Genomic DNA, 110,367 nt, shown 5'->3' with positions numbered 1-110,367 from the left:
AAGCTCACAGAGACCGACTGTGAGTCTGCTAAGGATGCTCTTTTCCTCATCAGTAGTGTGATAAATATAATATAATAATATATATAATATAATATAATAATAAACTTAATCAAATATGCCGACTCGCTAAAATGTATATCATTTAGTAGACTATTTTATCCAGCAACTTCCTTGCAACACAGCTGATGACAGCTTTTTATTTATTTATTTATTTTAAATTTTGACTTGGTTGGCGGTTTCCAAGCGTCTCTTTTTTAGGGTGGGGGTGTTTATTCTCCCATGGAGTGGCTGATTGTATGTGATTGCATGTTCCCAGCAGCCAGCCGGGCAGGTTGCAACCTGTCATGGTTGTCAGGGAAGTCAACCGACGCCGCTTAGGCGCCAAACAAACACAAATGACAACCCCCCACCATCCTATAAAAACACTTTTTTAAATTTATTTACTTTTTAAAATTTCTAATCACCCTTGTATGCAGTTGAATTTGAAAAAAAAAAAGTCTACACACCCCTGTTTTTTGGTCATAGGATAAATTAACCCCAAATCATAATAACAAATACCAATAATAAATCTCAACTACAATTAATTGTGCTTTTTTTTTGTTGTGGAACATTTTCTATTCCCCTGAAGTTGTTTGGTGCAAATTGACCACAAGGGAGCGCTCTTTACCTGCAATTACTGCTTCTCTTCATACTGCTCACAGGCAACACCTCATATATTTACTATTTATCCTTCCATGGTTCTAATGCTTTTATACTGAGGATTATGAAGTCCATATATTGTTCCCGTAAACTGAATGGAGCAATGGAAAGCTGATAGCAAGAAAAAAAACTGGCGACTATGTCCGTACTATTTGGCACAGATAGGCTTCTGTTGCCGTGATCGATGGCCTCTGACACGAGAGGTTGCGTGCTGTCGTTTGTCTCGCCGCACGCTGATGAACAATCTGAAGGATATACTGCCAAATCTGCGGACCCCCCCCCCGTATACAGCAGCATCACGGGGGGGGGGGATTGAAGTGGCACACCTGCGACGGAAGATTGATGAAAAAGGTCACAGGCGTGTGATTGAAATGCTTGCCAATAGAGTTTCACCTGGTATAAATAATTGCCAAATGTCCTAATCAGGTCCCATGCTAAATCAGCGTCATATTTTACTAACACACGGATAGCAATTCAAGTCCTACATTTGGAACTAGCAATCTGTTTCATCTAAATGTATTCTGCTGTGGGCCAGAGTGATGTCGCTACCGCAGTGCATCATCCTGAGAGGTGTAATATTTTGCTGTTTCGAGGCGTGGAAAGACTCTTAGAAACATTTCTCGGTGTGATGCAGTATAATGTAGATACAGGGGAAAACAAATATGCTTGGTGGATATATGAATGGAAAAGAAGGGGACCTAGGATTGAACCCTGGGGGACACCTTGAGATACCGATAAGGCCGGAATGTTTCATGGTGGTTCTGTTGAGCTGTTTTTCTCTCTCCACAAACTCTTCCTCCCAAATGTAGCGAGCAAATGGGCAAAGCTGGTAATAGTCCTATTTAGCCATTTGAAATGTAACACACTGATGACCTTCTGGGTTTTATAGCAGAGTGGCGGCGCCATCTGCACACAATAAGCACTGAAGGCCAGGACCCAGTTTTACATAAATAAATAAAACAGCGTGCCGCTTGCAAGCTGTAAGAGTTTTGTTTGTCTACGTGGGAAATAGTTCAACATCCAAAATTCGGCTTGTCACTAATAACTGTTTTGATTGATGGGAAGTAAGTCGAAGCAAACTTGAGCTGCTTTTATTTACCTCTTAGCTCATGTTTAAGGAGCCGAGGGCTTTCAAGTCATACCGCCTCATCCTTTCGTTTCCTCCCACGCCGTCTCTCTTGGCACTCGCGCAACACACGGCACATCAAGAAGGTGTAAATACTGACACATGCACCCAACTCGGAACCCATGTGTAAGGTCGAAAAATAAATTCGGCACAATTTTGTTGTGTTCTTTCCAGCTCACAATACAGAGTAATAAAGAACATATATAATAACGGCCAATGGGTATAAACAGTGTAGCTAGTATTTGGGATTCAATACGGAGCCCCCCCGCTGTGCAAATGAGTTGAGAAATAGCGCTACAAGCTGATGATCCATTTCACTGCGGCGGCGGCGGTGGGCCGAATCCAACGAGCTGAGCCTCCTGCAGGCTTCCGGCTCTCCTCCATTACAGATTCATCACACGTAAAAAGCTAAAAGCAGCTGGCTGCCTAGCCGGGCTCCAAATTGCATCAAATTGTTTTCTTCTGATATTGTTTGCGTTCTGCTTGTTTGCTGAAATCACATCACATCAGGCTGCTGATGAGAGGACCGAGCAGCGTCATTTCCCGCTCAAAAGAGCGCTGATGGAGAGCACCAATCATATCCCAAACATTATTATACAGATGTATTATTTTTCCCCATGACTCATATTTCCAGATCATTGATTTGTATTCCTGTCTATGACCAATCTGTCAATTCTTGTTAGGGGAAATTCACTGACATCGTTTCGTGCTGTCCATTAAGGGCTGCTGCAACGATATGCGCTAATCCATTTTTTTTTTAGTGGGGACTTAGCTGACTCAAGTCACCTTTTAGTAATACTATCATGTGATAAATATATACAGTAATCCTTTGCTACATTGCGGTTCGTTTATCGCTGTTAGCAGAAGGCAAGGAGTGCCCACACAATTGCAGTGCGTACCTTTTTATATATTTTTTTTTATAATAATAAGAGTTCTAAAAACATATTTAATGTTGTACCTTGTTATAGAAAAATTGTTAGAATAATAAGAGTTCTAAAAACATATTTACAGGATGTACACTTGTACCTTGTTATAAAAAAAAAAAAATCATAAAAGTTGTTTTAAAAACATATTTACAGTATTTGTGAAGAATTCTCCATGTTATCTATGTTATTCAGCCGTGCTTTGAATTTGAGGTAGGCTGATTTATTTTGAAGGCCGTTTTCGGGTGATACCACTTCCTGTTTTACGTTCGTGTCGGTAAGTGGTACAAAAGTCATTGACGATGTAAGTGGGTCTCCTAACAAGAGAAATTAACGATGAAATGAATAAAATGAATGTGTCTAACCTTTAGGACAATGTAGTATAGCTCCAAATGTTCGTTTATATTCCTTTAGAGGTCCGTTTTCGCGCGTTAGCACGATCGCGAATTAGCCTCTTTCCGCTAGCTCGTTAGCTTGCCCAGTACTTCTTGTTAACACGTGACACGTATAATATTTAGATTTTCAGTATTTATACAACCTTTTCTGTATTTTATTCATACTATTAATGTATTATTTACATGTTTGAAACAATTATTTAATGTTCTAATGATAACATGTGCACTTAAATGGTTTCATATACATTCATTGACACACAAAAAAATGGGGGTGACCGTACTTCGCGGATTTCACTTATCGCGAGTGGTTTTTGATTACTGTAATCTTTCAAAACTATTCAAAAGCATCATCTGGAGCAGTTGAGAATCAATATTTATCTAGCAAAAATTCATGGTGTCCAACAAGGTTCAATCCTAGGTCCCCTCTTTTTTTCCCATCTATTTTCTAAAGGTGTTTATACATTTATTTTTCTCTTTGACACAGGTAAGAACAAAATGAAAATGTGTGTTCAGGTGTAGATTGGGGGAAAATCCAATCTTGTCAAAAGGCCCTTTCTCATCGCTTTGTGTCGATCAAGGTGGTTCCCATGGCGACCACATCCTCGAAAAGAATCCCATTGAATGCACCATTCTGTCATAAATGGATATGAAAGCAACACTTCTATTCTTGCCAAACATCGTGTTACTGTCGCTATGGTTCACTTAGGAGAGCAAAACACTATCAATTTGTAGTGCACTCATTGCAAATTGCTTGTTTTTATTTTGTCTTAGCATCTCTTCTGCCTGGTGACCATTTGTCACACCAAATATAACATGGCTGTAAAAAAACCCCAACTAAATTTACATGCACTCCAACAGAAAATTACATAAAAAGTTATTATTAAAATAAATTACAATCATGTCATTTTGGCAGCTCCTCTCCAGAGTTCAACACTGCCACCGTGTGGCTAAAAAGTGTATCTGCATGCCCTGTGATGCTGCGAGCGCTCAGACAGACTCTGGATGTTTTGCAGTGAGGAAGGCTGCATCCTCCCATCCCGGAGCGCCATTTGGCGTGACAGCTACCTCGCAGTCCAACCCTCCGACTCTCCGAGAGCACATTTGGAAAGACTTGATGCTCAATCTGACGTAAAAACTGCCGTGGATGAAATAAAGAGCTGCAGGGAGGAAAAAGACACTAGGTAAGCTTGACTATGATTATTTTCATGTTCAATCTGTGAGATGAAAACACGATCACGTTATGTTTTGACTGTGCAAGGTGCAAAGTGATGCTGAATATCAAACTGTGCTTGAAATGCCCACGAAATGAGTTTCATTCAAATATGTGCGAGTCAAGAGTGGCTGATGCTGCATGCATCCAACTTTATGCATGCAGATGTTTTCATTTTAGGATGGAATTTAGTATCACTGAGCCTCCTCGCAACATTTTCAATAATAGATGCCTCATGTGATTCACTGTATTGATTCTGTCTGAATGCGGCAATATGGGAAACCGATTATTATTATTTTTTTGCATACGTAATTCTGGAATGGTTTGACAGTCCAAATTGATGTTTCAGATGATAAGTTTAGATGCAACAAGTAAGTATGGGCAGCATGTTTTTATTTTTTTTATTTTGGGGTATTTGGGAGTGTTTTGCCGTCATGATTCGACTCCTGTCAAAGCGGCGGACCGTTTCTCGTGGCCTCTCCGCTTCTGGTTACATCTCGCTGCGATCAATGGCGGTTCATTCATCTGAGCGTCCGATTAAATTAGCGCCGCAGATGAGGCTTTAAACTGTCTTGGGGGAGAGCAACGACGCGATCGATTGACAACGGAGCCATTTTTTAAAAGTGGGTTAAAGTCGCTGACTCTTAAGTGCCGCTTCCATCTTCAAATTAATATCTCAACATTTGCTTTCTTGCTCGCATGCATTATTCTGACTTGAAGTCTGGCTAACCCAGAAATCTACTTGTGGATGCCATTCAAAGGAATTGAAACTCATCTCATTGTAAAAAAAATGCAGCCAAATAATGAGCGGGGAATTATTCGTCGCCACGGATGCTTGACATTGATGCCGTGTGAAGTTGCTTTTAGTGGAAGCTGAATGAACTTGTCATGACGCCCAGTTGTTTGCCGACTCCTTTGACAGCCTCACAGTGTGAGTGAGTGAGTGGCAGCAGGCAAAAATGAAAACGGTTTTCACAGCGGACGAAAAAATATAACGCGTGTACCCTTTAAGAAGCCAGTCGGAGTCACATGAGTCTCCATATAAACTTCAAAGGCCTGATTAGCAAATTCAATAACGATGGAATGGAAAACAACCCTCCCGTTGTGACTCTCTCGTTTTAATTAAGAACCACCATCGCCAGTTGGCATTTTCTTTTGCCGTGACTCACCCCTACGGGCTTGGTGGAGTTTAAAATAATTGACTTTAACCTCCAGGTAACGGCAAAACACAGGATGCTCAATTTGTGTCGTAGAGGCAGCTAGCTAGCGCTAAGCTAGCTTTGGACAGCAGAAACCAAAAACGGCGGACAGAAAGAATGGACTGGTTTAGGTTCATTTCGTAGCCTCAAACCAGAAAAGTTGCTGATGCTGAGTGAAGGCAACCCCCCCCCCCCCCTTTACAAAAACATACGTAAGCACAGCATCAATCGTGCAATCAAATCGGCGCCGGGTTATTGCAAAGGGGCTTAGCTGCGGGCCAAAGGAACGGCGCTGGCATAAATCGCGAGGTTCCGAGGGTTAACCAAGTTCATTTTACTTCAGGGAGGCCCGCATGCAGATTTCGACGTGTTGAGAAGAAGATTGCTTTGTTTTCCGTTCGCTAGCTCAAAGATGTCGTTTTATTTTTGGCAGCATAATTGAATTGTATGCTACAGTCGGTAACTATTTTAATTTTTTTTTCCATTGATGCTTATATAAGGGTTCATCCATGTCATATTCTGATAAAAAAAAAAAAAAAAAAAGGGCTTTACAAAAGCTATTGGCTGACAACCAAGGCATCGCTCTACAGAGTGGGCCCCGTGAGCGTGCTGACTAACTGCTTGAGTCAGCGGCGCGACCGTCAATACTTATGAGCCGGCAAAACAAACATTCGCCGCGGAGCCGTTAATCCTTTTTTTGCATGCGGCTATAATACCAAAGCTTCGAAATATATCTGAATCCATAATATCAGCAAAATGTATTTGGGGTATTCCGCGAAGACACTTGAGGATTGTTTACATGACATTATTTGTCGCGCCGACGGCGCTTTTGTCTCGTGCGGAGGCAAAGTGATCCCTCACAGCTAAGGCCGCCAGCGTTTTTGTCCTCCCAAGGTGAAACCAAGTGTGGAATTTGTGAGCGTGTGGGAAATCGGGCGCCCAAGCTAGCATGGTACATAGTTATTGATTATTACGGTAAGCTGGGCTATTATTAATAATGCCTCGGTGGGACGTCGGAATCCAACATTGGATAGAAATGTACCATGTGACTATCGCCATTTTGCTTTTCTGGATTTCCCGCTTGCAGGTGGGCCGCTTTATCCCTCAGTATTGATCTCGACCGTTCCCATCGGGCATCTTTGGAAAAAAAAACAGGAGGGAATGAAGAGCGGGTCAAGCCGCTGAGCCGAAACATGCCGTTTTTTTTTTTTTTGGATCGCCGGCCCCCAAAAGGCTTTGTCAAGGACATGGCGGGTTCGCTGAGCTTTTTATTGAAGGCAGCTGAGCAACAACAGGGTGTTTGTGCTCCTTTGATGCATAATGTAATAAAGGTTAGTTGCGGCCTATCATGTAGAGTTCCATTTTTTATTGATGGCATTTAACCGGGTGGGACGAGGTGTGCTTAATGAGGATCATTTGTGACCTTTAAATGTAAAATGGAGGTGTCCAATTCTCATTCTCAGTCATGTTCCCATCCAAATTTTTTCTTTGGGATACATTTTGTTGTAAGCAAACATAACATAATGTGCCTGCTGCAACGTAAGCTTCAAAATTTCCAGTGTGATGTTGGCACCATTTTTTTTTTGCTATTTAAAAGTGAGCCCCTATGAGTATTGACCAGTTCAATATATATTTGCACCCCCCCCCCCACCTCCTCAGTTAAGCGCCTCAGTGCTTTAGGAAATGCCTGTAAAGCTTCCTGAGCTAATGTGTAGCGATTTTCCAATGGAAAAGAAAAGGCGTAATGGTGACATCATTAGCTGCCAAGGCTAAATGACGACATGGCTCGCGTAGTGGCTTTCACAGTTTTGTGTGTATTGATTTTAAAAAAAAAAAAAAAAAAAAAAAAAAAAAAAAAACTTCAAATCTAACAATGGCGCAACATATTAAAGAGAACCTTCTCCGGTTCCGTTTACGCTCCCAAGGACATTTCCCCGTCCTTTGTGGCTCCCCCACTTAACATATGACTAATGTCTTACACGGCAGAGGAGTGTTTGATGGATTCCTCGACGTGCCCGAGCTGAGATTGGAGCCTCTGGGGGGCATCGGCAGACACCGAAAATCGAATCCGCGCACCGCCTCGCCGTGTATCTGATTCCAGTGGACATTTTTAGACTCCCGACATCTCTCTTAGACGTATATCAAATCCATCTAGGAGCATAGATGGTCAGGTTTCCACCTAAAAAATGCCAAGGTAACTGAATCAGCCTTAGAGACTAAAAATGGAGACTAAAAATGGCGACCAATCAGCAAAAGCTTTCCTCGAATAAATGTCAGGGCAGAAAATTAGACTTTGGTCCGTCTGATAAGGAAAAAGGTCAAATCCAGCTCGGCAGGTCGAGATGATTGAATTTGAATTTTTGCTGGATAATGAGAGAAAGTTAAGAAGCATGAAAAGTTAGTCTTTGTTTCTGTCCTCGTCCACCGTCAGCCGCCGCGACACGGCGAGCTCACGGAGCGTTGCCGAAGACGGATGGCCGCATTACTGCCAGACGTGTCACGCGAGACAAACGACGACGGTAAACGGGTGAGGCAAACGCGGGAGATTGTCTCCCATGGTTGCGAATCGTAAGCGTCACAGTTGCTATGGAAAAAAATAAAAAAAGACGGGCAAAATTGCGTTTCTGCCACACTGTACACTTTTTAATACCAGAAATTTGATTTAAACACAGCGGGAGGGGGGGGGGCAAATCGTATTTGTGGGCAGGCACAATTTGTTGATGATGCAGTCAGTGAAGCGTTGAAACCTGCTTCAACCCTCCCCTTGTCACTAAACGTTTACATCATCAGGACGTCCTCTACCAAGGACACTTCTCTGACCACCGTGTGTGTGTGTGTGCTCATCAAGAGAAAGCCGCCTTTGATCACTTAATTAAATTTCAAATTGCTGCAGTAGACAAGTGTTGGGATCCTGGCACATTTTTTAGGTTCAAGGTTTCAATCCATTCACTACCAATGACGATTTTAGACGTCAACGTTGTATTTTGAACTGGCAGCGACCGCAGGTTTGCCCAGACTTGTTTCGTCGAAGCTACGTTCATCTCCAACACGCCCACGAGGTCACCGCTCGCAAGGTCGGAGGTCATTAATCAGATCGGCGCAGGAGACTGGCGGGATCATCAGCGCGGGGGATCTCCCGCTGGGCGCAATGCTGGTTTTACCATTGATCATTTGCTCGCGTGTATTTGTGTTTGTGGAGCGTCCGAGTCAACCGAGGGAGCGAAGGCAGATGGAGGAGGATTTAATAGTTTTTTCTATTTAGAATCTCTTCAGCTTTTTTTTTTTTTAGGCTAAGTGTGACATGATAACAAACGACCCCTGTTGCACAGGTCTGAAATGATGTCACCGAAAGGTCAAGGGTAATGGCGGATCCATACGGCTAGCAAATTAAAGTTACACATCATCAACCAGTCCAGTCGATGAATGTAAGCCGTTGTTCGGAAAATCCAATCCAGAACACAAACCGTTGAAAATACCAATTACTACTTTCCTATTAGACATTTTATCACCACTGCACCGAATATTCCCTGTCTTAATCCACATTTTTATTCTTTGGCTTTTTAACCCGTCGCAGTGTTTTAAATCAGTCGTATTATTGCCTTCGGGGGCTTTTTTTTATCACCTCGTTATGTTTTTCCCGTGATTGCCGTCGGTCATTTTAAATACCGACTGCATTGCGTCTTTTGGGTTTTTTAGTCTACGTACAGTTTTACCTTGGCTACGTTTTTTTTTTTCCATCATCGCTCGTTTTTTGAAGATCCAGAGCAGTTGAATTATCCATTAAAATGTTTCCTCATTAAGGAGGAACATAAGAAATAAGGCCAGTCCATCAATTACAGGGGAAACCTGGCCTACTTTGAGCAGCTTAAAATACGCATTCCGTTTTTTTAACTCATCTCAGCAGAAAAATAAAAAAGAAATTTCAATTATTTTTGAAAAGACAGAATGCGTGCAAACAAGGCACATGACGGATGACTTAGTCGCACATGTGAGAGTTTATGCAGCCAAGCTTCTCCGTGTGGAATAAAGGGGCCACAATAAACAGGCAGTAATAGACACGCTAGACGTGATTAATGGATCTGCAGGCAGCGAGGAAACTTTAAATATCTTGTCTGGGAACAAAGTGTACGACGCACACCGGACGGAGCTCCTACTGTGTGAGGATGAATTGCTGGGAAACAAAAATTTTTGCATGTCTTTTTTTTTTTTTGCAGTCTGACAATGAAGCCCTGAAAAAAAAAAATACAGCAAATATATATTCATTCCATTTTACTTGGATGTACTTGTCTCTCTATGAGTAATGGAAGGCAGATGTCAGATAAAGGCAAAGAAACCTCCAAGTGCATCAGTCGGCTACATTTTACAATTCGCTGTTGCTTTTGGAACCCGGCGGGAGAAGTTACTTAATTTCAGTCGACAGGCGTGGAATTGTATACATGAATTTGGGGAGCTTCTATTTTGTAGCCATGCTAACCACTCGGCTCTGGAGATTTGTGGATTGGAACGCCGGGGCTGAGGTTGCGAAAGAATACGTCACCGGCGTTGACACGTTTCGAGTCAATTCATGACAGCTAGCAAAGATTTCTCAAGAAATTCAACAACCTGAAAAAGAGTTGATATATAGCCGCTAATAAAAGTGTCATCAGCATAAAAATGCTAATTTGTTGCTAATTAAAACAAAAAGTTACTGATATAAACAACAAATAGGAGAGGGCCCCGGTACAGAACCCTGCGGAACACCCTTATGGATAGCAACACATTCAGAGCCCATATCGTCATATTTAATCTCGTTTTTCAGTAGCATCCCACTCCTATATTGGAAAAGTCTGCCGTCTGAAAAATGCATGAGCTATCAGCATGGCGTAAAAGGAAGTGAACACAAGCATTTTGAATACAAATGCTAGAAGAGAAGCACTTAGCAGACCACCCAAGGCTATTAGAGGTGTTCTATAGGACGTGCTGATCATGCTAAACAGCGCTCGCTGTGATTGTGTGTTCCGTGTACAAGTAGAGTAGGCTCTGAAATGAAACAAACCACCTTTACGTAAGGCGCGGCATTAGCTAGCATGCTAGCTGAAATAACAAACTGATGTGTCAACACACGTTTTACTTTGTTTCCGTGCTTTACTTTGTTTACTTGCAAATTTGTTTGAGGAAGCTCCATAAAGCTAAAGATATCGCTATTACATCATCTGTCGCAAATCTGCCATCCCGCCTTGAGGAACGTCCCGGTACTGCACCACGCAGGCGCCGTCGTCTGCTGGTTTGTCCTGCGGCATGCGGGCAATTATCTGGCTGTGTAATTACGGCACTGGCAGCGACACAGAAAACCACGGATTACGTCGAGACAAAAAGCGAGAAACAGCCGCCGTGCAGACACAGACAAAGTTGGACAGGGGTTACATAATTAGCTAATTGCCTCCTGCATAGCTAATGCGCGCGGGTCTGCTTATGCCAGGGATTTCTTTTTTTTCCCACCGTGAGATATTTATAGGTGGTTTGCTGATTCGGCGCTAAATCAGTGCGACGTGTCTTTCCAGTGGACTAGAAAATGAGTGCGGCAGAAAATGTCAAAACACTTTGCACTCCTGTTTTTTTATGGCTGACATGAATTATAAACCAAAATAATCAACTTGCAACTAATATTGGTGTTAGTTAAAAAAATATTTTATTTATTTATTCACTAATCTATTGCCTCTTGACGGAAAATGCAATTTATTTCCAAGCAATCCAGGTCACGGCCAAGGACAAGAATTTCGGTAGCAAACATTCTTAGCATGAATCGTGAACATTTGATCGAGCCGATTTCCGGCGTACATCCTTAAGCAAAAGGACGATTTAATCGCTCACATCCGATCAAAGTGAATGTGACCAGAGCACCTCTAATTGGAAGAGTGACTCGACTTGGAGCTTTTCCCCAAGTCGTTCTTCCTACCGCCAATTATGGCGACAAAGTTGTACAATGGCCACTTTACGGATAAACTCCAGCTTGTGTTCAGATCCACAAAAAAAAGAGAATCACTTTGTGGTCCCGTCCATGTTTGCCGATCATCAACTCTCAACTTACGTCGCTCACATGTGAAGGTGAACGAATCCCAAACAAAGCAGACCAATCGTTTACTCATTTGGGCGTTGTTATTGATCTGCGCTCAGATTCAATCGAAATGGATTTGTAAAGTAAACACAGCGGCAAGGTCAGTCAAAATACTTTTTGGGAGAACCACAAACCCCCCCAAAAAAAATTACCGAACTTCAGAATTGATAAAAGCAGATTTAACCGATTAATTGAATCGAATTTGTAACGAATTAAAAGCACTTGGTCCCGATAAACTTTTTGCGGAGCGCTGCAATTGACGCTCACATCCAATTTAATTGGCTCTTTATCAGCCAATTACAGCCGATGCCATTTGTCAGAGAACGCCGGCGCGCGCCACTCGCCGTTCGGAGTAATTAAAGCCGCCCGATTGATTCTTCCGTTAACCTCTTTTTTTCCGTGGCGGTCCGCCGCATTCGAATGTGGACAGGCATACAAACGGCGACTCCGCATGAAAGGACGATTTGGCTTCCTTTTTCCCGTTCTACAAACCGTCTGTGACATCCAATCGGCTTCTCTTTTTTTGGTCGAATTGGAAGCAGCGTTAAGGCAGCCACCGGGGAGCCAATTACTATTCCCAACCATTGGCTGGTTTTCATCTATTTTTTATACGAGGTATGAAGGGGCTCTCTCGTACCAGAAAAGACCAGAGCGCTACTTGAATCTCTGTCTGGCGGATGACCTCATCATCACCGAAGCGCTCGAGTGGAAACGCGATGAAAGATTTGCAAAGTTCGCTTCACGCGGACGTGCAACTTAAGAGCGGTAGTCGAGGCTTTTGTCGGAAGATCCTCGCGTCAGCAAAATGCTAATGGTCTCCCCTTGCTAACGACTCGAAAGTGAACTAGGCAACAAGGCCCACGAGCAGGGTTGAGGTGTCTTCTTATTACGGGAATGATATGTTGCCGTAGGTGCTCTTTCATTATTTAACCCATTTTCCCGTTTTCTGCTGTAATGGAATTTCTTTTTTTTTTATGTGGCTGCTCCACAAAAAAAATATATTGTGTTTTGAACACCGCACGATTATTCCTGCCAAAGCAGCGTGTTATCAAGCTGTCAAAGCCAATCGCAAATCACGGCGTACTAGTAAAACTGATGCGCTGCACAGACAAGGCCGTATTTTGTCATGAAAATGATTAAGAGATTAGAATTCACAGTCAAGTTGTAGGTCATGTAAAAACTGGTGTGATTTTTTTGTATGCAATCCAACAAAATTCTTAAAGAAACAGGCTCTGTATGATTAGAATAAAGTTTTAGCGCTACAAGTAACGATTATTTTAATCATCGATTCATTTGCCGATTATTTTGTCAATGAGTCGGATAAATCTTAATCTCCACCACTTTACTCAAAAATAATTATTTCGAATTGACTGGTTTGGTTCGTAACGTAAAAAATAACCATGATTAAAAAAAAGAGATTTTTTTCCATTTTGATTCAACACAGACAATTTTAATTGTTTGATCAAAAATGATTTTAAATTTAATAATCCATTAGTTTTTGATTAATAATCATTGTGGCTCTTGCGTGTTTTTTGCATTCCATTTATATAGATATGAGTATAGCTTAATTAATATAGTATATCATTATTTATTATAATTATCAGTTCCAATACACAGAGATTTTGAACGGGTTAGCTGGGGTCATAGCTCAAATGTGCTACATCGTTGTCACGGATTTCCTTCGAGCCTTCAGGGCTCAGTGTTGTTGGCGACAGCGCAAACATAATCGATTTGAAAGGATATTTGAGCTATGATGCAAGCGCTAGCTTCATATTGATGCAAATTGCTATCACAGTTGTCTCAGGCCGTTTTCTGGACAATTTGTTTGTATGTACTCCAGATAGCTGATAGCTTCAAATTTTTTTTGGCAATCGGCTAGTGACTGATCTGTTCAAACACAGCAAAAAAGCAAACGTTTACTACACGCAGAGTTACGAGTTTCCCAAGCATATCATTAGAATGAGAATCCTGGAGAGTTATTACCGTCGGTAGTATACAGCTGACAAAGCTCCGAGACCTCCGATTTACATTTTCTGGCCAGCTCCGCTCCCGCTGGCAATGTTCTCAATTCCACGCCGAGCTGCGCTTGGATTTCCGGAAACAGGGCAACAAATGCAGGCTTTCATGCCAAATTGAATGCCTCCATTTTCGGGGGAAACTACTCCGGCTAGCTCTCACAGTTCTGTGCGGTGAATTGATAATATTCATGAGGAATAAGAAGTCAAAGTTAAACTCTTTACCCCCAAAAAAATCATTTCACTCGTGACTCATTAACCGTGTTAGCTTAAATTACACGCTAACACAAACTAAGCTAGCATTCTGTATTAACCTAAATGACACACTAGCACAAATGTTGGGAATCACTGTACCTAATGAAGTGTCCGTTAAGGGTGTTCCCCACACCACTTTGACTTTAAAATCATGTGGTTGTGTTAAATGCTACCAAATGCCAGTATGTGTCACGAATGTCACAAAATGCTAGCAGCTGACCTTTTTAAAGTATTTTATGACGTTAGATTTGTGGCGTTGTAATAATTTCCAAAATTGCTAAATCCATAAACATACTTTGGCGCATTTTTTTTTCTCCCAGAGACCACCAAAGTAGGAATAAACAATGCAAACAAAAGAGGAACGCCGGCAGCCGCGCATTTTGACTGATCTCCTCCCTCTCGGCTTGTACTGGGAACACTGGTACCTCCTTCATCCGCAAGATGAGAGAGAACACGCTGCGCTTCTCAATTCACAATCACACCCCCTCCATCCTCAACCCCCTTTCCTCCTGAGACCACCTCTGCATGACGGCATGCCACTATTTTTAAACATGCCGTCATCTTGATCAGGCTGGTGCACGCCAACCCCCCCCCCCAACGTCACCCGGCCCCACCCTGCACTCTGCAAAACAAGCACCCTCATGAATATAAAAAAAAAACAACAAAGAGGGGGGGATACGTAGTCGGATTAAAGATTACTGGAGCAGGTGTGCAATAATGAGCGCCCCACCTAACTGCAAAAATCCACAACGTGACCTCGTTGCTATTCCGAGGTGTGACTTCATGTCGAATAAATACGATGATGCCTTGTCAGTGTTGTCAACCGCCCACTTTAATATTCAAACGAGGCTGCAATAGATTATTTAATTATTTCATGCAAATGGGAAAAATAATAATAAATAAAATAATAATAATAAAAAATTTATTATTCAATTATATATAAAATAATAATAAAAAAAAAGATTAATAATAAATAATAAAAAAAAATTGATCTAACCCCGCATATGTGTTTCCTCATCTTAATATCTCCTCAAACCCGTAGCCACGTGTTTGAAGTCTGGCTCTTTTTATATAGATTAGCACAGGGGCTAGTAAATTAAGTGGCATGGCCATGCATGGCAATTTAATTAGCCGGCTTTAAAATCAAACGTAAATCCGCCCCCTGCGCTGGAATTTAATTTCCACCAAACAAGCCTTTGAGCTGCTAGTTTTGCTTGATAGGCACGCTGACACGCATTCGAATCGGTCCCGTGTCATGTTGTCGTGTGCACCTGCCACAAATTTGTCATATTTGTTGATGGAAGCATAACGCGCCGGATCGTAGCTGCCTTTTGTTCTTATTGTCAGTTTAAGAAATCCGTCACATGCTACTGGAATATTTGCTAGCATCAATTTGAAGTGGGTTTTGTGTTTGGCTTTCTATTCAATTATGTTATCACTGTATGTATTCAATAAAGTACAGTACTGCAGATTGCTAGATTCCCGTCACCATTCCCGCGGGGAGTGTTAATCGAAATTGTCACTCACCTACCGTTGTGACACTCAAACATAGTCACCCCGCCCCCCTCTCGGAGGTATTTAAGTGGCATTGTAAATTATTCATAACATAGCTAATTTTCACCATGCAGCTTTTATTGGCTTGTATTTGTTGTCGTTTCCCTTGCGACACCCACTACAATTATAGAAAAATACCCCTTGTTTTGATTCTTTCCAGCAATTAAATCAAAATTTTCCAAAATGTTCTGCTTCTGGCAGTATTTTTATTTTTTTTTTTAGACACATTTCAATTGGGCTTATTTATTGAGTTTTATTTATTTAGTTAGTTTCATTTTTTTTGTTTTATTTATTTATTTCTTTTTGTTTGTTTTATTTCTTTATTTTCAACTTTGACTCCCATGACGCTGACTAAATTTTGCACATGACCAGCGAACAGCAAAACACGACTTTAAAGCCGAGACGCTTTTCTCATGTTCCCGTTCATTAACTAAACTGAGGGTGTGATCCGACTCGTAATGTCTTCACTATCACTGGTATGCCGCCACCAATACCAGCATTCCCACCTTCTCCGCCAAGGGAGCCAATTTAACTCTCATGCCTATGCATTTATTCATATGGAGTCTTGCCGGTTTCTCCCCCCCCTTGCGCATAATGGTAGCACCATGAGTGGGAGGGGGGTGAGACGCAAAAGCCTCTCTATGTCTCTCTTGTTGCCGACAGCACGAGCCAATCATGCCTTTATTCTATTCTACTGGTCCTAACGGCTTCTAAACGCCGGCCCATCCCCCCATAAAGCTCATAACCTCGCATCCCCTTAGATGCAATTGTTGGCAAAGAATGCAATAAATCATTTCTTTGTGCCCGCCGTACAGCGCCACTTCATCATTGCTCATGAATCTTCGTCCAAAACGGGATTCCCAAGCAAAATTTCATCCATTCACATCGAACCCGATCACATAAGCCGACGGTTGGACAAGCTGTCGGCTTTAATTGCGCGCGACGTACCGCGAGGGAACATCTGTAAGGCCACCGCTAGCGTTGGAATGCAGATGGTAAACGTAATTAGTCGGCGGTAATCGTAGACGCCGCGCTATGTCGTCCAGCCTTTGTCTTTCAAGTTACCGCCCTGTGTCGACCTTAAAAAGCAAACTTCTAGAAATGGGCCTTCTCAATCTGTTGACTGGAACCAAACCATCTGGGAAATATGAATTTTGGTTGGTTGGTCTTTTTTTTTTTTTTAGTACCAGAAGGATTTCAAAATTTCCACTTGTTGACTAGCAGGTTACTAAGTGAATTAGTACTCCGTACGCCCTCAAGACGCTAATTCCATCAAACGCCCGTGACCCCTGACCCTCAAGCGTATGCTCACCGGTGTCGGAGAGATGGATTGGCAGCAAATGAGATGTAACCGCTTGACGGGGCGCCGGAGAGATGGATGAGCGATGATGCAAAATCGTCAACCCCCCCCCGACTATTATCGAGGTGGCTGGCCTTCATCATGTGAGCCGTCTCGACATGATCTGGTTATAAACGAGCTTGCTCAGAACGCCGTTCCTCGTGTACATCCGTAACTCGGAGATGCTCCAATGTGCTCCTTCCTGGATGTTGAACAACCTGGGTGAAGAGTGTTAATGGTGTTTAATTAACACCAGAGGTTAGCCATGTCCCCGTCGCACTCCCGTTCCAGAAACGATGAATGGATAACGGCCGCGGGGTGATGCGGGCTCGTGCTCTAATAGGAACAACTCCCAAGAGGCCATTTTGGGCGGCCATTATAGTGATGACAAGGACCTTTTGTGTTGTTGACTTGTTGCTGGCATTTGCGCAGTTTTAAATCTTTGATCACAAATCTATTCCATGCTTGTCATTTTTAATATTGCCTGATTCCGTTTTGATAGCTCCGAGGCTCCCTGGGAGCTTCAAAGTATCATGTTTTTTTTTTTTTTTTTTTTAAATAAATGTGGAGTGCAAGTCACTAAACTTCATTAAGGAAAATTATTTTTCAATTTTAGTTTCCTTACCAAAAATAAGCGACAGTACCCCCCAACCAGGGGCGTATCTAGAGGGGGAGGGGGGGCATGGTTTTAGTTTTGATGTTTTTTTGAATATATTTAAATTTTCCATCAATATTTAATGTTATTTCATTGCAAATAATACGCAAATAAAAATTTGTATATTATGTCATATATTGGGAATTTCTTTGCCATGTTTCTATTCGACACTTCCAACGAAGCTACTTTGCTTCCCTGCTCCCCATCGTGCCTGTTCCGCTCTTTGTTCCACTTCACCGGGAGTGCCAGGATGCGCCGGGAGAGCGTTTTGAGGACGGGTCCAATCTCTCCGTTTTGGGGCACGCGTCTGTCAGCTGCCGTGTTTGATGTTGTCGATCGGAAGAAACGGTTGCGTGTTTGTGCGGATGGTGACAGGTGTGTGGGAGTACGCTTTAGTGTTGTGGGGGAATAAAAAAAAAAACTGTTCGCATAGGTGTGCGCTTGAACCTCCCCCTCCCTCCCTTTCCGTGCAACTCCGGGGACTAGCATGTTCATTATTCTTTCTAAAAGAAACATTAAAATTTCATCAGTGCAATGCAATCTGTAGCAGGGCGGGGGGTGTGCAAGCCAGGAAAAAAGAGAGAGCAAGAGAGAGTGAGGTGGGAGGGAGGATGCTGCATCCTCCTCTCATTCACCGCCGCCTGCCTTTTTTTTTTTCCCTCGACATCCGTTTCTTTCGCCGCCTCCAATCCGCGAACACGCCGATGCGCAGATTACGACTCGTCTCATGATATGAGGCGCCGGCATCCCCCCATGCTCCCCCCTCCCACCCTCGGAGCGTCCCACCTCTTTCTACTACTACTACAGCAGCGTCACTCGGTCTCCCTCACCCAAGCAGGGGCGCCGTCTCCTTAGGCAACAGGATGCAAGCCTTTAGCATCCGGAGCAGAGAGGCTAACAAGGTGTGCTTCCCATCCCTTCAGGATTTGGAGATGTGATGTCTGGAGAGGCTGGACCAGTCTGGGGGTTTGGACTTTTTCCACAGACTGAAAATGTAATGGTAAGTCCTTTGCTTTCAACTTGTTGATTGCTATGAAGAAAAAAAAAAAAATGGTTTTGCTGTGATGTTGACGGGCGACTGGCTCATTAGTGCTGCACTTTTCTCACATTGATCGGGGTTGCGGGGATATTAGAGGCTTCCATTGGTGGGTTCCCCGCCCCAACTACTATCATAAGCAGCTTTATATGCCCACCAAGGTCTCCCAGGTAGCCTTAATAGCGCTAATTGTCTCCTAATTGGGCTTTGCCTCAACCGAGGAGGCTCATTTTGGTTGCTGAGCCGCTTAAAGCTGCGGATGAAAGAATTAGCGAGATGACGGCTCAGTGTGAAAGTGGGCTGGAGTGTGTGTGTGTGTTTGGAATGAAAGAGACTAGAGGAGTCTTTGAATGCGTTATCCACGGGGCCATCTGCGGAAGTCCCGCGTGATGGATGGCGACCAAGGCGGGGTGTGTGTGTGTGTGTGTGTGTGTGTGTGTGTGTGTGATGGAGGAAGAAGAGGATGAGGAGGAGAGGCAGTCGGGTGGAGGGTGCTTTTACGAGGAGAAAGGGAGAAACTATCTTCCCTCGTGTGTGTGTGCGTGCGTGTGTGTGGCCGTACATCACAGAGTGGCTAATGGAATACAGCCGACTTGAAGGGTCCTCGACACCCTCCTGCATCTCGACAACTCACTCCGCCCTTTAAAAAAACATTCCGGCATCAAGTGTGTGTGTGTGTGTGTGTGTGTGTGTGTGTGTGCTCATATTCATTCAGTTGCACGAAGTTGGACCGCCAAATACCGATGACAAATCCTGCAGTGCCGAGGAAACTTCGAGCGAAACTTCAGAGAGCCAATCTGGCCACGTCGTCGTTGTCAAGTGATTTAAAAGCGTTTCCGCAATTTCAATCCGTCATCCAGGAATTAGCCTTATCCGATATAGCCAATCGTTATTTAGCGCGACAGTCTGTTTTACTTAACGGCGCGAGTCGGCGTCCACCTCCGCAGCCCCGTTGACTTTACAAGACTTTGCAAATTACGATCTTTGTGGATCTATCGGTCGTAAAAAGAGGTTTTATAAAGCGTGTCGGACTCGGGTTTGGCGGGAAGAGACTCAATCTGAACCTTTGACCCTTTTTTGGACCAGTCGCGTTGAACGTACGCAAAATGGACGCCGCATTCCAGGATGCTGTAAATCAGCCTCCCAAATGTCTTCATGCGTAAGTGAGATTTCACACTCCCGATTTTATCTCCCTTCTGTGTATTTCCCTTCCATAGTCAACTATAAAAGCGAGAATGCTTCCCTCCCACGCACTTTTCCCATGATCTTCCCCATCCTCCCATCTCCCGGCACATAATGAGATTTGACGTTAATCCCGACACAATATCACAAGATTACGCGCTTCTGTGTGAGCGCCGCCGCCCGACGGCTTTGAGCGAGTTTGGCGGCGTCAAAGCGCCTTGGTGTAATCTAACGTGTAATTTGCCAGCTTGTATGGAAACGACCGGACGGGTTTTTATTCTTCTTGTCAGATGAGCCAGTCCAATCCAATCCCACGTAAAGGGCATTTGGCAAGCAGTGTTTTTTAGAATCCCGATTTATTATTGTGTCATGGAAACAACAAACAAGGCGGTGCCAAAGAAGACATTTCTCCGCAAGCTAATGAGCTGCCGACGTCAGCCTTCACCTTCGCAAAAAAAGTGATTAGCCGAGTATTCGGATCGGCGTTCCCATCGCCGCCTCGCTCGTTTCCGGGTTGCCGTGACAACAGGAGAAGCCCGGTTGGCGTTGCTCGACAGCAATTAATGAATGCGTCGAGCCTGATTGATTTGTATGTACAAATGACGACGGGAACTGTGAGGATATTAACGTCTTAACTGGGTTGCATTAATGCGAAAATCAGATTTAATTTAATGATTCGTTTACGGTGCTGTTGTCTCCTTTTAAGCATCGGCAGTTAAGCACATTTCTCCACTGTCGCCCCGACGCTAACCTTCCTCCCAATTCCCTCCTCGCCTTCCAAGGACTGCGGAACTAGAAAATTGATGACCAGAACGCCGGTAAATCCACCGAAATTGAATCGTCGGTATATCCTGCCAATCATATTTTGATTAGCTCCAATGTCACTTAAGCCGACGGTTTACATTGAAAGCAGCCGTTAGCGGCTGATTGTATTTTAATGCCACGGCAAGGCGTTTGCCGCGTTTCACCTTTGACCTCTCCAGGCGTTAATTTCAACCGCGCCCATCCCGTCGCTTACCTTCCCTCCCTGAGGAAATCAGGCCGGATCTATGACCGCCATTTACATCTGGGCAAATGAAAGCGCCGCTGTATCGTTATTGCCTCAGGACTCGTGAATCAAACTTTATTGACCAGTCGGAGAGTTGCGGACACCCGTTGAATACAAAGTGAAAAGGGCACCATTTTTTTTTTTTTTTTTAACCGTCTGTGGAAGATTCTCGATGGGACGGGCAACACTGAGCACCAAAGCAGGGATGAAATTGAAGTCTCTGCTTCTCATAAATATGCTGATCTCAATTCCGGGTAGGAGCGTTACGGCCATCTTAAACAATAAACGCCGACATGTATTTGTCAAAGATACCGTGGACATCTTGTCTGATTTTATCAAGCGTCGTCTCGGGAGAAATGTTGCATTTTACGGCCGTGTCATTATCACAGGGCGTTCCATTTGAGTCGATTAAATCTCACATATGCGGTATTGTCGCCGCAGCAGCTAGCATTATGTTAGCGTGTAATGCAATCATGGGGAAGTAAATGTTTATGTAATCACCAAGCATAACATTAGGTTTGCTTCTACTATAACAAGTCCATTGAGGCATTCAGGGAAAGTTTTCCCATTGCTTCTTCGACAGCGCTAGTTGGCTAAAAGTTTCGCGCTCCTTGTTAGCATGTCTTTGCTTCTTTGATAAGGTCACGCTGTACCTGCTGTTGCTTGTCAGGAAAAAGGCAGATGGAGAAGGGCCCCAGCACGCCGTGGCCTAAATTTCACACCATGCTGTTGTTCCGTGGCAGGTAGAGCCACCATCTTCAGATGTGAGAGTGGCAGTCGGTCGGCCGTGTCCTCTAATGGCCTGGCGCTGGTCACGCCGCTTCTCTGTATCGACTCGCCGTATGTTGTTATGCTGGGCTGCAGTGGAACCAAAATTGATTTCTAACAGAGTCCTCATGTGTGTGGAAATAATGGCCAACTGTTTGTCAATTGTTCTTTCTTTGGGTTTCGCCATTACTGCAAATCATCGCAATGTTTAAATTTGTACAATATTTGGAGTGCGGGAAACTCTGCTAGCAATTATTGCTCTCAGCAGCAAAAGTATTACATTCATATTTACCACATGTCCTTCACGTTGGGTTAAGTTAAGCTGGTTTGGCCTTGGCTTCACACGAGACATTTTGAATGACAGTCGTTGGAATCTAATTTACCCGAGCCCAGCCACCAATCCTGCGGTTCATTTGGACCCCCTCCGTTACACGTTTACCCAACCTCAAAATGACTCAATCCTCCCTCGGTGGAAAAATAAGTTTGGATCGACGAGACGGCAATCAAAATCAATCAGTCAGTTTACGACATCAGTTGCGGAGGCTTCTCCGTTTCTCGATCAGAAGCGCCATGGCAACGCCGGCCGGCTTTGATATGCAGATAACCTCAAATTTGTACAGCGGTGCTCTGAAGGGAATATTGACTTTTCCGAGAGGCTGGGAACATTTGCATTCATTGTATCAAAGGCTATCATGTCTCTACTCATTCCCCCAGACTCGGAGGGACTCCTTGTCGGAGCCAGAAATGTGGACTACGCTCTGAGGACGTCGCTCTGGGACTTGAACGTGAGACTGATCCCGAAAGAACTTAACACAATGACTTTGTGACCAACCCGCCCCAACCGTTTGTCGTTCTCCAAAGTTCCCCGGTGCAACGTTCGATTGAAGTCTACCAACATGGATCGCCTGTGTCCGGCGGAAGGCCCGAACCGGACGCGGGCCCTGGTTGGCAGACTGTAGCCCCCCTCTCGATTGTGTTCGGCTTGTGATTTTCAACTTGGGAATTATTACCGACTTGGAACCCAGGGATGGATGTACCGGAAGCTGGCAAGCATGGCAAGACGTCAACGGGTCAAAAGTTGGAAGACCAGAAAAAGGTCCGTAAACATTTTCTTCTTTGTTATCCGTTGTTTTTTTGTATGGTCCGGGAAAAAATGGAGCGAGCTAGTGGGCTAATGGAAGCTAGTTTTGTCTCTTAGTTCACTCTGACCTCCAAGCGGGTCATCTGGATTGGCGTTGAAACCGGCCGCATCGATCCCAGGCGGAGTTCATTCGCTGCCTTTACAATGTGGGGAATTGATGGCGCCGCTTGCAATCTCTGTGGCTTTTATGGACAATTAAGTCAAACAAAAGGTTCTGGTCCAGGTTTTTATACGGCAGCTGTCAAATGCACATGGCCACATTCGTACAGACATTGACCGGATTGTGCTAAGGAAGTGCTTTTGATAAAAATGCGCAGTAATACATCAGAAGCGACATTTGTAGTTCCACCAGGACCTGATACCGTTTTGCTTGCAGAGAATCCAACCCGGTATTCATCGAGCGTTTAACCCTTTGAGGATAATTTGATGCATTCTGCGTTTTTTCAAATGAGATTATAAGTGAGCAAACAGTGACATTTGCTACGGGTCACTTGGCTCAGCACAGCTACAATTTTGGTTTCAATAGGTGGTCGGTGCCAACATGGAAGCTCTCCCGAGTTTTGTCTTGCCTTGGGCTACAAGACGAATGAGTAAAAGCAGATTCTTTATTCTTTTTTTTTATTTTTAATCATACATCTGCCGTTGTTTTCGCGGTGGAACTAGGATGTGGTAACTGCTCAACTTGACAGGTCGAGCCCCTCGAAAATCCAAACCTGAATCCATTCTGCATTTTCCCAGAGAAGTTAAGGCGCCATCGTCAACATAACGTTAATTAATGTGCATTGTCCCTATTTAAATAAATAAATTAAAAAAATAAATAATAATAAAACAAATAAATTAAAGATAATAAATTAATTAAAAAAAAAACTAAATATATTATCTATACTATATATGTATATAAAATATAATAAATATATTATAAATAAATGAATAAATAAATAAATATCCCTGCAGGGTATGACACTTTGCAGCGTCTGTGTGCCAAATTTCCAAAAGTTCAGAATCCCTAAATTGTGAACTGACAGTGCTGAAAAGGCTGCCTCATTTCTATTCTGTGTCACAGAATCTAGTTCATCGTGTGTCCCCTTTACGGAATAGCTAATGCTATTTGTCTTTAGGCGATGATTACAACCGGACCGCTCACCTGACCCCCTTCGGGGAAGCCTTGCACCGTGATTGGCTGTGATTGGCTTGGCAGTTGCTATGTTGCTCGGGAAGTTTTCCTTATCAAATCACGCCTGGCTAACATTTTGTATTTCGCCGACTTCCGCCATTGCTAACCGAGCATCTTCCATGCATTAAGAGTCGAGCATTAAGAGTGAACAAACAGACTCAACCCTCGTGGATTGTAAAAAATAAAATGTCTGGAGCTCCTGCCGGGCGCTGGTTGAATGAATAATTTAATACTGGACCAGTTTGCAGTCTCTGGATTTAACGCATACCATCATATTGCTGAGCACATGTTGGAACAAAGGAGGACAGTTCTGTTACTGAGAACACCCAGCATGTGTCGTCTAAATAATTAAGTTGATGCCGAGTAGTGGACCGGCCCCTATGGATCCGGATTGAAAAGTCAGCCGACACGTGACGGGCCCTTTTCGGAGTGGCGACAGGCCCCGTAAGGAGTCCACCGCCGCGACCCCTCAGACACGCTTGGCTGAGGCCCGACATGTCAGCAGCTCTTTCCACATCAAATTAGCGGGTTGAGACCGCCAAATGAAGTTGGTGGGAAAACATGTCATAACGAGACAAGTGTGGCTTTCATGGAAACATGCCTGTGTGGCATGTGATGAGAGAGAGAGCGAGAGGGTGGGGTGGGGGGGGTACGCACGGGTCAAGTTAACTCATTCACTGCCAGCTTGGTTAAAAATGTATTTTTGACGTCTATAGTCGTCTTTGGTAGTGAATGGGTTAATAATAGAGAGCGAGGAAGTGAGAGAAATGAACTCTGTGACACAACTTTGTGTCGCCTATAAATTTCTTCGCTGACTTAACGTTTATTGGACGTCAATATTTTCTTCTGTGAAAAAAAACCCAATCCTAATTTCCACATTTTTGAAAAACAAAAACTCCTTCGAACAGCTGCGTCTAATTCACACTCGGACGTCTCGTCCAAACGTGGCAAGAGAAAATACCTCGGCGCGATTTAGACATTAACTGCCAGAATTACGCGCATCATTTTCCAGCGGAGGAGACAAAACTTTGAGTTATGTTGTCGCTCTCGTATGTATTACGCCTTCTTTCTGCTACATTAATGTTCGGGATTCAGCGGAACAAGACTTATGATGCAGTGCGGGCAGTAAATCTGCCACGGAATCGAAGTATTCAGATTTGAATTTAATATACACGATAAATACCGCTTTCATTATGGTTGCCGGCCACCCGAAAGCAAAATATATATTCTTCTCAAATCACATCCAGGAAATTTGAATGTATTCTAAATGATTAATTTTACTATCAATCCAAGACATTGGAAATCTCGTCCCATCTATTAACACCCGGCCTTAAATCGCGACCATTTCCGAGCAGGGCTACAATCAAACGTACAAATGAGATGGAATAACCTCCCCTGTCGTAAAACGGCCGGTAAAAGCCTTTCTCCGAGATGTGAGGTCACGGGCAGTCCAATCCCCCTGAAATATCACTTTGTCATAAAAGGCGGCGAGGTCACAAACAAGGTGCGAGGGGTTTAACGGGAATCCCATTATCTCGGGACGAGTAGCCACAACACGTGAATAAGACTTTGTAACTGATAGTGTAAGCTATATAAATGGTAATGGTGACTTTAGACCTCTGTTGGATGGCACTAAATTATTAAATGCAATCTGTCAACCTGAAATAAATTAAATAAAATTAAGAAAAAAAAAAAAACGTAAGAAATATTTAAATAAATACAAATAAATCAAATTTGATCTTATCTGTCAACCTGAAATAAATAAAATAAAATTAAGGAAAAAAAAGCAACAAAATGTAAGAAAAATTTATGAATGAATGAATGAATCTTTATTTCGAAGATGATTTAAAGAATAAAAACAATAAAAAACAAACAATATATATCACTGTTAGAAACTATAATAAAATAACTGTTAGAAAATATAATAAAATAAATATTTAAATAAATACAAATAAATATCTAATTTGATCTTATAATGGATTTTTTCACTTGATCTTGACATAGTTGTAGTTGTGAGAAATAAAACTTGTAGTTGTGGCATCAACAGGAAGAACACCCCGTCACGGAGGTACAAATCGAATACGTTATTGTTCCAACTCGATTATGGTCCGATACCCACGGCTGTCTTTCGCATCCCGCGTGTTGCTTCTCCATGTTTGATACATTATGCATGCTCGATTCTAAGCGTGCTGACACGGAGAAGCCAATCCCTGCGAGTTGTAGCGGCAACCAAGCAAAACCTGCCAGCCATAACAACGGCGGTCCTGAGCACGAGGGCGTCTGGACCGTATCCAAATGGATTTGCTAACATGTCATGCGCTCACCTGCGAGGGTCAACGTGACCCCCCCTCCCTTACCCACTCTGTACTTTTAATGGGAGATAACAGGATTATCCCCAACAGCTGGGTTCTTAAGAGGGACCACGGCCTTCGGGGCTCGAGAGACTCGATAACGTCTGACTCGGAGCAGCTACACGACCAAATGCCGGGATGGTCTCATCTTTATTCCACCAGTGCACCCAGTCAAACAAGTTGGATCCCTCGGGTGCCGTTCATGAATCAGAAAGTCACTTCCAGTCTCTGCGGCGGTTTCATCTGCATTTGTATTCGGTCCGGCGTCCATCTTTTTTTTCCGGCCGCTTCCTAACTCTTATTAAACGCTGTTTGTCTGCATTATATCTAGTTTAGTATTTCCTTCCATCTCAGCGGAAATGAACCGAGCTGGGCCACTCGCCATCCAAATGTGATCTCGCTGACAGATTTCCAATAAGGCGAGAATGACGCATGGTCCCGCCGACAGTTTATCTCCGTCGTGGAACTTCCGTATCCGCTGGGAGTTCATTTCATCTCATCTCAGATTCATATTCGCAAACAGCGGTTGTCCCATTCAATGACGGGAATGTTCGTCTGGGTGTCATCAGTTTCTTTTTGCTTTGTTAGGACAATCAATTTGTTGCCATAGGAGACGGACAGATAACCTTCGGAGAATAAGCCCTCGCAGAAATGTGTTATTTTGATCCCCAATGCCTCAATTCACAGCAAAGCTCAACAGCCCCCGTCGTAAGTGTTAATTGGATGTGATTTTCCAATTTAGCCATCGCCCCGTGATACTCCTCCCCCTATCATGGTTATTATTTTCACCGTGTGTGGATGAACTGTGAACTGGCCCCCGCGGCCCAAAACCTCAGAAGCACTTAGTGAGGTGGGCGTTTGCCACTTCCACTATTCTACACATGAATAAATATGAATCAGGCTCGTGTTAATTGCTTTGCACCCCCCACCCCCATTTGCATCTCGTCCGTTTTTTTTTTTTTATTACCGGAGACCAGACATTAGCGACTCCTGGCTGTTGACTTTGTGGAAATTGTTTCCTTTTTTTTTTGGATGCATCGTTTGATGGAATTTACAGGCTCGCTTTTTCAATTGGAATTTATAAGCACCAAATGAATTAAACATCGACGAACGTAGAGATGAAATCAAATCAATAATTAATCTTCAAACCTGCAATTGCAGGTTTTTCCACCTCGGAATACTGATGACGAAGAGAAAGCCTCGACTCGTATTTTTTTGCGTCTTCTGAAATGCAGTGTGTTTTTCAGCCAGGAACTGTCAGATGTTGTCCTGACTTAAGTCTTTCCTCTTTTTGTGTTTTGATTGTCTGGTCCACATGGAACAGGAAGTTGAACCATCATTATTTATTCAGCAACTCCCAAATCAGCACCAGTTTTTAGTCCGCATGGATCCTTCTGTCTTCTGTCCTTATCCTTCATTCCAGTTGACCTTCCTCTTTTACGGCCAACTAATGAATACATTTAATCTTAATTACATTTCAAAAGTGTCCTTGCGATACGTCCAGTCACTCTCAAGTTCATCCTTGCTGACTTTCCAGCACAATGTGATTTTTGACGTCTTTTCTCGTCAATGGTAGTGAATGGGTGCATTTCTTTTCCCAAGTCAAAAAATCCTAACTAACTTTTCCAGACTACGGAGAAATGATGGCTTTTAGTGTTTTTTGATGGCTTTCCGCCTGTCAGGGAGATGCTGAGAGAAAAAAACAACGGGGTTTTACATGTCAAGCTGCTCTTCAACAACAGTTAGCGTGAAGAGCGAGGTGCAGCGCTGACGGCTCGTCACCGGGTTCAGGTGGAACGCGGCCTTGACAACAGGCGTGATCGATGTCTATGCATGAATCTCCGAGGCTCGTCTTCTAAAGAGGAGCTGAAGTTGCTCTCACCCAAAAAAGGTACCGAGTGGGATCAGGTGTCTTAGTCGAAAGCCGGCAGGATTAAAAAGCTCACTCGGATTTTTTCAAGATGAATACGTGGACTGTCCTTGACCTCACCGATCTGGTCTGTGTTCAAATATTGCATTTTTTTATTCCGGCTAGGAAATAGACATTTATTTCCGAGCTTTTTTTAGCGGTCCCGTTTTTCGGTAAAATGCGATTTCATTTTTGAATCCAATCATTCAATTCCCCGTCTCCGTCATCAAACAAACAACACAATTAGCGTCGTGACATTTTTTGGTCCGCTTTGTCCTCAGTGTCTCATTTTGACTGTTTAAACAAATGAGCGCTTCCTGTGTGGCTCCCGGGCCTGAGATAAGCTCCGTAATGATGTCATTTCAATTTGCCTTAATTCCCTCCCCATTTGCAATCAATTTTCCACTGTGACTAAGAGCAGTCTTCGCTTGCCACCCACGGCTCCGCTCCACTTTTGAAGCCAAAAATTTGAGTATTACATATTCAGGGTATATTACATTAATTTGATTCTGCTTGGTTGTAGTTTGATTTTAATTGTTGCTAGGCAGATTGCTTGATCAGAATTCAACCTCGAGAGGTTTTCAAGCAGCACTTAGGATTGTTGTCGAGCATGTCGGGGATTTGTTAAAACACTCGGGGGGGGTCACTTAAGCTTTCACCCTGTACAATTTTGTAACGCACTTTTCATTGTTTTCTTGACTTCCTCCCGTGTGGGAATTTTATGAGAGGATTATTTATTTTAAGCCTCTGCACCCCCTGCTGCCTTTTGCGATTTTTGAAGTAGGAAAGGATTCTGTTGTATGGTATTATATATTTAAAAAAAAAAAAAAAAAAAAATCCCTCCAGATAAGCTCATTTGAAGAATCCACATTTTGGATTACACATCTGAGGAACGCCGGCACGCCACAGGTGATGCTGCAGCACTGGGAGGGATGTCGAACGTGTTCTCCGAGCATGTCGCCGCTGACCTACTGCAGGTTCTCTGTGTTTCACTTAAGCTTTTAATCTCCAGGGTTGTGCTTGCTCAGTCGCAACCATTGGGGAGCAAGCCTCTGCCACCCCCCAAGTTAACCACCTGCTGGATAGATCACAGGCCACGCATGAGAAGATATGGCAGCAGCTTGCTGTACAGAGAGGTTAACATCACGTCTGTATGGAAGGTGTTTTAAATTCATGATGTGTGACGGGGTAAAAAAAAAAAAGTGGTGGGTTTTAGGAATAGCTGTGGGGGTGCACCTTCCGGAAGTGTGAGGGTCATGCGAAGCACAACAGAGCATTGTCGCTTTGATGAACGCTGACCTCTCCGCTTGCTTCTGTCTGAAGGAATTTACAATGACTTTCCCCGCTTGTCATTTTGACAAAATGCCATCGCCCGCATCCCCCCGTGGGCAGCGCCAAGGTGAGCCGCTTTGACATTTTGGCTTGAAGAATATAGGGCAAGGTGACACAAGGAGGAAAAGTAAAGTCGCCGATATCCTTTTTTTTTTTTTCGGCTTTACTGGCTAAGTCACGGTCAATCGTAACTTGTCGTACGAGGAAACGCTATAATACGATTCCATTTTCTCATTGGGGGTCACCCTGTGTGACAGCTCCATATTTCATCTAATCTAGCATCAATGGAGCTTTTCACCTCCGTCGGCGCAAAGTGCTTCTGCAGGTATGCTCGACAAGCCATAAATAAGCTTGAAACAATATCAAATGAAAATATAGTCTCGCCCTTAATGGTCCCGGGACGGCGGTTCGGCTCGCTTGCACTCACCTCCCGCTTATTTAGCTCCGCCCCCTTCCTCACAGAAATGTAGTGTGAAACCATCACTTTTCATTCTCTGTCTTCCTGTTAGCTTTCCGCCGCCACACGGGGGACCGAAACATTTCCGCTCGATTCGTATCGATCTTGTGAATGAAGTCTGGTGTCAGACCGCCCACAAACCGCCACCAGGTCAACACGAATCAATGAATCGAATGGCGTCCCATCTGTGACTCCCAGTAGGTTGCAAAAATACCCACCCCCCCCTCCTCCCTCAAGGTGGCTCTCCTGACACAGCCCAGATTGGCAACGGCAGCCGGCAAACACTTGCGCCAAGAATCACGTGAGGCTACAGTCTGCCGCTCCCCCACCCCCCCGTCTGGCAACAAAATGGTCGTTTGGAACTCGAGCCCAAGGACGATGAAATATCCGCTCCCCAACAACATCCACATTTTTCTTTATCACTCTCCTATCCTCTCACATCTGCACCGTGTCAGCGGCTGTCAATCAAAAGACACCGACAACCCACCCCCCCCGGGATCCCTCATTAACGGCGACTTGTGTTTAGACAAGGCGAGAACGTCGTTCGAAGATACACAAGCAAAGTCCCGCACACCCAGTAACACAAACACAGCCGACGTCTCGGAATAACCCGAGATGCCGGCGGTCGGAGAGCATCTCCAGGTCTCGGACCTCCCTGCACCACCTCCATCCTAAATAATCACGGGGGCATTCGAAACCCAGAGAAAATAACTTAATTGGTATGCTATTTGAGGTTTTTTTTTTCCCAATGTCACGGAGCAGCTATAAATTATACACTGTGTTCCTTCCACCAGGCAGCTCTGCAATCTTAATCAAACTGGATGTTTGACTTTTTTTCACCCAAATTTTTTTGCAAGAAGACCGTTCAGGCTTTATAGTAGTGACAAGTTAAGTATGCGTTTTGTTAGTTCCGCTGAAATAACAAGGGCAATGAAAACTAGCCCAAAGCACGGTTAAGCCAAAATACAAAGCCCGTCAAATTAGAGGCAAGTCAAAAAAAAGTGGCTTGATGGGAAGGCGGGTCACGAACTTGGAATGCGAGACGGAGACCACGGTGTAAATTGTAACCCTGCAAAACCGGCACATTTCCTCTCTCCGAAAAACGTAGCGATGTCGGCAAAAAACGAGATTTCCCACTCCTGTCTTTTCTCGAGTCATCGTTGTACTTTTTAAAATTGAGATTTGAGTGATTAGTCAGCAAAAAAAAAAACTTTTAGTGTAGGGCAGGGTTAGGGATTGTCAAACTGTGGTCCGCGGCCCTGTAGTGGTCCGTGACAGTATCGCAGATGGTCCGCGAAATTGGAAATGGAAAATTAAAAAATATATATTTAGTATTCAGACTTGATTCATTTTCCAGCTAATTTTGTGAATTATTTACCCATCCAAATTATGTCAAACGTAACTGAGATTCTCAAAATAGACATACAAATGCAAATAAATAGCCTATCCTCCTTCGGTGTGAAATTGTTGAAAATGTAGGACACACTGTACTTTTTGTAGTTTGTAGTTTTGGCGCCGTAACCTGACCATCAAGGAGACGCTATTATCCGCATGTTTTATACTGAGGGGGATTGTTTTGCGGTTGTTGCTGGTCAAACCGAAATATTTACTCGCAACTTTGCAGTGCGGAGTGAGTGAGTGGGTGGGAGGGCAGCGTTGAATGAAATCTGGTCAGGAATTGATTCAAATAGTTTGAACTGGAAGGGTAAATATGTAAAAAGAAAAAAATACTGTTTCTTATTTAAGTTAAGCTTAGCAGATATCATTTTCTCGTTTTCTTTCGATTTCGGCTTCAGCGCACTCGCCGTGTTCTCCGCTATCCCGATCCGTCGCCTTCTTCCGTAAGAGCTTCTCTGCCCCCACAGGGATCCAAAGTTGAACCGCTCGACATCCCCCCTAAATATATACCGGGGCTGGATTTTTATCCAGGCCACCGTATCGTCGCAATTGATCGAAGAGAAGCGCTGAGGAGGCAGCTGACCTTTTCCTCGGCATGCACAATCTGTGGCGCCCTTCTCCTCCACTTCCTCCGTCTGTCTCCTAAGAGCGCATCCTTTTCCTCATAAGTCTGTTGTGTCCCCTGCAGCCTTTTTTTCTTTTTCGGAAGCACCAGCTTGATTCCTTAACGCTTGTCTCACGGGCTAAGAGCTGCTAAACGGCGGTAATATGGAGGTGAGGGATGCTCGCTTTCCTAGATTGAACACTGCCATCTGTTGACGGGTGAGACAATTACACATCTGGGGCTATCGTTGAGTACAATTAAAGGAAGTGAGGAAAGGATGCAGCTTTCGGTCATATTTTGAAACGCTTCGCCCCTCCCTCGTCCCACCTCCAAGCTTTTCTGACTCCTTTTTGTGCTGCCGTGATGTCATCCATGAGCTGATTATCTTATTTTTAAATGAGTCAAGGGACCGTCGTGCTTGAATGGCACTGGAAAAAAATCTCCCGTCAAGCCCTATGTTTGTGTTTTCTGATTAAAATCAAATTAGCCACCCAGCACTATTATTCTGCACTTTCTGCTTTGACGTATGCTTAGTTAATTGGATCACACAGCGGACAAACAGAGGGCTTACAGAAGCGGAAAAAAAAAATCGGAAATTAAATTGGAATTTGGGCTTCATTATCTCCGGTCGGGAAAGGGGAATGAGCCTTGAATCGCCAGTCAGGTGTGCCGGAATGAATTTGGAGGCAGATAAAACTCTATTTACACACATGAGGTGTGTGTTTGTGGTGACTTGGCACCGATCTCAACCTTACCCGTAATCAGATTCCCGCATATCACTCAAAGAGCAGCCATCCATGCCACCAAATGCATCCAATGCACTCAGCGTGATGAATTATCCTTCACGCCAATATTGTGAAATGGGAATTTGGAGACAATGAGGAAGTATGAAAGTCCTACAACTGAAAACAAATAATTAAACCAAGGCAATAAATGAGTTGCAGGCCTTTTTTTTTTTTCCCTCCATACGGCGAACATGTGACAAAAGTCATTGTGGAGTCAATATTTGGGTCAGGCGTTGTTGACAAGGCAACAAGGATCAACTCATTCGCATGTATTTTAAAATTCAAAAATATTCACTTGAATGCAAACAGTTGCTTGTTTTGGGAGTTTTTTTAATTTGCCGTTGGTCAGCAGAACAGAGGATGGCCGCTGCTGTATTTAGGTCAGCGTGTGTTTGTTTTCCATTCATTTCACCAAAGAACAATGTGAGTCCGTGCACACAAAGGAACCATAACTTAAAAATACACTCTCGAATCCCGATACGTTCTCTTATGACCACTTAAGAAAGCTGGCTGGTTTATAGAAAAGCTAGCAACAAAAAAAAAAATGCTACTACAGAGAATCATTTTTCCTCTCATCAGTCGTTGCCTGCAGGAAGAATTCTGGCCGGCGTTTTGTTGACATTTTCACTCAGGCGGTTCAGCGAAGGACAGCCGCAAAATGAACGTGTAACAAACCGCAGATAACAACTGGAAGGCTTGCGCAATCAAACCTTAAGAGCTTTTATGTACTGTCCTTGTTGTAATTATTATTATTACTTTTGTCTTTTGGAACATTTTGATTGGATGGTGGCTTATTCAATAATCGCTCTCAATAAACAAACAATAGTTCCAGTGTGACTGCTAGATAAGACACTATGTGGTCTAAAAAGTCTGGTGAAAATTATCTTAGCACACTGAGGCTTGTTATTGCATTGAGTTGTTGGGGGGGAAAAAAAAAAATCTGGAATTTCCCGTGACATCAGTTGAACCCTTTTTACACAATTTATAAAATGATCATTAGTTATTTATTTTAAATGAATGTAAATTCATAGTTATTTTATATTTCTTGTATTATATAATAAAATACTATTATTGTTACTATACCTGGGTGCACGGAACAGATTAATTGCATTTACATTATTTCCTACAAGAAATATTGCTTTGGTTTTTGTATGTTTTTTGTTAGATTTTGTGAAACTTTTATGTGAGCCATGCTATTATTTTTTTGGGGGGTTCTCCTGCAGCATACAGAATAATTATTAAGAAGATAAGCCTCCATATACCGTATTTTCCGCACTATAAGGCGCACCTAAAAACCTCCAATTTTCTCAAAAACCGACAGTGCGCCTTATAATCAGGTGCACCTTATATATGGACCAATATTGAGCCACTACAGCAGGCGTGTCCAAAGTCCGGCCCGCGGGCCAAATGTATATATCTTATATATGGACAAAGTTTTATTCATTGAAGGTGCGCCTTATAATCCGGTGCGCCTTATATATGGACACAGTTTTCAAATGGGCCATTCATTGAAGGTGCGCCTCATAATCCGGTGCGCCTTATAGTGCGGAAAATACGGTATGTGTAATTATTCATAGACTAAACATAGATTCGATGATCCAGAGCCCCGCCCGACCTGTTGAGACTCAGTCAAAAAAGTTACTCTCTCAGCTGAAACGCAGAATCTAAAAAGGCAAACGCACATTGTGGGAAAAAAGTGGAAAATCGAAACCACAATTCCCGAGCAACGTCTCCATCGGCATGGCTCTTACCAACTTCCCAGCCGTGACCCCGCAAACGGCGCTTTAAAGCCTTTCCAGTGCGGGTCCGACGGCTTCGACCCGCAGCTGGGAAACTTCTGCAACCAACCAAAATGCCCGTCGGACCTCCGCATTCGGGATCTCAAATTTAATACCACCTCAAAGCAAACAAGACGGGAAAAAAAAAAAAAAAAACGTGTTGCAAAACAACAGATGTTTTTCCAACAGTAGTTGGATAGTTTTCAGTGAGCGGTTTGTCCTTGTTTAGTCTTGTGACCTCATGACAGCGGTCTGTCAGACCAACATCGGCTTCCTTCTCGGCATTGCCGCTGCACTTAATGACAGCGTCTGTTCTTAAATTAAAAAAAAAAAATCCAGCTTTCATGTCCTTTTGTTGCCTTGGCGCAACACTGACATCAAATCTGATTGTTTGTGACCAGTGGATACGAAATCATTTTTATGATGTTTTTTTAATTCCCTTTTGATTTTTTTCCCATCGCAACACCAAATTCAGCCTTTCATGGTTTCAATAAAAAGTCAGTTAGCTTGGAGCTAGCTAACCAAAACCCGCAACAGATGTCCCAATTTTTTTTGTTCTTTATTGATTGATTGCCAATTGCCCGCCGTATAAACAGCTAAAAGAGTCACGAATCGCAAAAAGGGGGAATCCCTTCCAATGATCAAAAGATGATGATTCACCTAAAGTTAATTCCTGCAGCGGCTTTTTGCTCCGACTGAGGTTTTTTCGGGTGCCCACAAAAATCACCAGAGTCACTTAAAAATCCATTAAGTTTCGGAGATGCACAAAAGGACACTCAACCACATGTTTAAAACTATATCGTGCAACTTTTCGAGTCTGCCAAGCTGTTTTTGGTTGGCGGAATGAAACTGCTACCAGTAAAACATTTGTTAAGGTTCAAAGGTTGGTGGGAAAGTTAAAAGCGCAATAAAATTATGTTGTCTGTTGTTTCCGGATTGTGGATCTCTCAATAGAACATTCGAACTTGATTTTTCTTTATATTTTGGGATTGCTGACCATTTGGTGGGAGGCGGAGTCACGAAAGCTGCTTTTTTTGCATGCGTGTCAATTAATGGCAAAACTCTGGAGAGAATTCAGAAGGGGAGCGCTTTCCTCTCGACGATCAACAGCGTTTTAGCTCTGTAATTGTTTACATCTGTCTCATTCCAACAAAAATTATTACAAAAACATCTCAAGGTCCCGTTGGGCCTTTGGAACTTTTTTTGGCAGCGGATGAGAGAGGCCATCCAAAAACTGAGGCCAAGCTTCGCTCCACCGCACCAGCGGTTCTTTCCTCTTACTCGTCAAGGTCACACGTTACATGGCGGCGGCGGCGGCACGTTTGCCTCGTCAATATCGTCACGTTGGAAGTGATATACATCGCGCCACGCAAACTTTCATACATTGCCATGCGGGATGTTGCGTTTGTTACGAGGCGACAAAAAAGATTTATTGCCTCGCCATTTATTGGCGGTTTCCTTTTAAATGTTAAACGATTGCAACAGCGGTTAGGAACAGAGATGGACGGATGATGGGAACTTGTTTTGTGGGAAAAAGAAAATGACTCATCTTGATTCATTTTTTTTTTTAGGTCAGTACAGTACATCCCATACTTGAAATGATCTTACAAATATGAATGTGAAAAATCAAAACGACTTGTTTTTATTGGCGTGCCATCAGAGGCAATTATCATGAAAGAACCATTTACTTATTTATTTATTAAATTAAAAAAAATATATATATATTTTTTTTTATTCATTTATTTATTTTTTAGTACAATCCCATAGGAGGCTAATTACAATTGATTCTTGGTACAAGCTATAAATATGTCCCAAAATGCCATCGGGCAATGTCAAATATTTTTGCCCCGAGGCTAGCCCGCAGGCTAAACTGCTCCACTCTGATTCACTTGTTGATTATAATTTAATGCCGGTCTGTCTCGAGCAATCAACGACATCAAACTGACGTTCCTCTTCAGCCGATCTCCGTTTTGGTGTCGGTTTGAATCTACCACTTCAGATCCAGTTGAAAATGTATATTTTTCATCTGCAGTCTAATTGTTTCTGTCAGACCACTTTTGCTTTCCAACCGGCCTGAGAGCGGGGATTAAGAGATTAAGGGCGGCCCCCTGTGCCCATCGCTGGCACCGACGGGGGGCGAGCGCCTGTCCGTCGCATATGTCCGTGCCCCCTTGCAGCCAGACCGGGGACACATTTCCCTCTCTGACTTTTAATTCCTCTGGCCAAGCTCCGCCCCCAGGGAGTCATCCCCTGATGGCAACGACTTGTCCATCCTCATGTGACCGTCCGTCCATCCATCCATGTTTGCAAAGCGCTAACTTTGGATTAACGCCCCGACGTCAATCCCTGATAGCCATGTGCGTGTCTGCGGAACGTCTTGGATCAAGCGACGGGGCGAGATTTTGAGTGACAAGGGGAAAGTGACAGATGGCAGCAGAGTGATGGAGGGGGAGGAAGGATTGTGTGTCACTCGGCTACCCGCGTGTCGACTTTTCAGATTAGTGTGTATTGTTGCCCGTTGGATCCGTGTCAGCATGTGCATTCAGTTTTGATTTGATCATGAAGTGGCTATCGTCGGTGCGTTCCGTGTTCCTGGGGGGCAGCCGCAGTGCCCCCGTCACACCGGCCGGCAGCCCCAACATGCACTCCAAGGAAGACCTGAACGCCAAACGGGTAAGAACGTGAACATACCGTGGCAGAACCGGGAAATTATCCGTCTATAGGGTCATTGTTGGGACTCGAACTCAGAATCCAGCTTTGTAATGGTGCATAATGGCAGCTCGACGGCGGATTTGCTGCCCTCGAATGTTTTCAAACAATGGAGTGAGGTGATTATATCATCTCCCGGTCTAATAGCAATAATGGAGCCTGTGCGGCTTAATATTTTGCGGCAGGAACGTCTCGGACTTGATTGATGAAGGGGTTGCGGCCCGCTGTTCTGCCTTCTCTCTCCAACTGGACTTCCCAGACCTGTATCTGAAGGCTCTCGTCTCTAATATCAATAAACGGCAGATGGAAAGGAATTGAAACCTTCCAGATGAAAGTTCTATTGTTCCTCAAAAAGAAAAACACTGGGAATAGAAAGACAGAGAAACTGGCTTTAGGGGAAGTGAGGAAACAACAGTTCAACCTTGAGTCGCTCTTTGATTTTTGTTATCAGGCCTCTTGCAGATAAGAAGGAAAGTTCTCCCGACAGCTGTGCGCTGCATAAAAGGTTGGGGAAACTTTTTGTGTTTTATCAGAAGAGGAAAACTCGAATGGCTTGCCGCTGTCAGCCTTTTTCAGTCTTAGGCGTCAATCCCAATCGCCCGTGGAGATAATAACGACATGGCCGCAGGTATTCTGGGTAAATTATACAGTCCTGTAAAGTGGTTCTAATTTTTGTGATTTTTTTTTATTTTTTTTTTAAGGTGACTCACCACTCCCTTTGTCAAGAATGAAAGGAGCGATTGCTTGGACTTGTGTGCTTTCTCACTCTGTTGCCACAATGCCCTTTTCATTTCACGTCTTTTCATTAAGGGTTGGCAGGACTTTGTGTGCGCGTGCCAAGTTTAGGAGGACTCCTCGCAGCTGTCGATTGCTCGCTTAGCCTCCTCTCTGTGTTTAACGATGCGACTTCCTTCGTTGATGTGGTATGACTGACCTGTTGCCTTTTAACTCGTTCATAAAATAAAATTCATTAAATAAAATGTTGATGAGAATATTCGTCCGCGGGATATTACGTCAGTGACTACCGTATTTTCCGGACTATAAGGCGCACCTAAAAACCGAAATATTTCTCAAAAGTGCGCCTTATAGTCTGGTGCGCCTTATATATGGACCAAATTCCGAAATTTAAACTGGCCCGAAGCATTGTGTCATGAAATCAATCATAAGTGGCCCGCTAAAGACTATGAATCATGAATCATAAAGACTATGGATCATTATTTTGTGATTATAAAGTAATTTGTTGCGTCTGAAGTTGAAATAAAAAAGATAAAATGAAGAATGATTTGATTTGGATCAAAAATCCGACATGATGCATTAATGGTGCGCCTTATACTCCGGTGCGCCTTATATAAGGACAACGTTTTAAAACAGGCCATTCATTGAAGGTGCGCCTTATAGTCCGGTGCACCTTATAGTCCGGAAAATACGGTAGTTTTCTCGTCCCTGGGAAATAAAAAGTTATAATAAAAAAAATGGAGGATGGAGGTTGATCTAGCATGGCGATGTTCGACTTGGCCAGGAACTGTCAGATGCTCATGCCATTATACGCAAGTGCGTTGTCATAATGAAACCATTTTTTTTTTTTTTCCCCGATAATTTCTGGATTCATACAATGCTCAGATAACTTTGTCTATTCCCGCCTGTCCTCATTAGAGCAAACTCTCTAGCCTCAATATGGCCTCCCATATCCCGACTTGGGTTCTCCCTCAAAAGAAGGAAAACGTATTGTATTATTTTTGGAATTGCCGGGGCATAGAAAATCATCTCGGTGCCGTGTTAATATCACGCTGTGTTCCTGTGAAATTGCGCGTGAGAGAGCTCCTGCGCCCGACCGGCTGTGCAAATGAGAGAACTTTATGCAGTTCTACACTTTTGCCGTCTTAATCCTGAATCATATCTCGCTCCTGCACATTCCCTCCTTGTACTTTAATTTGCTCCTTGCCTTGAAAAACTTTTTACACCTTTCAAAACTTTTTTTTTTTAACTACCTCAAATCTGGCTAGAGAGTAATGTGAGAGCAAGGTTGTTTTTATTTTAACGGAATAAATTCCAATATAAGTGGTTAAGTATTTCTTTGTTTGCTTATCTCGACCGTACTGTTTATTTCTGCCATTACTTTCAGCAAGCTAAATCCGCTCAAATATATCTCCAGATGTAAGAAACCAGAATGGAAGTTTAAGTTACAGTTGTAGCGTGTAATTATTGCTGTCAGCTGAAAAATGAAATACAAAAATGTACATCAGAAGAAGAAGAGGCGGGCTGGAGGGGGGAAAAACAAGAAGGGGAGGGGCGAGTGAGTTGGAATGCTCAACTTTCTCATGCAGCGTTACTTAACCAGCTCACCATTATTTCAACGGGGCACGCTCGAGGCAGGCCAGGATAAACAGCAAAACACAGAGCAGCGCCCCAGCACCATAATCAGAATCGTATACAAGTCGGCCAACTGCTTATTATAAGATACTTAGAATAAAGTGTGCCGCTTCAAGCCAAAGAACAAGAAAAATCACTTTGAAAGGGCCTGTCAGATGTGCAACAGTCTGTGACTTCAATGTAGCCTTGACCAATCCGGAAAAAAAAAATGGTTGGAAAACAAAATGATTAAAATTAGCCGTATTAGCATGATTCAAATATTTATAGTCATCTGATAGGAAAAATTTTGTTATGTCCAAACTGTTATTGATCCCAAAGGCAAGTCGGCCGCTGATGGATCATTTGACCTTTCTTGGAACGACAGTTTTATTGGTTCTGAACTGATGCTATCAAGTTCTTCCCACCAAAAGTATGAATTCCAAACCAGGAATTTAGGGTCAGTAACCTCACAGGCGCCGCCACGCTCACGATTTACGTCTTTCGATAACGCGTCATGTCGAGAAGACGGCATCGCTCTGCCGAAAAAGGTCGCTTGCGTCATTCTCGCTCAGTCAGCAGTAATTATACTGCTAGAATAAACAACGGCATATTTGTGTTTGCATGTGCTAAAAATGCAAATGAGGAGGGGAAATGCATTAGAACGACTGGCTAATTTGTTTTTGGCTCATTAGCCGGCATCTTCCCCAACACACGGCCCTCTCGACTGGATGAGAAAGAAATTGCTTTGCCCTTTAGCCACAATGAATGAAGAGTATAATCACAGCTTGATAAATGACATATATAATGATGTCTCCATATTAATACGTCCAAAAGCCGTCCAGTTGTGACTAACCCATTTGCTGCCTGATCATCATCAAACTGCACCCATCTGGAATGAACAGATCATCAACAGTCTTATTCAAATTAATCCTTTTTTTATCCACAAATTTAAAATCGCCCAATTGGAAAAAAATTACTAAAATTAATTAATCGACAACATATTGATTATTAAATTAATCGTGTATTTTAATAATTGGGTAATTGTTTAAAGCCATCGTTGAACTAAAGATTGTCCAAATCTGCAAAGTCATAATTCAGATTTCGTCAGCCCTTCATGAAAACAGACTGATTTATTTTTGTGGCTAATCGAAATAAGACATATCTTTTTTAAACAATGACCATCGATTACCATCTTGTGAAATATTGCTGAACTGTTAGTATTTTTTTAATCACAAAATATTTAGTAAAAAAACACTAATAGTGGGAAATACATTTTAATTCAAATAAAACTGTATATAATTATTCGACTAATCGATAGAATAATCGATAAAATATTCGTGACGGTCCTATATTGAAGTGAAAGACCCACGAACATGGACCCGTGAACCTTTTCAAACCTCAACACAAAACACAAGAGAAAGCCTCTTTTCTCTAGATTTGGACTTTTTTTTTTTTTTTTGGCAGTGCCAAAGGTCTTTTGGAATGCATTTGATTTTTCTCCACTTCCAACAAACTGTGCTCCATTCAAAGTCAGACTGGGCGCGCTCAGCTCCCCATTAGATGTGGTGCGCTAGCGGGATGGAGTTACTTGACCACAGGGATAGTCAAATTGAGGACTCGCTATATCATATGACCATTAAATGTTATCGTAACGTGCAGAGGTTAAAATGATGTCTTCTGACTGGGTGGTGTTGACAGCGAAAGAATTTCCTTCGACTTAGCAAAGAACTTTAATGGACCACTGTCCCATCATGGCCGCCAAGTAAGGTGGCTTCCAGTAGTCTGTGTGTCGTTTTGCAGTAGCTCCCCTCAGCAGAATCTGGAGGGGAGGTTGTTTATGAAATTAACATTCCTGGCCCACGATATTGAGGCACACAAGTTTTTTTTTTTTTTTCGTTTCCCCCCGCTTATGCTATCAACGTGTTTGTGGCAATTTCACAGTCCGCCAGTCAAGCGAAACTCTCGCCAGCTGGTTGGACTGTATATTTTACGGCCTTTGCTTTTACTTTTCAACGAGGGGGGGGGGGGATGTCATTTATTGATGGAGTTTCTGGGCTTTTCTTCCAGACTTGTTGATCGAGAGGCAAACTCGCACGACTCCAAACTTTTTAAGGAATCAGAGAATTCAACATTGGTCTGGCTTTTGTTTACATCTCCCCTTAAAACTGGTAATCCGACAAATGTTTCTTCTGGATTTACGGGAAGAGTCGATGACTTGTCCTTTTGTTGATGCTCCGCAATTCCTGGTTTCTTTCCATGACGGTGCACATTGTCATTAGACAGCCATTAAAGGTTATGATCTGCGAAGAAACCTTTTGCTCATCCAAAGTAGAAACAAACCAGTCAGGCTGACAGTAAAAAAGCGCAGTGAAGGGGTTCATCTTTGCAGGCAAGTGAATATTTGTTATTAATGGCGATCACTAAAACACCTGATTTTTTTTTTTGCTGGCAACCAGTGTCACCTCTGGGAAAGTATTTCCTTCGAGTGAATCTTCCAGTTCCTGTGATGAATATGAAAAGAAAGTCCAACGTCCAAGAAATTTATACTTTTGTGCTGGAGTTCCGTTGCCGGACAGTTTTGGCAGTTCTACCAAAGTTTTACTTCCTCTTAACTCATTCACGACCAGTCAGGTTAAAATGGAGCTTCTATAGCCGTCAATGGTAGTGAATGAGTTAAGGGGGCTCATATTTGTCATATTTGCCTGCTGGGACTGGAAAGTCCTCCGAACGGCAGTTGGTCCAAACACAGTCGAGGGTAGAGTTGCTTGGAATTGATTTCTCCAGGCCTTTTATAGCCCCGTGCCCACGGGCCAGTGCCCACCCACTGTCATTGACAGGCAGCATCCCAAACAATGGACCCCGTCAGGCCCTTGAAAGACAGATTAACTCCCCTGACCCGACTGTTTGGGACTTGGCAGGCCTGGGCACGGCGCACGAGCAGAAGACCTTAATTGGACAAGGCGCGAGCGGCGGTGCCGGGGGGGGCGATGGGGAGGGTTGGCGTCAGTCGCCGCTCTCAGCCCTGTTTAGTTTTCATCAGAGTGACGCGAGCAGGAGTTACAAGCTGCTAGGAAAGCCCAAAGTGACGCTCAATATATATATTTTTAAACTTTCCACTTACTCTTAAGATACTTCCATCCTGAGATTGGATTCGATCTAGCTGAAAACAAAATCAAGCAATTAGATCCTCACGGCCCACTTGTCCGGAGGCAGCCAGCCAAATAGGAAGTAGGAAAGGATTAGACGTTTTTTTTGGCAGCTTCGGAATTCGCCTTTTCCTCTCCGTTTTGATTCACTTCCTTCGGTACAAGACCAAAATAAAGCCTCTGTCACTCAGGGGTATGGCTTTCAAAGTCATTGTAAGCCTTTAATCACATTGCGGTACCGGTTACAATCATGCAAATATGAGTCTTGCCTGTACTTATGGAAACTATCAGGGCACCGACGTAGATCACTTTGTGTCCTAACGAGTCCAGAACACAATGTCACGATATTCTTTTGTCTAATTACAGATCGGTCTTTGTCCCTATGAAAGGCCTTCAAGCGGGGCACCTGATTTGAGTCGGTCGGCGTAAAGAACAACCTGATGAAATCATAGATGAGGAAAAAGCTGGTTGACATCTGCGACGCATCTTCGACTTTGCTTTTAGATGTTAACAGGTGCAGCGGTCTAAAGACGAGAAGGGGGAGGGGCTTAAGGGTGTGTCGTCAACAGGATGCGCAGCCGCCACAGTTTGCGTCACGGGACAGGAACTCCCACCGGTCGGTACTGTCTTGTCACGCACCATCCAATCTTTGCTCCTTGGACCTTTTTTCAGAAAGCCCCCGAATAGTTCGACGGGTCACTATGTACAATTAGATGACTGTACCGCCGCGTGCCTTCCTCCTCCTCCTCCTCAATGTCACATAAATCAAAACATAGCACAGATCCCCTCCAGCTGTCTCGGTTGAACGCTATAGCTTTCTGCTTCATGTTTACGGGGGAATCTTAACAAGCCGGCAAACGTTAAAGATAATGAGACGTTGCGTGGTGGATGCGGCCAGCTGTACGTTTGAATGCGTGTCCGCAAAGCGCCTGTTGACACGCCGCCAGTTTCCACGGCTGAAGGCGTTTTTTTTTTTTTTTCTTTCTCAGCACGTCCCCTTTAATCAGACGGCGGTGTTAAAAAGCTGACATTCGAAACGAGGCCCGGCGCTAATGAGGGCGAGTCCGAGGAACCCCAGATGACGGCAATATGTGTTTATCACATGAGCAAACAAACAAGCCGTCTCTATTTACAGCCCGCGAGTTGGAGGTTAAAAGCCATGTGTGCCTTACCGCGCTTTGGAAATTAATGAGGCTTAAGCTAGCTAGGACGCGCAGTCGCTTCGATATTCGCCGTTTCTACATAGCGCTCGGGCCGTTTACCGTGGAGAAGCCAAAGGTTGAGTGAGGTGCAGGAATGCTCGAATCCCGAACAAGAGGCACGAGTCGATGAAAGTGAAGAGGCCCCCCCACCACTTTTTGTGGTCTGTTTATTTTAGTTTCCATGTAGCCCGACGTGCGGTTAGCCGATAGCGCTCAGCGTGTTGACAGGCCCAGGTGGCGGTATATCTATCTCCTCTCCCATAGGGGATGTGTTTAAGCATGGGTGTGATTGTACCTCTGCATGCTGGGAGGGCAGAAGGTGTTTGACCCCGCCCCCCCCTACTACCACCCCTCTTATCTCCAGCGCCCCGGAGTGTTTGTTTTCTCAGTCGCGGCGCTGGAGTCACGTGAACCCCGGTCGGTATCTTTCATTTGAACATCCCTCCACTTACGCACACATCAACTTGGGTAGTATCGCGCCCGAGCATGTGGAACAAATAATAAAGCCCGTGTTATTGATTCCAGGAGTTGACTGGAAAACTGCAAATAGACACGTTTTTGTTTTGTCGAACACTAAAAATATCGTATCTCGCTGCCTGTTCTTGAACCCACATTTGATATTTCAAATGTAGTTGGACGTAACGGCCAAGTACAAAGGTGCTGACTCGCCCTTCACGCTTTGTGTAGATAGAAGAAAACCTCCGATCTGCTTTGCTCGTGTTGACTTTGGATCTGGTCTCTGGTATTAAATAAAGACAATCAGCGCTATGTTAGCGAGACGGCTTCTTGATCGTGCGACTACCTGGCTCCCTCTCGGCAAGCCACATCCGTTTTAACGCCTCGATCGTTTTCTTCACATCGGCGGAAACCCGTCTGAGCGACCCACCGTGATGGGAGCTCGTCAAAGGCGGCTTTCCAGACAGTCCTGAGTGGTTGAACGCCAGCCAAGTCAGCCCCGATCCCTGCGGCACCGCAGGCGGTGCTACAGAGAGCCAGAGTTGGACGCCTGCCATTCATTTACGTGCTGTCCTGTTGTTTTAGGCCTGTCACCATCGCCTCTGGTGCATGATTGGAAACACGTTGGAGCTCGTGCTACTCCAAGTCCATATCAGGGTCTTCTCAGAGATTCTTGATGGTGGTATGACTTGGATGCAGCAGGGTTAGGTTTAGGGATAGGGTTAGGTTTAGGGTAAAGTCAGTATATCATTGTGCTGATTCTACTTCCAGTACCTAGTGAGACCAAGTGAGATCCAGTTGTGTTCAGGAAAACACGAGGACAACGCGCCCTGTGAGGTGGTTTTACAGAGTGCCGCCTCGGAGGAGTTCGTGTCCCCTTGAACCTCTCCGGCCGACTTTGCGGTACGCTGCTGACAGTGCGATTGAGCCAGTGTGTGTGTGAGAAAGGGAGAGATGAAGGCGAGGGTGGAGAGTTGCTTGTGGGAGGAGAAGGAGGAGGGGGTGAATTGGAGGAAGAAGGAGTAGCCTTCTCAGTTTCTGTATGTCCTGCTCGCTCTGGGCTGCAGAGTGAGCGCAGTTGCTTTCCTCTCACTCTGAGAGGCAACTGCTCCTTTTTTTTTTTTTTTTTTTTTTTTTTACTTTCGTTTTATTTCGTTTTCTCGATTGTGGTTTCTTCAATTCCCCTCCGTCACGGGACCCGGCGTGTCCCAGTCTTTTATTATTGTTTTGGAAACGGAGGCAAGTATACCATGCCGGTAGTTGGCGTCGCCTCCAAGCTCAGGCAACCCTCCACGGTGAAGCCGGTCCACACGGCGCTCCCCATCCCGAGCGCTATCCGGGCCGCAGCCTCTCACGGCTACATGGCCCGGCAGCAGGAGCTCAAGGCGAGCGAGGGCGTCCCAGCGCTCTCCTGCCAGCTGTCCGTCAAATCAGAGTACCAATCTGCGAGGACACCTGAGGGAAAGTCCAAGGCGGAAACTGAGGAGAGCAGGATCTGCAAGGTTGGTTTACACAAAGAGTTTTTCTTATTGGGTTGAGCAGGTGCATGTGAGGCTTTGGTGTGGGTGATGACTCACTACGTTTTGTTTTGATGAGGACGGGATTACCTCATCGGTATCTGTGTCGTTTGCAGGAACTAGTCGAGATCATTAGGATCATTTATTTACCTGACACGGCCAAATGGTGGTTGCTATCGACCCAGAGAGTGTTTTCCCTTGCTTTGCTTTCTCAAGCTCTGGCAGAAGAGGCGTGGTCACTTTTCAAAAATCCCCGCCAAGAGCTGCACCGCGTCACAAGCTGTCAGAGTTCCCAATCTGGCCGGTCCATGCGTCCTCTTCCTTTCAACGTCCGGTAGCAAACAAAAGCAGCAGAGCTTACTCGTGACTCAGAGGAAACGTGGGCTGGAGACATCAAAGCTTGGGTCCGAACTCCCCTGGCTTGCTTCTAAATCCTCACAGCATGGCCGTGACTGACTCGGAGACTTTCGGGGCCCCAGTGAATTGCTCCATTCGAGTTCGGAAACGGTTTCCCCTTCTGTTTTTGGTTTCATATATTTCACAGATACCGGAAAAAGTTGTAGCAATGTTGGCTTCGGGAAGACGTGCACCTGAACCAACTGAAAGGACAAGTCGGTTCATCGAAGAGGGTTGCAATTAAACTGTCACATGTGAGCTGGATTTCGCAATCCTCGTGTTGAGTGACAGCTCAACCCTTAGATTTCTAGAAGGGCCTTCAGGTGGGTGTTTATTAAATGCCGGCGATGGACGAGTGTGTATTTCCTGTTTTGATGACTTCTACAACCCGTTTGGGGCGGCAAACCAGATGGTCCTGAATGACTGTTTACATTTTTCGGGGAGTGTTTGTTGATTTTGTACACCACCTGCATTCTTTAACACGCTTCCTTGTTAAGTCCTCGTATGAGTTTGGCTTGTCAAAGGCTCCTGAGAGAAGGAGATGAGAACAAGGGCTGACGTAGGCTCCTCCTGGTGTATTCTCCCCTCTGACAGCTCAAATTAGTCTCTAGCCTCTGGCGTTACGCGATGACGAGTCGGAATGAAGAGCGGATCTGAGTTGACTGTGCTTTCAATGGAGTGTGAGTGCCACCACTCCTGATCGGGGTTGATCTTCCGCATCGCTGTCAGAATTAATACCGGTATTTAATCAATTTGCACTTTTCAACTTTCCCGGTGAGCGCGTCTTCAATGCCAAAGGTTGCGATTTTCCATTTGGCATAGAATCTCATCCCGGATCGTTGTTAAGTACGAAAAGTATGTTGGCAAGTGCCAGATGCACTCACCCACTCACTTCAAAGCTTCCTGTTGATTATTTCTTGTAAGCTCCCAAGGGCGGAAAGCATATGCAAAAAGTCTGCTGCATCACTTTTTGAGATAGCGGGATGGGAAACGATTGTGACTCAGGATGACGTGTTCGATCTAAACATCCCGCGAGGTATAATACTGATGAAATATGACTTATATATTTGATAAACTATAAAGCAGACCCACAACTGTATGTATTCTACTGAGACTCAATGATTTTGTCAAATTTACTCTCAGCAGACAAGCAATCAGATGTTCGTATAGACCAAATCGTAAATCACCAAATCCAAAGCCCGTAGCCAAATCAAGTATTTATTCAAGCAACGTCTTTAAAATGAATTCCACCCGTCTAATGGGTATTTATTAGCCCCCGTTGGAATGCTTTAAGTATTTGTGGATTTGAGCGCTATTCAATTTATGCGTATGGGTCGTGTCAAGAAATTTTGCACGGTAGTTGAAGCAACAGACAACGGATGACTGTTTAAAGAAAACAACCCGTGATAGATTTATTGAATCCATCATGCCAACATTCAAAGCGTCTCCTCTGGCTCGGTTGGGTCCTGTCTGTTCTGACACTGCTGAAATAACAGCGGCAGCCGGAGAGGAGAAGGAGGGGTGGGCAGGATGGGAACTTAATATGTCATGGGTGGTCTGTGTTGGAAGCTGGATCTGGAACACAAATCACGGGGAAGGAGTGAGCGGCGTTCTGGTTGGACTTCAAACCGGCGAGATTAGGGAAGGCTCTGGAATGCCACGCCGGTCTTGCGTTGGGCTAATCGGAAGTCAGTCATCTTGTGACCCCATAGGTCAAAAAGGGGGAAATATTGGTCCAAATATTATCCTTTCCGATGCTTTTACGACCAGCATAAAGACGGTATTTGATTTCTCGGCCGTGCGTGGTGACCTCGGTGTTTAAATCTTGGAGTGAGAACGCACAGAATTGTTTACAGTCCGACCACAGCAGTTCAAAACACCCGCAAATGAAGACAAAAAGAGACTTGCTGCCAAAACGTTTCGAGGAAAAATCCTTGACGGTGCTTTTTTTTGTTTATCCGGCTGATTAATGTGCTTGAAAGTGCCTTCAATGACGGGTTTTCTCGTCGTTGGGATGTAAAGCATTGAGGACCACGTCCATTTATTTATTCCTTCACTCATGTCCATCAACACTGTCTTTGCTGTTGTCTTATTTTCATTCCTTTCACCGTTCCGCCATTTTTTTTTCCCACTCCGTCTCCTGTCAGTCTTTTTCCGAAGTTTTTCTTTGTGTCTTCGGCAAACAGGAGACGGACTTTATTCCACTCCCTGATATTTTTCCTCGTGACCTTTACCTGTACACCGCATTTGTCATATCTACCGATTGCCCTTCCGCTTCTTTTTTGAGCCAGATCCGATTGCGAGAAGCGCAAACACACACCTGGCCCAGTTCTGTCACTCCATCTGTCAACTGTTTTCTTCTGGATGAACCAGTCACCTTTTCTCTGTCATTGCCTTTTGTCTGGTTTCAAAGTTGAACCGTTTGGAATTTCCGACCAATAAATAGAACACAAAACCGCTCTTGCATGCAAACGCTTCGATGTAAAGCGAGCTGCGGTGGCCTGGCGGGTGGCGGTTTCTTCCCGCACGGCTTTTATACTCATCTTAAATGTTTTTTCCCGTTTCAAATGACATTTAGACACATCACTACTCCCAAACAACAAATACGATCTTATTTAACTTTTTCGATCCAAGATCGTTGCGACTTTCCAGTCTGGGATCAGAAGAAGTCACGTCAATCTTGGACTTGGCTCTTCCTGGGTGGTTTAAAACATATCCCAGTGTGTGGTTAAGGGTTGTAAGTTTGTGAGTGGAACATTTTCAGTCTCTTCAAGTCGAGGGGGGGGGACAAGAAGAGCAAAAGATGCAACATGGCTATATTGCTTCCTCTGCTTTTCCAGCGCATTAACCTTGCCCATAAAAAATATCAAACAAGCTGCCAGCCCTTGAGAGTCTCTCTTGGAGGGTTCCTCCCTTGGCCTCTTCCACATGGCCAATGAAGTTCTGCTGAATTTGTTTTTGTCTCCTGACACATAAACGTGTGGAATTTGGCTTTATTTACTGGCTGATGTTTTTGCGTTATTGTCACATGAAAGTTTACTTTCGACATCCTGTGAGGTATTCCGGAGCCCACTTTTGTTTTTTCCTTCAACCTCTTGGATTTGTCATTGAAGGCTTTGTACCGTCTCATACTTCCAAAGATGAATTTTATGTATCATTTGAACTATAAATTTCTCTTATAAAATATTCCTGCCAAAGGAAAGACGACCTTCTTTTGTAAGGTCAGCGCCTCTGTGTCGGTCCAGAATCTCATTCCCCGTTGACGTCTTTTCTCGTCAATGGTAGTGAATGAGTTAATGGGAGCTGGACTAACACACTTATAAGTCGACGACAAGAGTTTGCTTGTATCTCCCAGAATTCAGTTCCTGACTGAGCTTGTCCAACTCAAGTCAGCTGCCCACAGATGAAACCAAAGAGGCCTTTGTATCACTCAACTGCAACTTCCCATTGCAGACATTTTCAAGACTGAAATATGAAGCCCTTCGATCTGCCAGAGTATGTCGAACATCTGTTTCTGCTTTTGTTTGATAGCGTGTCAATAGACTGGATTTGAAATTTGATTTCAACACTATCCATATTCTTGACATCTTCTAATCCATCCATCAAGACATTTATTGTACGACTTATTCAGTTCTGGGTCATCTGGACTTGCCATGGGATGTGACCCAAACTACTAAAGGTTCTTCTGGTCTAGTCTTTGTGTTCGTTCTGCTGTCCTCATTCAGGACTCTTAGGGGAAGCCTGCGGCGTTCTCAAAAATAAGACGCCTAGTGAAAGTAGTAGCAAGTTTCTTGAATCGTTTAGTCCATGTGCATTGGTAGGAGTTAACTCGCCTCCGGATTGAAAGCAGATGCAGGCACCTCATTCAGGTTTCAAGCCGTAATCGCCCTCAGCATCTGGCTGCCTCCTTTTCGCCTGGCGGTGGTGGGAAACGCTCAATGGAAGCTCGGAAGGGGGGGGGGGGGGCGCCGAGGTCAACGGGGGAAGGAAATCAGAAGGGCCGGGAAGGAAAAGTGGGAGTGGAGAAATCTTAATAGTGGTGTCAATGGCATTAGGTACAGAAATATTTCTCTGCAGGTTGCAGTCAAAGAAAGGAAGTGAACCGAGGGTGGAGTTCTAAAATCGTGCCAAGAAAATTCTGTGGGAGTTGGACAAAGCAGGTTTGTATCATTGACATGACATAAATTCAAACCTACCGTTTGATTAAAATCCTTCCCATCCTATCGATTCGACCGTTCACGACGAGTAGATTTAATCACGTCGCCTCTTCTTCCCCGGACTTCGAGATTGGCTGATATTCATTTCCGCTAGCCTGACAGAGTCCATTAGTCTATGGTGGGAGGCTTAGAGTTACAGTGTCTAGGGGGTAAGAATCCTTTGGCACAGGCAGCAATATGGCGTTAGTGTTATACAATAGGCCAGACCACGACAGGAGGGGGAGGGGGGGAGGGGTTACCATTGGGCTGTGAGTATTAAAAGTGTGGGAAAGATAAAACGCCTGGACAGTCTGCTTGAATACTGAGGAAGAGATTGACCTGATTCTCAGCCACGTCTGTACCAGGGAAGGGTGACTGGAAATTGACTGTGGTCGGTTGCTCACACCTACGGCATGTCCTTCATCAGGTTGCTGGACTTTACCTGGCAACTATTCGCAATGCCGCTCACGGGACTCGCAAACTGTCTCCTGGTCAATCCCATAAATCATTTCCAAGGTAGACTCGAGAGAGGAAGAAAGGGTCGAGAGGTCCATTCCCACAACCCGCAAAACTCCACATGTTGATGGATATCTGGAGAACGTTGGCGGTGGCCACACACTCTCAAAAAGTAGGTTGCAAGAAGACTGATGGTCTTTCTCGTTCTGGATAAGTTTTGGGTGTGCTCTAAAATGATTTGATTCTAAAAATGTCATTTGCTGTTTTTTTGGCTGTGAATCTTTGAAGGTGTTTATTTATATTTCTTTAAGTGATAAGCATCAGATGATCGTCCAATGGAACGTTTTAGCCTCGATGAGTCACTTTTATATAAAAGGTGGCCGAAAAGTGGATCTATTTTCCGTCGCCGTTCGCAATTCCTCCCAGCTGAAACAGCAGTTACGACTCATTTACCGCAATCCGTCTGTCCTCAGCACAGGACACTTTGGCCCAATATTCTGGGCCGGGAGCATTAGCCGCTCGATGTTTTCCTTGGAAGTGGCACCAGGTCCGGCGAGCGTTGGCGTCCACGTCAAGTGCTTCGCTAACTTCGTCAAAGTTGGACTGCCGAGGTACCGCTTGACACGTGCGGTCGTTTCAAGCGCCGGGCGCGGAGGTCAGGAGAGGTGTAATTACGGAGAAATATTTGCCCGTATTTGTTGATGTTGAGTGACACGCGGAATTACGGCCGTCTTTCGTCAACGCCGCTGAATTAAATTTAGCTTCCATCTGCTTCAACTGTCGGCGATCAAGGCGAAACAACGATTTTCGGGGAATACTCCGTTAGACCAACAAATCTACCAAGAGTGCAGTAAAGTTATTATTTAGAGTATAAACACTCAACTAAATCTGCCCCATAGGTGTTGAATTGGGACCTCATAAAACTACAGGCCAGGATTTTAATTCCCCCCACATGGACTCGAGTTTTAGTGGGTCATTCCGTTGTAGTTTTCACGGTGGGAGGTCAGAACGTTGTGGTCGTAACGATGCATAGAAAAATAGCTTGGATGAGATGCAGAGGTTTTTTTTTTTTTTTAGGAAATATTAGGAACATTGAATGAAATATATACAGCGAGGGAAGGCCGCAATGTACCACATTGCTGAAAGAATGAGCGACGGAGCATGACCAAATACAACTTTGGAGATCTGGCTTCACTCACACTCTGTACACTGCGTGACGTTTCCAATGCATGCTCAGCAGATGTTGCGCAATCCTCTTTTGTATATATTCAAACACATGCCGTTCCGACGAGTGTGCATCATAAAAAAAACAAAAAAGTCCAAACATTCATGATATATACAGACCAGAGAAAGGAATTATTTGGAAAATATTGACTGGAAGGGGCGAATTATGATGGTTGAGGTCAGAGGTTACGGGTAGGAGTTAGAAGCCATTATTGGATTCTGTCTTGTTACTTGTGTCTTGAAATTATCTCGCATCTGGAAGCTCTGGGGGACACTTTTAGTGGCGTTGGCTCCGCTTTGAGGTCACCAGGTCTCGTCTTGACATCTCGGCACGCAACTAAAACCGGTCTGTTCGTTTACACGAGGTTGTAAAAGGCAGATTAGACCGAAAAGACAGCTCGGCAAATTCGAAGCACACCGAGATAGCTCCCGTTGCTTTATTGCTGCTGACGTTTGCAAAAAAAAAAAAAAAAAGGCTTGGTTGACTTCATAATAATTTGATGTTATTTAATTTTTCGCATCTGTCAGTAATGGAAAGAAGTGTGGCTGTGGCTAGAAAAGAGAACAATTTAAGAGACTGTTGTGTGATTTGTAGTTGTCAACTGTGCATGTGTGTGTGGTGTCATAGTGCGTCTGCTTGAGTTTTAAAAAAAAAAAAAAAAAAAAAAAGATCTGGGATGCAACTTGAGTTTATGGGCTTCGATTCCTCATCCAGAACTCTCCGAAGACATTTCCGAGAAAACGTCTGGAGGTGTATTTCAAAGACAGCTGGGGAATGTGTGCGACTGGCACACACACCTTCGGGACATCAAGGTGTGTGAAAGGAGATACGCCACCAAGTCAAAAAAAAGCAGTTATGATGATAGACGTGAAATACATATGTCACTTCGATGAGCGTGAACAGACAAAATACGATTTTCTTTGGGTTATTTACGGTAAAACTGACAACGTTGACTTCCTTTGATGCGCCTTGTTGACCGCATCGTCACGGACCCCTTGACGTCACTCGAAACGTTCCTTCCACTCCGCACGGCAACCTAAATAAACAAACACAAAATAGACGGCCTTTGTCAGGGTTGAATGCAATTAAAGTACAATTTCCCCTCATCGGGTCCAGGATGTGGCTTTGGTTCGCCGCATCCGTAGAGGTTTCATTCGAGACCTTCAGGAATCCTGATGATCTGGAATGACATTCGAGCAAAGTCTTGGTTGTATCTCGCGACGGTTTCATCTTGAAGCTGAAAACTTTGTCACGACTACCTTTGAGTTCTTCCATTTTATCAAAAGGTAGCATGTCTGGAAAGCCGCTCGGGATCCGTCTCACCTAAATATCTGCAATCCATTAGCGGCCTGTAACAGCGATCGAACGTAAACACGAGTCCTATCTCCCCCGAGCGATGCCGTTTATCTCTCCCGCTCTGTCTCATCTCCTGCAGCTAAAAAAAATAGCGGGAAGCAAATCATGATTGCGAGACTGGTTTCAAGGAGATAAGATAAAAACCATAAAACACCCACTAAACAGATGCCGACAGGAGGGATGCCTGTTGGTTTGGACCAACCAAAATATCGGGAAAAGAAATTATAATTAGGGATCTAGGTTGTAAATTTTCAATATGCCTTAGGACAACCTTATCTAAGATGACCTTATCTGAGCCTTTAACGACATTCTCAAGATGCGCTTCTTCCAATCTCTGGCCTGTTGCGATTCTCTGAAAAAAAAGAGGAGGAGAAGGAAGATGGTGCTCCAGGGAGAAAAAGCAGTTGACACGCTTTGGAGTTCATGAGAACGGAAAGAGGAGAGAGGATGGGCAAAGATCAGACCGCTAACTAGCCAAAGTGTTTTTGTGAGTTAGAGCTAATTCATCTTCATGATGATGGTTTGAAACCTCCACAGGAGTGAGAAGAATGAACAGAGAGCAAGTTATAGTTTTCTTCATTTTTATCGAATTGAAACTTTCTAGATTTTTGGGTCAGATAATGTTAGCTAAAAACAGTCCGCTCGCGCATCTGCTCTCATTTCCTGCTCGACGAAGGATCGAGAGAGATGACTGGTCACTCGGGCCCCGGGAAGGAAGCGAGCGCTATCAGGCGGATATTGAGAGCGGGATGCTGCGCCGAGCGACTTGGGATCGCCTCCCCCGCTCTGGGGTTACCTTGGTGACAAGCCATGCTAATCCACTGACACGCTCGCTAGCAGATTGCTATCGCGCTCGATTCAATTAGCCGGGTCTGGTTGAGAGGAGATAAATGGCCTTTGGTATGACTCTGATATCCTAATGAGAGGGGATATGTTTGATTCTGTTTCGAAGTCGCGATACAAGATAAGAGATAGCTTATCGGTGACATTGGAGGGAAGGAGATTAGCCTCCTAGCGTTAGCGGAAATGTAACATGATAGCATTGCTTAATGAAGCGCAACAAATGTGCTTACGGCTTTGTTAAATATTCAAAGGAAGGAGAAGAAAATGGGAATCAATACGGTTCAACCTCATTCTTCCTGACAGTCTGTCACACACGCACAGCTTGTTCGCCGCTTTTTAATTCCCTTTGACAATTACACGCCGACATCCCCGTTCATCTTTTATACGCTCATTGTGTTTACAGGCAGCCGTAATCTTGTTTTCCAGCCGCCGCAATTTGCGCGCCGACTCCTCTCGCACTGTCGAGGTTCCGTTATGACTGCTGTCGGCGAAAAGGAGACTGCGTGGTCCGCTTGGAGTTCCTCCAGGTGGATTTCTTCAGGAGATCTCAATCCTGGTTTTAAAGGGTTTGATTTTTGATACCGGTTTTTCGGTACTTTGCGGTGATCTCGCTTAATGCCTTGATCGCTACTATTGATTGACTCTCGACAGGTAGTTATCTTGAAATCCCCATAAGAGAAACTCTTGGCTGAAGGCTGTAAAATATTTTCTTTTTTCACCCTATCCACCTTCGTTTGCATTGAACACGTCGATTATCGATCGAGGTTTCGTCTCGATGCGCAGGGCCTCACATTAGCCTCTAAAAGTCCTTTGCAAGAGTCAGCACCCCTCAACCCCCCCCTCAGTCGCCCCGGGGGGCTTTACGGACCTAATGGTCCGAGTCGTCTTTTGAAGTGCTTCGCTGTTGCGCAACTTTTTACGACATTCTGTCACATTCCTGCAGGGAGGAAGGAGGCGGGGCTTCACGTAAGGCGAGGCACCTTTTGCACTCTCCGCATCACCGCTAGTTTGTTTAACAAACCGTCGAGGTCAGAAGGTCGCGGCGCTTTGGCGGGTGGAAGCTACAGATAGTGAGTTAAGCTCGACATACATCGCAACTCACTTCCGTGGAGTCTAATTGAACTTTCAGGTAAATTTGTGTGAGTTAGCATAGCTATACTCAGCGCTAATTAGAGAGTATCGATCGACCCTGCTGCTGAAGATTTCAATTTAAGGTGCGTTTGTCACCTCCGGGAACTGCCCAGATAAGGAGCAGTAAAGCCCGGCTTGTGTTTACTGAAGGTCAGCGAGTGTATTTACCTGAGCGGCCCTCAGGTCGCTGCGTCCGTGGGAAACCATCGCTAGATCGACATTGCGGAGGCGACATGCATTCCTCACCGAGGCTCAAGCGCAGTTAAATGTTTGCGATCAAGATGATTGGAACGTGGTATATAACGGAACTGGCCTGTTGAGTCGCTGGAATGAGATTTTTTTATAAGACGGGGCTCCAGAAATTGGTGAAAAGTTGAGAGACGGCACTGGATGGTGAAAATGAATCACAGTGTTTGGGTTATTTCGTTACATTCGCTAAAGAAAGTCATCTGAAAGCCATGTGGAGAACTCTGGGCTTTAGAAATAATTAAGGGGTTGCCCTTAAAATGAAAAAGAAGTAGTATTTTCCCAAAACGCAGTCATATATTTTATCCCGACAAATCATGCCACCGCTATTTCTGTTAGCTTGTCACATGGATGATGGATAGAATGGAAAAGTGGAGAAAAAAAAAAAAAAAGAAGCAGATGTACTAGGAAAAAAGCCGCACTAAAGGATTTTTCCTTCTGAGCTAATTGTGAAATGGAACGGCGTTCCAAATAAATGTCAGTCTTTTCAGTAAATTAGCGTTGTTTCTTTAACTATTAGCGAGCGCTTCCATTAAGCTAACCGCTATTATCGGCAATCCTCACGTATCGAAAACTATCGTGATGTGAACTCTCCAGCGTTTCATTCGGGGAAATCCAAACCGCCTGTTGATTTACTAGGTAAGGGCGCCTTTGAGTACCTCGTCGAACCCCACCCACCATATTGAAAAGCACTTACGATCACGCCGCGGCCTCCGAGGAGACGCATATGTTTATACGTTGATTCTGCAGCTGCTGTGCGGGGGAGCTCGGGGGGGGGTCGGGTCGCCATTCTGAATCCATCCGTGAATATACGACTCGCTATCTCTTCCAAGAGGTTTGTCTAACTGTGTTATATTGGGATGGTAAATCCAAATCACAACCCGGCTCAGGTGTTGAGTTCTTTGCTGGGATAGTTGGGCCGAAGGGATCGGAAAGAAATTGTAGATGGTAAGACTTCAATCCACAACCCAACAATAAAACGTGATTTCATTGAGACAAAGGCCAGACAGAACCATTCTTTGGGTTCTTTTCTAAGCTGGGGGGGATTCCTTTCCGGTAAATTTTTGATTTCAAACAAGCCTGGCTCGTCTTTCGCAAGCCACTTGGCAATGTGCTTCTGGTGCGCCGCTAATCGAATCACGCTCTTCGTGCATGTCCGATGGATCCTGATCTGCAGTGTGTCAACTTGTGCCACATGATGAGTAATACATTTTCAGAATTTTTCTTTTCTGCAATATCCTCGCCGGATTAGAATCTGATCGGATGTTCCGTGATCTGTTTTTGTTGCGCTACTCCGTTGATTGACATCTTCGGCGGACATTTGTGAGGCCTCACTTGACACTAATTTACACTAACAGTCTACAAAAAAAAGCATTTATAAGTGGTGGAAATATTTCCATAGAACTTGAAAGGTGTAAATGTGGCAATCCAACCTTGTCTTCTTAGCCCCGCCCACTTTTTCGATTGGCATCAAGGACTTCTGTGTCATATTGACACAGATGGATTTACATTGAGGTCAGTCTCACATATACAGATGTCCCTTTTGCGGGATCCTAATAGCGGATTTTGGAGCATTATTATTGGCCCAGAACACGACGGCGGTGGTCAACATATTCCGAGCCCACTTCCAACGTTCCCATTTGAAGGCTTAATTTAGCAGAATTAGTTCGGAGTCATTGGAAGGGACCCACGTGAGGGGACGTGTGATTCCCAAACTTTTTTTCACTTTGGTCTGCCTGTGGTTGTGAACCTGCTGTCATTCTCGTTCCATTAGGAAGGGGTCATTAATAACGCTGTCAGCCGGTGGGTTCACGTAACCCGATATGACTTATTGCTCACCGTGCGCTCTGGAGTGTAGAAAGCTACACTTGTGTAATTAGGCACGCTAATGGAGCCTTTGAACGGACGCGGAAGGGAAAGGATGCTGTTAACACTTGACTTAAAGAAGACGTATGGGGCATTTTTCACCATTCAAAATGGCTGACAGGTGATTCAATGTCAGCAGGTCAAATGGAATGGAAATTTTGCAGGTTTAATCATTCCAAAAAAAAAATACTCTCCTTCTCTTTTAGTCCCAGCAATGTTTTAAAAACATTGATTGAGAGACATGTTAGCGCTATACCGCTGTATATCAATTAATTAATTAATTGCGGGACTAATACAACAAAAAATGCAAGGTGAATATTCAAAGGGAATTTTTTTTTAAATTATATTTTGACTGTGGGGCCTGATTTACTTGCCGCTCTCTGGTTACCTCTTGCCTCGTTTTCTGCCCTTGAAAACACACACACACACACACACACACACTCCTTTTTCCGTTGGATTTGTTTTCGTAGCTGCTGCACTGGAAGCGAAGGGTCTCACGTGGAGCCGGACCTCCCCCTGCCCCCTCCCATCCCCTTTGTGACTCCTTGTGTCAACTTCTATACTCGCAGGGGTGTCAAACTCATTTTGGTCGTGGGCCTCATCATAGTCATAGTTTCCCTCAAAGACTAGTAAAAATTGTTTAAATATTTTAAAAAGATAAATGGTAATAAAAAATTGCTAGCAATTACTCTATTTTTAAAATTGTATTTATATCATATTATTTATTATATTATTATTTATTTTAAAAAAAATTTAAGGCAATTTGTAATTTTAGTAATGACACAGTCGTTTCCCTCAAAGACTAGTAAAAATTGTTCAAATACTTTAAAAAGACAAATGGTAATAAAAAATTGCTTGCAATTACTCTATTTTTAAAATGGTATTTATATTATATTATATTCTTTATTATATTATTATTTATTTTATTTATTTAAATCTATTTTATTTTAAGGCAATTTGTAATTTTAGTAATGACACAAAGTCGATGGCCACGTAAAATGATGTGGCGGGCCGTATCTGGCCCCCGTACCTCAGGTTTGCCACCTATGATCGATAGCGACCTGGAAGTGACAGTGTTTGTGTGTTTCCTGTTTCCATCCTACATACATCTGTCAAAGCGAGCCCATTTGCCACTCTGAGGAAATCCTGACGAAAAGCCGGCGACGTTGCACTTGCGCTAGTGACATCTGGATATGATGGCCACCATTCCAAAAGTCCATCATAACAATCTTTAATTGTAATTCATTGGAGTAGCACGTGTGGAGGTAAAGATCCATCAAAAGCAACACTGACACGCGCGGCAAATATGTGTGACTCACAGTCTGCTGGCGAGTGAAAGTGGGGGAAGACATCCAAGCCGGGCTGCGAGGGAAAACCACATTCCCTGGACTCTCTGTGACTCAGCAGTCGTCACACGTGAGTCAGCGGCGAGTCAGATGTTTAGCACATCCGCACGGAGCCACTTTACAGTAAATATCTGGCTGACTTATTTAACCTGTTGCTGGGAGTCATTAATGGTTGCATAAGATGGACTCTTACTGGAAGCCGGGTGGCATCAGGAGCTTAGAAAGCACGGCAGGTATTGTTTTTCCACTTTTGAGTCCGTGCGAGCGTCATCACGTCAGTATGTGCCGTTGGACCCGATTTATGAAGGGAAAATTCTCTGCATGGTCTAAATGCATCTCTGACTTTCTGAATCAAATCATGTTTGCACTACAGAAGGAAGCTCTGCTGACGCCCTGGAATTGGTCGACAGGACTATTAGTCCTCTCACCACCGAAGGTCACGGCCCCAATTTCCCCTGATTTGCTCGCACTCAGCAATACACACACCGCTCGCCTAATAAATTCAAAGCTGTGCAGACTGTGTGTAGCCGGGCACACTGCAGTTTCCGAAGATGATGGAATCAATGCAACCTGTCATGTGATGTACCGTGACAGTATGGTAAAATATTTTTTTTCGTTTGAATCCACGTGGTCTCATAATGTGTGATTCAATAGTGGGTTCAATGGTCCTTGAATGAACCATTAGCTTGTAAATATTGGAAGTGATTTCATTTGAATGGCAGCTGGTTTCATAGCAGGATCGGTGCAGTACAGCCCCCTGCTGGTGACTCTGAGTAATGCACGGAAAAGTGCTGCAGCGATGCTTGGTGCAAGATGTGCTTTCGTATTGTGAAGTTGAATCTGATTCAGGTGCCGGTGTGTGTGACAAATCCAGTCGTGACTCACACTTTTTTTTTTTGTCAACGACACGCTAGCCCGCGCACATCTGTTGGCTGTGAATTTGCTTCGGAGTTTTCTCACCACGACAGGCTACTAATGACATGGTAGCTGGCTGATTTATTTGCGTGTTTGTTAGTGGGAGGAGGCGAGTCGGAAGAAAGAGTGATTACAAAGAGTTGCGAGACATCCGAGAATAGACAAAGGCCCCGAGACACTCACGACCATCTTGAGGCTAAAAAGCTAGACGCAAGACGCACGCTATTCTCCCTCCCTGACATCTGAACAACAGCTCCTGTAAATTGTGCAAGTGAAGCCCAATTATCATTCCAGAATGACCTACAATCATTTAAAAAAAAAAATTGTTTCACCCCTCCTAAATCCTTTCAACACAGTTATTAAAACGAAGAGGCCAAGCGTGCGTGCTATAAGCGATGTAACTCTCCCGGTCCATGAAAAATTGACGTTCAAAACAAAAGAGAAATAAATATTGTATATTTAAACAGTAAATATATCCGACCAAGCGAACAAAATCCACTAGCTCAATGCTAACATATAATGTGAAACACCATAGACAGGGATATTAGCATTGATGTTACAGTACTTCAAAACCTTCAAAAAGTCTGCAACATAAATGCTGACATGCAAAGATCACATCACAAAGTCACAAATGCCTTCTTGGCGACCAACAAAATACATTTGGACCGATTCATCATTTCTGAACTTTACATCACCGTCACTCCGTCTCTGTGAACTAACAACCAACCATCCATCATTATCGGAAGCTTCTAAAGACTAACCTCATCTATAATTCCACGTCTGCTTTCTATTAATCGCGCCCTGAAATTCAAAAATGGGCTTTCTCTGCGAGTGACATAATATGTCCGATAACGGCCTCTGTGATTATTTATTCAAATCGGGATTTTAAGAGTAGTCCGAGTTGGTTGGAATAAACCGACCAATCAGATGACAGAAAATTGATGACATCATCGAAGGCCAACACAATCTGACTGGTTAACTAATACAGTTGAAATTATTCAGGCGAGTGATTCTGAAGTCACTGGACAAATTCGATTACCATGGCAACACATGCTAGACTGAAATCTGATTGGACCCAAAAATAACATCCACATAGATGCTTTTTCTTGTGCGTTCAAAAAACATCTCGCAGGCCTGCGTATAATTATGTCATTTTCGACTCAGCACTTATGCGAAAGCGACAAAGTGGCTTGGCGGACGACAAAACGATGACTGAACGTCTTGGCGGTTTAAATCTATTCTCCGATCTTTGCGGTGATGTCACATTAGGGGATTGGCTTGAAAGCGGAATAAGATCGGTAACGCAAGATATTTTTAAAGTCAAATAATCTGTCAAGTATTTGAGTCGCATTTTCAAGTTAGCTAGTGTTTGTGACATGTCAGCAAATTGAATAAACTCACTCGGGGGATGGTGAGTTTTGCCATTTCGCCCGTTTATGAACAATATTTATTTTGTCTGCTGATGCGTTTAATTTGCGTTTTATCGCTGTGTGCGTAGCTGACTTATCGGCTTTGTAAATACAGCTGGACAGTCCCCGACAGAATTTTTTTTGCCGTGATTGACAGTCGGCATGGCAACAACCCTGATTTAAGTTTGCTTTAAGCGTCACCGTTATTTCCTCACGGCGAGTCCGCCAGGGGAAACTTTGAGACTCGCCGCTTGGGCGAACACTGGAAGGCCGCCCGTAGGAAGGGCCCCTCACCTGATTCCTCTCTCGGGACACGGTAATGACAGTTTTGGAGAAAATCGAGATGCATCAGACTTGCCGCTCAAAGTCCATGCGGTCAAAATGGCTTCCAGGTGTGCGGCGCGTCCGCAGACAAAAGCCATATGCAATTTTGTCAGGAATCTGTTTCCAGTGGCTTGCTGGATCCTTACCGAAAGCCATCATGACACTAGCCGCGGTCGTCATGGAAATAAAAGCCGTAACCACCATTGGCCTCTGGGCTAATTTCAGCGGTACAAGAAATAGGGAGTGTAAAGTGGCAACGGGGCTGTCACTGAAAAGTACCGTATTTTCCGCACTATAAGGCGCACCTAAAAACCTCCAATTTTCTCAGTGCGCCTTATAATCCGGTGCGCCTTATATATGGACCAATGTTAAACCACTACGGCAGGTGTGTCCAAATGTATGGACTTATATATGGACAAAATTTTACAATGGGCCATTCATTGAAGGTGCGCCTTATAATCCGGTGCGCCTTATAGTGCGGGAAATACGATAATTTTTGTGCTCAGGCCATAACCAAGTCTAATATAAAAAAAAATGAATGAACTACGTTGAAATGAGGGACTTGTCTAATAGAAAAAAAATGCTTTACTGCCATCTTGTGGCATGTCTAGGCAATTACAAACCCAGACTAGCTTTCCCATCCCGTCACATGCATTTCCCGTCCCTGCATTCTGCTCATCACTTATTCTGTGAATGGAGCTTTATGTCGCATTTAATCACCTTGAAGACTCACATGAGAGCGCAACCCGTGCCAAGTTTTCGAGCCATCGTAACCATGGGAGGACTTGTTTAGGACAGCCTTACACCGCTGCGAGCGATTATACATACGTGCTCGATCCCCCCCTCGACTGCCGTTAAACTTAATTTATTCGACGGGGTTGGACCGGCGCCATGATTAAAGAGCCTAATCATTGGCTGATGCTGCATTGATGCATACGTGAATGGGATGCGGTCCTCTCCTCCGGTCTGGCTCTTCCCCCTAGAGGTTGCGGGGTGACACTGCGGCTTCTGTCAATAATATCCGCGCCGATGTAATCACCGCATTGTGATCAGGATCGCCGAGGGCGGGTTAGCTCCTCGGAGAGAAGAGCCGCTCTGGATGTCTCACGCCGAAGGGCGACTCAACAACGAAGGTAAATATGAGGCAGGAGGAGGAGGAGGACTTTTTGTGGTGCGTGTTTCATGCTCGCTCGCGTGATGTCAGCATCTCAGGAGACGGTTTGGAAATAAAAGAAGAGCCAAGCGGGTTGAACTCTTCCTCACTGTCGCTGAGGAGTCGTAAATGTAGTGCAGCCTGATGCTTTGGGGAGGGGGGGCTTGCGAATCTCCCCACTTAACTTGAACGCATCACTTCGCCACTTCAATTGAGGCAATAAATGTAACGTTGCCGTGCAGCACACTGGGGTGAGAAAAGGGTATTTTCTGAACGATGGAGGGATGGATGACGTTGAACTTCTTTTCTTGGCCACTCTTGTGTATTGCCCAACGGACAGGCAGCTGTTGGCGTCAGTCCGTTGTCGGGCCGACAAAGTGTCTCTTATCGCTCGCTTTATGGACCCCAGTGAAAGATTAAGAGACTGCTAAGAGGTCTGGGTTGATGGAACACTGGAAACATACAAGGTCATGCTCCTTTTATATCTTAGATTGAAATCAATGACTCCGTTTATACACCCCTCGCTTGTGTGTTTCCTCAGCATGAGAGTTAAAGTCAATAAATGGAATCGATTATTAAAAAAAAAAGGAAAGTGAAATTGGGTCATGTTGTAAAATATTAATAGCAAATGACTAAATGGTCACAGTTCTTTATTGGGCAGTAATTGAGATGAAAAGAGCAACAGTTGAGTCATTGTGCTCGCCTCGTAACGACTCACTCCGGGCTTGTAAAATATGCAAAACAACAGCTTCGCCACGTCAAATATGCTTTTTAAGTCTTTGCTTTAGCGTGGATGTGCACAAAATCTTATTTTATGGTGTGTGTTTATAGATTTACACAGACTGGGCTAATCACTACCTGGCTAAGTCGGGCTGTCCGCGGCTCATCAAGGACCTGAGCCAGGACGTCACCGATGGAGTCCTGCTGGCGCAGATCATCCAGATAATAGGTACATGATCATTTTCCAAATTAATTCATTTATTGATCTGCCATTGTTTTTTTTTTTAAATCTTAAAAACAGCAATATTGCATGCAGGTACTTTTTTTCCATTATTTATTAGAGTTACAAATGAAAAAAAAAGGTGCATGACCTTTTTTGTGCCTCTTCATTTCGTCTCCTCATGCAGACTATTTCTTCTCCATTACCTCTCATTACCGATGCTGTCCATCCTCCTAAATCTGTCGTTTGTACTTTCTTGCGCTCGCTCACACACACACATGCTCTCTCTTTTTCTCTCCCTCTCCGCCGGATTGAAACTTTACCCTCCCCGCTTGCCCCGAAACAGACAATGAGGCCACGCTCTGGCCTGTCAGTAATTCTCCGGCAGCAGCTGACGAATTAGGCAGCTTTGCTTCCCAGACGCCTCGTGCACACACACACACACACACACATCCGACGCTCCTACACATGCTGCATGCACCTCATCCAGAGGTTTTGTGGACGGATAGTAAACTTGGTGTCCTCTCTCCTGCAGCCAATGAGAAGGTGGAGGATATCAATGGGAGCCCCCGGAGTCAAACCCAAATGGTGAGTCTAATTTTTTTTTTATCTTGTAAGTTTTATATTTATATTATTCGCAACCTCATGAATTTTTTTTATTTATTTTTTTATAAATAAGTCACCCTAGAGAAGTCCAAATTGATGGATTTAATTTAAAGCCTCAGAACATCTAAGGAGAAACTTTGGGATTGGCTCCAAAAGGAGCGTGCTGATTGATTTTCACACTTTTTGGTGCCATTTCTCAGCTGTTTTGACTCACTCCTCCAGTCCAGCTGTGGTGGAAGTCGACTTAGGAAATGGTGCTAAAAGAACCAGGAAGGAAGAGGGAAGGTGACACTTGAGAGTCAGGTGGCAAAGCGGGTTTCCTGGAGATAAACTCCAAAAGCTATGAAGGACCTAGCATACTTGGAATGTGGAATTAGGTGTCAAATTATTATGGACTGTGTCAATTGTATGTCCTAGCGTGATGCTTGTGTGTGTGTGTGTGTTTGTGTGCGTGCAGCGTTACTCTTTGTCCTCCTCACTTACTAAGCCAACTGATCCCCCTCCACCTGCTCCGAGGAACAGCTTGGGAACTTGCTTCCATAGTGGGGCCTGAAAAAAAGCGTCGACACGCAAGGAAACAAAGCCAAAACGCTTTTTTGGATGTTTGACGGCTATTCTCGTCATTGGTAGTGAATGAGTTGATTTGCGGTGAGAAATGACAGTCTTGAAATCGTGAAGCCCTTTTTTGGTCTAAGTGGGAGGTCTCCGCAGGTGTGGGGAGAGATTGGCGGCCAACTAAGCAGCTGCGTGAGCACATCAATGTCACGGGAGAATTTTTGTCGGAATTCCCTGCGAGGAGCGAATGGTTATTGAGTATAATGTTTGCTAGGCAAAAAGAGCCTTATTCAGCATTGGGTAGAAAATATTAAAAATCTCGCAACACTAATCCGCCTCATTATAGACTGACATCGTTAGCGAGGCACGCAAGCGCTTCTCCCGGAATACAGATGAGTGTGCACTTTCGTTTTCTCGGGTTTCCTTTTGTTTTTCGAGCCGTCTCAGCTAAAAACAACACGTCACCTCGTAAATGATGAATAATAAAGTGATGCGGCAGAAGCCCGCCGCCGATCGTTTTTAGGAGAAATTCGATGTAACAACTCTCCGCTTTATATGCACGTCTGCCGGATTTATAGCGTGTCGCCGATCATATTAAAAGTAATCATCCTGGCCAAGCCTTGGTGAACTCAAGAGCTCTAAACTTTTTAATAATGTGATTCAATGAGTCCAAACAAAAAAATGAACCCGTTGACATCAGAACGGCATCGGCTACTATTTGGCCTCGGCAGCAGGTTTGCAGGGCGGCTTTTGCGGTCTAATTGAGTCTAGTGTTTCTTTGAGACTGCAAAAAAAAAAAAAAAGCCCACCGGTCTCATCTGGACCCCATCTGCGCTCCGCCACCGACATGAGGACAAATGGCACCGACTTATTCTTCGCCAGCCAGATGTTTCATCACTATCGCTCCTCATTAATAACCTCGGCAACCAATTGATCATGTTCCTAATTTGATGCCGTGGTTTTAGCAGGCGACTGTCACGGAGTCCCCGGGTTGTTTACAACAGCGTGGAAAATGGATGATGGGAACTCGGGGAACATCCCCGATTTCGTTTTTGAGGGGCGAGGCAGATGGCCGGTTGAACCGAAAACTGTTCAGGGAGTCTGTAAGGTGATCATCACGTAGCCAGAAAGCCCATAAGTCAATATCGACTTGTCATATGACGCAAGTTCAAATCTGCCAGATGTTTGAGGTAGCAAATAAACTTTCATTTAAGGGGAAAAATAAAGTCCTCTGATCCGCTGCTTAGTTTGTTTCCACGTGCTGCTTCAGCAAAGAAGCCCTGAAAGCGACACCGCACCACACTCAAAAGTAACCGTATACTCTTAAGCCTGGAGGAAAGTTGCAAAAATTGCAAACAACTTGTAATATTTCAGGAGTGCCGTTAAGTTTGGTCTTGTTGTCCCAAGCCCAAAGGCGAAGAGCAATGGAACATTCCGATGTGTTGTCATCTCGTATTGTCGCCCTTTAGTCCCTTTTAATCCGCCATCCGTCTTCACCAATGGCGGCGTGCTAGCTCACAGCCAAGCCACCCTGATATTTGTTTTCCACCTCCGTTCCTTTAGTCAACTACCCCCCTCACCCCCCACCTCCCATCCACATTGGTCTCACCCGCCGTCATTACTCACCGCTTCAACAAAAAAGGCGCTTGTCATCCGCAAACGTGCACTGTGTATTCTGCGAGTCAAAGGTCACGAGTGCGGCCGGGTTCGCTTTTCACACTCCCACCCTAAAAATGCAGTCGAGACCGCCGGGCCGGGTGAATTTGCGCATGTCGGGCCGTCACTCAATGACAACACAATGCTCTTATTTGGCCTTTTATCATCATTATTATTATATTATTTTATTTATTTTGGCGTTTTGTTTCTGTTAGTGTGTCCTAAGAACTAGCAAGTACGTATATTTAAATGTACGAAAGTATGGGGGGGGAAAAATGCTAACTTTGTAGCATTTAGCCTAGTAGCTAGCACTAGGTTCTATATGTCGTAATGTTATTGGTGTTGCTTTGAAAGAAGGGACACAATAACAAATGCCATCACATGGTCTCAAACTGTTTCAAACCACATCAGTCCCAAGATTAAAAAAAAAAAGAAAGATGAATAGATGTTTGACTGCCTTACACATGTGGACATAAAGCTTGCCTGCGAGGCAGATGCTTATAAAGCCACATGGGCAGACTCCAAGTTTTATGGCATAGGAACAGAAGCCAATATATATAATCAAGACATTCAGTTGCCGTGCACTTTTCTTCCGATCGTACATCACGTGGCCTTTTAAAAAACGGACAGAACTTGAGCGTTTCTTTACCCAAACTCGTTAACAACTCGCATGACATTAGCGCTCGATATATTAGCACAGAACTAGCATACCCAGCAGGAGCCCATGTGTCGCCTTAAAATGACAAATCAATCCCCTTTTTTTTTTTTTTTTGCTTACGCATGATTGGAGATGACTGGTAGCACCAAATTGAATGGTTTCCACTTCGTGTCACCAATTTGTTTTTCTCCACTCAGCTGGTCCGCGTGATATTTTGATTTGCGGTGTGGAAAGCCATTATCACCCCATGTTAACATCTTCTGCCTTTTTTTATTCCGCTATCCTTCTCAGCAATTTTTTTCTCCACACGATGCTAGTTGCACGCGTGCCTTTATTTTCCTGTTGGAATTTATACATCAGCGCCTCATCAAAATCTCCAACTTGCTGATAAAGGCTGTTAGGTGCCAGCTTTGCGGAGGAAAAACTAAATGACAACAGTTGCTTGCGAAGCTGGTGGAGGATGCCACAAAAGCCAAAAGTGCCCACCAAACTAGCAATTAGACCTCACCAGATCCCTGTGGAAAATGAATGCCCCAGATGTCATCGACACCTTCATTATTATTAAGCTTTGTGTGCGTCATTTTAATGGTTTTATTGGAAAACCTCAGGATTTTTTGGAACTATTTGCACCAATTCCAAAAAATACAGATAAGGAGTCTCTTGAACTGTTTCGAACCAAACTTGAAACTAACAAAAATATGGTCACTAAATAGTTAATTCTAATGACGAGTGAATGCGGCGTGGTAATACAAGCAAGAGCACAAAGGACACATATGTTTGCGTGTGCGAGCAACATGTGCGGAAAAAATATGGAAGCCCACATGTGAGGGTGTTTTAAGTCGCGTGCTGTGTCGTGCAGATGGAGGAATTATTTGTGTGACTTGCGGTTGTGCCAGAAAACAGAAAAGCACTTGAGATGTTAGCACCCAAAACCACAAATATTTGCAATACTTTACGCCAGGATTTCCCTGTGAAAATATATAAAGAATAAAATAAGAAATTATAAAAAAGAAATTAAATAGAAAAAAATTCAAAAAAGCTTGCTCGCTCGGGGTAGCGCAATTATTTTTAATTACCGTATTTTCCGCACTATAAGGCGCACCGGATTATAAGGCGCACCTTCAATGAATAAAACTTTGCCCATATATAAGGCGCACTGGATTTTAAGGCGCATAGAATAAATAATTTAACGTTGCTCAAACGTTAATGTAATCACAATATAGTAACACTCGAAATCGTGAAAACAATAACAATATATGAATAACTCAACATTGCTCAAACGTTAATATCACAACACACAAAATAAACACGTAAAGCTTACTTTAATAAATTAATCCTCATCCACAAATCCATATTGGTCCATATATAAGGCGCACCGGATTATAAGGCGCACTGTTGGCTTTTGAGAAAATTGGAGGTTTTGAGGTGCGTGTTTTTGCCAGTGTGGTTTGTGTGGGCTCCCCCTAGTGGTATACAAAAGAATGGCTGCCTAAGTACACCTAGTTGAATATTTTCGCTTCCAGCTCGTGAATCATCATCACCGCACACTCCAACTAAAAAAACCAAAGCTGTGAACTATGAATTTGGAGGGGACGCTAACAGTTGATCGGCATGCTAAAGAAGGAATGCTAGAAATCCCCCAAAGTGATCGAAGGCACGTCTCAGCTACTGCCTCCTCATTCATGCCCACAAAATTCTCTCTCAATGTAATATGACTTGACGCCAGCGTAGGTGGCAACACACTGCGGTCAGTATATCACGCAGCCCGGGCCATTGGGTCACGTGTCCAACCGCACAATGATGTTCTTTATGGCTAATAATGCCGATCATCCCCACCCAACCCCCGCGGGCCATTTCAGCTCATTGGATGTTAAGTATTGTGACTTCCTACGTCTGATTGCCTTGCCCTCTTTTGTTTTGTCTCCAGATTGAAAATGTGGACGCCTGCCTCAGTTTTCTAGATGCCAGAGGAGTGAATGTACAAGGGCTCTCATCTGAAGGTAAGAGCTAATGCTAAATAAAATCAATTAATCTTTAGAATCACTTTAATGGTAATCTTCGATTCCTTTCTGCAGCTCTCTGTCGTTGACCTAAAATGCTTGCGAGAGTTTGACACACTGACCGGCAGTTCTAAATCTAGTTCAGCTCACCACTCGCAGTCACGTACTAAAAACAGCTACGTGACTCACTGCGAGCCTGGAATTTCAAATTCGAGAAATGCTATTGGGTTACCTAACAGCTTCTATTTTTTCCCTATTAAGCCAATCTCAAAAATGGAGGAATTTCGGTACAAGGTTAACAAAAAGAAAAGGAGACTTTGGTAAACGTAGAAGTCATGGCGCCAAAGCACTATTTGTCTCTCACATTGTATGAAGCTGGCTGTCTTTTGCAACAACCTCGCCAAATCACAAGAACGACTGAATGGAAGCACGTCAAACCACTTAAAAGAACCAAAGGCGCGTTTTCATTGAACGTCAGCCAAGAACCCAACTAACACTTAATGAAAACAACGTGTGTTATTATCAGTGCCTTCATAACTATCCAACATCAACAACTTCTCCCAAATCTGCCCAAAACTTGGTAAAGTTAAGCAGTCGGAACACAACCGATTCGGTCGTTTGCAAAGTTCGCAAAGATCCGCCATTTTGTCTGCCCAAAAGTAATGAAGCGTCACCGGCAAACAGAGTAAATTGACGCCCGTAGGTGTTAGGAAATGGAAAACGCCCCAGAGATTAATCTTCACTACCTTCCAAAAAAACATTAGATGGCTGTAAGATCTTAAAAAAAACAGTATCAGCCACTGCTCTGACTGCACCGACTCTCGCTGAAGGTTTGATATGAGAGCTCCATTTCACAAATGGCTGCGTTAGTCACAGTGATAAAGTCTTCCTTTGCCGTGGCTCATCCAAATTCGATTCCAGCCCGCTGTGGGAGATACATGACTTTGATTTTTCTCAGCGATTAACTCCAGAACTGTATTTCGGAGGACTTATCTAAGACTCTTGACAACCCGAATGCAAATGTTTAACATTTTTTAGCTTCTTATGCATCTTTGGGTTTACTCTGTCTTGCGTAATGCAGTAGATCTGACATTTCCTTCCCACTGACTTTTTCTTTTTGTCTTTTGGGTTCTGCAGAGATCAGGAATGGCAACCTGAAAAGCATCCTGGGCCTCTTCTTCATCCTGTCCCGCTATAAACAGCAGCAGCAGCAACAGCAGCAGTATTACCAGTCGCTGGTGGAGCTCAGCCAGCAGAGCGGCGGCAGCAGCTCGGCAACATCTGCCAGCAAGTCGCAAGAGATGCAGTCCAGGTACGCTTAAACTCATTGCACCTTGTTTCCAGCCTCGTTTGAAAGTGTTTACTGGAGAGATTTAACGATTCAGTGGTTCGGGGATTTTTGTAGGAAATGTTACAATGGAGAATACGGGGAATAAATACAGTGTAACGGGTTCGCCGGACACGGCGGCGTCGGAAACTCGAGAGCAGTCAGTGCCCAGCTGCCTGACATTCCCAAGCTCCTGTTCCCAACAGGCGGAGAATTCTTAGCTTTGGTTGACGGAAGGCCTAAAGTTAAATTGTGTTTAATGTAATCATTACAGTGGTTCAATATTTTCTGCCATTTTGTATGCACTGTTCAGTTCATAAAAGAAGAAATCGAATTTGTCTTGGCGGGCCAAATATGTGGGCCCGCAGGCCAGAGTTTGACACCCCTGTTTTAGGGATTTCGTATGCACTGTTAAGTGTATAAAAGAAGAAACGGCAATTACAGCTAATCACTCGCTAGCTCTCGAATTAATTCCCTTTAAGAATGATGAATCCCTGCAAGCGTCAGTGGGCTGAGAACATTTAGCGTACGCTAAAGATATACGAGGCGAATGGATTTTCAATGATCAAATTATGTCCGGCACATTTTGGGCGTTCGGTATGCCGCACATGTACTTTAGGGTGCTTTCTATAGACACCACCTGCTGGCCCTCATTGGGGTCTCCAGGGTGAGGACTCACACACGTCCAAACAGGGTAGTCTTCATTCAGATGAAGCACGGCGGTCCGGAGCCACAGGAGGTTTTCTAGTTAGGAACGAGCTAAAAAAAAAAAAAAAAAAACCTACCCTTTGGAGCCATCATGTCACCAGGCGGACATGTTGACCCGCAGGTCTTGCGGTCATCTCGCCTGCCCACCGCTGTGTCTCGTGACAGGAAGAGCCGCTCGCCTTATGGCAAAGACGACAGCCGGGCCAAACGCGACGCTTCACCTCGGTACACTTCCCCCTTGTGTGATCGTTTTTAAAAGCTGGAAGAATTTTACTGACCCAATGAGGATTTAATCATGTTCTGGTAAAGGATCTTGATCCACTTTTTTGGTTTGTTGGGTGGTAGGTTGTCGTGGATTATTTTAGGATTTATTTTACTTATTATATATTATTTTTATATATTGTATTATTATTATATTATATTACATTATTTATGTTTTATTATATTATATTGAAATTTTTTTTGCTCTAAATCTGGCCTCTGCATCGCGTTGTATGTTGAATTTGACCTTTTGCCTGATTTGTTGGGCTACAATTGATATTAAGTCTAATTTCAAACTGTTCATAATTTCTTCCACCAGTCTTATAGTTATAAATGAGATGATCAGGCTGCTTTGGCTTTGCTCCCACTGACTAAGATTGAGCTCCACCCCTTTCCCGGTGCTCCAAATCTAATGCCGGTTAATGTCGCTGCTGTGTGTCATCTTCTGCATAATGTAGAGTAGCTAATGCGAATCCTCCCTGATCACCTTTGGCGGTCAACTCTGAAGCTCATTTGCGCACAAAAACACACTCACCCGAGTCCTTACAATTGTGTCAAGGTGTAGACTGGCCATGGATTTTCTAACGAGGTCATTGAAAGCCGAGGTTAATTGTTCTGACTAGAGTGTGCGTGAATGGACTTGTATATGATAATGAGAAAATGGCCATTCGTTATGGAGTGAATTGAAATCTTGCACAGCAATCTCAAAAGATTCTTCACACGGTGTCACGCAGAGGACACAATATGATGATTTTGAATGGTCAAAAGCAAAACGGATTGGTTTGTCCTTTTGTTGGTATTGTCGGGTTCGTTTCGATGCAGGACGATGCGAGGACTGCAGTTTGTCATTCAGGCTCTCAGTACATTTAATTCACTTCAATAAATCACAACGCAGAACAGAGTACAAGTTGTTCCGAGTTGCCAGAGCAGTCGGATATCTTAATGCACTGATGCGGAGGCGATTTCCTCATTTCCTCCGGTTCTGGACATTATACAGCATTGGTGTCAAACTCTGGCCCTCGGGCCAAATGTGGTCCGCAATGTACCGTATTTTCTGGACTATGAGGCGCACCTAAAAACCTAACATTTTCTCAAAAGCGCCTTATAGTCCGGTGCGCCTTATATATGGACCAAATTCCTAAATTTAAACTGGCCCAAAGCATTGTGTCATGAAATCAATCATAAGTGGCCCGCTGAAGACTATGAATCATGAATCAAAAAGACTATGGATCATTATTTTGTGATTATAAAGTAATTTGTTGCGTCTGAAGTTGAAATAAAAAAGATAAAATGGAGAATGATTTGATTTGGATTAAAAATCTGACATGATGCATTAATGGTGCGCCTTATAGTCCGGTGCGCCTTTATATAAGGACAAAGTTTTAAAATGGGCCATTCATTGAAGGTGCGCCTAATTGTCCGGAAAATACGGTAATTATATTTGGCCCGCGAAAACAAATTGTGCGTCAACTTTGTCAATACTAAAATGGAAAATTGTCTTCACTTTTAACAAACTGTTTTTAGCTATTTTTATGATCATTCATCTTTTAAAAATTTTAACAGTTCTTGCTAGTCTCTGGTTTTAAAACTAGTTTGTTGTGTAGCCTATACTTTATATAAAAGAGACATTCATACATTTATTTGAGTTGAGTCATAATGGCCCTCCGAAGGGAACTACGACTACGATGCGACCCGTGACAAAAATTAATTTGACACCCCTGTTATATAGTATCGGACATTTTCACTCTTGGATTTATTCAGTCGCTACTTTAGCGGTAGCTCTGAGCAACCATTTAGTTTTATCGCGTCGCCACAAAAGTACCCTCAACTGTTGAATGTGTACAAAAGCAGAAAATTGCCCTTAAACTGGTTCTCAAAGAACAAAAAAAAAGCACTTTAGTGGTTTGGGAGTCATCTAGTAAACAGGACATTACGCACGTTGCGTTTATTCACAGGAGTAAACAAGAGCCTCACCACCTGGCTGTCACATTGAACGTAGGATGATGAAAGTTTCTGTTCATAAAGCGCCCTGTGTTAACTTTACTATTTCCTGTCAAACGCAAATGGCGGCCAGCGCCGGTTCCCATCCATGCCAATGACTCAGAGCGAGCGTCAAGGTCGTAAACTGACGTGAGCGCAACCGCGGCTATTTCCTCCGCCTCTGCTTTTTTGTGATTTGAGTATTTTTTTTTTTTCTTGTTCAAAGAGATGCCGCCACAAAATTGATTGTAAACATTCTTGAGATGGTGGCGGTCAAGAAATTGCTAGCACGCACAAGGTTTAAACATGACACAGATCAATGACACATGCGCCTTGACATGCTTCACCATTAGCTTCCTCTTCCTCCACCCTTATCTGTTTTCGTTTTTTCTTCAGCCCAGAACTCATTCCTCGTTCAACTCAGTTAACACTCTGCTTTTTTCTTCTTCAGTCTCACAGCACGATATCCAAGTCCTCCGGGCCATACTGGAATAGGGTCGCCACAGAAGAAAAACACAAGGTGAGGATGGCAACGATTTAAAGCTTGTGGAATTTGTTCATTGCTTTTATGCTGACGATTTTGGGATATATACTTTTTTGACAAATGTGGCAAATTTCAGAATCCCCCTGTCATTTTTTTTGTTTGTTTCGCTTAAGTCAATCGTCACGACCCTTCAGTTCAATTTAGCTCCGCTCTGAGATCATACCGCCACCTGTTGCTTTGGCATGCACATTACATTCCGTAAATAGATTGTCCTATTTCACGCATGCCTATGCTAGTGACCCCCTCTGCAACTTATCATACCATCCACGGTCATGAACTAAAATACACACCAGGATCAATTGAAAGCTGAGCCTAATTTACTAGCTAATGCTAATACTAGCTAGCTAAAGAATAGGTAAACAACAACCATTTTCGTGAACAATGGAGATTCTTTATGGTTTAAAGAACTCATCCGACTTTTGTACATGTGAATCTTAGTGGCAAACATGAAAACGCCTTGCGGAGATAACGCTGTTGAATCTCCTTTGTACAATTGCCACATAAAAATGTGGAAGGTGAGACTGACGAACCAGGTACTGTGTAGATCAGGGGTCCCCAAACTTTTTCCTGTGAGGGCCACATAACTTTTCCCTTCTCTGATGGGGGGGCCGGTGTCAGTTTGTAACAGAAAAAGTGTGACGATCGTAGGGGAGCTTAAAAAATTTATTGTTTTCCAGAAAGCCGCATATAACCAAATAACGGTTATTTAATAACCCTTTCCAGGTTCTTTACAGAAAAAAAGTCAGGAAACAAATAATAACACTATTAATGAAATAAATAATAACTAAATAACCCTCTCTGAGTTCTTCACAGAAAAAACAGGAAATAAATAATAACTAAATAACTCTCTCTGGGTTCCTCATAGAAAAAAAAGCCATGGAACATTAACTTTCTGTTGTGCCATGCACAATCTTAACAGATAAAAGTTCAGCTCAGTTGTCAGAGCAGAATCTCTCTGACACATATGAGCAGTCTCTTAAAGTTCTTGTGTTCCTTCCTTATAATCCTTTTGTAGGTTCCAGTAGGCTTGTAGACACCGCTGTCTTTTTTGTTAAAGTTTGCTAGTGCGTCATAGTCTGGAGTAAAATTTGTTGTGGCAATTCTTAGGTGAGATCCGAGGTGTTGGTCCGTTACCTCGATCTGTGACGGTTGATTGTTGACGTTCATGTGGCTGAACGTCACGTCGCGTACGCGAGCCAAATTGGCCACTCTCTTTTAAACGCTCGGCACTGTGTCACCTTGCTTTTCCTTGGGCGACTCATTTTAATGGAAGTATTCCAGGGGAAGGTTTGTGGGTGGCTTTAGCGCAAAACTGCATCTGAAAGCTCAGCGCGCGAATTACAAGATGCGTCGTCACAGCCCACGCTCTAAATTCGGGACTGATACAAATAGAGCGCGAGTGCGCCATGTCCGTACTACTGAGTACGTACACGCACTTGTGAGTGTGCACCGAGCTTTCTGACACGGCTTCCGGTAGTAAATGCGCAGGCGAGCGCTTCCCCATCTACTGGGGAAACGCAGTCATTGCAGGCAAAATGACCAAAAAAAAAAAGTTTAATAATACAATTTGTTCAGGGTTGGCGGGCCGGATTAAACGGTCCCGTGGGCCGTATCCGGCCCGCGGGCCGTAGTTTGGTGACCCCTGGTGTAGATTCTCATGTCGATGATGCATTCATCAAACGTAAATTTGGGATGATGAAAGAAGCTGATGATAAAAGGGAACTGCCTTGCATTTCCATCGAAATTGCTTCAATCTCGCTCATTTTCCCTCGTTCATCTCTCATTTCAACTCACCTAGGTTTGCCTTCATCTACCTTTATTTTTGTTTTGCCCCCCTCATGTTATTGTAGCTCTGTATTTACTTTTTTGTTGTTGATTCAGAGCTCCACGCTGCTGTTATTACCCTTGAATTGTTAGCTTTGGGGTTATTTGGTTTTCCCTCAGTGAGGACTTGCCCGTCTGGATCGGATTTGTTTGGATTGTTACTGCTGGGAGCAATCTCATTGGAGTTGATTCTTAAATCTGTATGGAAGACAAATTTTTTTTTATTTTTTTCATTTCCTTTATTTATTTCTTTGTTGGTTTATTTATTTATTTATTTATTTATTTCCCCTCCAGGTTACCGGGACCTTCCAGGGTACCCGCTGCAGGCAGCGGGGCCTCCAGGAGTCCGGGTTCTTCCAATCTGAACCGGCGCAGCCAGAGCTTCAACAGCATCGACAAAAGCAAACCGCTCCAGTACGCCAGCGGCAACGACAGAGGTGAGGAAGTGATGTTGAGTGGAAATGAAAAGAGTCCGTCCCAAGGCGTGCCACTGGATGGCACCACTCACTCAGATAAGCTCACGGAGAAGCCCCCGTTGCCCCTCCCTTTTAGTCCTCTCTGCTGAATCATCCCCAGATCATTAGTCTGCCTTACACAAAAGCAAATTCCACTAAGTGTCAGAGTTGACACATTTTCACAGACAAAATCGAAGAAGCTCCACGATGAAGAAAAACAACCCGGATCGTCACAATTGCTGAAAAGTCATTTTTTTGTTTCAATACTGTGAGTCTAATTGAAAACAACGTATTGATGAAGTCTGTGTTGTGGAGGAAGCGTGTGAAATATATCACATAACACCAATGCACAAAACAGACGTGCTAGCGTGCCGGCACGGTCATCACCTCTGCACAGCTGGCCGGCGAAAACAGCGTGACACGGGCGTGAATGTCAAATTGTCGCTTTGATAAAGTTACAGGAATTTAGTTTGACGTACACTGGCGTGTTTTTTGCGAGGGTTAGGTCCGAATGAGAAGCCATGCCGCCATCTGTTCCACGCGGGGGAGCGCCTCAACTGTTCGGCCAAGAATAGGGACGGCGGTCTTTAAATGAAAGTCGTGCTTTGAGTTTGAAGAGCACAACGAGAGATGCGCTATTTGCATCCCCCCCCCCCGTGCAAATGGCTGATTAACTCGGCCATGTGTTTCTGTGAAGTTGATGAATGGATTAATGGTGAGCTGACTTTGTCCAACTGTGTATTTTCTGATTCTAATTGTACAAGACATTGTCAGATAAAAAGATATATAGGGTAAGTGTTGACAATGAAAATTAAAAACCCATGCTTTCATCTCCGGGTCCAACTCCGATGATTTGACATTTCATTCCTTGGCTGAGCTCTAAAACAAAACCATGAAAAGAAAGCAAAAAGTCTGTTGCTATGGTAACAGCAAAGTCACTGCACGGCGGTGAAAAGTGGCGCCGCTGTGAACGAGCCCCGGGGGGGTTGGGGGGGGGGGGGGACAGAAGGGGGAGGAGAGGGCTCTCTAAAGATGGGCTTAATTGAGCCAATACTTGAACAACATTACTTACAAACTCGAGCTTGCACATCTACACACCACCTCGAGTGTCACACAAAAAAATGTAAATAGTGTCGAATAGGAGTGGCGCAACACATCGGGATATATCATACTCATATCTTCTTTGTCCTCTGTGAAGAACAACAAATCTTACTAAGGAATTTTGACTGGCTATTATACTGCCCCCTGGTGGCCGATGCAATTGCGATGTCAACCGTGTCGCTTCAATAATGACTTTAGCGCGAATTAAGGTCTCGCAGTGATACAAATGACTGCCAAATTTAATTAAATTCCAACTGAGCATAACCTTCTAATCGTAGATAAAAATCGCAATCTTTGCATCAGAGGCACCTTCATGTGCCAAAGCTTCAAGTAATTGTAAAAATCTTTTTTTCTTGCGGGAGATTCTATCAATGATTGTCAGGATCTGAATGATTGTTCTTCTTCTTTTTTTTTTTTATAGACTAACACAAGCAGCTCTCTCAGGCAGGTTTCTATATGTAGCAAGGGATACAACACTTGATGCTTTAAGGCATGCAATGTAAAAGAGTCTTCAAAATATTCCTCTCACAGGAACGTGAGACTTTTTCCCCATAATGATCATTTCTAAAGTTACGTGGATATGTGCGAAACCCCCACAGGAGAAGTGCTTCATGTAACACTGACTTGTGAAAATATGCAATGACTGTAAAAAAGTTTGCAAGGAATCTTGAGTCGTTCAAAATTTCTAACAACTTTGTCTCTTCTTCCAGAGGCGATGAGGAGCATCCCGGTAGCCGGCGGGATAGGTGGGACGGTTCCTACCAGCATAAGTGGGCAGCAGCTGGCCTCTGCCATTCCCTCGTCTGCCGCCAGCAAGTCCTGGCGGAGCAAGTCCATGAACCTCAAGCACAGCGCCACTTCCTCCATGTTGGCCAACCCTACGAACTCACCGTCCCTAAACCCGCAGAGCCAGGAAGGCATGGACGGCCCCAAAGTCGGCGCCGCGCCCCACAGGTCCATGCTGGAGAAGTTCCGAATGATCAACCCTCGATCGGCGTCCCGGGTCTCGCCGTCCATGGCTGAGATGGCTCTTCAGGAAGAGGACGATATGTCCGAGTACGGCGAGGACGCACTTACGCCCACGGGCTCGGTATGCAGCAGTAGCGGTAGCAGTGTTACGGCCAAACAGATCTCCTCCAAGTCCTCCTTGAGCGCCACAAGCAAGACCTCGTCGTCCTCCTCGTATTCCAAGGCTTCTGCAAACTCCAGTAGGTCCAAAGACAAGGAGGACAAAAGCAAGTCTGCCAGCAAGCAAGCCTGCGTTCCATCCAAAGAGGAGCGAGACTTTGCGGACTCGGCGAAGAAAACGTCTAAAATCGCCAGCCTCGTTCCCAAGGGAGCAAAACAAGCAAAGAAAGATGGCAGCTGCTCCTCCTCGGTTTCCAGTGGAATCCCCAAACCAGGACTTAAAGCCCCTTCCACAATTGTAACAAAGGGCCAATCTCAAAACCAGATGGGCCTAAACAGCAGTGCGAACCTTCGGGGAGGAGAACCAGACAGAAGCAAACTCGTCAAAGGCGGACAAGGCAGCGGCGGCGGTTTCTACACGCAGAGATCCGTCGGAGCTCCTGAGGGCAAACGAAGCAGCATGACCTCCTCCACCAGCACCTCGGCCTTGTCCGCATCCAGCGGGGTCCTGGCAGGGGCGGCTCTCGGAGGGAACGGAGTGGTTCAGCTCCCGCAGCAGCAACAGCACAACCACCCCAACACTGCAACCGTGGCTCCCTTCATGTACAGGTAAGACCGAGAAGATACCAGAGGAGCCTGCAAACATCTTATTTTCTGCTTAAACCCTCTCAGACATGCAGCGAGTGCGTAAATCTGCCCACCCGGGGCGATTTCTTTTTTTTCTGCCATGACAGGAGGGTGGGGAAAGAAACTGGGGGAGCTGCCAAAGTCTGCAATGCCTTTTGTTCTGAGAGAGAAAGACATTTTGCAATCCCATTAAACATGGTTTAATCCCTCACCCCTTCTTCCCACTTCTGTCTACCTCCTCCATCGTCAGCTCTGCCAAAAAAGCGCCCGACGCCTCCTTCCAGCATAACTTAAACCCAAATCTATTGGGAAGTTAGCTAGCTATTAGCGATTTCGCTATTTGTTTCACTTCCTCACACAAAGTCCCACCACTAAATGTATTTTTACATTTTTCGGCCACTCTACCCACCTTTGCTGAAATGACTTGGCATTCAATTACGCAATAGGTTATGCAATGATGCGATCCATGTGACTTGACATTCATCTTTGAGAACATTTACCTTGAAAGTATTCCCATCTTCCGCTTTTGCTCCGACTTCTCCTCTTGCGTAATATCGCTTGCGCAGATTATCTGAATTCTACCTTGTCGGCGCTCTGTGAGGGGAAATAAATATAAATATGTATTTTTCCTTTGTCAGGGGCTTTGAAGAATTTCAGCGCAAATAAATTTACTGCATGAAGGTAAATAATGCTTGTCAAATTGTTTCGCTGGGTGGCTTTATCTAAGACCTGGATTGCATTTTTAAAAGAATGAAAAAAAAAAAATAGGGGTTTTAAATTTGAAGCTAGAAGTTGATCATCGTTTTCAGATGCTGAAATGGAGCGATGGCGCTTTTTTTTTTTTGGACTAATCCTCACCTGTGCTGACGTGTGTGGACTTAATACGGTTGTCATCTCGCCGCATCACAGCGTTGGCCACTTGTGGAAGGCATTAAGTGGAAAAACCTCCCGCTGTATTGCAGTTTACCTCCATTTTCAGTCCAAATTGGGCAATTTGGTCCTTTTTTTTGCCTCTCGCCCACTTTGCAATCCTTCCCAGTTGGAGGCGCCCACACAAGAGACAGCAACAAAAAAAAAAAAAGCTTTTGGATTTCTGTTCACTAATTACATCATTTAAATTGGAATCACTGTATAAAAAAAAAAAATCATGAAGAAATTTGTAAAGCATCCAGCAAATTCTCATGAATATGAACGACATCAGTGTTGTCATAGCGGCAGCGCTTATCAGCGATGGCTGATATCTCGAAAATGCACCGAGCTAGGCGAAACCTGATTTCGCACGTGAAAAACGCTGCTCCGTTTGAGGTGACGGGTTTTATCTGCAGCTCCGCAGGTGCTACTTTTCCTCACTTTGCGCTCGCGTGCGTCCATTTTGTCACATCTGTTTGCGTGTGCAGGCGCACTGGACCTCGTCCTTGTCACTGACGTTGAACTCTGCCTGTATACAAACACACACTTTTCTTTTCTCACGGCTTGATATATTTTGTGCTCCTGCAGGACCTTCTCGGAGAATGATTGTACCATGGTGGCCCCGGCCGACCCCTGCCTCAGTCCAACCAAGGGGGAGTTGGTCTATAGCAAGACAGCCAAACAGTGCCTGGAGGAGATATCAGGTTTGGACCTCAACACATACACACAAAGAGGGACGCCGATGTGGCTCCTAAAATTATCCATGATGGTTGTCTTTTACTGTCTATTTGGGGACGCCAACCCCCGACACCTCCCTCGCCCTCCCTCCTCCGCTCGTGTTGTGTCGCGAAGGGAAAAGGTCAGCGCTGACAGTCGGACACAGGGAGCATCTGTGGCTCTTTGTTTACGCCCCCGCGGCTTCCGTCATCTGTGACAATCTCCCAGGCGGGCGTCGCGCAAAGCCGTTGTATGACACATACCGGAAAAAATCTTCATTTGCAGTCTCGTGAGAATATGAAGCAATTGCTTTTTTTTTTTTCATGTCGATGTTAATGGATTTAATTCAATCGTCCATATGGTCTAAAAAGATGTCAAATAAGATCTAAATTTAGATTTTTACTTTATTATTATATATTTTTATTTATTATTATTATTTATATTTTTTCATTTATATTTATCATTCTTATTTTTATTATTTACTATATATTTTTTATTTTATTTTAGATTTAGCGTTAGGATTAAATTCGGTCTAATAAACGTCTATGGCTCAGCGGGTATAAAACTACAAACTGTGCAAAGAGAGCACCGAGTTAAGCCGGACTCGGTTTTCCCCAGTTCTTTTCGCTCAGGCCGCGGTTTTTCCCTGCCTTTTCATTTCGAGGGTAAAATTAGACTTCAGTGCCGGCCGGCTGTTAACTTTTTGTTTGGAACCTTTTCAGAAACACTTATTTGTTGTTGTGTCCCGTCGTCTGTTTGCCTCGTTTCATTTCCTATCTCGATTTCATGGACCCTGCTGGACTTTCAGCTTTTTTTTTTTTTTTTACAAAATTAGCTTGTCCAACATGTGCACAGCAGCTGGAGGGGCTAATAACGCTCGCACTGATTGATGAGTAATATGTCGCTTCTGCGGTCTCATTGTTGATCCGCGATAAGCCGACGGGGTTGGCCGTTAAGCGCCTCCAGAGAGCATTTAATTAAGTTTGGCGGAACGGCGAGCTTACAGGTGCACTATCTAAACAACTCGAGATGGAAGGGTGGAAGGATAGTTTGAGGGACGAAAGATAAAGAGCTGGCGGGAGAAAAGGGAGAGGATGAAGAGGATGCTGAAGAGTGAGCTGAGAGAGCGAGCGAGAGAGAGAGAGCGCGAGCGAGTTCTCTGCTGGCTGTGGCTTCACCAGCCGCTCACTCTCCACCGTCGCGGCGTCAGTGCGGGAGGTAGAAGATGCGGAGCGGACAAGTGGTAATTAAGGGCAGAGGAGGTAGAGGAGGGGGGTAAAGATACGAGTGAATGAAAAAAGACGGGCATTTAATAAGGGAGGAAGATAAGGAGCGTGCGACGAGGAGGAGGAGGAGGATGTAGCGACGTTCACACCCCTGACTGTGTTGGTCGAGGACTGGAGGCGGTAAAGCATGAAGACCAGAGAGCAAGGAGTTAAATTGTAGGATTTGAAGGAAGAGCATGGGCTGGCTCCAGGATGGATCTGGACTCTACCTGTCTACCTGAAGGGGGCTGCTTTCACAGCGAGACCACAGTTAGGGAGGCATGGGACCCGCCTCCTCTATCTTTTGATTCGGTGCTATTTGCAGCGAGCGTCAAACCGGGATGAACTTACTTTTACCCGTTGAGTCAAAGCAAGCGAAGAGGTAAGCCGGCAAAAGACATGAAGCGAGGTGCCGAGTTCTCGGTGTATCAGGGAGGGAGCCCGGCTCGACGGCCCGCCCAGCCCCTCCCGGATAACCTCAACCTGCGGATCAAGCAGCGCTCCCTCACCAACCTGACGCTGCAAAGCGATGGCGAGCGGCGGGTTTACGCCTCGGAGCCGGACAAGCCGCCGCCTCGTTTCCCGCCTCGTCAGAGCTCCTTGGTGTACCCGTCGTCTTGGTCGCAACGGGCAGGGGGTAGCCTTCAAGGCAGCCCCAGGAAAGAGGAGGTCACGAGGAGCTACGGCCCCCGAGCTCGATCTTTGTCTCTCTCCCTCACCAAGATGCTCTCGCAGTCGGAGCACTCCCTCATCCCCGTGCCTTGGCGCTGCACCGCTGCGGGCGGAAGGCCGCAGCGAGCTTCCTACGGAGGCCACCCGCGGGTTGAACCCCCTCATAAACCCAAACAGCAGGCGGCCGAAGAAGGAAGTGGCGGGCGATCAGACGAGGCGGTGGGCGCAGGCGGCAAACCAGGAGCCAAGGAGAACGAGGGCGGCTATTGGGCAGAGGAGGAGGTTTCGGGGGGAGGGCCTCGCGAGGGGGCGGCTCAGCTGGATAAGGATGTGATCCTCACCATGCTGGGCGACCTGGAGCAGGTGCTGCACACGCAGCCACGCCCACGTAAGTCGGTACAGTCCATGACAACACATTTTTCTTTGCGGTTCGGCCGATATGAGGTCAGAGGCTCGGCCCGTGCCGCCTCACTTCGACCTCACTTAACTGTTCGCTCCCACCAGTCAAACATGACCTCAATTATACCCGGGCAGTCCTTAGCTTCTCTGAGGTCATCGACAAGGACGCTGCGGTAAAATTGAGGGCGGGTGTCAATAGATCATCTTCGGGTCCAGCCAGTGTTTGTGTTTGGTAATTACGTCCGATTCCCTGATGTCCCCCGCATTAATTTTTCATCTCAGTCTTGGTTGTTTTCTTGGACTGCCGCCGTATTCCGTTGCGCCTCATCGATCCGTTCGGCTTGCCACAATCCGATGTGTCAGTGTCGCCGAGGCCGCCACTCATTCATCATACTTCGTGTTCGCATCTCGAGGTTGCTGTCAGATTATTTTCATACTATGTGTTCCAGTCATTGGTTTCTGCAACGTGAGAGGAAAACACCACAAACTGCAAAGTGCCGATTCTTATTCGGGATGTGATCAATCACAAAATGCCTTCCAAGTGCCCTGGAATGCTTTTCCACCAATCTATACATAGGCCAGTGTTTCTTCTCAATGCGGCACATAAACGCCTCGATTGTTTTCCCGGCTTCTGGCACTCAGTTCGAGGACGTCGCTACTGAAACTTTAAATCTCTTTCTTCGCTCTGCCTCTGGATTCGGTTTGATGTCGGCTGAGAAACCGAACACAGCGACTTCCCAGTTTGACATAAACTGGCCTATTCAGAGCTAGTTTATCTATGCTAATTATTCCAGTTCCTTGATGAGGGACTATTAAGAAGATACTTTTAATATGCCTGCAGCTTTAAGCTCTGAACCAGAATCTGTGGTTTGACGCCTGAATAGGGTTTGAAAATAAAAAATATGAAAACATTCTTTCATAGCAGTTCTGGTTGCCGGGTGAGAAGAAGCAACGTTGAGGATGTCTGACAGCGGGGCCTACTTAGACACGGATTGATGTCACGGCACGTCAAGCCGTGGACCTTTTTATCATGACCATCTGAAGGAAAAAAAAAATGCGTCGAGGCTTCACGGCCGTTATGACATCCAATGACCGTTTATCACTTTGCTGCTCCGTTGGGACGCGCTGTGACAAGCGATGTAAAACGCTGTGTCAGAATGTCTTTTCTCTCCGCCCGCGTATGTGTTGACTAAATCCAATATGTCCGCAGGAGAAGACCCGGAGATGAGACGAATGAGGACGGTAAAGAACATTGCTGACCTGCGGCAGAACCTGGAAGAGACCATGTCCAGTCTCAGGGGGACGCAGATCAGCCACAGGTAGAACCACTTCTGGCCATCCAGTATCACATTTTCTCGTGGTTTTCCTTCCTCCATTTTATGTCGTGCATCGGTGTCAAACTCGAGGCCCGGGGGCCAGATTCGGCCCATCACATCATTTTATATGGCCCCGGTGTAGTGAATCCGATATTTTGCTTGTCACTGTCCCTTGACTCAGTTCAGTCTCTCCCTCATACCGATCCCACGGGACGCTACGCTTCGAATTATTAATGACGCTTCCCTCGATCACTACTCGCCGTATTTCCCGCCTTTAATTAGCTCGCTCCCTTCACCTGCGAAACATTCGCTCGCCGAAGCAAACCCGCGGCTCAGACGATAGCTATCGTCTCCTCTACACACTCCTCCCTCAGTCGATTATTCTGCCCGTTTTGGCCCATTTACCAAGGAAGATAGCGGCGACAGCCATGACAGATGGCTTTCTGTGTTTGCTTTCTCGTTCTTATTTTCTCCCCCTCGGAGGCTTCCCAGCCAGCCGTGATCAATACATTGTTTTGAGCGCAGACGCCGATTTTAGGTGGTCTCTCATTGGCTTATGGAGGTCGAGGCGACATTTACATGGACGGAAAAACTATGAGCGAAGCCGCTCCAAGAAAATTAATGGGGAAAAATGTACGTTTTAATAGCAGGAATGCGATAAGTGCTCCTGCCAATTGAGTTTATGACAAAAGCCCGGTTGGACCAAGCTAATCTCCCTACCCGGATAAGAAATGGCCGTCATCACGCAAAGCAATTAATCAGCGTCACGCTTGCACGGACATGACACAGTCATGCTCATCACTCTCTGTCACCACTTTGGGAGTCTCCCTCTGCCCCCCCCCCCCCCGGTTATGTTCTCCAGGCCGCAATTCTTCTATTTACATAAATATAACCCAAATCTGAGCTTCGATCACTTCATTTCCATTCACGACACCTTAATTGAAACGCTCGTTAAGCCGAGACGATCTTGAAAGTATATGAACGGCAAATTGCATTTTTATCGGGTGATATGGCGTCATTATATTTTTGGGGTAGCTGTAGCAGGGCATCGCGTGTGTCACCAGCTTCGTGTTTGTGTGTGTCGACATCAGTAGCTGTTGATGGAGATAAGATGTGAACATGGCTGCCATCGCTGCCCTTCTCGCGTAGCCACTCGGCGTCATGGCGGGGTCGCATGCTAGCCAATTATTAGTCTCCATTCATGTCTGTTCATTATTTGCTATATTTTGGTTGTGAAGCTGTAATTTTTCTCCGTTCTCGCCGCCCGCGAGCAAAATGGAGGATCGTTATGATATTAAGTCTGGGACAATAGAAGATTAATCATGATGGAGGCTTTGTGTAATTATCGCTAGAGGATAATCCAATTTGACAGTAATTATGTCATTATTTTACGTTATGGGAGTGAACCAGAGTACCTGATGTACCTCCATTTTACTTCATTTAATGACCAGTTATTTGGTTGAAAACATTTCTATTAAATGGAACTTCACATTTGGATTTGATTTGACAATGGCAAAGTTTTTGCCGGGATTCTCCGATTGTCTCGTGGGAGCCTTTTTTTTTTTTTTTTTTTCCCCCGTCTTCCACTTTTCAAGTTAGCACGCTGGAAGAAGCAGCACTTTGGGAAGGTCACACAAGCACATACACGGAGTGAAACAGCATGCAGTTTAAACGGTGTGTGTGTGTGTGTGTGTGTGTGTGTGTGTGTGTGTGTGTGTGTGTGTGTGTGTGTGTGTGTGTGTGTGTGTGTGTGTGTGTGTGTGTGTGTGTGTGTGTGTGTGTGTGTGTGTGTGTGTGTGTGTGTGTGTGTCTGTGTGTGTGAGCTCTCGCGCTTGCTGACATCTTTTCACCTGTGTGTTGTGACCTTCACACAGGAGTGCTCCTGATATGACAGCTCTGTCATTTTGAAATTTCAGTCCACGCGAGGAATAAAAAATGTTTGCAATTTTAGGTACTAAGTCAGAATCCGTTTTTTTTGCAGCACACTAGAGACCACCTTCGACTCAACCGTGACCACAGAAGTCAGCGGGCGGAGTCTCCCGGCCCTCGCCACCCGCTCCTCCCCCATGGCCTGGCGCCTCGGCCAAACGCAAACGCCGCGTCTCCAGGCGGGCGAAGCCCCCTCCATGCCCGGCGGTTACCCCGCAGCCCGTGGAGGCGCGGCGGGCGGCGCCACCGCCGCCACGGCGGCGGGGCGCTACGGCGGCCACTCAGACCCCTCCAGGTTTGTGTACAGCGCCCCCCTGAGGCGATCGGCAGGGGCTCGGGGGGCGGAGCAAAGTGACAGGGGAGGAGGAGGAGGAGGGCTGGAAGGAGGGAAGCAGATGGAGATGGCGGGGTACATGAGCGATGGGGACGTCCTGGGAAAGAACGGACGGATGGATGAGATCCCCAGCGGGTAGGAGGAATCGTGCTAACCATGTTAGCATTTGCTAACTTTCACTCACATCTGTATGATCTATCTGTCATGTTCATAAAAATAAAATCGGGTGATTGATCTCATTTAATTGATGGACTTAAACGTCCGTGGGATTTGAGACAAATTACTCGAGCGAGTCGTGACAGAAAGGTGATTTGCCATTTAATTAGCTCAATTAGCCCATCGGCTAATCGTTCCCATGTCCTATCAGCCGCGTCTGATTGCTATCGGTGCTCAAATCCCAAGCACATATGCTAATTGTAAACATACTTAGACATAAAATCTGTAGAACTGTGAGACTGATTAACAAATATCTGTTCTTTCTCCTTTGGCAGATATCTAACAGATGGAGGTCTGCATTTGTACGCGCGGAATACGGGCCGGGCAGCCGACGCGGCTTCTTCTCGAGAAGTCTCGCACCGAGGGAGCAAAGAGATCCAAGGCGACGTGGACAGGTAAGGATGAGATCCGTCAATCGTCCGTCTGTCAGTAAGTCGGGGTCATATCTGCGTGCGACCATGCGTTAAAGCATGCGAGACCTGGCGGCAGGTTGAGAATAGTTGATTAACTCGCACCCGTCACTTCAGACTCATCGGGCCTGTCACGCTTGATATTTAAGCGAGGAGACAGATGGGCCGAAAATAAATCGGAAGCGTCTCTGTGTAACCGGCGTTATCGCCCGACTTTCGAGCGAGACGTCAACAGAGGAAGGGGGACTATCGCTTTTTCCCGCAAGGCCCTTGAACGCCACGAAGAAATATTGACGTCTTGCCTTCGGTTGCAGCCGAGCGAGAAAGAAGCCAAATGGGAATTTCATTCCCCTCCCGTCTTTTTTAGCAGCGGTGAGAATGAGTGAAAAGCAAACGGTTCCCTCAACACACAACGACTTTAAGCAGCCTCGGTGACATGTGTGATTGTCAGAAGCTTGCGCTGACACTTCCCACTGGCGGATGACAACGCTCAGCGGGGAATTCATTTCCCGAGCAATCATTCGCCGGGTTTCACGGGATACGCCGTCTTAAGCGGGAATAACCTCGTGTTGGGTGACTTTGAGGGAACTCTTTCCCTCAAAGTTACAGCCCAAATTTTGCGCTATTTGCTGATAAACGCAGCGTAGCGCTAAATATTTGTTTATCCGACACGATGCTGTAATTCTCGTTTAAAAAGGAAGGATGTGTTTTCAAAGCCGCTTCCCGACTGTTGTTGTTCTTTTTATTTTCCTCTCCATTATGATCAAGAATCGGGCAAACACACATACAAAGACAAATATAAACTCACACAGGCGCATAAAATTCATTCCCATGAGGCTCATTATGCTTCACACTTTTTATTTTTTAAATAATGACCAATGGCCAAGCAGTTGACTTAGACCATCTGTGGCTAAATTTTGCTGCCTCGCTTCTTGTGTCCAAGCGAATCAAATCTTTCCTTAAATCAGATCAAATATTTTGGACAAATAGTCAAAATACTTTTGTCGTCAAACCGAAGATTGCCCTCGCCAGCATTTTTTTTGCCACTCAGCAAATAAATAGCCTATTTGTGGATTTTTTTCTTTTCTTTTTAAAGCATGTGCACGTCTTCCTAAGAAGGATCACGACTGTCACCGAGCGGAACGCTGACAGTCGAGGTGAGTCATAAGCAGGCGAGGAGATTTGGACGACGAGCCGCTTTGCCTCAACCGTCGTTTTAAGTTCACGTGTAGTTCAGTCCGACCCTGAGCGCTATTTGACGACGGAATTTCTCTCGTATCGCACCTGAAACCAAAGTTCTGAACTACGTCTTGCCAAAGTCTAAATTTTCCAAATTGTGACGATAATTATTGCATCCTCCGTTGGAGTCCCCAGCTGTGCCTTGTGTTCACGCAAATGTGGCTCCTTAGCAACACATGCTAATTAAGCATCTATTTATTCAGAAAGACTCGAGATTTCCTCCACTTGTAATTTGCCGCCACTCTGTTCCGGAATAGTTCTCAACATTTCCGATAGCTATCCCGCACGTGTCGCATTAACATCTGAATGGGCAGTGAACGCAACGTCGAAATCTATTTGGTAGCCGATGCTAACGCGGTATGTCTCGTGCTAGCAATACGGGAGTGTCTTGTGGTATTAAAAATTCAGAAGTCTGACTCAATGTGATTTACAAGAAATGCAGTGATGAGTCAAGTTAAAGTGACAAAAGATGGTATTAAAATATCCTGAGCCCGACTTTACTGAATGTTTAAGACATTTTTTACATGTTTTTTTAATGCACTGGTCACGCTCACCAAATCAAAAAAAAAAAAAGATAAATAATTATAAACAATTTATTTTATTGTTATTTTATATTCATTTCATGTGCCAAGAGTGGACAGAAGGCCGTCTGACCCTTTGACCCCTGCTACCACCAAATCCGTCCTTTCATCCGCACTGCCAAAGTGAGCACTATTTGGCAGACGAAATTCTCGAGGCTTTCTTTGTTTTCACTTCAGGGTGACAATGGTCGTCCAAAATTGTGACGTCAGTGTTTCAGCCTCCTCCCTTGTCGTTGGACGGCTCAATATTTTGTTGACGTCTTGCTCTGCATTGCAGCAAAAAGCTTTTTGGTCGCCTTGAAAAATTACAACGGGGACAAGGTCAATCTGTTGATTGAATCCGGCGCAGATATTTTGCCTCTCGTGATGTCATCAACTGGTACCCACTGAGTGCTCCAAAGAACCGGATTGATAAATAATGTCCCCCTTTGCTCATTATGCATCAGATCACTTTTTGGCAAAGACGGAACTGTCATCTGCCTTTGTTTGGCTCAATTCCACATCATCAAGCTCCCTTAATTATCCCTCGCCGACACGCCGCTGACGGCACGTCTCCGAAGGGGCCGGCCTGCCCGTACCGGGTTGGGGGGGAAGGATGGCAGGGATGGCGGAGGAGGGATGGGAGGAGCTGCAGGGGGGGGGGGTAAAAGTGGAACAGTGAAGTCGTCCTTTTCTTCCTCTTCTTGCCATTCCCTCCCCGGACTCTCGCTCGATTCACAACTCGGAGCCGTCTCGGGCGTAGACGGGACCAGGACGGGATCACCGTTAGAGGTGAGTTGACAGGACAGGTGGAAGTTTTGGAGTCTAGCATTGCCCGCTGCTTTGGCAGCTGTTAAAAAACAGGAGGAGGAAAAAAAAAAGAAGTGTCAAGTCTTTCTGCATCCTTTGAGAACGCTCCGCTCGTCTTCTCTGAAGAGTAATTGCGCTGGCTCAGCGGCATTAAATCGGATTATGGTGCGGGCATTTATATTAAAGAGCACTGTTGATGTGTGTCCATGTGTGTGTGTCCAGACTATAATTAGTCTGCCACATTTTGGACTAACTCGATCAAAAGTGTCCGTTGATCCAGAGCCAGCTCGCTGGATGGAGCTGATTACCTGAAGCCAATTCACTCCCATTCCTTTTTTTTTTTTTTTTAATCCGCCTGCCAAATTGTTAGATTTATTCGAAGGCCCACAGTGTCAAAATATTCCTAAAATGTTCCTTTTTCTGATTTTTAGTGTTGTACGGGTAATCAAATCCCCTCAGAGGAAATATTGTGTTATTATCCTTTTCAATTTCCTCAAATATCAACAAAAAGAAATCCAATTTATCTTCATGTGTAATCACCGCTGTTGGGATTTTGTTTGTGCTGTTAATAGCGTTTTTTTTTCTCATCCCGGGCAAGCTGCCTGCTGTAAGGACCCGAGTCAGCTCACTGAATATTGCATGAGATAACGTTTGCATGGCTGAGTGGCGTCACGGCGATGAGAAATGGACATTAGGAGACTTTGTTTATTTGAGTCTTTTCTATGCTGACATCCTTCGCCGAGTCTTCGCCCTGTTGCACACGGAATAAGAAAAACAATTGTTTTTTGATGCGTCATGAGTGTTTAACACACTCTCTGCACACCTGAAGCTAATATCCTCTGCAGCGTTTCCGCTGGATATTGCTAGCTCATAGTTAATTTAAGACGCAGAATTGCCGCCCTCGCCCGCAGGTTATCGAGTTCGCCCGCTGTGACGCGGCTTCTGAACGCGCTCGTTGGAGCTACGCCAAATCTGTCAGAAGCATCTCGGCGCATCCAGGGAGTCGGGCTATGAAATATTCAACCCGTTTGCTCCGGCGGGTGGGCTCTCGGGAGGATGGCTGCCATTTATGCGTGTGGTCTTCTTGTTTTGTCAGAAGCAGAGGATGTTGTTCCTTGGCAGAGTTATCTATCAGTTTTAGTTCCATTTTGATATTGGTCGCTAATGGCGTTAAAATAATAAATAAAAATGGATGGTCCAAATATCCATACGATAAGTCATTCACTGCCAGCCCAGTTAAAATCGAACTTTGACGTCTATATACGTCAATGGTAGCGAATGAGTTAAAATTTGCGTCAATTTTGCTATTTGTTGTGTTTCACTGCAGTTTACTGATTAATATAAGATTCCACAATTCAATGCGGAGCGAAAGCCTTCACCTTAGGTATTTTTCTGCTAGCAACCCAAGTCACGTTGGGTCAAATTGGGTCAGCACATTTGGCCCCATCGGCTTTTGGTGTCAATCACACATTGAAGTCTCTTCTATCTCAAGGGAGGATGAGTCAGAGTGCACTTCAAGACGTCTTTGGAACTGAAATGTTGAAGCAGACACAAAATCACAAAAGGGGAAAAAAAAGACATGAGACAGGAAATGATGAAAGACCCGACAGTTCCTCGCGTTATACCGAATTCTCCCAAATAAAATCCACTTTTCCGGCAGCTGGGACGACAGCAGCTCGGTGAGCAGCGGCCTGAGCGACACCTTGGACAACATCAGCACCGACGATCTCAACACGCCTTCCTACTCGGCCGTCGGGTCGTCACGCAAAAGCAAAGGCGCCCAGGTGAGGAGCGGACATTTGCGCCACGATGAAATCTACTCGCAATTTTTCCATTGCTCTGTTCTGCCAAGTCTGTCTTACTCCACATTGAAGACACTCCGGTTGTTGCTAGGGAGACTGCATGGCCATCTGTCAAGGAAAGGCTATTGCTGATCTGAGTGTTTGTTTGTGTAGGTGTGTTTGTGCATGAGCATCCCAAAGGAGGAGATCTGGTCAGTCCAAAGATAGCTCTGACTTCACACCTCGCTTCGTCTTTTGTTCGCCTTCCTACCTGCCTTATGTTTTTTGGTGCGGTAGATGAATAATTCACAAGCAGAAGTTTCTTCATCTATGAATATGTTGCTTTGACTCACTGGAGTCAAACTTTTAATTCCTTTTAGATAATCAGTCCTCAGAGGACCAGATATGTATTGGGACATTTTCCAATCTGGTGTTCCATGGCTTTATTTCTGCTCCAGTCCCAGAAAACCAGTAAGTCCAAGCATGCCGATCAGGAGGTGAGCAGTAGCTGGATCGGAGCTGAGGACCTGAAAAAGGTGGACGAGGAACTCGACGCAAGCATGGACCCCAACGCCGGCTCATCCCGCTGGAAGTCTTCCTCGTCGTCTTCTCAAGCCCAGGGCCAGTACGAGGACGCGAGTCAGAAGGCCACAACGTTGGCCCAGATATCCCAGACTGGCTCACTGAGAAGGGGCATGACGGCCCAGGTTGGCATCACGCCGCCCAGGACAAAAAGTTCTTCTGGATCACACAAAACAGCAGGTTATATGTCACTTTATCTTGTTTTATGGGGTATCTGAACAGGGGTGTGTAGACTTTTCCTATCTGTATTGACTGTATGTGTGAGGTTTCAATTGCTGGTAAGTTTTGAGTGGATTCAGCAGAATTCTTATTTTGGCTACGAGCCACAAGTTGTCAGTGCTGGGTAAAAAAAATCTGCTGAGGTGTTTTTGGATTTGTGCTAAATCCGCTTTATGCAAATTGACAGGCAAGACGGATGATGCCAAGGCGTCGGAGAAAGGCAAGGTGCCCTCCAAGGGTTCTTCTTGTATCCAACGCTCCCCCTCCGACGCTGGGAAGAGCAGCGGAGATGAGGGCAAGAAACCCCCGTCTGGAATCGGACGCCCGCCTACCACGAGTTCTTTTGGTTTCAAGAAGATCCCTGGTTCAAGCGGGACCGTAATCACCTCCAGCGGTGCCACGCTCTCAAGTGGCTCAGCCACCCTGGGCAAGGCACCTAAATCATCAGCTGCCCTCGGAAAAGGCACCGGCATCGGTGGCGTGCGGAAAACCAGCCTGGACGGCTCCCAACCTCAGGACGACGGTATCCTGCTCAGTTGCGGAGGCTCCAAAGTGTCCCTCCAGTACCGCTCTCTACCCAGACCGGCTAAATCGTCCAGCGGGGTGGCGGCAGGGCGCGGCGGACACCGTTCCAGCTCCAGCAGCATCGACTCCAACGTCAGCGGCAAGTCGGCCGCGGCGGCGAACCAAGTCAAACGCAGGGACGCCGGGAAGGTGTGCTCCGATCGTTCCAGTCCCATCAACATGAACCAGACGGACAAGGAGAAAGTGACGGAGCAGGAGCCGGGATTGTCCACCTCGCCCAAATCCAGCCCCACCTCCACTTCGGCGGGCCAGACAAGCCTCAGGCAGCCGAGCTCCAAGTACCCTGACATTGCGTCCCCGACTTTCCGCAGGTCAGCCACCCAAAAACATCCTCACACTTTCTCCATATTTTTGGAAAAGCCAAGGTTTAAATCACTGAAGTCATGTTTTGAGCAGAGAGGGGAGGGGTGAGCAGTTACAGCCAAATAAGGGAAGATGAAACAGACACTGCAAACATGGGAGGGTTTTATGGCCGCATTGCCGTCAAGGACCATTAAATGATGCTCTTCTTCACATGCGATAAAATATATTGTTACCCCCGTGATGAATGAGCGGGGGCTTTCATTCAAGGCAGACGTATCCAATGAAGCGTTCTTTGATCGGAGCAGACAGCAGACAGGAGTTTCTCGCAACGCCAATCTCCTGCTCATTTAAAACCCGGCACGCATGCCCCAACGTGTCCGTCCCATCTTATCTGTCAAGCCGGCTTCTTTTTTTTTTTTTCTTCTTCATCTGCATGGAGTTATATGCTGCTCTCCAGGTAGCGTCACTTGTTTATTTGCTGTGATTGCTTTTGGCGCATGCTGAGTAGCAAGATGGCCGCCGACAGGTTTTCTTCTTTTAAGTCAAGAACAGATGTGTTGGTTACGTTGAGGAGGTGCTGACTTATTGATATGCTCAAGATGGCCGCTTATTGAGCCTTTCTAAATGACTGCACCCACCTATCTACCTCCAGATTGTTTGGCACCAAAGCCAGCAGCAAGGCCAGCTCCCCGGGCACGCCCGACTCTGGCAAATGCCCCTCAATCCTGGGCAGCCCGCACGGTACTCTGGCGAGGCAGGCCAGTCTGGACTCGCCCTCTTCCGGCACGGGGAGTCTGGGCGGCCTGAGCGGCGGCAGCAGCCCGCTGTACGGCAAAGGCCCGGATCTCCTTTGCGGCGACTCGCCCGCCTCCAGCCCGGCCTCTGGCCTCTCGCTGCCGTCCAACGCTCGGCCCTGGCCTGCCTGTGGCTCGTCCGCTGGCAGCAAGGACACGTTGAGCTGCCAAAGCATGAGCAGTCTGCACACGAGCTCTGAGTCCATTGATCTGACTCTGGGCCACCACGGGCCCAAGGTTACCAGAACCGGCAGTGTCAAGTCCACCCTGTCCGAGGGGTAAGATTAGGCTGCATTCCTTCATGTGAGATAAACAAACAAAACATGTGGACAAAACCGAAACATGGTTTTCACATTTTAAGTTCAAATAATTGCCTTCATTCAATTGTGGTTTTATTTTATTATTATTATTTTTTAGGCTAGCGCAGTGATTCCCAAGCATATTAACCGGCAGAGCAGTTTAAATCGCATTCATCAGATTTTTTTAAACAAACTAACATAGAACTGCCAAGCTGAAGTAAACATTTATGACTAGCAAATACGTGCTAGGTTGGGAAACACTACTCTAGCTATATAGCTTGGTATCCATTTTCACCTATAATTATTTTTACTGCTTTCCTCATTGTGTAGTCTCAAGTGGCGTGTGTAATATATATATATTTTTTTTTCATCTAACATCCTGTGTCTTAACAGCATGCCTCTTGACAGAAACACGCTTCCCAAAAAGAGACTGAGGTATAGAAAGTTTGCAGCCAGATTTGTCTTGAATATTACTGCACGCAGTTGCATGGAAGGATTAATTCGCTATATTTAAAGCATGGGACGATTTAATGCAAAATTATTTCTTTTTTTATATATATGCCATTCGCGCATGGTTTAGCATCTTATGTCTGTGTGTCTACATCTCACTCGTGGTGGTCATGAGCCCACAGACCAAAAAAAAAAAAAGCTGGTTAGTAATAAGCAGAACATTCTAGAATGTCATGGTCAACCAACACATGCACGGAGGTAACTAGTTGAGTTCCATTTGAAGCGAGGACACATGCGACGAGCGTACTAATGAGGACTTTGCTGAAAAGTGGACGAGCGAAAACTCAATTATCATCCCCCGCGGGATTAAATAATGTCAACGTGCGATAAGATGGCCCTTCTGCTGCTCGGCCTATCACGGCCAGGAAGAGCGTTTCTGCTGGTGCATGCATTGTGCTTGCCTGCACTGTATGCTTGGTTTGAATGCCTTTGCACTCATCACTGATCACCTCCGGAGCGAACCATCACTTTGAAACCTGCCTAAACTGGTTCTGTTGTGGATTCCAGGTACCCGCCGTCATCCAGGCCCCATGAAGACGGCATGGAGTGGCTCAGGTCGCACTCGACGGGGGGGCTTCAGGACTCGGGAAGTCAGTCGCCAATGTCCCCGCCTGGAGCTTCTTCTACCACCACTGGAAAATACCACTACTCCAACCTCTGTGAGTCTAAAAAACTTCAATATATCATGTAACCACAAAAGGGAGTATCAGTGAGTGTCTGTCTACATGTGATGCTGCACCGTTTGTGTTTGAATCACCATAACTTGAAGCGTTATAACACCAGCTAGCCTGTCAATGGCATTTCCCATTATGTGTTAGCATTTAGCTAGCACACTATGATAGATATCTTGGCTATTTGCTAACCTGTCAATGGCATTTCCCATTTTGTGTTAGCATTAAGCTAGCACACTAAAAGTGATGTATGAGGGATTTCCTGGCAGTGAATGATTTGCAAGAGTGAACACAAATATTATCTCGTCCCTTTAGTGAGCCCGACTCACATGGGCCAGTACAACCTGCCGCCGGGCAGCAGCAGCATGAGCCGCTCCAACAGCATCCCCGCCCAGGACTCCTTCGACCTATACGGCGAGGGGCACCCATTGGGTGGCAGCGCCACCTCCCTGGAAGACCGCCCGCGCGGCATCAGCCGCTCAGGCTCCTTCCGGGACAGCACCGACGAAGGTGGGCCCACTATTGACCTCGGCCGTTAGAATTAATATAAAGGTTCCGCAAAGGCCCATCTGTCATCAAGTTCTTTAATAGCCCATTTAATGACCCTTGCGCAAGAGCTGCCGGGATGCTCTCTTTTATTGGAGCCTGTCATTACATCCTTACGGAGGGCAGCTTTTTAACAAGCCCGACGGGTTTTCCCCGCTCGAGCTATTATTCACGATGACATAGAATGAAGACCAAAAAGTCAAGCGGAGGAAAACAGTAAACGTCCATATTAGTTTTTGTAAACGCTGAGATTTTTTTCTGTCCTTGCAGTGCACGGTTCTTCGTTGTCGCTGGTGTCCAGCACGTCTTCGCTCTACTCCGCAGTAAGTATCGTTTTAATCCCTACGGTGTACCATCGAAACAAGATTTTAGACTTCAGTCAATAAAGCAAACAATAAAAGTCTAATACGGCGAGTTTCATTATTTGCCGGGCATTCTTTCAAAATGCTTTTGCCGATTAGTTTGACGGGAATGTATTGATCACGCTAGCAGCCGGCGGCGGACTGACATAGATGATGGATGTGCTGCAAAGTTTTTATCCAGGTGGAAGCTAGGTTTTTTTTTTTTTTTTCCCCACTCAATTGAGTTTGCAGCCTTGATTTGATCCACAGCAATTTTTTGTGTGTGTTTCTTTTTTCCAACAGACGGAGGAGAAGGCGCATTCGGAGGTAAGAGAGTTCGAGCATTTAATTTTTTTTTTTTGGATGACGTGCATGCACCGAGATGACGCTAAGCAGAACCGCAATCCCGCCACTCCATTTCCGTCATTATTTTTTTCATTTTCCCCATTCCTTGTTTTTGTCTTCCTGTTGTATTTTTATTTTCATTAATATTGGATCAAACGGTCATGTCGAATATAAAAAAATATATATATATCGCTTGCTAACCATGCTAACGGGCAACGTGACCTCTAATAACCTCTGTCGCCTCATCTTGTGTGATGCAGGCATGCGGCATAGTGTTAATTTTGACTTTTCTCTTTTCACTCAAGGGCCAAACAGTCCAAAATTCCACGGTAATCCCCCCCCACACATTTTATCTTCATTTTTTTTTTTTTTTTTTTCTCCCCTCTACACAGTGCCAGCATGTAACTGTATGGGTTTTTATCAAAATGGACACTGCAGTATTTTTGATGAATAATTCCACTTTTTTTGTCCCTAAACCAGCAAATCAGAAAACTGCGGCGGGAGTTGGATGCTTCTCAAGAAAAGGTCGCGACCCTGACGTCCCAACTGTCTGCCAACGTGAGTTTCTTTCCCTCCCATCACAACTGGGATTTGCATGATAACGCAGAAAAGCTTTGCCTGTGCATTATAAATCTTTGCGACAACCGCGAAAGCCTTTTAAAACTTTTGAGCCTTTTTTTTTTCTCCACTTGTTTGCTTTCGGTGCCGTGTGTGTTTTTTGTATTGCGACATTTTCCTCGGCGTTCTGAGAGGATTTGTTTAAGCCGACGACTCGCTTGGAAGAAGCACTCGGGGAAAAAGAACAACGGTGTTGTCGTGTTTACATTCACAAATTGATCGACAATATAACTCAGCTCAGCTCGGGGAAAGCTCCAACTTGCTCCTTGCTTTTTGTCTTCGCTTGACTGCAAAATGGTGTCAATTTAAAGTTAAATACAACTGAACTGAGTCTTTTGCGACCACTAGAGGGAGCCAGACGTTGTTTAAAAAGCTGATCTGCTATCCTCCAATTGATTTTTATCTTATGGATCAGGTTGCATTGGGTTTCCACGCTCTTCAGGGTCTTCTGTTTCTGCTGTTCTTGGACTGGAGGTGGCTGAGTAGTGCGTCTGAGTCTGATATATGTCCTCGCTATTTACCCCCCACGCCTCTTGCGACGATGTCCTGGCAGCACTAACGCTGATAACTTTACCTCATTCTCGCCGCCGCTTCGGCCCTTTATCAACTTCAACCAACGGCAACGCTGGGGGACGGGTTCGAGAAACAAGACGGATGGTTCCGTCACGGGGCAACACCTCCCCCGGGTAGACGCGAGCGGCAAAGGGGGGGGTTGGGCAGATGTTACAGAATAAGTCGAAAGAAAGATAGATTTCTTTTTCCTTGCCTATGCTTTTTTTTGTATGAAGAAAATTTTCTTGAGGTAGCAGATTTGCCATCTGCCACCCATCAGTATTCTCCTCAGTCTCCTCGAGCAAAGTTGAGATTATTTTTGATTTGACTTTGCGTTGCCGCAAGGTGCTTCCTGTCAATGCTTGACATTCCGCTGAGCCGTTAGCAGCTCTGACAGGAGTCTCCGGGTCGCTATCTAATCGTGATCACTCGGCAGATCGGCGAGGAAAAATAACTCTAAACGCACCTCAGACCAGGTATATAATTCCGAGATATCAGGCAATCATAATTAACGCGCCGCAAAAGAGTTTAATAATTACGCTAATGCCACAAGATGGCGGCAAAGCATTTCTTGAATCTCCTTAAATCACTTCAACTTATGAAGCTGCCGAAAAGTCTTCTCAAGATGCTTTAAGGAATTGCAGTTGTGATTTTGTAATATAAAATAAAAAATAAATAATTATAATAAATATAAATAATAAAATAAAATTAATTAAAATTAAATAAAAAAAATAATAAATTAAAGGCCGATATGTGTATTTCCGCTTCCGCAGTCTCACCTGGTGGCCGCCTTTGAGAAGAGCCTGAGTAACATGACGTGTCGCCTACAGAGTCTCACCATGACGGCCGAGCAGAAGGTGCGTGGACATTACTTTACACACCCAGTTGGACTCCAAACAAAGCAGACCCACCAAAAACCCCCAGAGGTACTCACGGTGCTTCGCTTGTTCTCACAGGAGACCGAGTTGGTCGAGCTGAGGGAGACAATCGAGTCACTGAAGACTCAGAACACCGACGCCCAGACAGCCATCCAGGTGGCTCTCAATGGCCCCGATCCCTTCCATAGAGGTAATCACATCAATTGACCCAATTATGATAAACACACCAATAATAATTTCCATACTTTGTCCAGACCTGCGTATCAGACGTCAGCACTCATCTGAAAGCATGTCGAGCATCAACAGTGCGGCCAGCCACTCCAGCATGGGCAGCATGGGCAAGGATGCCGAGGACAAGAACAAGAAGAAGAAGAAGAACTGGGTGTGTAGAAGCAAAGCTGAATATCAAGGCTACAGATGCGCTCATCTGGTTTATTTTTATTATTTTTTTAAATCAATATCCCAATTGAGTGTTAAGTGCTTGTTGACTCTCTGGGGCTAGTTGAGAAGTCCAAGCAGAGTGTGAAAGTGCTTTTAGGAAAGCACTTAATCCCATGTACAAACCCAAAGGAAGGCCCAAAGCCCCCCCCAGATACAGACTTATTCTTTTACTTTTGTCGCCTCCTTGGTGGCTGGTTTTTTTTTTATGCTTAGTCGATGCCACTTTGCAGTCTCGGCAGTTGCTAAATTGGGCTCATTAGTACTAAATGCATATTAGCACCTAATTAAAGCCGCAATGAATGATTCATTTGTACAAATATCGCTTCGGCGCACGAGTGAAGCTGGAAAATGCAATGAGTCGACGGCCTCGTCTGACCCTTGAGAGACAAATGTGTGTGTGTGTGTTTTGCATCTTCAGGTTGCTGATTCCATCCCGGCTCAGGTCAGTTGTGTCCCTTGAACGTGTGTAGTAGTTTTTCCCCCGACTCCCCCCTCCCCATCAGTTCCCCCTTTTTTGCCCTCTAAAATCAATCTTCTATCTTTCCTGGAAACATCAGCATGGATACGGCTGCCCCATCATTGCCTGTTTAGAAAAAAAAACAGCTGAGTCACCTCTCCCACCCTCATTTCATTCTCTACTTACAGCCTTTATATTTGCCTTCCTCTTACTTCCACCAGCAGTCAGCATTGCTTGGGGAAAAAAAAAAAAAAAAAACAGCACGGCGTACCCTCCTGAAATTTTTAGCGAGGTTGCCGCGAAGGTGAGACTGACCCCCCCCCCCGCCCTCGTTTCTATTTGTCGCGCAGCTCCGCAGTTCATTCAAGCACGCCTTCAGCAAGAAGAAGACCAAGTCGCAGTCGTCCCATGACGAGATGGAGGAGATGAGCGACTCGCTGCCGTCCTCGCCCAAACTGCAGCATGACAACCGTCAGGGCAGCGTCGCCACGCTGCGCTCGTCGCCGTCCGCCACCGAGTGAGCTTCCGCGCATCCTCACCTCCACGATTTATTTTTCTTCTTAGTCGTCTCTATCTTTATTTTGCTTCTCTCCAAACGCTCACTATTATTTCATTTTTTTTTTATTTCTCTTCCACCTTCACTTATCCACTCCCTTGAATTTTTCTTGTGACATCCTTCCTCCTCCCTTCCACGTCGTGCGTAGCAAGTGCCTATGCAATAGCGAGTCCTCCTCCGTTTGGACACCAAAGAAAAAGCTAAACGGTCACGTGGTCTACAAGCACCGATCTCGGTACACGATCTCGTGTGTGTCGTGTTTGTGTGACTTTGCACTGCCTTTACGAAAGTCGAAACTGGTTGCCTTCACGGCAAATTAAAATTGAGCATGTGTTAAGAGTGTGTTCAGAGCAAGTCGATGCAGTGTGTTTGAGACCCATCGTTAACAATCGATACCGTCGATCATCTAATCAGTCTGCATGTCATTTCTTTTCGCACACTTTGACGACGCCAAGCAAGCTTTCACATCCCTTGGTTCCTTTCAAGCCTCCATTTTGTATTTGTCGTGTATTTGTAACCCCGTCCCTAAAATGACGCCCCCCACTCCCACCTGCGCTAGGCTGTGCGAGTGCACCGAAGCCGAGGCCGAGATCATCCTGCAGCTCAAGAACGAGCTGAGGGAGAAAGAGCTCAAGCTGACTGACATCCGGCTAGAGGCGCTGAGTTCCGCCCACCACCTGGACCAGATCCGGGAAGCCATGAATCGCATGCAGGTGAGGTCATGAAATCATTGAAAATTTTAATTCTACCTAAATAATTGATTCTTGAAAAAAACTGTTCTTAAAGACAAAATGCAAATTCAACGTTAAATATAACTGAACTGTACAGTAATTTTTTCACCTACCACTAGAGGGAGCCTCTCTTGAGATTGCAAATGAATTTGCGATGTCTCCCTCACCGAGCAGAACGAGATCGAGACGTTAAAAGCGGAGAACGACCGCCTCAAATCCAGCGGCAGCGCCACGCCGACCGCCACTCCCGCCAAGACGGCTCGGCCGCCCTCGGAGACGTCCAGCACGTCCTCGTCCTCCTCGCGCCAGTCCCTGGGCTTGTCTCTCAACAACCTCAACATCACCGACACCATCATGTCAGGTCAGTTGAGCGTCAGCCGGAGCGGACGCGTCAGGCCCGATCAACTTTGGCAGCCTGACATTTGTTCCGAGGTGTGAGAACACACACGCACCAAAAAAAAAAAAGTCCCTTTCGTTGACCTTTTGACCAAAGCAACCAGAACGCGTTTGCCCGGCAGTCTGCAAAAGCCAATTAGAACGGATTTTGTGGCCGAAATACGATTTTATTGACATTTTCCACATGCTTTACCTCCTTTTGAAAAGTCATTGGCGTCCTCCAGCTTGCTAGTGCCGTGTAATTACAAAAAGCAAAGCTCTCCTCCGAGGAGCGGCCTTTCTCCTTATTTGATGCTGGGATGAGCGAGAGCAGTGAGGCGTTTGAGGACCGGTGGGCCGGCGGGCCGTTATCGCCCCAGCACAGCGCCCGCCCGATACGATGTCGGGATGCCAGATGAATACTAAGCACGGCCGTCCAAAATGAAGACGAGAGATTCATACTGACTTCTCTTTGGCCTTCAGATATTCTGCTTGACGACAGCTACGAAGGTAGTAACCTGCGCAAAGAAGGCCGCAGCGTGCGGATAGTGGTCAACATCAGCAGCGGGCCGAGCACGACCAAGGTCATTATTTCATTTCGTTATTAGAATTATTATTTAGACTTAACGCCTGGATTGATGTGAACAGGGAACGCAAATGCAGGAGTACCTGATTGGCTCCATAGGTGTGAGTGGGAAAACCAAGTGGGACGTCCTAGATGGAGTGATTCGACGCCTCTTCAAGGTAAACAAGAAAACAAACAAATGGAAAAAATGTATATATTATTTGACTTTAAAAGGCTTGTTTTACGATTGAAATCGGTTCCCCCGGTACGTTGCAGGAGTACGTATTTCGGGTGGACCCGGTGACCAGTCTGGGCCTGAGCTCGGATAGCATCGTCTGCTACAGGATGGGCGAGGTGGTCCGCTCCCACTCCTCCGAAGTGCCTGAGCTGCTGCCCTGTGGCTACCTGGTGGGCGAAAGCAACGTCATCAAGGTCAACCTGAAAGGTTTGAACCGCCCCATCACGATTCAGGAAGACTAGTGTGTGACATGTACGCCCCCTGCTGGCAGGCGTGAAAGACAGCAGCATAGACAGCCTTGTGTTCGACACGCTCATCCCCAAGCCCATCATCCAGCGGTACCTCAATTTATTGATGGAGCACCGTCGCATCATCCTTTCGGGGCCCAGCGGTACCGGCAAGTCCTTCCTGGCCGCCAAGCTGGCCGAGTTCATCATTTCCCAGATGCGCCAGGAAGTCACCGAGCACAACGTCGCCAGCTTCAACGTGGACCAGAACTCCAGCAAGGTGGCTCAAAAAAATACAAACATCAAGCATCTATATGTAGGACGTCTGGAACAGATTAAAGGCATTTCCATTTATTCCAGTGGGGAAAGCGTATTTGACATACTTTCTCTTTCCTCTTCCAGGACCTGCGTCAGTACCTCTCCAACCTAGCGGAGCGCTGTAACTCCGAGAGCACAGACACGAAGCTCCCCACCGTAGTCATTCTGGACAACCTCCACCACATTAGTTCCCTCAGTGACATCTTCAATGGCTTCCTCAACTGCAAGTACCACAAATGGTAGGTTGGTAGGGATGGGAACCCAAACTAGAATGAATTTTTATTCCTGATAACTTTTTTGTCTGCTTTAGCCCATATGTCATTGGGACCATGAACCAAGGCGTGTCCTCCTCTCCCAACCTTGAGCTGCATCACAACTTCAGGTTTGTCACCAAACGACATCACCTCAATTGGTGAATAAGTTAACGAGCGGTTGACCCCGCCCCCTCTGCCTCGGCTCACAGGTGGGTGCTGTGCACCAACCACACGGAGCCCGTCAAGGGCTTCCTGGGCCGCTACCTGCGGCGGAAGCTGATCGAAACGGAGATCCATAAAAACGTGCGCAGCAACGACCTCATTAAGATCATCGATTGGATTCCCAAGACGTGGCAGCACCTCAACGGCTTCCTGGAGGCCCACAGTTCCTCCGACGTCACCATAGGTCAGACACACAATGTTTATTTCAACGCCATCGTTTCGGAAAAATACAATGATTTTGAATGACCTGCACAGGTCCTCGTCTCCTCCTGTCCTGTCCCATGGATGTGGAGGGGTCCCGAGTGTGGTTCACCGACTTGTGGAACTACTCCCTGGTGCCCTACCTGCTGGAAGCTGTCCGAGAAGGACTTCAGGTAAGCAGGACAACGGTTTCAAGTGAAAGTACATTACTTAATTTTGTTGATTTCAATTGTCAGCTGTACGGCAAGCGGGCGGCGTGGGAAGACCCGTCCAAGTGGGTGTGCGACACGTACCCGTGGCACGCCGCCGCCCCCGTGCAGCAGCAGCTGCAACAGCAGCAGGACGGCCAGTCATTGCTGCAGCTCAGGCCCGAGGACGTGGGCTACGACGGCTACAGCTCGTCCAAGGAGGGGGCCTCGTCCAAGCAGGTGTCCCAGAGCGACACCGAGGGAGACCCCCTGGTAGGTGACGCTGGTGGGCAATTCAAGCCACGTCGTGTCCTACTCGACAATCAACTGGAATTTATTTTCCAGATGAACATGCTGCTGAGGCTGCAGGAGGCGGCCAACTACTCCAGCGCGCAGAGCTGCGACAGCGACAGCGCCAGTCACCATGACGACCAGCTGGACTCGTCGCTGGAATCGACGTTATGAGCTACGCCAGGCTAACGGGACATGCTCCTAGTGCAAATACATGATGAGTTGTATGGATTTGTTCAAATCAACCTGCTTCATAGTAGTTCCAAAACGGTTTCAACACATAGCAAACGACTTCCTGAAAGTCAACTAAATATTCTTAAATTGACCAAAACCCTCTTCTACTAAAAATATATCCCGTCCCGACATACAAAGCTTCTCTTTCAGTCGAGATGTTTCACTTTGACTTCTGTGACACACATTTAGCCTGGGCTTTGGCGCCATCTTGTGGCCTTAACTGTAATCGTCAGCCCAAATTGAAGAAATCCCATGTTCATTTCCTGCATTTTCTTCCATACAACTTCTCATCTAAGTGCACTAAGGGTCTAGTTCATCATCGGTGGAATCTGAATATTCTTTCTGTGTTCGATCCCAGTTACGTGACATGTTTACAACATGAACAAGAAGTTGGGCAGGTACTATTGTTGATGTATTTCTTTGTTTACAAAAGTGCTTTGTTTGGTTCAAAAAGCCTTCCAAAGGGTTGCTCACTCTTCCACCGCGGTGACTCCTGAAGTCAATTTAGTCCCAATTTGACAGTTTTTCTGATGTTCTGATGATCTCCTGTGGCCATAATGGAGCTGGGCCTCACATGAGTATTTATCAGCCAATCACCTCCCTGCCCACAATCGATCTGCCACATTATGCTACTGTGAAGAGAATGGATACGAGCCAATGTCTGCCAAATAATGCACGCCCGATTAAACCAGTGCAGATCGGTCGAAGAAAACACTTTAACAAGGGAACAATGATATTGGTGCTTTCTCGTTGCCTTAAGTGTGAAAAAGAATATGGAAAGAGGGGGCGGAGCCTGCTTCCATCGGCTATGATATTGCTTCCTGTTTCCCTTTTTGACAGGTGTAAAGTGCTAAATCATAGAGTTCATGTTGTATGTGAATTCTAAACTGACCAATATTATAAAAAAAAAAAAAAAAGCTATACATATATATAATTAAAAGGGTGAGGGTTTGTTTTTTTTCCACCCAGTTGAGCTGGGCTCACTTGAAAAGACAGGAGCACAACCAAATGTTTTGTTATTATTATTAGCATGCTTTTGAGCGTTTTAACAGGGAGAGGGCAATTGAGAAGAGATATTTACCTTTATGTAAACACAAGTATTGGACGGAAGCCATTTTCGATTGTCCTTTCTTTTAAATGCGTGGGTTGGTTTTGCACACTCGGGCGGGTTGTAAATACTTCAGTCTCCTTGCACAGAAAATCAAAGATGCATTCACCCGGTTAATGTCACACTAACCTGCTAAAAAAGTAAATTATTGTTAAAAAAAAATGCAAAAGTCAAACAGGTGTGCGTCTTGTGATGTGTCGACGCAGGAGGCGCACGGTGTGTAGATAGAAAAGTGTTCTCACTACAAATCACAAAGCTGCACTTTTCCAGTACGCTCCCATCGTTGACATGACGTCCGTCGGGTTTTGTCATCGGAATCTGGCCGGGTTGCCGAGGCGCTGGGAATCACTCCACATTGTACTGTATAGAAAAACACCACAGGTGCTACTGGTCAGCCACGCCCACACAAGATAACAAAACCTCAGGACAGTGTCACCGTCTACAATCCTACTTGTTGTCAGCTTCGGGCGCCTCTGCAGCCGGGCCTCCAAATTCCCAACTCGCCGACCCCCCGGCATGCACCCATCGGATTGGGAGATGTCTCAATCCAGGCCCATAGCATTTACTCTGGTTTTGAGATGAGAACCTTCTTTTCTTTCTTCTTTTTGGGTGAAACATTTTTTTTTCTTTAATGTTTTATATTTTGTACATTTGTATGTAACATATCATGTAAATAGACAGAGACAGTGATTTAACTCATCTGGAAGATTTTGTAGTCTTTGTAAAAGCTCTAAAAAAATAAATGGTATTTGGTGTCACAAGCAAAAAAAGAAAATGCTCATTTTTAAGAACGACCTTGTTACCTTTATGTGCAAGCAGTTGATTGACAGCTGAAAGCTATTTGTAGGCGTACATTTGAACCAGCTTCCAATGACGTAGTGAGTATCAATATATCGTATATATCCCCAAATAACATTTGACTTAAGTTTTCATGAAATTAATAGCCAATTTCTTATTTCGAATTTCTTATTCGTGGTCTTAAAATGGCCACAAGAGGGCGACAATACACCGCTATGACAATACCGATAGCCTAAGGACCAGAAATTTGACAGAATATCAGAAAAAAACAGCATTTTTAATTTACGTGAATATATTAATAAATAAAATAATCAAAAATCATGGTCAAAGCTTCACGGAAAGTGAAAAGTGCCACACCCGCACTCACCCCCACTTTCTGATTGGCTTTTTGATCTGTGACGTCACTCGGACACTCTATTAGGTACACCGCCATTTTTAGGTGTACCTAATAACAGGCCACTTCATTAGGGAAAAATCATGGTCAAAACTGAACTGAAAGTGAAAAGTGCCACACCCGCCCTCACCCCCACTTTCTGATTGGCTGTTTGATCTGTGACGTCACTCGGACACTCTATTAGGTACACCACCATTTTCAAGTGTACCTAATAACAGGCCACTTCATTAGGGAAATATGGTCAAAGGTCACAGGTGTCAAGCTCTAGTCCTCGGGGCCGCGTTCCAACATGTTTTCCAAGTGACCCTCGTTAAGCGCACCTGCGTGAAAAGTTTTAGCTACTTTCACGTTCTGAAGGAGCTAAAACTTTTCACGCAGGTGCACTTAATGAGGGAATCACACGGACACTCCATTTAGGTACACCGCCATTTTCAAGTGTACCTAATAACAGGCCACTTTATTAGGGAAATATCATGGTCAAAGGTCACAGGTGTCAAGCTCTAGTCCTCGGGGCCGCGTTCCAACATGTTTTCCAAGTGACCCTCGTTAAGCGCACCTGCGTGAAAAGTTTTAGCTACTTTCACGTTCTGAAGGAGCTAAAACTTTTCACGCAGGTGCACTTAACGAGGGAATCATACGGACACTCCATTAGGTACACCGCCATTTTCAAGTGTACCTAATAACAGGCCACTTCATTAGGGAAATATCATGGTCAAAGGTCACAGGTGTCAAGCTCTAGTCCTCGGGGCCGCGTTCCAACATGTTTTCCAAGTGACCCTCGTTAAGCGCACCTGCGTGAAAAGTTTTAGCTACTTTCACGTTCTGAAGGAGCTAAAACTTTTCACGCAGGTGCACTTAACGAGGGAATCATACGGACACTCCATTAGGTACACCGCCATTTTCAAGTGTACCTAATAACAGGCCACTTCATTAGGGAAATATGGTCAAAGGTCACAGGTGTCAAGCTCTAGTCCTCGGGGCCGCGTTCCAACATGTTTTCCAAGTGACCCTCGTTAAGCGCACCTGCGTGAAAAGTTTTAGCTACTTTCACGTTCTGAAGGAGCTAAAACTTTTCACGCAGGTGCACTTAATGAGGGAATCACACGGACACTCCATTAGGTACACCGCCATTTTCAAGTGTACCTAATAACGGGCCACTTTATTAGGGAAATATCATGGTCAAAGGTCACAGGTGTCAAGCTCTAGTCCTCGGGGCCGCGTTCCAACATGTTTTCCAAGTGACCCTCGTTAAGCGCACCTGCGTGAAAAGTTTTAGCTACTTTCACGTTCTGAAGGAGCTAAAACTTTTCACGCAGGTGCACTTAACGAGGGAATCATACGGACACTCCATTAGGTACACCGCCATTTTCAAGTGTACCTAATAACAGGCCACTTCATTAGGGAAATATCATGGTCAAAGGTCACAGGTGTCAAGCTCTAGTCCTCGGGGCCGCGTTCCAACATGTTTTCCAAGTGACCCTCGTTAAGCGCACCTGCGTGAAAAGTTTTAGCTACTTTCACGTTCTGAAGGAGCTAAAACTTTTCACGCAGGTGCACTTAACGAGGGAATCATACGGACACTCCATTAGGTACACCGCCATTTTCAAGTGTACCTAATAACAGGCCACTTCATTAGGGAAATATGGTCAAAGGTCACAGGTGTCAAGCTCTAGTCCTCGGGGCCGCGTTCCAACATGTTTTCCAAGTGACCCTCGTTAAGCGCACCTGCGTGAAAAGTTTTAGCTACTTTCACGTTCTGAAGGAGCTAAAACTTTTCACGCAGGTGCACTTAATGAGGGAATCACACGGACACTCCATTAGGTACACCGCCATTTTCAAGTGTACCTAATAACGGGCCACTTTATTAGGGAAATATCATGGTCAAAGGTCACAGGTGTCAAGCTCTAGTCCTCGGGGCCGCGTTCCAACATGTTTTCCAAGATTCCCTCGTTAAGTGCACCTGCGTGAAAAGTTGGGCTCCTGCAGCACGTGAAAATGCCCTCAACTTTTCACGCAGGTGTGTTTAACGAGGGTAACTTGGAAAACATATTGGAACGCGGCCCCTTGAGGACTGGAGGTCGACACCCCTGGTTTAAGTGAAAGTGCCACACCCGCCCTCACCCCCACTTTCTGATTGGCTGTTTGATCTGTGACGTCATTCGGACACTCCATTAGGTACACCGCCATTTTCAGGTGTTCCTAATAACAGGCCACTTCATTAGGGAATAATCATGGTCAAAGGTTATCTGAAAGGGAAAAGTGCCACACCCGCCCTCACCCCCACTTCGTGATTGGCTGTTTGATCTGTGACGTCATTCGGACACTCCATTAGGTACACTACCATTTTCAGGTGTTCCTAATAACAGGCCACTTCATTAGGGAATAATCATGGTCAAAGGTTATCTGAAAGTGAAAAGTGCCACACCCGCCCTCACCCCCACTTTGTGATTGGCTGTTTGATCTGTGACGTCACTCGGACACTCTATTAGGTACACCGCCATTTTCAGGTTCGTCCGCGAAGACTCACGAGTGAGTGACAGACAGCGTTGCTGCTATGCCAGCCGACACACGTTATGCTGACATTGATGTTTTAATTTTGTATTTGTTGGATTGTAGTTGGTCTTATTATACCGAATGTGTTTGTGTTTGAATAAAAGGTTGGAAAAAAAATCCGTTATGAAATTTGTTATTTTGGGGGACACCAACATATATAACAACGTAAAACACATGCATATTTTCATATAAAGCAGTTAACCAAATGTCTGATTTTTATATTTTAATTGGCTAATATAAAAACAAGGAATAAAACACCAGATAAGTTTTAACAAATGTTTATTAAAAAAATTTTTTTTTTCAAAGTCAAAGTCTGCTTTATTGTCAATTTCTTCACATGCCAAGACACAAAGAAATCGAAATTACGTTCCCACTATCCCACGGTGACAAGACATAGTACACAATATACATACAAGTAAACAACACAAAAAATAAAAACAAGAAGGCACAAACAAAGAATAAATAAGAGTGATGAATAAATAATAAACAAATAACATAATAAATAGGAGCAAAAATGGAGTAAGTGTGCAAACAGCAGACAGTCAGAATATAGCGCAAAAGTACAGGACGCTACGCAGAAGGGGGGAGAGAGTTCAGGATCCTAACAGCCTGGAGTACGAAGCTGTTGGTGAGCCTGGTGCTGCGGGAGCGCAGGCTCTTGTACCTCTTCCCAGAGGGCAGAAGATCAAACAAAGAGTGAGCGGGGTGACTCACATCACTCACAATCGTGGTCGCCTTGCGGGTGAGATGGGAGGTGTAAATGTCCTTGAGGGAGGGGAGTGAAGCACCAATAATCTTACCAGCCGTGTTCACTATGCGCTGCAGTGCCTTCATGTTGTATTCAGTGCAGCTACCACCCCAAACAGCGATACAACTGGAGAGGACGCTCTCAATGGTGCCACGGTAGAATCTAGTCATGACGGCCGGAGGAGCACTTGCTCGCCTGAGTTTCCGCAGGAAGTACAGGCAGCGCTGGGCCTTCTTCACCAGTGATGTGGTGTTGGTGAACCAGAAGAGATCCTCACTGATGTGCACCCCCAGGAACCTGGTGCTGCTCACTCTCTCCACCACAGCACTGTCGATGGTCAGCGGCAGGTGTTGGGTGTGACCCTTCAACAACAATCTCCTTGGTCTTGTTGACGTTCAGCAGGAGGTTGTTGTCCCTGCGCCACGTGGTCAGAAGGTCAACCTCCAACCTGTATTGAGTCTCGTCGCCCTTGGTGATGAGACCCACCAGAGTCGTGTCGTCAGCAAATTTCACTATGCGGTTGTTGCTGTAGGTTGCAGCGCAGTCATGCGTCAGCAGGGTGAAGAGCAGCGCAGCCTTGGGGGGCCCCCGTGCTCAGCGTGATGCTGGCGTGCGAGTGCGGAGACCCCG

The 110,367-nt window shown here is 45.0% G+C and overlaps 1 protein-coding gene and 1 long non-coding RNA gene across 18 annotated transcripts; one reads left to right on the top strand and one right to left on the bottom strand.

Annotated features, from left to right (window-relative positions):
• Positions 1-4,175: 4,175 nt before the first annotated feature.
• Positions 4,176-105,983, top strand: nav3 (neuron navigator 3). 17 transcript variants are annotated; one of them, XM_037243846.1, is made up of 42 exons: positions 4,176-4,324; positions 18,388-18,464; positions 22,213-22,283; positions 22,360-22,594; positions 63,500-63,617; positions 64,144-64,196; positions 69,011-69,083; positions 70,221-70,395; positions 73,811-73,879; positions 76,022-76,164; positions 77,994-79,020; positions 80,536-80,651; positions 84,211-84,319; positions 86,298-86,714; positions 87,071-87,190; positions 91,475-91,598; positions 92,054-92,357; positions 92,584-93,292; positions 93,937-94,356; positions 94,771-94,812; positions 95,395-95,546; positions 95,874-96,068; positions 96,375-96,427; positions 96,749-96,772; positions 97,096-97,119; positions 97,271-97,348; positions 98,734-99,028; positions 99,093-99,220; positions 99,698-99,721; positions 100,087-100,253; positions 100,852-101,005; positions 101,198-101,384; positions 101,882-101,982; positions 102,047-102,142; positions 102,240-102,408; positions 102,473-102,708; positions 102,831-102,985; positions 103,057-103,128; positions 103,210-103,406; positions 103,478-103,596; positions 103,660-103,884; positions 103,957-105,983. In XM_037243846.1, exons 4-42 carry the CDS (start codon positions 22,526-22,528, stop codon positions 104,074-104,076), a joined length of 7,059 nt encoding a protein of 2,352 aa, XP_037099741.1. In that variant the 5' UTR covers positions 4,176-4,324; positions 18,388-18,464; positions 22,213-22,283; positions 22,360-22,525; the 3' UTR covers positions 104,077-105,983. The 17 variants fall into 17 exon arrangements, with proteins under 17 accessions (XP_037099741.1, XP_037099740.1, XP_037099743.1 ...); XM_037243845.1 differs by having other exon boundaries at positions 22,213-22,594; XM_037243848.1 differs by lacking the exons at positions 4,176-4,324; positions 18,388-18,464; positions 22,213-22,283; positions 22,360-22,594 and adding an exon at positions 45,504-45,791 and having other exon boundaries at positions 86,298-86,540; positions 98,734-98,817; positions 98,917-99,028; positions 103,957-105,464.
• Positions 45,402-46,667, bottom strand: LOC119117525. The gene is made up of 2 exons (XR_005096541.1): positions 45,957-46,667; positions 45,402-45,744 (listed from the first exon to the last, which is right to left on the bottom strand). It is a non-coding gene; the product is annotated as an uncharacterized LOC119117525 (long non-coding RNA).
• Positions 105,984-110,367: the final 4,384 nt, after the last annotated feature.

Source organism: Syngnathus acus, chromosome 23, assembly GCF_901709675.1.
Source record: "Syngnathus acus chromosome 23, fSynAcu1.2, whole genome shotgun sequence".
Lineage (NCBI taxonomy): Eukaryota > Metazoa > Chordata > Actinopteri > Syngnathiformes > Syngnathidae > Syngnathus > Syngnathus acus.
This window is presented reverse-complemented; position numbering and strand designations above follow the sequence as displayed.

Excerpts from the sequence above, each read along its gene's own strand:
- nav3 (XM_037243835.1), top strand. The coding sequence starts at position 45,540 with ATGCCGGTAGTTGGCGTCGCCTCCAAGCTCAGGCAACCCTCCACGGTG. Across the intron at positions 101,006-101,197 it reads AAGCCATGAATCGCATGCAG|AACGAGATCGAGACGTTAAA; the intron begins GTGAGGTCATGA and ends CTCACCGAGCAG. Across the intron at positions 102,709-102,830 it reads TGGACCAGAACTCCAGCAAG|GACCTGCGTCAGTACCTCTC; the intron begins GTGGCTCAAAAA and ends TTCCTCTTCCAG.